The 126753-nt window shown below is 44.0% G+C and overlaps 2 protein-coding genes and 1 pseudogene across 2 annotated transcripts; 1 reads left to right on the top strand and 2 right to left on the bottom strand.

The window, feature by feature from the left end:
* Positions 1-47038: 47038 nt before the first annotated feature.
* c5ar1 (complement C5a receptor 1) lies at positions 47039-48085 on the bottom strand. The gene has a single exon (XM_056282840.1). The coding sequence runs from the start codon at positions 48083-48085 to the stop codon at positions 47039-47041; it is 1047 nt and encodes a 348-aa protein (XP_056138815.1).
* Positions 48086-51248: 3163 nt separating this feature from the next.
* Positions 51249-85565, bottom strand: lbhl (LBH regulator of WNT signaling pathway, like). The gene is made up of 3 exons (XM_056282839.1): positions 85503-85565; positions 83120-83420; positions 51249-51319 (listed from the first exon to the last, which is right to left on the bottom strand). The coding sequence occupies exons 1-3, from the start codon at positions 85563-85565 to the stop codon at positions 51249-51251; spliced, it is 435 nt and encodes a 144-aa protein (XP_056138814.1).
* A 1277-nt stretch (positions 85566-86842) lies between these two features.
* LOC130115220 (uncharacterized protein K02A2.6-like) lies at positions 86843-94702 on the top strand (annotated as a pseudogene).
* The last annotated feature ends 32051 nt before the right edge of the window (positions 94703-126753 follow it).

Genomic DNA, 126753 nt, shown 5'->3' with positions numbered 1-126753 from the left:
CCGATGTAAGAAAGGATAAACAAGTATTTTATCCCACAGCTTGCAGTATCTTCTTACAGGGATACTCAAGGTTACGTTCTCCTCAACCAGCAAAACTGTCCTACGGTAAGAAACACGCGTGGCTCGGCTCGATCGCTGCTTGAGATTCCTCCCACAAAACAAAAATGGCCTCTCCCGCGTTCCCTCTTCCGTGTACCCACAAGACCTCTCTCTTAAAGCGACAGTACACGTATATGACGGTCGTTGTAAAACATACATAAAAGTAAATAATGACATAAAATAAAATGTAGTAAACACAAATAACAGCACACAGACAGGATTTTGTGATATTTCATACTCAAACAAAATAAAATAAAAACATTAATTTTAACCTGGTTACACCAGTTTAAACTTCAGTTTGTGCCTTTGTGGTCCCAACTCCAGTTCAGCAAATGCTTGCCTTTTGTCATTATTACTGGGACTCTTAGTAACTGTGTCTATGAAGGATTCATCCTCGGTCACATTGTCATCTTCTACTATGCTGTTAAAGTGTGTTGTTACCTTCTACTAATGAGACGTTACAACTCGTTTCAAACCCACGGGGCTATAAACTTTAATAATAACTTCGGCACATAAGGTTATGCATCATGCTCGGTCCGTTATTCCAGGTGCAACAACCTAACCGACCCCTGTGTAAACAAGGAACTAAACAATGGTTCCTAACAATAGTTCCTATTGTTACATCCTTTCTCTTTTCAGTTTCTTCTTTTTTTTAGAACCTTTAATACATTTGCACAACATTTGTGATTCACTTTTTTTTCTTTTTCATTCATGCCCCCCCCCCCCCAAAGTCCATTAGTGCTACAGATCCATTCATCTATGTGAGGTCACAAAGTCTTTGTATCGCTGCAGCTGCACAACAGAGCGGCCTGATCTGGTGGTAACAGGGTTGGCCCTGTCACCAGTGTCCTTGGTTTTGTTTCCTGCTAAGACACTGCGAGAAGGAACACTCTCTGAATGTCCGGGTTCAACACTCTCTGGCTGACTGGGGCTGCTGATCTCCATGTCCATAGTGTCAGTGAAGATTGCCCCTGGTGCATGCCTGAGGTGTCTGCGATTTCTCCTGATGACACCACCCGTGTGCAGCTGGACCTCATAGGATCTCCTATCGACCGGCCTCAGCACCTTGCCCACTCTCCAGCCAGTGTGGGGTGCGAGAGGCTGAACTCTCACACATTCACCTGGGGCAAGCGTGTCCAAGTCTTTAGCCGACCTGTCGTAGTATGCCCTCTGCCGTTGTTGGTTATTTTGTAAATCCTGTTTCACCTGCACAACTTTCGGCTGTAACAGGCTTGCCTTGGTTGGCAGTAGTGTTTTGGTACGGCGACTGAGCAGCCGCTGTGCTGGTGTGGTATCAGTACCCTGTGATGGTGTGTTGCGGTGGTCCAGAAGGGCGAGATAAGGATCCCGTCCAGCAGCCTTGGCTTTGAGCAAGAGTCTTTTTGCTGTCTTAACAGCTGACTGAGCTTTGCCGTTGCTTTGCGGGTAACCTGGTGATGAGGTTTTATGTTGAAATCCCCACAGTCGACTGAACTTCTGGAATTCTTGTGACGAATACTGTGGGCCATTGTCCGAGATTACAATATCTGGGATACCTTGGCGGGCAAAATGAGCTTTCAGCTTCCGTATCACTGTGGTTGACTTGGTATCTGCCAGGTAATCTATTTCCCAAAAATTTGAGAAAAAATCAACAATTATGAGGTAGTCTTTGTTTTCAAACATGAACAGATCCATGCCCACCTTTGCCCACGGCCTGCTTGGCACATCATGTGACATTAGTGTTTCTTTTTGTTGTTTAATGTCCATTGATCTGCAGATGTCACACTTTGCTATATATGATTTTATTTGGTTGTTCATGCCCTGCCAATAGACACACTCCCTAGCCCTCCGTAGGCATCCTTCCACACCCAGATGTGATGCGTGTAGGCGGCAAGTGATGTCTTTGCTCAATGCATCAGGGATGACAGCGCGCTCACTCCTGAACACTATTCCATCTTGGTGGCTTAACTCCTCTTGGAATGAGAAGTAGGGCTTGATTTCCCTTGGTGTTTTTGACTTATCGTCAGGCCATCCTTGCTGCACCATTTTGATGAGAAGCTGCAGTGTTTCATCCTCTTTTGTGGCAGATCGTATATCATGTAGCCTGTCTGCTGCGATAGGTAAGTGTTGTGCCATGTTGACAGTCTCTAGTTCTGCATCCGGTGCACTCTCAGGAAGATAAGCTCTGCTCAGAGTGTCTGCTAGCAGCATGTCTCTACCTGGCACATATACTACATCTAGATCATACTTTTGTATGCGCAGCATCATTCCCTGCAGCCTTTTGGGTGCACTTAGTAGAGGTTTTCTCACTATTGTTTCCAACGGCTTGTGATCACTTTGCACCGTCACTTTTCGGCCGTATGTGTATTGGTGAAATCTTTCCATGCTAAAAACCATTGCTAAGAACTCCTTTTCTATTTGTGCATACCCACGCTCTGTTTGAGTGAGTGCTCTGCTTGCAAATGCTATTGGCTTACCCATCTGCATGAGCGCTGCGCCTAAACCTGTGTCTAAAGCATCACACTGCACTGTGAGTTCCTCATCTGGGTTGTAATATTTCAGTACTGGGACCTTTGCTATAGTCTCTTTCAATTTGAGGAAAGCCTCCTCGTGCTGTGCTGTCCAGTTCCACTCCCTGTTTTTGTGTGTCAAATCTCTCAACACTATGCACTGGTCTGAGAGGTGGGGACAAAACTTGGCTAGATAATTTACCATACCTAGCAGCCTTTGCACTCCTTTCACATCAGTCGGTGCCGGCATCTTCTCAACGGCAAGCACTTTCTCTGGATCCGCCCTGAGTCCATCAGCCGTCAGGCGGTGTCCAATGTATGTGGTTCCCTTTTGTCTCAGCTTGAATTTGTCTTTGTTCAGCTTGATGTTCTTTTGTCTGCATCTTTCAAGAAACAGTCTCAGTTTTCCATCATGGTCACGCTCAGCTTCCTCCTGTGTTTCCCCTTGGCCTGTGATCAGTACATCGTCAGCTATAATGTACAAGCCCGGTACACCGTCCAGCGCTTGTGTGAGCTTTCTCTGAAAGATTTCTGGGGCCGGACTTATCCCCATTGGCATCCTCAGCCACCTGTAACGTCCGAATGGAGTGGCAAATGTTGTTAAATAGCTGGACTCCTCCTCCAGCTGCACATGCCAGAATCCACTCTTGACATCACACAATGTGAACACTTTTGCTTTTGACAAGTCCGGTAAAATGTCCTCAATGGTTGGCAGTGGGAAGTGACTGCGCTTTAGAGCTTTGTTCAAAGGCTTGGGATCGATACACACTCTTGGTTTCCCACTTGGTTTCTGTACCACCACCATTGCACTGATCCAATCTGTACTGCATTCCACAGGTGTTATGATCCCTCTTTGCTGTAGGTCCTGTAGCTCGTCCTTCAGTGGTTTCATCATGGCGACTGGGACCCGCCTCTTTGGCAGCTGTACTGGTTTCACTGTGCTGTCCACCTCTATTTTGTATTTTCCCTCGAGGCAGCCATCGCCAATGAACACATCAGCATACTCATCTTTAATTTGTCCCATTATCCACTGTCCTGTTGTTGTTTCTTTTGTGACAATACTGTCTATTGTCATGATGTTTTCATATTGCACTTTTATCAATTTCATGGCCTCACTGGCTCTCCTACCCAGCAGAGGCACTGTACCAGCTGCATTCACCACCTGGAACTCTAAGCGATATAGCTTGTTGTTTCTCGGGTTTCTTATTTTCACTTTACATTTTCCCAGTGGTTTTAATTTGGTTTTATTGTACATTACTAGTACACTCTTCGTGTGTTCTAATTTGGCATCTGGATTCAGCAGGTTAATTGGGATGATATTGCAACTGGCACCACAGTCTATTTGGAATTTGATCATGTCCTTGCCTAGAAGCATGCCAGCATAGAGAAGCTGAGTTTTCTTCATTTTCTCAGTTTCTTTTACACAGGTGATAATATCTTCATATTCATCACTCTCAGATTCAGTTGTTATTTTACTCACATATTTCTTTTTCCTTAGTTCCGGTTTTACTCTGCATTTTGCTGCAATGTGGTTCTCTCTTCCACACTTTGTGCACTTCTTCCCAAACGCTGGGCACTTTTGTTTACTTTTCTCATGCGTTTTTCCACAATATCTGCACTCCACAGTGTTGCTCGTCTGTTTCCGATACTGTGCTCCTTGCACTGCATGTACCTCTTCCACCATCGATCCCGAGATGGTTTTCTCATTGTCCTTTGAGAGCTCAGCGGCTCTGCACAGCTGCAAACATGTGTCCAGTGTCAAGTTTTTCTCTCGGAGCAGTCTTTCTCTTACGATTGTGTTGTTACCTCCACACACAATCCGATCCCGAATGAGCGAGTCTCTCACTGTCCCAAAGTTGCATGTTCTTGCCAACACTCTCAGTTCCATGACATAATGGTCTATATTTTCACTGGTGCCCTGGTTTTTTGTAAAAAAAACGATAACGTTCCACAGTCTCGTTAACGCTGGGGTCGCAGTGATCATCAAACTTCTCGATAACGTCATCTAACGTCCATGCATCCTTCGGTGTGTCGCCCAGTAACGTGTCCATAAGTTCCCTGCCGCTCTCCCCGACAAGATAGCTGAACAGTTTCACCTTCTGTTTGTCATCGGCGTCAGCCATGGCTAAATCAACATACAGAGCAAACTCGTCCCTCCAGGTCTTCCATGTCCTCGAAAGGTTGCTTGGGTCCAGACATAACGTTTGCGGTGGTTTAAGCCCATCCATGTCACACGGCAGTCTCACGCTAGCAGCTAATGCTAACATACATATACTGAACGTTGCTTAGGAACACTAACCGCTCTCCCGCTCCTAGAAACTTTTCCGCACCAAACTTCAAACCGAGTCGTCCGCCGCTGCCACCATGTTAAAGTGTGTTGTTACCTTCTACTAATGAGACGTTACAACTCGTTTCAACCCCACGGGGCTATAAACTTTAATAATAACTTCGGCACGTAAGGTTATGCATCATGCTCGGTCCGTTATTCCAGGTGCAACAACCTGAACGACCCCTGTGTAAACAAGGAACTAAACAATGGTTCCTAACAATAGTTCCTATTGTTACATATGCCACGCACTTTTCCTGTGTATCTTTGTCGATGTGGTCCTGTCTTGCAAGCTTTAGCAAAGTGATTAAATTTCTTACACTTACTACACTGTTTCCCTTTTGCTGGACAGACCTCATCGTCATTGTGGTTCTGTACACAATATCCACACTTCTCAATTCTTTATTTCTGATTTTCCCCCCTCAGTTTAGTGGCCAATCGATCCCTAATTTTTAGTTCAAACACCCACCCTCGTACTGCATACGTTCTCCAACTGCATTTCTCCGGCCGGCAGTCTCGAAGGAGACGCCTCCCCACTTTCGTGACAAGGCAAATCCAGGCCGAACCACTGCTTTTTCCGACACACCCAGAGACGCATTCATGTGACGAACACAAGCCGACTCCGCCCCCCTCCCGAAGACAGCGTTGCCAATTATCGCTGCTTCATCGAGTCCGGCCATAATCGGATCTGACGAGACCGGGGAACGAACCCCAGTCCCCAGTGGGCAACTGCATCAACACAAAACCGACACTTAGACCGCTACACCACCGTGGAACACCTCTCATTTCTGTATTGTTTGTGGTCATCATTTCCTTTGACATATCGCCCCTGTCTCTGGCTAACTGTTTCATTCCTGTTGGGCTTCTTATTTACAGCATGTACAGCCGTATCGCTACTGGAGCGGCTGCCAACCATCGTTTTGATCTGTTCTTGTGCTAGCTCATGCGATCTAGCGATTTCGATGGCTTTCTCTAAGGTCAAATCTGGTCCGTGAGTAAGCAGTTTCTCACGCACTCTTGGTGAGCTGGTTGCAAAAACCGTCCTATCCCGGACCATTGCATCGTTGTTAGCATAGTTACAGTCTTTAACGAGTAACTTCAGCTCTGGTACAAAGTTCTCAATGGACTCTCCCACGTTCTGCATCTTTTCATGAAACTTGTACCTTGCAAAAATCGGGTTAGCTTTAGGAATCACGTATTCCTCGTATCTATCATAATACGTTTTCAGTAACTTAGCTTCATCAGCTGTCAGTGTCCATGTGTTGAAGACGTCGTGTCCTTTTCCTCCCACCCATAGTAGAAAACTGCACTTTGCTTCTTCGTTTTGCAAACGTAGTGGGCCTGAGAACATTAGCTCAACATGCTGTCGAAACTTTCTCCATGCGTCCGGCAAGTTCGTCGAATCCCAGTCCGTCATAGGGATCGTAACGCCGTCGGAATCCGTCTTCTCGCTCTATGACGTGAGTTCGATCAACTACTCTGACACCATGTCGTATTCATTGATACGGTATAATGAATGAGGCAGTTTACTCAAATTGTTTGTCTTTAATGAACTCCATTGGGGCATCCCCATGACATCTATGACCTCCAGTATGTCCGTACGTACTATGTCATATCCTGTCGTATCAACTGTACGTCATATGTCATATCCTGTCGTATCAACTGTAACGTGATAGGTTACAGGAATACTACAAATAAGACACAATAGTCATGTTAAATTCTTGAGAGGTCATGAAGTGAGCGCGATTTCGAATAGCGCACGCATGGGGCTGCCTACCAGTTGGTAGGCAATATGACACCCGTGTAGCCAGAACTGCATAGTAACATTCACTAAGGTTTCCATATTTGAATTGTATCCTTGACCACCTTTCTCCTTTGGGGGGTTAGGGATAGTGTTGAGCAAACTATCACGTTAATCATCTAGCATTTTTCACAATATTGATAGATGTCGCAGTTCCTGCTTACATAAGCAAAAATCCAACTGAGGTTCATCAAATTGAATTGTTTGGTAATGTAACGTATATTATAAAATCAAAACTAGTTCTCAAATAATACTCCCTCAAATATTTCAGACCTTATTTCATGAGAAATAACTAATATTTTAGACAACAATATTTTAGCCGGGCGCGGTGGCGTGCGCTTGTAATTCAAGTCATGCTGAGGCTGGCGGATCGATTGAGCTCTGGGCTCTCCCCCGGATTCGCTACAATATATATATATATATAATTATATATATATTTTAACCAAACATTATGCATTTTTAATTTAATAAACGCATTTCATATGAAAAGGGAAGTATTTTTGCTCATAAGAACAATAAAAGTCTGAGATTTATGTGATATTTTTTAAGCGTTACCTTACATGAATGTGAGAAATGGTCAGAGTGGAGATGAGCAAATGATTGTAATTTAACAAAAACAGCTAAAAATATACAAATTGCATATTTATTATTTAATTGTATTTTGCTTCATGCTATCGAGTACACTTGAATCAGTGGCTTCAGACACTGAAAACATTACTGACAGTTTTGTTATGCCTCCTTGTCCCCTTTGAATGTTGTGGACTCAAACTGAACACTTTCTATGGAATGACCCAAATGCTAGCTAGATGGCAAGACTGTGTAACCTACTATGAAATGGCAAGGAAAGTGTGAGCTGCTTTTGGTTACAGTCGATCTGAGTTTTGATGGCATCCTAGGGGAAACAGGTTTAAAACATACATAGCTGGCTAGCTATGTCTTACCTTTGCCATTATGAGGTACATCCCCCTGCTGTGAGCGTAACACCGCGATTCTGTAACCCAACCAGGTACAAAGAACTGGTAAGCATCCAGACTTTTGTATGCTTTTAGGTCAGCACCTGTGTATGGGGACACTCCGTTGGTAACATAGTGGTACAGATCGTGTGGATTGAACTCGGGCAGACTGGACGGTTTTGCTAGATCCGTGAACACATCGGTAGGAAGAAGGTACGGGTCGGTAGCTAACCCTGCTATCGCTAGCTTCTCCACATATCGCTCTTTGTGCCATCCTACAAGGTGACTCACTTCACAGGACAACTCCACAACATTACTCTGACTACTGGTAGCCATCACTTAAATTTAAACTATAATAGCTACTCATCCGTTGCAATATTTAGTTTGTTTTTGTAGTTCGCTTTTGAATTTCCCGGTCTATCACGTACTGCCGTCCGTCATGGCGCAGTCTCCCTCGTCACGTGATAATTGTGACGCGTCTGCAAGGGGGGACATGGCGTTGACTGGGGGGGAATAGCGTGGTCCTCCCACGTGCTACGTTTCCCTGGTGAAACTCCTCACTGTCAGGTGAAAAGAAGCGGCTGGCGATTCCACATGTATCGGAGGAGACATGTGGTAGTCGGCAGCCCTCCCCAGATCAGCAGAGGGAAGAGTGGGGTAATTGGCCAAGTACAATTGGGGAGAAAAAAAGGGGGCGAGGGGAAATGACGTGTACTAATGTGTACAGAGAAAAAAATAGTCAAATGGTGTGTGTGTGTGTGTGTGTGTATGTTTGTGTGTGTGTGTGTGTTGTTGTTGTTGTAGAGCACTTGCTATAACAAGGTACAGTGCATCCGGAAAGTATTCACACCCCTTCACTTTCCCCACATTTTGTTATGTTACAGCCTTATTCCAAAATGGATTAAATTCCTTTTTTTCCCTCATCAATCTACACAAAATACCCCATAATGACGAAGTGAAAAAGGTTTTGTAGAAATTTTTGCAAATTTATTAAAAATAAAAAACTGAAATGTTGCCTGTACATAAGTATCACACCATGGGCGTCGCCAGGTCATTTTGCCGGGGCTCAAGCCCCGAGCGTTTTGAGGGTAGCTCCGAATATAATTTTAAATGGAAGCCTGTGTGAAGCCCGTCAAAAACCGTAACGTGTGTGAATGTCCCAAAGTCTTCGTAACATAACAGCCTATCAAAATAGACGCAGGTCTCTAAGCTAACTCCGTGTGTGTGTGTGTGTGTGTGTGTGTGTGTGTGTGTGTGTGTGTGTGTGTGTGTGTGTGTGTGTGTGGGCGAGCACCGCGCATGTATGGGACGGTCTGATGGTCAGCGCCGAGTCACGTGACACTAGTTAAAGCGAGAAGAGGCGAGCAGAGGAGAAATGGTGGAGCGTGCAGGAAAAAACAAACAAACAAACAACTCAATCGTTTTGGATTTTTCCAAAATAGAAGAAAGGGTAAGAATTGTAGTAACTTTCAGTAATAGCTGAAAGTGCCTGTTGATTTGTGGTATGAATTGGATTCGGCACCTACAGTCATGAGGAAGAGAAATCCTCTTCCTCATGATTGTAGGTGCCGTTTAGCTAGCGGGCCATACTCATCTGATCCCACAGCACACTTTTATTGTCCTTTAGCAGGGGTTTTCCCGTATATAAATCAAATTTCCATAAAACAAACTAAAGTGGTAACGACTCATTCATACTAATTACTAACAATTGCGAATATTTTTAACACCACAATTAATCTGGAGAGTAAACAACAGCTTTGGAGGTACACATTTCATTTTTTTGTGATTAAGACATGTACTTTGGATTTAAATAAGATGCCAGAGTGCATAAAAAGCACACAAATAGAGCTTGTTTATCAAACAAATTTCCGAGGGAGGATCCCCCCAGACCCCCCTACCGAATCCAGGCTAAGCCCCGAATGTCCTCAAATCTTGGAAACGCCCCTGATTCACACCCTTTGCTATGACACTCAAAATTGAGCTCAGGTTCATCCTGTTTCCACTGATCATCCTAGAGATGTTTCTACATCTTGATTGGAGTCCACTTGTAGTAAATTCAGTTGATTGGACATGATTTGGAAAGGCACACACATGTCTATATAAGGTCCCACTGTTGACAGTGCATGTCAGAATAGAAACCAAGCTATGAAGTCAAAGGAATTGTCTGTGGACCTCCGAGACAGGATTGCATCGAGGCACAGATCTGGGGAAGGGTACAAAAAATTTTCTACAGCTTTGAAGGTCCCGAAGAGCATAGTGGTCTCCATCATTCGTAAATGGAAGAAGTTTGGATCCACCAGGACTCTTCCTAGAGCTGGCCACCCAGCCAAATTGAGCAATCGGGGGAGAAGGGCCTTGGTCAGGGAGGTGACCAAGAACCCGATGGTCACTCTGACAGAGCTCCAGCGTTCCTCTGTGGAGATGGGAGAACCTTCCAGAAGGACAACCATCTCTGCAGCACTCCACCAATCAGGCCTTTATGGTAGAGTGGCCAGACGGAAGCCTCTGCTCAATAAAAGGCACATGACAGCCCGCTTGGAGTTTGCCAGAAAGCACCTAAAGGACTCTCAGACCATGAGAAACAAGATTCTCTGGTCTGATGAAACCAAGATTGAACTCTTTGGCCTGAATGCCAAACGTCACGTCTGGAAGAAACCAGGCACCCCTCATCACCTTGCTAATACCATCCTACAGTGAAGCATGGTGGTGGCAGCCTCATGCTGTGGGGATGTTTTTCAGTGGCAGGAACTGGGAGACTAGTCAGGATCGAGGGAAAGATGAATGGAGCAAAGTACAGAGAGATCCTTGACGAAAACCTGCTCCAGAGCACTCAGGACCTCAGACTGGGGTGAAGGTGTACCTTTCAACACGACAACAACCCTAAGCACACAGCCAAGACAACGAAGGAGTGGCTTCGAGACAAGTCTGTGAATGTCCTTGAGTGGCCCAGCCAGAGCCCAGACTTGAACCCCATTGAACATCCCTGGAAAGACCTGAAAATAGCTGTGCAGCGACGCTCCCCATCTAACCTTACAGAGCTCGAGAGGATCTGCAGAGAAGAATGGGAGAAATACCCCAAATATAGGTGTGCCAAGCTTGTAGCTTCATACCCAAGAAGACTTGAGGCTGTAATCGCTGCCAAGGGTGCCTCAACCAGGTACTGAGTAAAGGGTGTGAATACTTATGTACATTCAATATTTCGGTTTTTTATTTTTAATAAATTTGCAAAAATTTCTACAAAACCTTTTTTGCTTTGTCATTATGGTGTATTGTATGTAGATTGATGAGGAAAAAAGGAATTGAACCCATTTTGGAATAAGGCTGTAACATAACAAAATGTGGTGAAAGTGAAGGGGTGTGAATACTCTCAGGATGCACTGTATATAGAGTCATTGCTCTAACTTAGTATCTAAGATGTTATGTTGCTGTTGCTGCAGTGTAAACTATCGATGGGTATACTATATTTGTTAGCCCACCCACCCAATATCACCACCAGTCGTCACTGGACACCAGTGAGCTAAATGAGCACTCTGAACAGGAGAATACAGAGCCTGAAACTGAGTGGGGGGATGGGGGAGAAGAGGCAGCAGAAAACCCCCACCAAGAGTAATCAGACAGAGAGCAAATAGGTGAAACAGATTTCTTCCATCTTGGAGGATTTTCAGAGTACAGCCCACCCTAATAGAATTGGACAAGTCTCTATGGGCCAGGCGCCACTATACCTCCACACAAACCATCGAGAACCTGCACCACGCAGACCCGCCTGTAACAGCACAGATGTCATCTCCCTCGAATGCCCCAGGAGCCAGACAAGACTGGAGAAGCCGAGCTCCAAGGTTGGTGAGCCCTCTGTTGTGAAGCTACCGGCTGGGGAAGGACTGGGACCTGTGGATGGCCCTCAGTGTAAGGATTTGGCTTATGAAACCGGAAAAACAATCCCGATGAAGGAGCTTTTCAGACCAAGTCAAAGTAAAGATTTGGTGAGTTGGTTGACAAACAGGGCTGATAGCTAACCCTTTCGTTTCCAATGTTGGCTAGATAGCTAGCTAGCTGTGCCTATGGCTTAGCATTTCATTACCAATATAAAATGTCATATATTATCTAATGTTGGCTGACACTGGTACTCAGTCATGAGCAGTGAAACAATGGATGATTTGTTGTTGTAGAGATATGTTTTGACATCAATATAGAGTTTATTATTTCACTTTAATAGTATTTTGTGTGGCTGTGGTGGTTTAGTTAGTCTCTTGCCTTTTTGATATCAGCTTTTATAATAGGCACTGCCATTGTTTTCACTCGGGAATGCAGGAGTTTTACTTGGGTGCATTATTGAACAATATTAAAATTCATGTGTGATGAAAGCTGATTAAATGTATTAGTTCAAATGTATGACTACTTTATTGAACTCAGATTAGATTTAATTGAGAGTCGATATGAGCAAGAGGAGAGGCAATATAGGCACTTTTTATGCTAAAAAAGAGGAAGTTGAAACTTGTAAGAAGTGGGACTTAAAGATGATAATGCAGCCTGTATTTTCTGTGGTTGTCATGCAGGATTAGTACTGAGCAGGATATTATGGGTGATGGTGAGTTTTACATTTATGTGCTGTTGTATTAAGGAAGCAGAGGGAGGTCAGAATGACAGTCAGCAGGAGGAGGAGGTCAGGAGGACAGTGAGCAGGAGGCAGGACCTAGTAGCAAAGAAGTTAGTTACAAAAGAGACTGCAGTTAAAGATGCATACTATCATACCAGATATTTAGGAAAATAGTACTTTCAGAAACTGATGGGATGCACAACAATACCCCACTGTTCTCAACTAATGTGGTAGAACTTTTAATAAAGTGTTGGCTACTGATAGTAAGGAAAGTTCCGGTACAGCATATTGTGGGTCTGTGTTTGAGCGGATGGGGTGTGTATTGATATGACAAGTACATGCAGTATCAGTTCATGATGTTATACCTCTGCACCAGTAGATGGCAGTAGCGTAAGGTTGTCGTGCCATCCCAGTTTTATATGTGGAAAGAGCGACGAATAAAAAGGACTCTGAATCAAGACCCCGGTGTGCAAGCCTCGTCAATACATGGTACCAGGAGAAAAAATTAAATTGAAATAACGGACAATGAACTCCATTCGTCAGCCAGAAGACTTAAAGTTGACTGGGAACGTCGACGAAAACTGGAAAGCTTTCAAGCAAAGTTTTGAACGGTATACTCTTGCTATCGGTCTAAAAGACGACGAAGAAAAGCGGAAAATAGCATTGTTGCTAACTGTAGCAGGACGCGCCGCACTGGATGTGTACGACACGTTTGTTTTTGCGGATGCTGAAAAAGACAAGTACGAGGCTGTAATAACGAAATTTGACCAGTACTGCACACCGAGAAAAAACGTGACCTACGAAAGGTATGTTTTCAGAAGTCGTCTCCAAAAGGAGTCAGTCAGTTGAACAGTATGTCACGGACTTACGGCTAAAAAGTCGTTCGTGTAACTGGGACATTATGTGAATCCCTGATCACAGATCAAATAGTGATTGGAGTGAGGGACAAGAACGTGAGGATGCAACTTTTCAATAGGGATGTAACGGTTACCGGTTTAATGATTAACCACGGTAAAATTCCCGACGGTTAGTATTACCGTTTCAAATTTTAATTATCATTAAAACTGTGTTTGATTACCGCGCTTTGAAAAACTCACGGTAAATACTGTCCAGCATCGTCTCTCAGACGCAGGCGCGCAGGCGCAGCATGCAACGTGAGTTTGTTTTGCCCCAATGAAACATGGAAGGCACCGGCAGTGACGGCGCTCGGGAGATTTTTTTGCCTACTAAGAGGACTAAGTCTGAAGTGTGGTCGTATTTTGGTTTTTATAAGAGTGCTGAGGGAAAACTGATCGAAGATGGTTACCCTGTCTGCAGAACATGCAGAAAGAAAATCGCTGCGAAAGGGGGCAACACTTCTAATCGTATGAGTCATCTCCCTGACCACCATCCACAACTTTACAGCGAATGCAAGGTAAGTTAACTTTTAGCTGAATGCCTGATGTGGGGACTTCGGAATGGGGGAACATGTCATGGTTTGCATGTCTAACTTGCTAATAGCTTGTCAATAATGTAAACTTGAGCTTTCATGCTACCAAACGTTACTCTTTGTGAGGGCCGACGGTCCGTCCCACTGGCTAAAGTTAGCTACTCGTGCGTAGTACGTTCTTAAGGAAAAGCAAGGAAAAAACCTTCACAGGACTCTGGTGTAAAAAGATAAAAAAACGAAAATTTATTCCGGTTCCACAGCGAAATCTTCATACAGGAGTAATCAAATAATAATTTCCTAAACTATAACTAAGGATGGCTATTACTGCCACATTATTACTACGGCTACGGTAAGAAAACTGTATAGCTTCAGTCTCCAAAATCACCGCCGACTCAACACTCACAAATCTAGACGCTTCCTGGTTCACGTACACATAAATTTGCGATCTTCTTAAAGTGACAGTAGCCGTAATGTTCAACATGAGCACTGAGCTAAATAAAACTGTTTCATATGTTTATCTATACCAAAACAGCATTCCTAATGCAGATTATATCCAAAGCTTGTTAAAATGTGAAGACCTGTCTTTTTGGTTGCCGTTTTCTTATTTGCAATGTGCAAAAGTGCAGTTACCTCTCATGGCCACATGGTGACATCTTTAATGCACATTTGTATGGTTTCTTTCATATGTTTACATAAGGAATGTTATTTTATTTATTTATATTATTTGAATGTTTATGCAAACAAAAAGTGCATAGTGCTGCTAATTTTATGTGGTTTTCAAAATAAAACTTGGTGAAATGATTTCCATGTGTGTATCAGTACTTTCTGAACATTTTCAGCACATTTTAACAATACCGCAATAATACTGATAACTGTGATAATTTTGGTCACTGTAATCATGATATGAAATGTTCATACCGTTACATCTCTACTTCTCAAAGACACGGACCTCACGTTAGAGAAGGCAATAAAGATTTGCCAAACGTTTGAAAGCACGAGGATGCAAATAAAGACTTTTGACAACGGCGCCGCGGCCGAAACAGCTGAGGTGGATGCTGTGCGGCTGAAAGAAAAGAGAAAAAGCAACGTCAAGTTTAACAGAAGAGCGCCTCAACAGCAGGAGAGCGCGGGCTGCAATCGGTGTGCTAACAGGCACGCGCCCTAAACAGTGCCCAGCCTTCTGGAAGGACTCCAGGAAGTGTGGAGGTAAAAAATCACTTCGCCAAATGTTGCTTCACAAAGAAGAAAGTGCAGCTTGTGGAAAACAAGGGTGACAGCAGCAGTGCTGAGGATGAGACACCGTTCTTCGTGGAAACAGTCAAGCTCGTGGATGAAGTGAGTGACAAAGAGGAAGAGGAGCCTCTAATCTACATCAACCTGGTGAATGATGCTGAGAGTACTGCAGAGGACGAATGGATAGCACATGTGGATGTGAACGGCACAGATGTTTCACTGAAACGACACGGGCGCAGGTAAATATCCTGCCAAGGAAAGACTTTTGCAGACTAAGAAAAAAGCCCAAGGTGCGTGATAAAAAGGTAAATCTAAGAACTTATGATGACAAGCCTGTACCTACAAAGGGAGTGTGTAGAGCTAACCTATCTTGCAATGGTAAAAATGTGAATGCACTTTTTGTTCTTGTAGATGGGGAAAGGCAAGCACTACTGGGGTTGAAAGCCTGCATAGTGTAACGGGGGCAGTCCAATGCTGTTCTTTGCTGGTCAGCCTGCTGCACGCCCGTCACTCTCATCATTAGCTCTGCGTTGTGTTCTAGTTGGGTGGGGCCCCAGGTGTTGTGGGGGGCCCTCAGTCTCTCATCATCATCATCATCATCATCATCATGATCAAGGAAGGAGGGGGGACACACAGGACTCTATTTGGCCCACCTTGCCATTTATTTTGGTTTCAAACCCTTCGACAAACGTCCAGGCCTCCAGCGGGAGCGGTGTTTCTTACGGACGTGGGGGTCGAAGTTCAACCACTGCCCGGACTTCACTCGTGTGCGTTAGAAGGAGAAACCGTCCACGGGACTCCGATGTAAGAAAGGATAAACAAGTATTTTATCCCACAGCTTGCAGTATCTTCTTACAGGGATACTCAAGGTTACGTTCTCCTCAACCAGCAAAACTGTCCTACGGTAAGAAACACGTGTGGCTCGGCTCGATCGCTGCTTGAGACTCCTCCCTCAAAACAAAAATGGCCTCTCCCGCGTTCCCTCTTCCGTGTACCCACAAGACCTCTCTCTTAAAGCGACAGTACACGTGTATGATGGTCGTTGTAAAACATACATAAAAGTAAATAATGACATAAAATAAAATGTAGTAAACACAAATAACAGCACACAGACAGGATTTGGTGATATTTCATACTCAAACAAAATAAAATAAAAACATTAATTTTAACCTGGTTACAATAGCTTTAGGACTAATAAAAAAGAGTCCATGTCATTAACACAGAGAAAATGACCCAAAAGCAGACAGCAGAAGCCAATAACTGGGTTAAAGAATACAGAGAGGTGTTCAAAGGAATAGGCCGCTTGCCAGGTGAACACAAAATTAAGCTGAGGGCTGATGCAGAGCCAGTCGTACACCCAGCAAGGAAAGTGCCAGTTGCACTCAAAAAGAGGCTGAGAGCGAAGCTAGATACCCTGATAGAAGAAAACATTGTCAGGAAGATTGACGAGCCAACAGAATGGGTTAATTCCCTAGTCATACTAGAAAAGTCAGACGGTGATCTGAGACTGTGCATAGATCCCAAGGATTTAAATAAAGGGATTCAGCACGAGCAGTACAGGTTACCAACCAAATCAGACATAACCAGTGCTATGAGTGGAGCACGCTACTTCTCCAAACTCGGTGCCTCATCTGGTTTCTACCAAATAGTGCTAGATGAAGAGAGTGCCAAGTTATGCACATTCAATACACCATTCGGGAGGCATTGTTTCTTAAGACTACCTTTTGGTATAAGTTCTGCCCCCGAAGGATTCCACAAAACTATACAGCAGCTGTTTGATGGAATAGAAGGGGTTGGTGTATTCATTGATGATGTGGTAATCTGGGGTCGCACGAAACAGGAACATGATGACAGGTTTCGAAGAGTGCTCAACAAAGCACAAGAAGCAGGTTTAAAACTGAACAAAAAGAAGTGCCAATTTGGTGTGAGTAACATAACTTCGAGCCCCCTTTACCCGCAATCGAACGGGAAGGCGTGCAAATTGTGAAGCGCCTTCTAAAGAAAGCCATAGAAAACTGAGGACCCGTATCTAGCTATGCTTAACTACCGAGCCTCACCACTGGAGAATGGACTTTCACCAGCAGAGATGCTCATGAAAAGGAAGCTGAGGACCAGGCTTCAAGCAGCAAAACTGAGGATGGAGCACAGTGTGTCAAACATTCCTAAAGAGTGTCAGATCAATGCTTATAACAGAGCAGCAGTGCCACTGAAACCCCTGGCCCAAGAGGAAATTGTGCGGGTCAGATGTGATGGACAGTGGGGACCACTGGTTAAAGTGATTAAAGAGACAATACCAAGGTCATATGAGGTCATCACAGAGCATGGGCGGACACTAAGGCGAAACAGGAGACACCTGCTCAAGGTGCCTCAGAGGAATATCGAGATTATGGATAATAACACCAAGGACATGGCAGCTCAAGGACAAAGCGAACAACCGAACATGACAAAACAACCGAATGTGACAATCCTGCCTGAGGAAACAGGAATGAAAGAAACCAAGAGCAGTGATACTACACTGAGAGAACACCCTAAGAGGCAGATAGAGAAACCAAAAAGACTGACTGAAGAAATGTGAAAAAAAAATATTGTAAAGAGCATGTAAAAGAAATGAGAAATGTGTATACATGGGCCTAAAGTAAAATGTTTTGTTTATAATTGAGTGAGTTGCTCAAGGAATTTATGTTACAGTTTTGCAGTGTAAAAGCAGACATTTTGGGTTAATTAAAAAAGACAGGGCTATGTTTCATAGCATGTTATCTGTTTTTATTTTCGTTAAAAAAAAAGGGAAGATGTATTGATATGACAAGTACATGCAGTATCAGTTCATGATGTTATACCGCTGCACCAGTAGGTGGCAGTAGCGTAAGGTTGTAGTTCCATCCTAGTTTTATATGTGGAAAGAGTGACGAATAAAAAGGACTCTGAATCAAGACTCTGGCGTGCAAGCCTCGTCAATACAGGGTGTGCTACTGTTTTGTGTGTGTGTGTGTGTGTGTGTGTGTGTGTGTGTGTGTGTGTGTGTGTGTGTGTGTGTGTGTGCGCGCGCGTGTGTGTCGTGCTGGGGCAGTTTTTCTCTAGAATATTTTGGTGACCCCTGACTACAAAAGTTGTTGTATGGTACGTGCCCATGAGCTGGTCTAATGTATTTAATTCATCATCATCTACAGACTGCAGACGTTATGTTAAACAAGGAAGATACTGTAAAGATTGTAAGATTTCAGCTCACTGAAGAACATGCCTGTGCTGTGCTGGGTTCCCTTTACACCCAGGAGAAAAAGTTGACCCCCCCCCCCCCCCAATTGTCATTGTATAATTTGCACATTGAACTTAGAATAACCACAGGATTGACACCATGACATATTGTAACATTCATATTATCAGTATGAAATTTAAAAAAAATACTTTTTCTCAGTGACGAATGAAACATGATTGCCTTGGTTTGATCAAAAAGGGTTTTTCTTTGACAGTGGAACATTCTCACCAGAAAATTCAGCGAGGTGTGGTGAGGTAAGTTTTTCAATACTGGGAGCAATCAGTGACTTTTTGTGAACCAGTTCTGTGAGGTAACTTTACAACCATTATCCAGCTGTATTTCTGCCACGTTTCATTCTTTTAAGTTTAATGTTACATGTTATATGTTCAGACCATATAGCTGTATACCACTCAAGAATACTGACAAAAAGATTGTATGGTTATCAATAATGGTGATTAGTCTACTCCAAAACCATTGTAGTCAAACTGAATGCACCTGGTCCATTCTGTATGTACGGACACTTTTTTTAGGAATAAGAGCAATGACACACGGACCCAAGTCACAAATATGGTTATAGGAATCAGTTATTGTTCAGCTGATGCTCTCTAGTGACAATGTCAATATCAGATTAAGATTCAGACAAAAGTTGAACTCCCAAGGTCAATACCATTATCTTAGTAAGAGGAAGAAAAAGAAAAATACTCCATTGATTGTTAAAAGCAAGATTTTGTTGTATGGAACACTTTTAATATATATATATATATATATATATATATATATATATATATATATATATATATAATTTTTTAATCTTTCTTGGTATTTTTGCATTGATTTTACTGGTGATGGTGTGCCCTTCTTTGTTGCCCACCAAGAAATGTTCTGATGGAGTCAGACCTGCTGTCTTATCAGTGAAAGGATAAAGAAATGTAAAAACATACAGATAAAAGAAATGACCAAAAATAGGCCTAATCCATGATTAAAAAACAAAGCAAAACAAAACAAAAATTCTACACGTTTACATATACTCGGTTCATATATTCCAATAAAGATAATCTGAATTACAATGTTAGAAAATTGTTGATGCGCACAAAACGGAATTGGTTTTACTATTTGAGATTACATCGTAGAGGCCTATCCAGGCACTGTGCAGAGTATACCTTCCAGTACATATCACCTTCTTTTCACCATATTCTATCTGCTTGGTGTAGACAAACTGGGGAATGCTGCCTAGCAGGGCCAAGCTCCACACACAGCCAAGCAGCCTCCCTAGGCCGCCTGTGATTCTGGCACCAGACAGGTGTAGTAACCAGCAACCACCGGTCCAGACTGATCACTACCAGCAGCAGGACACTGCAGAACAAGCCCTTGACCAGCGTGCAGGCCAGTGGGCCAAAGTGCCAGTGGTTATCATGGGCCAAAGGAACCATTAACAATGGAAGAGAAAAGCAGCACAGAAAATCAGCCACAGCGAGATTGAGAAACCACATGGAGGTGACAGAGCGGGGCATGCTGAAACCTGTAACCCAGATCACCAGGCCATTTCCAGGAACACCCAGTAGAGAAACAAGGCCGTAACAGACCAGACTTACTACTTGGGTTGGTTGAATCTCAGGTGCCATGCTGCCAGATAGGTCAGGATCGCTGTAATTATAGTCATAGTTACCACTTACGTTGTCATAATGCTCTTTGTAGTCAGCCATGGTTGATTTGGGCTGTTGTGTTTGAAAGAAAGTGTTAATACAGCTTTATTATAATGCATAGTTTAATAGTTTTAATTGACACGTGGTGATTGGCTAAGCCTTCATTATGATCAATTTAAATATAAAAAAAATCTCAAGCATTGATGAAAAAAACAATCACATTTAAGTATCAAATGTATTACCTCGAGTGCAGAAGTCCCTTGATTCAGCTTAATTAAAGCTTAAAAATAAAATAAATAACAGTCCCATTTTGTAACACAGTTTGTAAAGCGAAAGTATTGAACCAACTTATGGTCACGTCTTGGTGATGGTGTCTCCACATAGAACAGCAGAAATTAAGGAACTGTTGTGCTTTTTCACAAGCTTACACACACACACACACACACACACGCCCGCCCGCCGTCCCTTGAATATTCTATTACTCCGTCTTCAGGAAACCAAAGACATGGCTGTAAAATATAAACAAGTTCCTGATGATCGTTTGTTAACCCATTCCAATTTTAATGCACACTACCTAGATTTTGTAGTCTATCACTAACAACATACCCTGAGATTTGATAGTGAGAAAAATATCCTCGTAAAATACCTAAGTACATATGACACAAATTGAATCATATTGTGCCTGCAGTTGACAAGAAGATGGTGCATAATACATAACACAATCACCAGTTGAATTCTTCATTTTCTCACAGAATTATTCAACTTGATCAAAAATAACTTTATTGTCAACTTCAATATGATCACTTCACTGTGACATAAAATGCAGTCATACCAGTTCACATAATTTGAGCATCGTCTAACTCTCCTTTATATGACTGATGTGATGAAAAGCAAGTAGAGCGGCCCTCCTTTGTTTGGTTCAATATGCATGGCAAACTGACTGAAGGGAAGCTCACCTCACAGCCTGTTAAAGAAAAAGTGATAACAGCCTAATGTGGCTTTCTCATATGTTATTGTACAGGTACCTCTAACCTTATTGGAAATCCTAATTTGTGATGAAGAAAACTTACGTACTTCATACTAAAACATTGATATAAGACTTGTGTTACATGTATGAGTTACATATGAACACAGTGACATGTGTCACAAGATGATACATTAGCTGTGTTGTGCATGGCATGTCAAATAGTGTCATCAATGACAGCACATAGTCAGCAAGATTAAAATGACATACACTGTTATGGTCTACAAACGCTTCACAGAGCAAAGCAATGGCTTGCACAATTAACAGTTGGCTAGCTTCATTTAAAATACACCCAACAGCTGGTGACTTCAGGCCATCGACTGGAGTGTTGTGGTACTCCAGCAAGCTGAGGTATGGATCCTTTCTTTCTGTTCTGGCTTTGTCCAGTATCATCTTGGCTGTCTTGACGGTTCTCTCTGCAAGGCCGTTACTCTGTGCATAGTGAGGGCTAGAAGTGATGTGGTTAAACTCCCATGCTTCTGCAAAGTTCTTGAAATCCCTGGAACTATAACAAGGACCATTATCACTGATAACTCTCTCAGGTATTCCTTGTCTAGCAAATATGGCCTTCATTTTGTGGATGATTACAGATAAAGTAGTGTGATGTAGTCTTTCAATCTCAAAGTATCTACTGTAGTAATCTACAACTACTATGTGGTCTTGCCCTTCAGACGTGAACAAGTCCGTACCTACAACCTGCCATGGCCTCTCAGGAATAGGATGTGAGATCATTGGTTCTTTCGTTTGAGCTGCGGCGCTCTATGCATATGGGACATCTCTCCACTACATATTCTATCTGTGCATTCATGCCAGGCCAAATAAAATGTCTCTAGCCCTTTGTTTACTCTTTTCTACTTCCATGTGTCCTGTGTGTATGCGTCTTAGCATTTCTTCTTGTAGTATGTGCAGGATGACGATTTTCTCACCTTTGAACAACACACCGTTGATTTCTGTGATCTCGTCCCTGTGATTCCAATATTCAGCGACACTGGGTGGACACTAATTTCTTGATTCAGGCCAGCCCGAATTACCTGTTTCAACACGGTGAGCTGCGTGTCTCGGGATGTAGCTGCCTGGATTTCCATAAGCTTGCTGTCTGTTACTCACAGGGTAGTTTACTCATGAGCATGTGTACTTGGGCATCCATGCCTTCACTCAGATTGGTCTCGTCAGTGACTATTGACTTCCTGGACGTGTCTGTCACTTGAGTGTCTTTACCGGGGCGGTGCATGATAGTGATGTCATATGTTTGCAGTTGCAGTATCATGCGTTGAAGTCTGACTGGTGCTGCTGCGAGGGGTTTCCTCAGTATTGATTCAAGAGGCTTGTGGTCAGACTCAATGACTACATGGCGACCATACACGTATTGGTGAAAGCGCTTACACCCAAAGAGGACTGTGTAGAGCTCCTTCTCAATTTGAGTGTAGTTTTCTTCAGACTGATTTAGTGACTTTGGGTGCGAATCTGGCCAGGTAGTTCGTCATCCCCAGTATTGTCTTAAGCTCTGCCTTGTTCTGAGGTCACTCCATATCTCTGATGGCTTCCACCTTGCCTGGGTCTGGTTTGATGCCTTCACGACTCAGCCTGTGCCTGAAGTATTTGACCTCTGGAACACCGATGACACATTTATCTGGGTTTAACTTTACCCCTCTTTCCTTCGTCCTCTGCAGCATAACCCATAGGTTTGTGTCATGCTCCTCTTTTGTGCTGCCATACACCAGAATGTCGTCAACGATGGCTGCAACGCCACTGATGCCCTCGTAGGTCTCATCAACCCTCCTCTTGAACTCATCCTGTGCTGAAATTACACCAAAAGGAAGGCGGAGAAACCTGTACCGGCCAACCACAGTGTTAAAGGTTGTCAACATTGAAGACTCTTCTGTTAGTTTGATCGCCCAGTAGCCTGACCATGCATCAAGCACACTGAAATATTGTGCTCCAGCCAGCTTTGGTGTGATGTCATCTAATGTAGGTATTGGGTAATGTGGTCTTTGTATTGCCTGATTCAGGTCTTTGGGGTCAAGGCACATTCTCAGCCTGCCAGTGCTGGGTTTTTCAACAACCACCAGTGCATTTACCCATTCTGTAGGTTCTGTTACCTTCTGGATGACTCCAGCTCTATCCATCTCATCCAGCTCTTCTTTCAAACGGTTGCAGAGCTTGAGTCGAATCCATCGTGCAGGGTACACCACTGGTACTGGATCTGGTTTCAGGTGGATTGTGCATTCTCCTGGGAACTGTCCAATGCCCTTAAACACATCAGAGTACTCAGCCATAATTTTAGTGGGTTCATTTTGTGCAGCATCGAGATAGCACCAGTTTGACTAAACCTGTGTCTAGGCAGGCTTGCAGGCCTAGGACTGGTCGGCCCTGTGTACTGACTATGTAAAACTCTCGCATGACAGTAGTGCCTTTGTACTTGCATTTTAGGTCACACATCCCTGTCACATGCAGTGCTTGACCACCATATGCACTGAGTTTTATTTCTGCTGGTCTTAGATCTGCATCTCTGCATCTCTAAAGTCCCTGTCATAAATGTCTCTCGGTATTGTGTTTACATCAGCACCTGTGTCCAGTTTAAACTTCAGTTTGTGCCTTTGTGGTCCCAACTCCAGTTCAGCAAATGCTTGCCTTTTGTCATTATTACTGGACTCTTAGTAACTGTGTCTATGAAGGATTCATCCTCGGTCACATTGTCATCTTCTACTATGCCATGCACTTTTCCTGTGTATCTTTGTCGTTGTGGTCCTGTCTTGCAAGCTTTAGCAAAGTGATTAAATTTCTTACACTTACTACACTGTTTCCCTTTTGCTGGACAGACCTCATCGTCATTGTGTTTCTGTGCACAATATCCACACTTCTCATTTCTTTATTTCTGATTTTTCCCCTAATTTAGTGGCCAATCAATCCCTATTTTTTAGTTCAACACCCACCCTCATACTGCATGCGTTCGCCAACTGCATCTCTCTGGCCGGCAGTCTCGAAGGAGACGCCTCCCCACTTTCGTGACAAGGCAAATCCAGGTCGAACCACTGCTGCGACACACCCAGAGACGCATGTGATGAACACAAGCCGACTCCGCCCCACTCCCGAAGACAGCGTTGCCAATTATTGGTGCTTCATCGAGTCCGGCCATAGCTGGATCTGATGAGACCGGGGTGCGAACCCCAGTCCCCAGTGAGCAACTGCATCGACACAAAGCCGACGCTTAGACCACTACACCACCGCGGACCACTTCTCATTTCTGTATTGTTTGTGGTCATCATTTTCTTTGACATATCGCCCCTGTCTGTGGCTAACTGTTTCATTCCTGTTGGGCTTCTTATTTAAAACATGTACAGCTGCATCGCTACTGGCACGGCTGCCAACCATCGTTCTGATCTGTTCCTGTGCTAGCTCATGCAATCTAGCGATTTCGATGGCTTTCTCTAAGGTCAAATCTGGTCCGTGGGTAAGCAGTTTCTCACGCACTCTTGGTGAGCTGGTTGCAAAAACCGTCCTATCCCGCACCATTGCATCATTGTTAGCATAGTTACAGTCTTTAACGAGTAACTTCAGCTCTGCTACAAAATTCTCAATGGACTCTCCCACGTTCTGCATCTTTTCATGAAACTTGTACCTTGCAAAATTCGGGTTAGCTTTAGGAATCACGTATTCCTCGTATCTATCATAATACGTTTTCAGTAACTTAGCTTCATCAGCTGTCAGTGTCCATGTGTTGAATACGTCGCGTCCTTTTTCTCCCACCCATAGTAGAAAACTGCACTTTGCTTCTTCGTTTTGCAAACGTAGTGGGCCTGAGAACATTAGCTCAACATGCTGTCAAAACTTTCTCCGTGCGTCCGGCAAGTTCGTCGAATCCCAGTCGATCCTAGGACTCGGAACGCTGTGGGAATCCATCTTCTCTCTCTTTGACGTGAGTTCGATCAACTACTCTGACACCATGTCGTATTCATTGATACGGTATAATGAATGAGGCAGTTTACTTAAATTGTTTGTCTTTAATGAACTCCATTGGGGCATCCCCATGACATCTATGACCTCCAGTATGTCCGTACGTACTATGTCATATCCTGTCGTATCAACTGTAACGTGATAGGTTACAGGAATACTACAAATAAGACACAATAGTCATGTTAAATTCTTGAGAGGTCATGAAGTGAGCGCGATTTCGAATAGTGCACGCATGGGGCTGCCTACCAGTTGGTAGGCAATATGGCACCCGTGTAGCCAGAACTGCATAGTAACATTCACTAAGGTTTCCATATTTGAATTGTATCCTTGACCTCCTCTCTCCTTTGGGGGTTAGAGATAGTGTTGAGCAAACAATCACGTTAATCATCTAGCATTTTTCACAATATTGATAGATGTCGCAGTTCCTGCTTACATAAGCAAAAATCCAACTGAGGTTCATCAAATTGAATTGTTTGGTAATGTAACGTATATTATAAAATCAAAACTAGTTCTCAAATAATACTCCCTCAAATATTTCAGACCTTATTTCATGAGAAATAACTAATATTTTAGACAACAATATTTTAGCCGGGCGTGGTGGCGTGCGCTTGTAATCCAAGTCACGCTGAGGCTGGCGGATCGATTGAGCTCTGGGCTGCATCAAACTGTTCCTATTAGGTGTCCGCACTAAGTTCGGTATCTATATGGTGCTCCGGAGGGAGCCCAGGACCACCAGGTTATCTAAAGATTGGAGCAAAAGCGTCGGCTAAATGACTGTAACACAATGTATTTAATGTAATATAATTATTGTAAGTCATTTTGGATAAAAGTTTCTGCTTAATGACTGTAATGTAATGTAATAAGGTGACAGACACAATAGTCACGTTAAATCCTTGAGAGATCATGAAGTGAGCGCAATTTCGAATAGCGCACACATGGGGCTGTCTACCAGTTGGAAGGCAATATGGCACCCGTGTGGCCAGTTGGTCAGACTCTCTCTATTCACCCTTTGCAAGTGACGTCACATCCCACTCGTGGGGAATATGAACGCCATGACGGATGGCAGAAGACTTATGATTCTGAGCGCTGTACAACTCAGGTAGAGGCTGTGGTAGACCCAGAGACACCACCTTTGGTTGGAACTTGTGACTGTACTGCGGTAATATGCGCAGGAGACCACTCTTCTCCAAAGGGTTTGGGGTTGCATTGTCCAGATACTGGTAGAATTTTTCTATGGCTGCTGTTGACACACCGACTTTTTTTGCCAGATGGACCTGAACCTGAACTGACCCATTTGTACTGTACACCGCAGTGCTTCTTAGCAGGATTTGAGAAATCAATCGATTTCGCCTCCTCGAACAGAGCTTCTCCTGGTTTCAAGGGAGGCTGTCCCCACTGTCGTGGCCCATCAGTGCAGCTTCTGTCTTCCAGGTGTTTCACGGCGGAGTCTAGTGCATACAGCAGAGCTGAATGTGGGAGCAGACCTCTCCAAGGCCTGCTTTACATGTGCAGTGGCCGCACACAACGGTTCCATCCTTCTTCACAGACACCCATGGTTTCAGCTGGGTCGCAGACAGAGCCTGACTATGATGGACCTGAAATTACAGACAGTGCAGGCGGGTCATTCCATGGAAAGTGTTAAGATTGGACTTTGGAAGTTTTGAGGTTTTTGATTATAATCAAATATTATATATATTGTAACGTGCATGGATAAGTAGACACGCTGGCCGCTGGCTGGCGGGTCTGACCATTTAGTCGAGCGGTTAGCGATGTCTCCTGCGGTGCAGAGGATACGGGTTCGCTTCCCAGCCACGGCAGTTCCTGTGGTTGCGTTGTCCCCCAAATTCGCTACAATATATATATAATTATATGTATATATACACTCACTGGCCACTTTATTAGGTACACCTTGCTAGTACCGGGTTGGACCCCCTTTTGCCTTCAGAACTGCCTTAATCCTTCGTGGCATAGATTCAACAAGGTACTGGAAACATTCCTCAGAGAGTTTGGTCCATATTGACATGATAGCATCACGCAGTTGCTGCAGATTTGTCGGCTGCACATCCATGATGCGAATCTCCGGGTCCACCACATCCCAAAGGTGCTCTATTGGATTGAGATCTGGTGACTGTGGAGGCCATTTGAGTACAGTGAACTCATTGTCATGTTCAAGAAACCAGTCTGAGATGATTCGAGCTTTATGACATGGCGCGTTATCCTGCTGGAAGTAGCCATCAGAAGATGGGAACACTGTGGTCATAAAGGGATGGACATGGTCAGCAACAATACTCAGGTAGGCTGTGGCGTTGACACGATGCTCAATTGGTACTAAGGGGCCCAAAGTGTGCCAAGAAAATATCCCCCACACCATTACACCACCACCACCAGCCTGAACCGTTGATACAAGGCAGGATGGATCCATGCTTTCATGTTGTTGACGCCAAATTCTGACCCTACCATCCGAATGTCGCAGCAGAAATCGAGACTCATCAGACCAGGCAACGTTTTTCCAATCTTCTATTGTCCAATTTTGGTGAGCCTGTGCGAATTGTAGCCTCAGTTTCCTGTTCTTAGCTGACAGGAGTGGCACCCGGTGTGGTCTTCTGCTGCTGTAGCCCATCTGCCTCAAGGTTCGACGTGTTGTGCTTTCAAAGATGCTCTTCTGCATACCTCGGTTGTAATGAGTGGTTATTTGAGTTACTGTTGCCTTTCTGTCAGCTCGAACCAGTCTGGCCATTCTCCTCTGACCTCTGGCATCAACAAGGCATTTTCGCCCACAGAACTGCCGCTCACTGGATATTTTCTCTTTTTCGGACCATTCTCTGTAAACCCTAGAGATGATTGTGCGTGAAAATCCCAGTAGATCAGCAGTTTCTGAAATACTCAGACCAGCCCGTCTGGCACCAACAACCATGCCACGTTCAAAGTCACTTAAATCACCTTTCTTCCCCATTCTGATGCTCGGTTTGAACTGCAGCAGATCGTCTTGACCATGTCTACATGCCTAAATGCATTGAGTTGCTGCCATGTGATTGGCTGATTAGAAATTTGTGTTAACGAGCAGTTGGACAGGTGTGCCTAATAAAGTGGCCGGTGAGTATATATATATATATTATATATTTTAACCAAATATTATGCATTTTTAATTTCATTAACACATTTCATATGAAGAGGGAAGTATTTTTGCTCATAAGAACAATAAAAGTCTGAGATTTATGTGATATTTTTTAAGTGTTACCTTACATGAATGTGAGAAATGGTCAGAGTGGACATGAGAAAATTATTGTAATTTAACAAAAACAGCTAAAAATATACAAATTGTATATTTATTATTTAATTGTATTTCGTTTCATGCTATCCAGTACACTTGAATCAGTGGCTTCAGCCACTGAAAACATTACTGACAGTTTTGTTATGCCTCCTTGTCCCCTTTGAATGTTGTGGACTCAAACTTAACACTTTCTATGGAATGACCCAAATGCTAGCTAGATGGCAAGACTATGTAACCTACTATGAAATGGCAAGGAAAGTGTGTGCTGCTTTTGGTTACAGTCGATTTGAGTTTTGATGGCATCCTAGGGGAAACAGGTTTAAAACATACATAGCTGGCTAGCTAGGTCTTACCTTTGCCATTATGAGGTACATCCCCCTGCTGTGAGCGTAGCATCGCGATTCTGTAACCCAACCAGCTACAAAGAACCGGTAAGCATCCAGACTTTTGTATGCTTTTAGGTCAGCACCTGTGTATGGGGACACTCCGTTGGTAACATAGTGGTACAGATCGTGTGGATTGAACTCGGGCAGACTGGACGATTTTGCTAGATCCGTGAACACATCGGTAGGAAGAAGGTACGGGTCGGTAGCTAACCCTGCTATCGCTAGCTTCTCCACATATCGCTCTTTGTGCCGTCCTACAAGGTGACTCACTTCACAGGACAACTCCACAACATTACTCTGACTATTGGTAGCCATCACTTAAATTTAAACTATAATAGCTACTCATCCGTTGCAATATTTTGTTTGTTTTTGTAGTTCACTTTTGAATTTCCCGGTCTATCACTTACTGCCGTCCGTCATGGCGCAGTCTCCCTCGTCACGTGATAATTGTGACGCGTCTTCAAAGGGTGACATGGCGCTGACTGGGGGGAATAGCGTGATCCTCCCACATGCTACGTTTCCCTGGTGAAACTCCTCACTGTCAGGTAAAAAGAAGCGGCTGGCAATTCCACATGTATCGGAGGAGATGTGGTAGTCTGCAGCCCTCCCCAGATCAGCAGAAGGGCTGGGACAGTGACTGGGACGGCCCGGAAGAGTGGGGTAATTGGCCAAGTACAGTTGGGGAGAAAAAAAGGGGGCGGGGGGGAAATGGCGTGTACTAATGTCGCGACCGAGGGCTACTTCCCACACCACAATAACCAGATCCACCCAATACACAGGCAACATGCAAGAACACTAATAAATTATTACAAAGAGTTTATTCATACAAGGCACAAATAACACAGGGCACATCTTAAGTTAAAACACATCAATCTGGAAACCGCAAATTCATCCTACTTTTACAGCGGTGCATCTACTCCACACCACAAGGGGGGTGGGGGAAGTAATCAGTCCAATGTACTGGCCACAACAAAAAGGAGGCGAGTCAACCCACTGTCCATAAGACTAATAGCAGCCACAGAGTCCACAGTCACCTAATCTAGGCTGGTGACGTCACGTTCCAGGGCGTAAATGGAATGGTGCCGTCTCGATCAGGCCGAACGCCCCCAGCTGGCACTTCAGTGTGAGTGTAGTCTCGAGGCTCCGCCCCCAGCTACAGAGGAAGCACAACGACAGGGCTCAGTTTCACAACCTCACCGAGCAGAGGACGAAAACCAGCAATGGGACAACATTAACAGAATGGACATACAACTTCCCTTCATCTGGACGAATTGAGAGCGTTGTGCACAGAATGGTCACCCGTCGCTCGTCTCCTCGCTCCACCTCCCGGATGCAGCGCACGTCCGATGAACACCGGTCTCCTCGGCAGCAGGCCACGGTCCACACATAGCAATCGGGACGACAATTGGCCGCTTTTAGAGCAGTGATTACAACACTAAGCAGATGGGAATGCAGCGCCAACGCTCCTGAACTAAATACTTAGCTCGCGTTGCAATCGCTCTCTCGGCGCCGGTCCCACCACTCTCGTCGTCCGGCTTCCGCATCATGGCTCCCTGCCCGTAACCTCCTCCCCCCTCGTTCGTCATACCGCTCCCCCCACGAAGGGAAGCAACCCATCCAGGTCCAGTGTTCACTCCCAGCCACAAGAAAGTCTCTCACAGCAAATCTACATACAGTCCATAAGCACAGATAGACCCCCCGCAACATATAAAACCCACTCTTAAGAGTCACATTACAATAATAATACCCACAACTTATATTCACACAATTGACTATGAGCCAGGACACTTGACACTAATGTGTACAGAGAAAAATAGTCAATTGGTGTGTGTGTGTGCGCGCGCGCGTGCGCGCGTGCATGTGTGTGTGTGTCTGTTTGTGTGTTGTTGTTGTAGAACACTTGCTATAACAAGGTATATAGTGTCATTGCTCTAACTTAGTATCTCAGATGTTATGTTGCTGTTGCTGCAGTGTAAACTATGGCTGGGTATACTATATTTGTTAGCCCGCCCACCCAATATCACCACCAGCCGTCACTGGACACCAGTGAGCTAAATGAGCACTCTGAACAGGAGAATCCAGAGCCTGAAACTGAGTGGGGGGATGGGGGAGAAGAGGCAGCAGAAAACCCCCTCCAAGAGTCATCAGACAGAGAGCAAATAGGTGAAACACAGATTTCTTCCATCTTGGAGGATTTTCAGAGTACAGCCCACCCTAATAGAATTGGACAAGTCTCTATGGGCCAGGCGCCACTATACCTCCACACAAACCATCGAGAACCTGCAACATGGCAGACCCGCCTGCAACAGCACAGATGTCATCTCCTTCGAATGCCCCAGGAGCCAGACAAGACTGGAGAAGCTGAGCTCCAAGGTTGGTGAGCCCTCTGTTGTGAAGCTACCGGCTGGGGAAGGACTGGGACCCGTGGAGGGCCCTCAGTGTAAGGATTTGGCATTTGATGAAGGAGCTTTTCAGACCAAGTTAAAGTAAAGATTTGGTGAGTTGGTTGACAAACAGGGCTGATAGCACACCCTTTCGTTTCCAATGTTGGCTAGATAGCTAGCTAGCTGTGCCTATGGCTTAGCATTTCATTACCAATATAAAATGTCATATATTATCTAGTGTTGGCTGACACTGGTGCTCTGTCACGTATCGGGAAGGAACCCAAAAGCAGACGGGACAACCAGGTAAGGGAAGAATCCAGTCTTTATTGAAGGTAGAGCAGGAGGTGGCTCTGTGGCAGGTAGGCAGGCAGGCAGGCAGAAGTCCATGAATGGCGACGTTCCAGTGAAGACTGGTCCATAGTGGAGGCCTTTTAAGGGTGAGGGCGATTGCCGGGGTGAAGGGGGGGTCAGCAGGTGTCAGCTGGTGTAGCAGGTGTCAAGGGCGATCGCTTTGATGTCAAGGGCAAGAGGCTGTGACAGTACCCCCCCTCCGAGGGGTGCCACCGGGCGACCTACCAGGCCCGTCAGGGTGTGTCCAGTGGAAGTCCCGGATGAGGTTTGCGTCCAGGGCAAGGCGACGAGGGACCCAACACCTCTCCTCCGGGCCATATCCCTCCCAGTCCACGAGATACTGCAGGCCGCGACCGCGGCAACGAGAGTCCAGGAGACGACGAACGGTGTAAGCTGGATGATCGTTGATCATACGAGGAGGTGGGGGCGGGGGGGCCGGAGGAACTAGAGGGCTGGTAGAGACAGGTTTGAGGCAGGACATATGGAAGGAAGGGTGAACTCGGAGAGTGCGGGGCAGCTTCAGACGGACCACAGAGGGGTTAATGACTTTGACAATGGGAAAGGGACCAATATACCTGGGGGACAGTTTTTTAGCGTCCGATCTCAAGAGTAGATCCTTGGTAGAGAGCCATACCTGGTCACCGGGGGAGTAGTCCAGAGCAGGGGTGCGATGACGATCCGCCAAGCGCTGGTAACGGCCGGAGGCCCTGAGCAGTGCAGCACGGGCTCGCCGCCAGGTCCGACGGCACCGACGGACATGGGCCTGGACAGACGGAACCGGAATGTCTACCTCTTGAGAACGAAAAAGGGGGGGCTGATAGCCGTAAAGGCATTGAAAAGGGGACAACCCAGTAGCAGACGATGGCAAGGTGTTATGGGCATATTCTACCCAGGGAAGTTGTGAGGACCAAGAGGATGGGTTGGCAGACACCAGACAGCGGAGAACCGTCTCCAATGCATGGTTGGCCCTCTCGGCCTGGCCGTTGGTCTGAGGATGGAACCCCGATGACAGGCTGACGGTGGCACCGATGGCAGAGCAGAAAGCCTTCCAGACAGCAGAAGTGAACTGGGGGCCACGGTCAGACACTATATCACGGGGAAGACCGTGGACCCGGAAAACCTCCCTGACCAGCAGATCCGCATTCTCTCGGGCCGAAGGCAGTTTAGACAGGGGCAAAAAGTGAGCAAATTTACTGAAGCGATCAACGACAGTCAGTACAACGGTGTTACCGTCGGAGGCGGGCAGACCAGAGACGAAATCCAAGGACAGATGCGACCAGGGACGGTGTGGAACAGGCAGGGGGCACAGTAGACCGGCACTGGCCCGAGTGGAGGGCTTATTCTGGGCACAAACAGGACAGGCAGAAACAAAAGACCCAGTATCCTCCGTCATGGAAGGCCACCAGAACCGTCTGCAGAGGAAGGCCAGGGTACGGGTTACTCCAGGATGGCAGGTAAGTTTGGAAGAGTGAGCCCGATGCAACACGCTAGATCTAACAGTGTCTGGAACAAACAAGCGCCCGGGGGGACTGTTACCTGGGTCAGGCTGAGTCTGTTGTGCTGCCATGACCTCCCTTTCAATGTTCCAGGTGACAGCCGCAGCCGCAACCACACAGGTAGAGGGAACGATGGTGTCAGGTTGGAGCTTGGGCTCAGCCTCCTCCCCATGCACACGAGACAGAGCATCGGGCTTGGCATTCCTGGAGCCAGATCTGTACGTCAAAGAAAAATTAAAACGACCAAAAAAGAGCGCCCACCTGGCTTGGCGCGCGGTGAGTCGCTTTGCTGACTGGATGTATTCCAGGTTCTTATGGTCAGTCCACACTATGAAAGGAAGCTCAGACCCCTCCAGAAAATGTCGCCATTCCTCCAGTGCCAATTTCACCGCCAGGAGCTCACGATTCCCCACATCATAGTTCCTTTCAGCTGGGGAGAGACGGCGAGACAGAAAGGCACAGGGGTGTGTCTTGCCATCCTCACTGGAGCGCTGAGAAAGGACCGCCCCCACCCCAATCTCAGAGGCGTCCACTTCTACAACGAACTGCTTGGTTGGGTCTGGCTGGATGAGGATAGGGGCTGTGGTGAAGTGGTGCTTGAGGGCTTGGAAAGCTGCCTCTGCTACAGGGGTCTACAGGAACGGTCTGGAGGTGGAGGTAAGAGCGGTTAGTGGGGCCGCAACGCGGCTGTAGTTGCGGATGAACCGTCTGTAGAAGTTGGCAAACCCGAGGAACCTCTGAAGCTGCTTACGGCTGGTCGGGCTTGGCCACTCAAGAACCGCTCCGACCTTGGCGGGGTCCATTCTCACCTGCCCATCGGCCACGATGTAGCCCAGGAAGGTGACTGAAGGGGCATGGAATTCGCACTTCTCTGCTTTTACGAAAAGGCGGTTCTCCAGAAGCCGTTGAAGGACTTGGCGGACGTGCATGACATGCTCTGACAGGTCTCTGGAAAAAAACAGGATATCATCCAGGTAAACAAAAACGAAACAATCCAACATGTCACGTAGGACGTCATTGACCAGACTCTGGAAGACAGCTGGGGCATTAGTGAGACCAAACGGCATCACCAGATATTCAAATTGCCCCAGGGGGGTGTTGAAGGCAGTCTTCCATTCATCTCCGTCTCGAACCCGGACCAGGTGGTAAGCATTGCGGAGGTCTAGTTTAGTGAACACTGTGGCTCCCTGGAGAGAATCAAAAGCGGAAGTCATTAGGGGCAGAGGGTACTTATTCTTGACTGTGATGTTATTGAGGCCTCTATAGTCAATACACAGCCGGAGGGTCTTGTCCTTCTTGGCCACAAAAAAGAACCCCGCACCAACGGGTGATGATGACGGGCAAATAAGACGAGCAGCCAAGGAGTCCATGATGTACCTCTCCATGGACTCCCGCTCAGGCTTGGAGAGGCTATATAGGCGGCTGCTGGGGAGGGGAGCGCCCGGCAGCAGGTCAATAGCGCAATCATAGGGGCGATGAGGAGGCAGGGAGAGAGCTTGCTGCTTGTTGAACACGGCTTCGAGGTCATGGTACTCTGGAGGCACCAGTGACAGGTCAGAGGTCTCAGAGCTTGACACCTGACAGGGGACAGACTGAGGCAGAGCAGACTGGAGGTATATGGCATGACAGACGGGACTCCAACTTGAAATTCTAGCCGATGACCAATCAATATGGGGACTATGCTTAACCAGCCAGGGATGACCAAGTATAATGGGAACAAAGGGAGAATTGATAACGAAAAAGCTTAACTCCTCTTGATGGTTTCCCGACAACAGGAGGCGCACGGGCTCGGTCTTAGACGTTATCCGGGCCAGGAGACGTCCATCCAGGGCATTAGCTTCAAGAGGCTGGTCCAGACTCACAGTGGCAAGACCTAGCTGCTTCACAACACTTGCATCCAAAAAGCTTTCATCAGCTCCAGAGTCAATTAAAGCCAAAAGTTTAGTGGACTGACCTTTAAAACTGATGGTAGCTTGCAACTGGGTACGTGGACGAGGAGACGGAGGGCAGACAGTTGGGCTCACGAGGATCCTCCCCCTCCCTCGTGAGCCTGCTAGTTTGACGGAACGGTGAGGGCAGGAGGCGAGAAAGTGACCAGGCTGACCACAATACAAGCAGCTGTTCTCGGTGATGCGGCGTTGACGCTCCTCGCTCAACCTCAGTCGAGCGAGCTCAGCCCCCAGAGTTTGGAGGTGTGGCCCATGGTAAGTTGTTGTGACCAGGAAAGCGGCGCGTCCTCTCTCGCCTCCGCTCCTGGAGACCGTTTTCCACACGAATGGCCAGGGTAACCAATTCCTCCAACCCTCCAGGCTCGGGGAAGGAAACCAATTCGTCCTTTATGGATTCGCTTAGCCCGTTGGAAAAGCCGGCCTGGAGGGACTCGTTGTTCTATCCGCTCTCCGCTGATAGCGTACGGAACTCAACTGAGTAGTCAGCGACGCTGCGGGAACCCTGGCAGAGAGAGATCAGTCTTTTTGACGCATCCTTTCCCCGCACGGGATGATCAAAAACCTGGCGAAAAGCAGTGGTGAACTCAGCGTAGGATAAGGAAGTGGAGGCCCGCATCTCCCACACTGCTGTAGCCCAATCCAGGGCGCTTCCCCGGAGAAGACCCATGATGTAGGCGACTTTGGCTCCATCTGTGGAATATGACTGGGGCTGCTGGTTAAACACAATCTCACACTGCATCAAAAAAGGGCGAAAAAGTCCAAAATCTCCATCATACTTATCGGGCGGGGCAACCCATGGTTCCTTAGCCAAAGTTGATGGCGCTGGGGGTGGCGGAGCTGGAGGGGCGGATCCCGGGCTAGCGGAGGCACTAAGTTGGGTCTGGATTCCGGAGATCTTTGAGCTGAGCCCACGGAGGGCGTCAGCCATCCCCTGTAGTACCTGGCTGTGCTGGCCGAGGACCAATTCCTGGTTGGCTACAGCCTGGCAGACCGTGGCCAGGTCTGTGGTGGAATGATCTGCTGGGTCCATAGTGGCTGGAACGTACTGTCACGTATCGGGAAGAAACCCAAAAGCAGACGGGACAACCAGGTAAGGGAAGAATCCAGTCTTTATTGAAGTGACCGATGTCGGGGGTAGAGCAGGAGGTGGCTCTGTGGCAGGTAGGCAGGCAGGCAGAAGTCCATGAATGGCGACGTTCCAGCGAAGACTGGTCCATAGTGGAGGCCTTTTAAGGGTGAGGGCGATTGCTGGGGTGAAGGGGGGGTCAGCAGGTGTCAGCTGGCGTAGCAGGTGTCAGCTGGTGTAGCAGGTGTCAAGGGCGAGAGGCTGTGACATGCTCAGTCATAAGCAGTGAACCAATGGATGATTTGTTGTTGTAGAGATAAGTTTTGACATCAATATAGAGTTTATTATTTCACTATAATAGTCTTTTGTGTGGCTGTGGTGGTTTAGTCTCTTGCCTTTTTGATATCAGCTTTTATAATAGGCACTGCCTTTGTTTTCACTCAGGAATGCAGGAGTTTTACTTGGTTGCATTATTAAACAATATTAAAATCCATGTGTGATGAAGGCTGATTAAATGTATTAGTTCAAATGTATGACTACTTTATTGAACTCAGATTAGATTTAATTCAGAGTCGATATGAGCAAGAGGAGAGGCAATATAGGCACTTTTTATGCTAAAAAAGAGGAAGTTGAAACTTGTAAGAAGTGGGACTTAAAAATGATAATGCAGCCTGTATTTTCTGTGGTTGTCATGCAGGATTAGTACTGAGCAGGATATTATGGGTGATAATGAGTTTTACATTTATGTGCTGTTGTATTAAGGAAGCAGAGGGAGGTCAGAACTGTAACAATAGGAACTATTGTTAGGAACCATTGTTTAGTTCCTTGTTTCCACAGAGGTCGTTTATGTTGTTGCACCTTGAATAACGGACCGAGCATGATGTATAACCTTACGTGCCGAAGTTATTATTAAAGTTATAGCCCAGTGGGGTTGAAACGAGTTGTAAAGTCTTATTAGTAGAAGGAAACAACACACTTTAACATGGTGGCAGCGGCGGACGACTCGGTTTGAAGTTTGGTGCGGAAAAGTTTTCTAGGAGCGGGAGAGCAGTAAGTGTTGCTAAGTAACGTTCAGTATATGTTAGCATTAGCTGCTAGTGTGATACTGCCGTGTGACATGGATGGGCTAAAACCACCGCAAACGTTATGTCTACACTCAAGCAACCTTTCGAAGACATGGAAGGCCTGGAGGGACAAGTTTGGTCTGTATGTGGATTTAGCCATGGCTGACGCCGATGACAAACACTTCCCACTGCCAACCATTGAGGACATTTTACCGGACTTGTCAAAAGCAAAAGTGTTCACAGTGTGTGATGTCAAGAGTGGATTCTGGCATGTGCAGCTGGAGGAGGAGTCCAGCTATCTAACAACATTTGCCACTCCATTCGGACATTACAGGTGGCTGAGGATGCCAATGAGGATAAGTCCGGCCCCAGAAACCTTTCAGAGAAAGCTCACACAAGTGCTGGATGGTGTACCGGGCTTGTACGTTATAGCTGACGATGTACTGATCACAGGCCAAGGGGAAACACAAGAGGAAGCTGAGCGTGACCATGATGGAAAACTGAGACTGTTTCTTGAAAGATGCAGACAAAAGAACATCAAGCTGAACAAAGACAAATTCAAGCTGAGACAAAAGGAGACCACATACATTGGACACCGCCTGACAGCTGATGGACTCAGGGCGGATCCAGAGAAAGTGCGTGCCATTGAGAAGATGCCGGCACCGACGGATGTGAAAGGAGTGCAAAGGCTGCTAGGTATGGTAAATTATCTAGCCAAGTTTTGTCCCCACCTCTCAGACCAGTGCATAGTGTTGAGAGATTTGACACAAAAACAGGGAGTGGAACTGGACAGCACAGCACGAGGAGGCTTTCCTCAAATTGAAAGAGACTATAGCAAAGGTCCCAGTACTTAAATATTACAACCCAGATGAGGAACTCACAGTGCAGTGTGACGCTTCAGACACAGGCTTAGGCGCAGCGCTCATGCAGATGGGTAAGCCAATAGCATTTGCAAGCAGAGCACTCACTCAAACAGAGCGTGGGTATGCGCAAATAGAAAAGGAGTTCTTAGCAATGGTTTTTAGCATGGAAAGATTTCACCAGTACACATACGGCCGAAAAGTGACGGTGCAAAGTGATCACAAGCCGTTGGAAATAGTGAGAAAACCTCTACTGAGAGCACCCAAAAGGCTGCAGGGAATGATGCTGCGCATACAGAAGTATGATCTAGATGTAGTATATATGCAAGGTAGAGAAATGCTGCTAGCGGACACTCTGAGCAGAGCTTATTTTCCTGAGAGTGCACCGGATGCAGAACTAGAGACTGTCAGCATGGTACAACACTTACCTATCGCAGCAGACAGGCTACATGATATACGATCTGCCACAAAAGAGGATGAAACACTGCAGCTTCTCATCAAAATGATGCAGCAAGGATGGCCTGACGATAAGTCAAAAACACCAAGGGAAATCAAGCCCTACTTCTCATTCCAAGAGGAGTTAAGCCACCAAGATGGAATAGTGTTCAGGAGTGAGCGCGCTGTCATCCCTGATGCATTGAGGAAAGACATCACTTGCCGCCTACGCGCATCACATCTGGGTGTGGAAGGATGCCTACGGAGGGCTAGGGAGTGTGTCTATTGGCAGGGCATGAGCGACCAAATAAAGTCATATATAGCAAAGTGTGACATCTGCAGATCAATGGACATTAAGCAACAAAAAGAAACACTAATGTCATATGATGTGCCAAGCAGGCCATGGGCAAAGGTGGGCATGGATCTGTTCATATTTGACAACAAAGACTACCTCATAATGGTTGATTTTTTTCTCAAATTTTTGGGAAATAGATTACCTGGCAGATACCAAGTCAACCACAGTGATAAGGAAGCTGAAAGCTCATTTTGCCCGCCAAGGTATCCCAGATATTGTAATCTCGGACAATGGCCCACAGTATTCGTCACAAGAATTCCAGAAGTTCAGTCGACTGTGGGGATTTCAACATAAAACCTCATCACCAGGTTACCCGCAAAGCAACGGCAAAGCTCAGTCAGCTGTTAAGACAGCAAAAAGACTCATGCTCAAAGCCAAGGCTGCTGGACAGGATCCTTATCTCGCCCTTCTGGACCACCGTAACACCATCACAGGGTACTGACACCACACCAGCACACCAGCACAGCAGCTGCTCAGTCGCCGTACCAAAACACTACTGCCAACCAAGGCAAGCCTGATACAGCCGAAAGTTATGCAGGTGAAACAGGATTTACAAAATAACCAACAACATCAGAGGGCATACTACGACAGGTCGGCTAAAGACTTGGATACGCTTGCCCCAGGTGAATGTGTGAGAGTTCAGCCTCTCGTACCCCACACTGGCTGGAGAGTGGGCAAGGTGCTGAGGCCGGTCGACAGGAGATCCTATGAGGTCCAGCTGCACACGGGTGGTGTCATCAGGAGAAATCATAGACACCTCAGGTATGCACCAGGAGCATTCTTCACTGACACTATGGACATGGAGATCAGCAGCCCCAGTCAGCCAGAGAGTGTTGAACCTGGACGTTCAGAGAGTGTTCCTTCTCGTAGTGTCTTAGCAAGACACAAAACCAAGGACACTGGTGACAGGGCCAACCCTGTTACCACCAGATCGGGCCGCTCTATGGTGCAGCCGCAGCGACAGTGTTGTAGTTCTCGAGACCAGGATCCCATGGTCTTGGTCTCTTCTCGGTCTCGGACATAATTTGTCTCGGTCTTGTCTTTGTCTCGGATATTGGTCTTGAATTTCTCAAATTTGTATTGAGTGAAAATTAAGTGGAGGCAATTTAAAAAATAATAGGTTGGCAAGAATCAGCCGGTAGTCTGCGCTGCAGACACGCACAGTCATCCACGCACTGAACACAGATTGTAGCTAGATGCGTAATTGACCAAACTCGAGAACACATTTTACGTTCAACGAACGTTACTGTTTTCTAAATGGCTATTTAATATCGGAATGGGAGGCTAATTAATCACCTACCTCCAAAAGTAGAGTCGCTACTTTGGCCTTTTTCTTAGATAGGCTACAGTATGTTTAAAGTTGACTGTAACAGATCATATGAAGCATCGTAGCCTACTTTTCAGAACAGTATAGCGTTTTACTAAACTATGACTAATCCGTGTATTTACGCTAACAGTCTACGTGTATTTTAGCACAATGTAAACATATTTGTATTAACCATTAGCGTGAAATGTAACCCAGTCCCATTTCCTCATTCGTTAAGATAGATTACGATCGTAATCAACACAAAGCAGAAAGCGGAGTGATACTAAAGTGAAGTCCCGGTGATGTTGTACTGAATATCAGCACTCATTGAATGCCTCTTGTCAAATCAAATTACTTGGTCGGAACTAGCTGTTGTAAAGATGTGATTCCTTCCTTTCTCATTACGATTGGCAACTGTGTACATTAACGTTACTGTTCATTTCTATTGCGAGCCACGGCTCAGTTCATTGTGATTCTCGCTGCTGAATACGCGCACACTAGCTAATAATAATTAAGTTAATAATGGCTGCATTGTCTTCAATAATTCGCTTCGGGTACACTAATCACAAAGAGTTTGTGTCTAATGAAAAAGAAGCATCAAGCCGTCTGCAAGTTTTGCCACAAATCGATCACGGAGACCGTTGGGACAACATCAAGCTTCTATAGGCATATGGAGCGAAGCCATAAAGACAGGTTAGTCATTCGTGCAATAGCTTTTATATTGTTAGCTAAGCAAGCCAACTGTTCAATTTTGGGTCTTTTCTCATGTAACGTTCGCTCTTTTGGGCGAGTTAACTACGGTGATTATGCTAGACTAGAGCTAGCATAGCTAGTTATATAGCTAGCTCACGCACTTGGAATGTTTAAATTCAGTGTAAAACTGGAATGCGCCCCAGCTATTTATTTTGTACAGTTTTCTAAATTAGCTAACATTAGGTAGTTAGCTGTGAATTAAAGCAATTTCCAGCATTAATTCTTATAAGAGCTAGTATTAATAGCTACAGTATGATACAGCTAACGTTATCGATGTATGGTTTCCTATGGAGCTAAGGTAGCTGGCCTGTTCTTCCTTTAAAATTAGCTTAGCTTGCAGCTAGCCAGCCAAATCATTACCAGACACAGACTTCGATGTTATACAGTCCATAACCTGCATTTATTGCATAATAACGTTTAAAATAGTCACCTATTTTAAATATTAAAATAGTCACCGACACCGATGTGTAAATATTCTAATACTTCTGTATGTAGCTAGCTAATAGCTATTTGCTATTTTTTAAATTTCATTTAATCTTTACTTTCTTTCTTTTTTCCATCTCCACCTAACAGGTTCAGTGAATATAAAGCTGGAAAATTTACTTCATTTGAGCAGACCTCTCAGCCAAGTGTGTCATCCTTTTTACAGCCCCGGGTGCAGCAGGTGTACAGTCAAACCTCGACTAGACAACAGGCCATCAACCATGCAGTAATATGTGACTTGATTGTTGGATGCTGTTTGCCTCTGTCACTTTTGGAAAACGACAACTTCAGACACTTTTTGAAAATTATGGATGATCGATATACCCCAATGTCAAGGAGAACCATGACAGACAAATATATCCCTCATCTAGTAGATAAGGTTAAAGCACATATTAAATATGACCTGCAGTGTCAGGCTTACATCTCAGTGACAGCAGACATTTGGTCTGATCGAACCTTGCGTTCTTTTTTAGGGTTAACTGCACATGTGTATAGCAGCACCAAAGATGTATTTGAGCTTAAGTCTTATCTCTTGGACTGTAGGCGTTTTACTGGACGACATTGTGGCGAGAACATTGCCTCTGCATTTTATGAGATCACGGAAGAATTTGCAATCAGTGAAAAGATTGACTACATAATAACCGACAACGCTTCCAACATGAAATGTGCTTTTAAAGTTAAAGTGCCGCAACAATCAGATGATGCGCATGATAGTGGAGACGAGGTGGGAGACCTTGATGATGATGATTTATGGGAGGATCTGGAGGATGAGGATGGCAGTGCAGATATCACAAGGAGTACCTCCAGACAGCGTTTGTCATGCTTTGCTCATTCTCTGCAACTGGTAGTAGGAGATGGCTTAAAGGAAACTAAGTGTCTTTCCGGTGTGATTGCCAAAGCTTCAAAACTGTCGTCTTTGTTACATTTCAGCACTTCATTTAAAGATAAGTTTGAAGTCACTTTTGGCTATGGACGCTCTATCCCAGCAGCAAATGACACCCGCTGGAACTCCACTTTTAAGCAATTGAAAGCTATCATAGCATTGGATCACAGCATTCTCACAGACATGTGCTCTGACTTTCCTAATGTTGTTTTCTCTCCACGCGAGTGGGCTCAGCTCAAAGAACTTTGCACCATTCTTGAGCCTTTTGCAGAGGCTACCGACCTCACACAAGGTGAGCAACTGGTGACAAGCAGCCTAGTTGTCCCCACAGTTTTGGACATTAACACCCACCTCATGAGGATGGAGGAGAAGAGGTGTCTCTGCTGGCCTTTAGTCAGAGCACTTAAAGAATCCTTACACAGGAGGTTTTCTGGCACATTTGTTGGAACAAAAATGGATGAAAGCAAGCAGCACCATGAACCGTTTGGTGAGGATGTGTACTTCATAGCTGCCATGCTTGACCCACGTTTTGGACTCAGCTGGGTGGATATGGATGTTCAGTCTACTGAAAATGTCATGTCCCCTCAGGTCAGAGATGAACTCAAGAGGTCACTCAAAGGTCAGTACACACACACACACACACACACACACACACACACACTGCTTTCACTGCCTGATGGCTCTGTGTACATACAATGGTAGTTTAGGAACAGTAATAAATATAATAAATGACAAAATGGTATAATTTAAGTCTTTGTTCATAAAAGACTTAATGATCTTTTTCTGTTTATTTTTTTCAGACACCTGGATTACAGAAGCAAGGGCCATAGGAACAGGATCCCCTCCGAAGGATCCCCATAGTGCACAACAATCTCAAGAGGAGTTACCTCCACTCAAGTGTCCAAGACTATTGGCAAGGTACCAATGGCATAGAAAAAGTCACAGTGGTGACCGAGACTCAAGCATAGCATCACAAGTACAGAAGTACTTTGAGACCATTAAAGACTTGCATGATGAAGACACGCTCAGTTTTTGGGCTAGGAACGAAGAGAAGTTCCCCAACCTACATTCCCTGGCACTTAAAGTCTTGTCTGTGCCTGCATCTTCAGCTCCTATTGAGCGTGTATTCAGCAGAGGGGGCCTTATCATGAGGCCTCACCGTTCACGATTGGGGACAAAAATGTTGTCATATCTAATGTTTCTTAAGTGTAACCATGCACTACTGTCTAAGTAGTCTAAGGTGCCCATGTTGGCTGGTATATAAAATGGTTTATACTGAGTAGACCAACAGACTGTCTGTAGACATAAAACATGTTGTAAACATTAAATATTATTTTTTTGCAAATGTATTCGCTTCTCTTCTGATTACTGTATTTTCATTGTTTAAGTGAAAGCATGAACTGTATCTAATTCCATTACATTTTAACAAATAACCTGATGTTTAGTTGTACTGTATTGTTGAATGCGTTGCTGCACTGGCCAAATTAATGTGAAATCTTTGCTTGCCTTTAACCAGAGGGAATCTTTCCTTTTTTAAAGTTGGTTTATTCAGAAAGTTATGTTATCAGCCATCCTATGTTATACTGACTGGTATTTTTTAAAAGACTATGCATGAGGATCAATTAAATAATTTTCTCTTCTGACTGTGTAAGTGTTTTGTACAAAGGCTTCATTCTGAGTAGAAAATGTATAAATGCCATTATAATACAATAATATAGCTATTGTAAAGGGTATACAAACTATTCTATTCTCGGTCTCGGAAAAGACTCGACTTGTTCCGGTCTTGGTCTTGAACTTGGTCTCGACCACCGTTGGTCTTGATCTTGACTCAGTCTCGGCTAGGAGGAGTCTTGGTCTTGGTCTCAATTGAGGCGGTCTTGACTACAACACTGCGCAGCGATACAAAGACTTTGTGACCTCACACAGATGAATGGATCTGTAGCACTAATGGACTTGGGGGGGGCATGGATGAAAAAGAAAAAAAAGTGAATCACAAATGTTGTGCACATATGTTCTTGTTCACCTGGTTATCTGCAAGTTCAGGTATTCATTTAAACATTGGTTATGTTAAACTGTGACGAGAAGCCATAGCACTTTGATACACAGTAGTTGATAATGATAATTTTCATTAGTAGCTATAAGTAACTGATAAATATGTCATTGTTAATATGAAAAACATTTTGAATGTTGATATTCCAGCACTGTTAGTAGCAAAGAGTTTTTTTATATTCTATTGTTTACAGCGATAGACAATTAAAAAAATGTATTAAAGGTTCTAAAAAAGAAGAAACTCTGAAAAGAGAAAGGATGTAACAATAGGAACTATTGTTAGGAAACATTGTTTAGTTCCTTGTTTCCACAGAGGTCGTTTATGTTGTTGCACCTTGAATAACGGACCGAGCATGATGTATAACCTTACGTGCCGAAGTTATTATTAAAGTTTATAGCCCAGTGGGGTTGACACAAGTTGTAAAGTCTTATTAGTAGAAGGAAACAACACACTTTAACAAGAACGACAGTCTGCAGGAGGAGGAGGAGGTCAGGAGGACAGTGAGCAGGAGGCAGGACCTAGTAACAAAGAAGTAAGTTGCAAAAGAGACTGCAGTTAAAGATGCATAATATCATACCAGATATTTAGGAAAATGGTACTTTTAGAAACTGATGGGATGCACAACAATACCCCAATTTTCTCAACTAATATGGTAGGACTTTTAATACTAAAGTGTTGGCTACTGATAGTAAGGACAGTTCTGGTACAGCATAGTGTGGGTCTGTGTTTCTGTTTTGTGTGTGTGTGTGTCATGCTGGGGCAGTTTTTCTCTAGAATATTTTGGTGACCCCTGACTACAAAAGTTGTTGTATGGTACGTGCCCCTGAGCTGGTCTAATGTATTCAATTCATCATCATCTACAGACTGCAGACATGTTAAACAAGGAAGATACTGTAAGGATTGTAAGACTTGAGCTCACTGAAGAACATGCCTGTGCTGTGCTGGGTTCCCTTTACACCCAGGAGAAAAAGTTGACCCCCCCCAATTGTCATTGTATAATTTGCACATTGAACTTAGAATAACCACAGGATTGACACCATGACATATTGTAACATTCATATTATCAGTATGAAATTAAAAAAAAAACTTTCTCAGTGACGAATGAAACATGATTGCCTTGGTTTGATCGAAAAGGGTTTTTCTTTGACAGTGGAACATTCTCACCAGAAAATTCAGCAAGGTGTGGTGAGGTAAGTTTTTCAATACTGGGAGCAATCAGTGAATTTTTGTGAACCAGTTCTGTGAGGTAACTTTACAACAATTCTCCAGCTGTATTTCTGCCACGTTTCATTCTTTTAAGTTTAATGTTATATGTTCAGACCATATATCTGTATACCACTCAAGAATACTGACAAAAAGATTGTACGGTTATCATTAATGGTGATTAGTCTACTCCAAAACCATTGCAGTCAAATTGAATGCACCTGGTCCGTTCTGTATGTACGGACACTTTTTTTAGGAATAAAAACAATGACACACAGTGAAGACACAAGTCACAAAATTGACCTCACTGTGACTTTTGTGTTAGATTCCAAAATATTTCAAGATATAGGAATCAGTTATTGTTCAGCGGATGCCCTCTAGTGACAATATCAATATCAGATTAAGATTCAGACAAAAGTTGAACTCCCAAGGTCAATACCATTATCTTAGTAAGAGGAAGGAACAGAAAAATACTCCATTGATTGATAAAAGCAAGATTTGGTTGTATGGAATACTTTTAATATATATATATGTAGCCCATGGAATTAGATACCACACAGGACACAATTACTTCCGGGGTTCTTGTAGCTTTAATTTTATTGTTTGAACCTTTGAATGCAGATCGTTTTACTGAGTGCATAAATTCCTATGTCTTTCGAGCAAACGGCTCATAAATGTTCACAGATGTGGCAAGTTTAACAGAAAAGATTTTTAAAGGAAAATAATAAATACAAAATATGGCAGTGGACTATGTATGTTAAATAGGGTTTAACAAAGACATGTGGAACTTCCTGAATATTGTGCAACTTCTCACTCTGTCAGTTACCTTTAAACAGAATTAAAATGCATATAAAACCTTTACATTTCCCTTCCTACCCAAATATAATGGTATGGTGTGGCTTTATGCACGCCAGCATTACCTTGTCATGCATGCAATGCGAACAGTGGTCGACGGCTCGCGCCCAAAATCACCGAACTTCAACTCCAGTAGCGTCTAAATCAAACCATCTTGTCAAATTACCGACATATAATGTTACAGGTATATTTCACAAGATATTTACACCTACTTACTACGAAGTCAGAGCACCGTCACACCGCAATCTCCAGGTGGTTCACACGTAAAAAAGAAAGAGTCCCAAGATGCACTTGGATAATTTGCACGGAGTTACAATAAAAGTCCGCAACACTGCCACTTACTGGTCAAAACATGCAATGACAACAAAAAACTATAAAAATACACTCACAATCTGCTTCACAATTTAAATACATCAAATGACATTTTACATGGCTTGACAGTGTAACAATTACATATATTAACAGTTAAACTATACTAAATTTAAGTGGAAAATCATTTAACATATTTAAAAGATTTACCACCCGGCTACATATATATGTATATATATATGACAAAAAATAGGCCTAATCCATGATTAAAAAACAAAACAAAAATTCTACACGTTTACATATACTCGGTGCATATATTCCAATAAAGATAATCTGAATTACAATGTTAGAAAATTGTTGATGCGCACAAAACAGAATTGGTTTTACTATTTGAGATTACATTGTAGAGGCCTGTCTTTCAGAGGGAAGCATACACAGATCAGCTAATACTTCCTGATCAGTTGGGTAAGGCTACAGACAGCTCAGCAATTTCTAAAAAATATATGTCCCAACGTATGTCCCAACTTAACTCTCGACTTTCTTGAGAAAACAGCACACACAAACACTCACACACAAAAATTGGCAAAAGGCATCTAATACAGTTTAGCAATAACGGATGAACAGAATTTTTTTTTTTTTTTTGTCAAACAATCTAAAATAAAATGGAGTGTGACACCCCTAGTGATCAGGATAACTAAGCACAGGGGGCTTAAGTTAGGCTCGGTTCATTTGGGTTCCTGACACTATCCAGGCACAACATCACCTTTATTTCTTGACACCATCAGGTGGTGGTTGCCTCCAGTCTCATTGCGCTGCTATTGGTGTTTGTGTTGTTGGTGATGCTTGCTCTGGCCCTAGGCTCTTCGCTGATGAATTGGAGGACGCTGCGCAAGGAGCGGTTCATGCTGTCTTTGAAGCCTTGGCCCAGACATACATAGAGCAAGGGGTTGAGGCAGCTGTTGAAGTATGCCAGGCAGAGTGCTAGAGAGTGTACCCAGTAAATTGTGGGCATCCATGGAGAGACCAAGGAGGTCACCAACACAATAAAGTCCAAAATGTGCAGCGGCAGCCAGCAGAAAAAGAAACTCAATGTCACGGCAACAATCACCCTCAGTGTCCGTTGGGACCGGGCCCTGCATTGCATCCCTTGGGTCGCTCTCACATACACTTTCAAATGGCAGACTACAATTGTCAGGAACGGAAGAAGGAATCCAGCCAGGAAGCGGAAGGTGGTGATTATCCAGGCACTGTGCAGAGTATACCTTCCAGTACATATCACCTTCTTTTCACCGTATTTTATCTGCTTGGTGTAGACAAACTGGGGAATGCTGCCTAGCAGGGCCAAGCACCACACACCGACACACAGCCAAGCAGCCTCCCTAGGCCGCCTGTGATTCTGGCACCAGACAGGTATAGTAACCAGCAACCACCGGTCCAGACTGATCACTACCAGCAGCAGGACACTGCAGTACATCACTAGGTAGAACAAGCCCTTGACCAGCATGCAGGCCAGTGGACCAAAGTGCCAGTGGTTATCATGGGCCAAAGGAACCATTAACAATGGAAGAGAAAGGCAGCACAGAAAATCAGCCACAGCGAGATTGAGAAACCACATGGAGGTAACAGAGCGGGGCATGCTGAAACCTGTAACCCAGATCACCAGGCCATTTCCAGGAACACCCAGTAGAGAAACAAGGCCGTAACAGACCAGACTTACTACTTGGGTCGGTTGAATCTCAGGTGCCATGCTGTCAGATAGGTCAGGATCGCTGTAATTATAGTCATAGTTACCACTTACGTTGTCATAATGCTCTTTGTAGTCAGCCATGGTTGGTTTGGGCTGCTGTGTTAGAAAGAAAATGTGTTAGTACAGCTTTATTATAATGCATAGTTTTACAGTTTTGACAGTGGTGACTGGCTAAGCCTTCATTATGATCAATTTAAAAATACAAAAAATCTCGAGTATTGATAAAAAAAACAATCACATTTAAGTATCAAATGTATCACCTCGAGTTCAGAAGTCCCTTGATTCAACTTAATTAAAGCTTAAAAATAAAATAAATCACAGTCCCATTTTGTAACACAGTTTATAAAGCAAAAGGATTGAACCAACTTACGGTCACGTCTTGGTGATGATGTCTCCACATAGAACAGCAGAAATTAAGGAACTGTTGTGCTTTTTCACAAGCTTACACACACACACACACACAAGCCCTTCCTTGAATATTCTATTACTCAATCTTCAGGAAACCAAAGACATGGCTGTAAAATATAAAGAAGTTCCTGATGATTGGTTGTTAACCCATTCCAATTTTAATGGACCCTGAGCTTTGATAGTGAGAAACATAATATCCTAGTAAAATACTACCTACGTAAATATGACACAAATTGAATCATATTGTGCCCACAGTTGACAAGAAGATGGTGCATAATACATAACACAATCACCAGTTGAATTCTTCATTTTCTCACAGAATTATTCAACTTGATCAAAAATAACTTTATTGTCAACTTCATTATGACCATTTCACTGTGACATAAAATGCAGTCATACCAGTTCACATAGTTTGAGCATCGTCTAATTCTCCTTCATATGACTGATATGATGAAAAGCAAGTAGAGCTGCCCTCCTTTGTTTGGTTCAACATGCATGACAAACTGACTGAAGGGAAGCTCACCTCACAGCCTGTTAAAGAACAAGTGATAATAGCCTAATGTGGCTTTCCCATATGTTATTGTACAGGTACCTCTAACCTTATTGGAAATCCTAATTTGTGATGAAGAAAACTTAGGTACTTCTTACTAAAACATTGATATAAGACTTGAGTTACATGTATGAGTTACATATGAACACAGTGACATGTGTCACAAGATGATACGTTAGCTGTGTTGTGCGTGGTAGGTCAAATAGTGTCATCAATGATAGCAAATAGCAAGATTAAAATGACATACACTGTTATGCTCTACGAACGCTTCACAGAGCAAAGCAGATGGCTTGTACAATTAACAGCAGGCTAGCTTCATTTAGAACACACCAAACAGTAATATGTTGAATAAACTACGAGGTGCACAGCCCTAAAAAAATGGCCCATGGGATCCAAATGTTGGTGTGGTTATTTTTACGTGTGTGTGTGTGTGTAAAGTATCATGACATGACAAATCATATTGAGAAAAAAATCTGTTGGTAAATCAAAAACTGACTGAGAAACTGTCTGTATTCCAAGATGCACTGTGGAAACCTATTACATCACTGAGCCCTTAAAAAAAGGAAGTGAGAACGGAAATATCTCATCAGTCAAATTCTGCTCACAAAGTAAAACCAACTTTAGCTATTCACCACGTCTCTATCACCACTTACACTACCGTTCAAAAGTTTGGGATCACCCAAACAATTTTGTGTTTTCCATGAAAAGTCACACTTATTCACCACCATATGTTGTGAAATGAATAGAAAATAGAGTCAAGACATTGACAAGGTTAGAAATAATGATTTGTATTAGAAATAAGATTTTTTTTACATCAAACTTTGCTTTCGTCAAAGAATCCTCCATTTGCAGCAATTACAGCATTGCAGACCTTTGGCATTCTAGCTGTTAATTTGTTGAGGTAATCTGGAGAAATTGCACCCCACGCTTCCAGAAGCAGCTCCCACAAGTTGGATTGGTTGGATGGGCACTTCTTTGAGCAGATTGAGTTTCTGGAGCATCACATTTGTGGGGTCAATTAAACGCTCAAAATGGCCAGAAAAAGAGAACTTTCATCTGAAACTCGACAGTCTATTCTTGTTCTTAGAAATGAAGGCTATTCCATGCGAGAAATTGCTAAGAAATTGAAGATTTCCTACACCGGTGTGTACTACTCCCTTCAGAGGACAGCACAAACAGGCTCTAACCAGAGTAGAAAAAGAAGTGGGAGGCCGCGTTGCACAACTGAGCAAGAAAATAAGTACATTAGAGTCTCTAGTTTGAGAAACAGACGCCTCACAGGTCCCCAACTGGCATCTTCATTAAATAGTACCTGTTAGAGCCTGTTTGTGCTGTCCTCTGAAGGGAGTAGTACACACCGGTGTAGGAAATCTTCAATTTCTTAGCAATTTCTCGCATGGAATAGCCTTCATTTCTAAGAACAAGAATAGACTGTCGAGTTTCAGATGAAAGTTCTCTTTTTCTGGCCATTTTGAGCGTTTAATTGACCCCACAAATGTGATGCTCCAGAAACTCAATCTGCTCAAAGAAGTGCCCATCCAACCAATCCAACTTGTGGGAGCTGCTTCTGGAAGCGTGGGGTGCAATTTCTCCAGATTACCTCAACAAATTAACAGCTAGAATGCCAAAGGTCTGCAATGCTGTAATTGCTGCAAATGGAGGATTCTTTGACGAAAGCAAAGTTTGATGTAAAAAAAATCTTATTTCAAATACAAATCATTATTTCTAACCTTGTCAATGTCTTGACTCTATTTTCTATTCATTTCACAACATATGGTGGTGAATAAGTGTGACTTTTCATGGAAAACACAAAATTGTTTGGGTGATCCCAAACTTTTGAACGGTAGTGTATAACACACGGATATTTGTATGTGCTGACTGTGTGTGTGTGCGCGCATGCGTGCGTGCGCGCGTACATGCGCACGCTTGCATACGTGCGGGTATGCATGTGTGTATGTTCATATGGTTTATTCATGTGATTTTATGTGTGTATTCCGATGATTTACCTTGCTTCACAATGCTCCTCATATAAATGTTGAAGATCTTTTACATCTTCTAATACTAGTGTTTTCCCTATCTTTTAGTGTTATCTCTACCCTATCCTAGCCTTTGCTTTAAACATAGGACAACTGTAATCTCTAAACCACCATCATCTGCTGCACTGCGTGGTTGACAAATATCTTTGCAGTCAGTTTTGTCAAGGAATCCATTTCATGAGGGAAATTCCACCACAGTGATGTTTAGGTTTCTTGTTATTGGCAGCGGTGTTGGGACTGCGGGGATGAGTCAGTTGAAGGCTGGGGCGCTGCTTGGTGGAAGAGTTGGGGTGTCATCTCTAAATGCATCAGATTGAAGGTCTGCAAAAAAAAAAAGAAGTCATTTTACTGGTTAGACCTCATGGACTGAGGCATATGCCCCTGTAAAATGTTACTGTGGCCCGGTAAAAGATTGGCCATTATAAAGGCCACTTGTATTTCTGGAGATTTTAGCTCCTTGATGTAGCTACGTTAAATCAAGGCACCGTAGTGCTAGACCAGCAGGCAAACAAGTTTATTTATATAGCATATTTCGTACACAGTGCAAAGAGTGCTTTACACAAATAAAAACAGAAAAGGAACAACCATATGAAGTATGATTAAAAGAGAGTAAATAAAAACAAATAGGAACAATCATATATGAAATATAATTAAAAGAGTACAAAGTACATAAAATGTACTTTGAATTAGTAATTAAAAAGGGTAATATAATTAAAAGATGTACTAGAAAAAGAAAATAAAAAGTACAAAAAAAATAGAATAAATATATCATCACTTCCCCGCCAGAAATGACTACAGATCTACTTCCAGAATTAAAGTGCAGTTGGAATGAGGTGCAAGTTTTAATGCTCAATCATAGGCACAAGAAAAAAGAAATGTTTTCAACCTAGATTTAAAATTTGCTATATTTGGGGCACATCTAAGATATTTTGGTAGTTCCAGTTGCATGCAGCATACCAGCTAAATGCTGCTTCACCATGTTTGGTTTGGACTCTGGGCTGAACTAACTGACTTGAGTCCATGGATCTTAGCGCCCTACTCACTTTATACTCTTCAAGCATGTAAGTGATGCATTCTGAGCCTACACCATTCAGTGATTTGTAGACAAGTAGCAGCACTTTAAAATCGATTCTGTAACTAACTGGAAGCCAGTGTAAAGATTTCAGGACTGGAGTAATGTGCTCTGTTCTCTTGGTCCTGGTTAAAACTCTAGCAGCAGCATTCAGCAGCTTGGCTAGTACTTGGATGGGAGAGACCTCCCAGGAAAACTTACGTTCCTGTTGGAAGTGGTGTTGTGGGCCAGTAGGGGGCAGACTTCCCTCTGGTCCTAATAAAAACAACATCAAATCCCAATGCCCCTGTGCAGTGACAGGTACACTGTGCTGTAGGAGATGCCATCCTTCAGATGAGATGTTAAACCGAGGTCCTGACTCACTGTGGTCATTAAAGATCCCATGGCACTTATCGCAAAGAGTAGGGGGTTCCCCAGTGTCCTGGCAAAATTCCCAACCTGGCTCTCCATCTGGCCACCTAATCATCCCCTCATGTAATTGGCTCAATGATTCCTCCTTCTCCAACTCAAGCTGATGTGTGGTGAGTGTTCTGGCACAAAATGGCTGCTGTGCATTACCCAGGTGGGTGCAACACATTGGTGATGGTTGAAGTGAGTTACCCCCTTCAATGTGAAGCACTTTTCCCTCTGGTCCTAATAAAAACAACATACATCAAATCCCAATGCCCCAGTGCAGTGATGGGGGCACTGTGCTGTAGGAGATGACGTCCTTCTGATGAGACGTCAAACCGAGGTCCTGACTCACTGTGGTCATTAAAGATCCCATGGCACTTATCGCAAAGAGTAGGGGGTTCCCTGGTGTCCTGGCAAAATTCCCAACCTGGCTCTCACCATCTGGCCACCTTATCATCCCCTCATGTAATTGGCTCAGTGATTCCTCCTTCTCCAACTCAAGCTGATGTGTGGTGAGCGTTCTGGTGCAAAACGGCTGCTGTGCATTACCCAGGTGGGTGCAACACATTGGTGATGATTGAAGTGAATTACCCCCTTCAATGTGAAGCGCTTTGGGTGTCTAGGAAAGCACTATGTAAAAGTAATGATTATTAATTGTTATTATTATTATTATCATCATCATCAGCCACTTCTCCGGGGTCGGGTCGTGGTGGCAGCAAGCTAAGTAGGGCACTCCAGATGTCCCTTCTTCTCCAGCAACACCCTCCAGCTCCTCCTTGGGGATCCCAAGGCATTCCTAGGCCAAATTGGACATGTAGTGCCTCCAGCGACTTCTGGGTCTACCCCAGGGTCTCCTCCCAGTTGGACATGCCTGGAAAACCTCCAAGAAAGGCGCCTGAACCACCTCAACTGGCTCCTTTTGATGTGAAGGAGCAGCAGCTCTACTCCGAGCTCTATCCGGATGTCCGAGCTCCTCACCCTATCTCTAAGGCTGAGCCCAGATACCCTATGGAAGAAACTAATTTCAGCCGCATGTATCCGCGATCTCACCCTTTCAGTCACTACCCAAAGCTCATGACCATAGATGAGGGTTGGAATGAAGATTGACTGGTAAATTCAGAGCTTTGCCTTCTGGCTCAGCTTCCTCTTCACCACAACGGTCCGATACAACAACCGAGTCACGTTATCAAGACGCTGGCTCTGGCTGGTCTGGCCATCTCGGGAGAATGCCGGTCACTTACATATATTTGAAAACACAAAAACTACGGCAGGTAGGGTAGTTTTTGTGTTTTCAAATATATGTAAGTGACCGGCATTCTCCCGGAGGCCAGACCAGCCAGAGCCAGCATCTTGATAACGTGACTCGCCCAAGAAAAACTTGGCCCAAACAACTTTGTGGTGCCGGACAAGAAAATTTCAGTGACATCGTGTCCCCCTGCATGATTTCATAGATTAAATTTCGTGAGTATGACACGAAATCTCGTGATACCGGGCTGTGCTGCATTACTGTTGATGCTGCACCAATCTGCCTGGCAATCTCCCGCTCCATCCTACTGTCACTCGTGAACAAGACCCCGAGATACTTGAACTCCTTCACTTGAGGCAACAACTCATCCCCAACCCAGAGGGAGCAATCCACCATTTTCTGGTAGAGAACCATGGCCTCAGACTTGGAGGTACTGACTCTCATACCGGCCATTTCACACTCAGCTGCAAACCACCCCAGTTTGCGCGGGAGGTCGCGTTCTGTTGAAGCCAACAAAACCACATCATCTGCCAAGAGCAAAGATGCAACCTGTGATTCCCAAAGTGGACACACTCCTCACCTTGGCTGCGCCTTGAGATCCTGTCCATGAATATCATAAATAGAATCGGAGACAAGGGACAACCTTGGCAGAGTCTAACACCCACCGAAAACGTGTTTGACTTTGTGCTGAGAATGCGGACACAGCTCTCACTTTGGTTATACAAGGACCGGACGGCTTGTAGCAACTGTCCCAGTACCCCATACTCCCGCAGTATCCCCCACAGAGTGCCCTTGCATACACAGTCATAAGCCTTCTTCAAGTCCACAAAACACATATAGACTGGCTGGTCAAACTCCCATGCCTCCCTCAGCACTTCCGCAAGGGTAAAGAGTTGGTCCATTGTTCCGCGGCCAGGATGAAATCCACATTGTTCCTCCTGGAGCTGAGGTTCGACAATCGGTCAGAGCCTCCTTTCCAGCATCCTAGAGTAGACTTTTGAGCATTGTGATGCCCCGATAATTGGAGCACACCCTCCGGTCCCCCTTTTTTAAAATATGTGAACCACCACCCCAATCTGCCACTCCACAGGTACTGTCCCCGACCTCTACACGACACGGAAGAGGCGTGTCAGCTAAGACAGCCCAACCATGTCCAGAGCCTTCAGCATCTCAGGGCAAATCTCATCCATACCCGGCGCCTTGCCACCAAGGAGCTTCTTAACTACCTCAGAGACCTCTGCTAGGGATATGGGTGGGGCTTCCGCTGAGTTTTCAGACTCTACCTCCTCCACTGGGGACATGTTAGCCGGGTTCAGGAGCTCCTCAAAGTGTTCTTTCCACCACCTGACACCATGCCTAGTCCAGTTCAACAGTTCCCTTCCCTGGCTGAACACAGCCTGAGTCAAGCCCTGCTTCCCCTTCCTGAGTCACCGGATGGTTTGCCAGAATTTCCTTGAGGCCAACTGAAAGCCCTCCTCCATAGCCGCGCCAAACTCTTCCCACACCCGAGTTTTTCCTTCCACAACTGCCAAAGCCACAGCGCTTCTGGCCTCCCAGTACCTGCTGCTTCAGGGGATCCCTGGGACAACAAAGCCCGAAAGGCCTCCTTCTTCAGCCTTCACCGCTAATCACCGCCGGCGTCAACCAGCGGGTTCTTAGCTTGCCATGTCAACAAGCACCGATGACCTTATGACCACAGCTCCTACCTGCCACATCTGCAATAGAGGCATTGAACATGGCCCACCCAGACTCCATGTCCCCAGCCTCTCTCGGGATACATAAGAACTTCTTCTGGAGGTGGGAATTGAAGACCTCACGGTCAGGGGCCTCCGCCAGACATTCCCAGTTCACCCTCACTACACATTTGGGTTTGCCAGGTCTGCCTTCCCCGCCATCTGATCCAACTCACCACCAGGTGGTGATCAGTTCACAGCTCTGCTCCTCTCTTCACGCGAGTGTCCAAAACATATGGCCGCAGATCTGATGATACGACCACGAAGTATATCATCGATCTTCGGCCTAAGGTGTTCTGGTACTAAATACACTTATGAACTACCTTATTTTTGAACATGGTGTTTGTTATGGCCAATCCATGACTCACACAGAAGTCCAATAACAAGGCACTGCTCGGGTTCCGGTAGACAATAAAAAGTTAATACAACAAATAAGTAAATATAAAATCATCATCTGTGCAAAACTCAGTGAAGTATGGATCAGACTGGATGTGCCAGTTTGAAAAGTGCATTTTGGGATCGGATTTGAAGGTTGGAAGAGAGTCAATGTTGCGAATGTCTTGGAGAGAGTTCCACAGACGGGGGGGGGGGCAGAATGACTGACGGCTCTAGACCCCATGATAGTCAAGCAGGCTGATGGTGTAGTGAGTTGGAGAGCATAAGAGGATCTGAGAGTAAGGGAAGGCGTGTGGATATTTAGGAGTTTGGAAAGATAAAAAGGAGCTAGGTTATTTAAAGGAGCTAGGTTATTTAGGGCCTTAAATGTGAGAGGTAGGATCTTGAAGTCAATACAGTATTTAACAGGGAGCCAATGGGAGTTGCTGAAGAACAGGAGTGATGGGACTGATAGGTCATGCAAACATGAGCTCTGCCGGGTTAGCCCCACAGTTGCTTTTATACTCCAATGATCTATATCAAACCTTGAACCCAAGCTAGAAACCAACTAACTCTACTGGTTGTTTCATGGCACGGTACAATCTCAGAAGGAAAACGATTACTTCATCGAAAAATATTAATACAACAAAACTGCAAGATCCTTCGAAAATGGCGAAAAACGAGAAAGGACCTCTTTCACTTGAAGCTGTTTTGTCAGCGATATGTGAAAGCAAAGACGTCTTGTCCAAGGAGATAGACATTAAGAAAGCTAGTATCCAGACCACTCTCAAAAAATTGTCGACTAATGAGGACAACGTGAGTGACGCACTCAAATGCCTGGACAAGCCGGAGAAGGAGTTACAGTACATCCAAGACGAATTGGTTGATCCCGAGGATAGGAGTAGGAGAAATAATATACGAATTTTCAACATACCTGAAAAGTAGGAGGGCCGGGATGCAACTGCTTTCCTTGAACGGATTATCCCACAAATTCTCACCCCTATCGTATTTGATTGTCCCATCATCATTGAGAGATGTCATCACCTCGGCAAAGCCTCAAGACAAGACCAGGCCTCTGATAGCTAAATTCCATAAATTTAAAGACAAAGTTTGAATGTTAATTTCCCTTCGCCAGGCCAGGGAAATGAAGGAGATGATTTTTGAAAACAGAAGAATTTACATCCATGCCGACTGCAGTGCCGAGATGAAATGGAAGGATGCATTCAAAGCGGTGAAAAAGACGCTGCAGGGGAAGGGCATTGCGTATGGTTTGCACCACCCAGCCAAGCTCCGAATGTCGTATGAGGGGAATACACCTGCCGACGTCGTTGAGTTTTTGAGCAAGCTGGAAGACTAAATTCATTTTTACTCCTTAACAGATGCCTAACGGCTGTCATGGGACGGTAATGTTATCCAGCAAAAATGGAATTAGCCATCCATCGACTTTACCCTATATAGATTATTGTAGCGAATTCGGGAAATGCTTCCGATGGCCTCACGCTCCCTCTTATTGTTTGGGCCACTTGACGGCAGAGGAAAACAAAGTATGGCAACTAGCGCTGCAAACCAGCCTACATTTAACAAACAAAAACTGTTTTCCTGTTAGGCTGCTTATTGTTGTTATTTCAGATTAAAAGTGGCTCCATTGATTCCAGATTGTTTTCCTTTTCATTTTGATTGTGCTTTGATTTTATAATTATCCTAATTGGTTTCTTTACTACCAAGCATGACTATTGATGAGGTGGACCTGGCTTTCAAATGATTGTGGGCAGTCGATTTTTACTCACTAAACTCATGGTCCATTCTGAATAATGCCACTGACATGATGCTCCCAGCCTCCTGGAATGGCTGGATAGACTCACACATTGGAACACTGGGTCATCCTTTCATCACAGATTGAGGTTGAAAAGTTTAAGATTTACAGCAACTGTAGAGGCTACCCTATAGTTAACAAGAGTAGCTCACCTAATGTTTCTGTCTTTGTCTTTTTTTTGGTGAGGGGGGGTTGGGTGGGTCTATTTTGGGGATTAGAATGGTTACTTTATATGCTCTCCATTATTTTCAGAAACGGCAACATTTATGTGGTACAATGTTAAATGGTTAATACTTTTTACATACATACACTACCGTTCAAAAGTTTGGGATCACCCAAACAATTTCGTGTTTTCCATGAAAAGTCACACTTATTCACCACCATATGTTGTGAAATGAATAGAAAATAGAGTCAAGACATTGACAAGGTTAGAAATAATGATTTGTATTTGAAATAAGATTTTTTTTACATCAAACTTTGCTTTCGTCAAAGAATCCTCCATTTGCAGCAATTACAGCATTGCAGACCTTTGGCATTCTAGCTGTTAATTTGTTGAGGTAATCTGGAGAAATTGCACCCCACGCTTCCAGAAGCAGCTCCCACAAGTTGGATTGGTTGGATGGGCACTTCTTTGAGCAGATTGAGTTTCTGGAGCATCACATTTGTGGGGTCAATTAAACGCTCAAAATGGCCAGAAAAAGAGAACTTTCATCTGAAACTCGACAGTCTATTCTTGTTCTTAGAAATGAAGGCTATTCCATGCGAGAAATTGCTAAGAAATTGAAGATTTCCTACACCGGTGTGTACTACTCCCTTCAGAGGACAGCACAAACAGGCTCTAACAGGTACTATTTAATGAAGATGCCAGTTGGGGACCTGTGAGGCGTCTGTTTCTCAAACTAGAGACTCTAATGTACTTATCTTCTTGCTCAGTTGTGCAACGCGGCCTCCCACTTCTTTTTCTACTCTGGTTAGAGCCTGTTTGTGCTGTCCTCTGAAGGGAGTAGTACACACCGGTGTAGGAAATCTTCAATTTCTTAGCAATTTCTCGCATGGAATAGCCTTCATTTCTAAGAACAAGAATAGACTGTCGAGTTTCAGATGAAAGTTCTCTTTTTCTGGCCATTTTGAGCGTTTAATTGACCCCACAAATGTGATGCTCCAGAAACTCAATCTGCTCAAAGAAGTGCCCATCCAACCAATCTAACTTGTGGGAGCTGCTTCTGGAAGCGTGGGGTGCAATTTCTCCAGATTACCTCAACAAATTAACAGCTAGAATGCCAAAGGTCTGCAATGCTGTAATTGCTGCAAATGGAGGATTCTTTGACGAAAGCAAAGTTTGATGTAAAAAAAATCTTATTTCAAATACAAATCATTATTTCTAACCTTGTCAATGTCTTGACTCTATTTTCTATTCATTTCACAACGTATGGTGGTGAATAAGTGTGACTTTTCATGGAAAACACAAAATTGTTTGGGTGATCCCAAACTTTTGAACGGTAGTGTACATGACTAGTCAACTAAATTGCGTCTCCTGGAACGTAAAGGGAATCAACTCTCCGATAAAGAAGAAAATGATTACTTATTTAAAGAAGCTATCTACACGTATTGCATTCATTCCAGAATCACACCTTACTAATATGGAACATTTGAAACTTAAGAGACATGTCTTTTTTCCCTCTTTTACCTCTAAAGCAAGAGGGGTTGCTGTATTTATAAGCAAAAACATAGTGTTTAAATTGAACTCAGTTGAAAAAGATACGAATGGTAGATTCCTGCTTATTGATTGTGTTTTGAATATGAATAGGGTGACACTGGTAAATATATATGGTCCCAACTATGACAACCCAGCCTTCTTTAATGATCTACTTCTAAGACTAGCGGCAGTTGAGGGTCCCTGCCTTATTGGTGGAAACTTTAATCTGGTCCCTAACCCAACTATTGACCATTCACTGCCCAAGGCACTTACACCATCTAAGGTAGATTCAATATTGAATCATGGCATAAAATAACTAGGGATATGTGATATTTGGCATACTCTCAACCCTAACAAGAAAAATGTCTCCTTTTTCTCTAATGTCCATAATTCTTACTCTAGAATAGATATGTTTTTAGCCCCTCAAAATATACTCACTAGGGTAAAGGATTGCTCTTATCTGGCTGCTGCACTATCAGATCATAATTCATTGAAGATGACCTGGGTAATGGAGCCTGTACAACCATCCCCTCAGAGAGGGAGATTTAAAACATTTACGCTGAAAGACCCAGAATTCATCGTATTTATGAACTCCCAAAATCGATCTGTTCCTTGAGGCCAATCTGAATTCAGCTTCTCATGGAAATATTTGGGAGGCTCTCAAGGCAATTATGGGGGAATTTACCTTATCCTACAGTGCACATAATTTAAAAGAAAGGAGAAAAGCCTTGTCAAAACTAGATGAAGAAATTAGAATACTTGAGCAACAGCACTCTGAAACTAAAAGAGTGGACATTTTAAACTGTTTAACCATGAAGCGGATACAGTACTATGCACTAACAAAGCCGAAGCAGCTTTACCTAGGACCAACTACCACTATTACAGGTATGGAAACAAAACTGGCAAGCTCCTAGCATGGCAGATTAAGAGGGAAAAACAGATAAAATTATCCACTCAATAATTACTGAGGGCAGATCCCTGATTTACCTTGTCCTACAGTGCACATAATTTAAAACAAAAGAGAAAAGCCTTGTCAAAATCAGATGAATAAATTAGAATACTGGAGCAATAGCACTCTGAAACTAAAAGAGTTGACATTTTAAATTCTTTAACCATGAAGCGGATACAGTACAATAATTTATGCACTAACAACCCTTTACTCCCCTAGGAAGTTGTTCCTTATCCAAGGAATCCTTATGCAAGGGTTTAAGGATAGGATCTTGAGTTGCTGTAAAGCCCACTGAGGCAAATTTGTAATTTGTGATATTGGGCTATACAAATAAAATTGGCTTGGCTTGGCTTAACAAACCCGAAGTAGCTTTAGCTAGGACCAACTACCACTATTATGAGTATGGAAACAAAACTGGCAAGCTCCTACCGTGGCAGATTAAGAGGGAAGAAAAAGATGAAAGTATCCACTCAATAACTACTGATTAGGGCAGATCCCTGATTAGCCCATTGGAGATCAACAAGGAATTCAAAACGTTTTATGAAACACTGTATAGATTGGATCACAACACCACTAATATTGCAGCGGGGCGATTTCTGGAAGGTTGCCAGATGACTTCCCAATCGAATATTTTAAAACATTTTCAGAGAACTGTTGTCTTCTCTAACAAGTATGATTAAAGAAGCTTTGGACAATCAAAACTTTGCCAGGCACTAGAATTAGCAACTATAACCCTGCTACCAAAACCTGATAAGGACCGACAGAGGTGTAACTCCTACAGGCCTCTAAGCCTGTTGAACACTGACTATAAGCGTATTTCCAAATTAATAGCGACCAGATTAGAAGACATTATGTCAAAGATAATTCGTCCTGACCAAACAAGATTCATCAAGAATAGACAAGGGTCAGACGATGTTCACCGGCTATTTCGTATAGTGGACTATGCACAGAGGAAAAGGGAACCCATGCTGATAACATCAATGAATGCTGAGAAGGTGTTTGACAGGATCGAGCCTAGCTTTATGTTTCGAACGCTAGAGGCCATAAATTTTGGGGAGAGATTCATCCAATATACCAAAACGCTTTTTAATGCCCCTAAGGCTCAAATCTTAATGAATGGGGTCCTGTCGGATGTTTTCTCGCTCTCTAGAGGGGTCCGATAGGGCTGCTGCATCTCGCCATTGTTATTTTTGATTGCCATCGAACCGCTCGCTATCGTCATTCGAGCCAATACAGCCATCTCTAGTATCAAATTTGATACTACTGAGCACAAAATATCTCTCTACACAGACGATGTTTTAACATACCTAACTGACCCAGCTGATTTGGTCCCTCCACGTTGTCTACAAGAATATAGTGCAGCCTCAGGATATAAAATAAACTTATCTAAGAGTGAGGTTCTGCCCTTAAACACACAGGACATCAACATTAGAACACTCACTGAACGACTGAAGGTACGTCCTTATGGTTTTAAATACCTGGGCATAAGCATCAGAAAAAACCATGACAAAGTGCTCAAAGACAACTATTTGAATCTCTTGGAGGAAATTAAGATAGACACTCAGCGATGGACCAACTTGCCACTGTCCCTAATTGGTAGAGTGAACATAATTAAAATTAGTGTATTACCAAAGCTTACCTATCTTCTTACTGTATCCATCCAAGTGTCCCCAAGACCTTTTTCAATGAACTTGACAAAACTATCACCTCATCTATATGGCAAAATAAAATCCCTAGAGTAAAACTCTCTACTCTCCAGGCCGCTTATACTAGCGGTGGTTTAAACCTACCCAATTTCAAATGCTACTGTCTGGCATCTCGGTTCCGGCCAATATGGATTTGGTTGCATGCTGAGGTTAATGAGGTTAGATGGCTATCTATAGAACAACATGAGCTGAATACTACTCCTTTTAAAAGAATTCCTTTCTTGGGCACAAAGAAAAGCATATTGTCAATCACAAAGAACACCATAATTTTGAACACCTTTGGGACATGGCGGGAGTCCCACATAATTTTGGGAATATATCAAATTACTAAGAAAGACCCTTTTTGGGATGACCCCAATATTCAAAATCGTATAGCTGATGGAACATTAAAGAAATTGGTTAATAATGGGATCAAAACTGTTGGAGACTTATATAGAGGCAATATACTGTCAAGACACAATCTCTTTAAATACCTTCAAATCAGACACTGGGTTCAAGAAAATTCTATAGATTTCCCATCTATTCCAAATGAATCACTCCTAGAGGATCATTTGCTTAACATACCATTCTCCTCCGCTAGGGGGCTGATATCCTCAATATACAACATTCTAAATAGAAATCTACCAATCTACGATAGGTTGTCTATTAAACGCAAATGGGAAACAGACCTAGAATGCAACTACGGTGACCCCAACTGGCAAAATATTTTGGAAAGATCTCAGACAGTTCTAGGCAAATGCAATTCAATATTTTTCACAGAACATATGCATTGCACCCCACAAAGGCTACACAGGATTGATGGGAATATATCCGCCATGTGCCAGAGGTGTAAGATAACTGAAGGCAATCTGCTCCATATGCTCTGGAGTTGCCCTTACCTGGAAGAGTTTTGGAAGTTCATTATAACCACTGTTTCAGATATCATAGAGTACGAAATACCATATAATCCCAGGATTTGGTTATTGGGTGACGTTGACATGCTAACAGTAACTCACCATAAGAAGTATTTCATATTATTTGCCAGCACAGTGGGAAAAAAATATTCTTATAAATTTGAAATCAGAAAACTCACCATCACAAAAGCACTGGCTGAATTAACTTTCATCACATTGCACTCCAGAGAAGATTCTCTACAATGTCAGGAGAAAACCTGCAATGTTTAATAAAATCTGGGGCTCCTTCTTGGACTCTTTCCCTTCAATAAATCCACTTAGTTGATTAATTTATTAGAACTGCTGTTGTATTTTTTTTCCTTAACATATCTTTAAAGGACTTGGCGTTGTGAATTATGTTGAGCATTGCACTATTCTTGGGATGGGGTGGGTGGGAGGGTGTGTTTATTTTGTTTTCCAAAGGAGTTGAATCACGTGCAACTGGACTTGGTATATATCCGTAAAGACGTTTCGCCTCTCATCCAAGAGGCTTCCTCAGTTCGTGCCTTTCTGACTAGACCAAGCTAGTCTGACTGGCTGGTGATGAGACTCAGAATTTATTCTCTAGGAGTCGTTGTCAGAGCTACTGATATGCGTGGCTCTTTGTGATCCGATGTTTACCAACGCCCGTCGCTAACAGAGCCATAGATATGCGTGGCTCTTTTGTGTACCGATGTTTGGCCGCGCCCGTCGTTATCGGAGCTATTGATATGCGTGGCTCTCCTGTGCTCCGATGTCCAGCCACGCCCGTCGCCATCGGAGCTATTTTGTTTTGTTCTTTCCCTTTTCTCTATTTTCTGTTGTATTTTGTACTTAAAACAAAAATTACAATGATAATAATAATAATACATTTTATTTGTGGGCGCCTCTCAGAGAACTCAAGGACACCTTACAGAACACAGTTAAAAAACAAGCAGCACTGTATCAAACAGCATAAAATCAAAACAAAGCAGGGTAGATAATAAAAGGTTTGTACAACAGATAAGTATAAAATCATAATCTGCACAAAACTCAAGGAAGCGTGGATGAGACTAAATATGCCAATTTGAAAAGGTATGTTTTGAGATGGGATTTAAAGGTTGAGAGTCAATGTTGTGAATGTCTTGTGGGAGAGAGTTCCATATGCAGGGGGCAGAATGACTGAAGGCTCTAGTCCCCATGGTAGTCAAGCAGGCTGATGGTTTAGTGAATTGGATGGAGAGCAGAAGAGGATCTGAGAGTGCGGGAGGGTATGTGGATATGAAGGAGTTCAGAAAGATATGAAGGAGCTAGGTTATTAAGGATCTTAAAGGTGAGAAGCAGGATCTTGAAGACAATACGGTATTTAACAGGGAGCCAATAGAAGTTGCTGAAGAACAGGAGTGATATGATCTATGGAAGGAGTTCTGGTAATGATATGGGCAGCTGAATTCTGGACCAATTGAAGTTTATGAAGTCACTTGAGGGGAAGACCAAAGAGGACAGAATTGCATAAGTCAGTACGGGATGAGTTTTGGATTGAGGAATGCCCCAGCCACCTTTCAGCGCTTGATGAATCAAGTTGTTGCCAGGTTGGAGGGTTGCGCTGTTTACCTGGACAATGTGGTTGTCTTTAGTGACACTTGGGAGCAGCATCTCTCCCGTGTGGGGGAGCTGTTTGATCATCTGGCCGAGGCACAGCTCACTGTTAACCTTGCAAAGTGTGAGTTTGCGCAGGCCGCTGTGACGTACCTCGGTAAGGTGGTTGGACAGGGTCAGGTGCGTCCAGTGTGTGCAAAAGTGGCCGCTATCGATCTGTACCCTGTCCTGTCGACCAAGAAAGAGCTTCAACGCTTTCTAGGGTTGGCGGGTTACTACCGTGGGTTCTGTCAGAACTTTTCCATGGTTGTGGCTCCCCTGACTAGTTTGCTTAAGGCTAAGGCCAAATTTGAGTGTGATCGATCATGTCAGCTGGCATTTGAGAATGTTAAACAACTTTTGACCTCGGGTCCAGTTCTAGCTGTCTAGATTCGATGTTCTGTTTTCACTCCAGGTGGATGCCAGCAATGCTGGGGCTGGTGCTGTGCTGCTGCAGGCAGATGGTTCGGGGTGGATCAATCCGTTGGTTTTTTCTCTAAAAAGTTCAACACCTACCAGCTAAACTACTCGGTGATCAAGAGGGAGGCGCTTGCGCTGATCTGGGCGCTGATCCACTTTGAGGTTTATGTGGGGTCAGGGGTCATTCCGATAGTGTTTATACAGACCATAACCCTCTTGTGTTCCTGAGGTCCATGCTGTGCCCAAATCAGAGGGTCATGCAGTGGTGCCTGTTTTTGCAGGCGTACTACTTGGACATGCATCACATTAGGGGGCTAGACAGTGTTGTGGCGGATACTCTTTCCCGTGCCCCTGCTCCCTGAGTTTGGTCAGGGCATGGCAAGTAGTTGTGTTCTGTGTTGTTTGTACTGTCCTTCTGTCTCCCTACCTCCTCTGTCTCTATCCTCTGGCTTTCTCGCCCCTCTTAAATTTGCTTCCTAGGGCCCTTGGTTGCTGAGGGGTGGGGATCCATTAGGGGAGGTGACCAGAAGAGGTGGAGGTTGTCCCAGGTCAGGCCAGTATTTTGTTTTTTGGGTTTTCATTTGGTTTGATTTGTTTGTGTCTTGCTTGTTTTGTTGTTGTGGCTGTTATTTTCGGGTCATTTATGGTCCCCGATATGTGTGTGTGTGTGTGTGGGGGGGGTTATGGCCTCCTCTTCCTGCCTGCTGGCTTTGTCTCTGTTTCAGGTTCAGTTTGGCGGGTTTCACGCTTTGTTGTTCCCATGCTCTGGGGAGGCGTCCGGGGGATCTGCACGCTTCTTGAGACTTCCGGATCCCACAGCTTCCTCTCTCCGACCAGCACATTGTTTTTTGAACGTTATTCATCTTTTTTTTTGCATTATTAAATATTTTGATTATTATTGCAACCCTCAACTTGTCTCCCTTCTTTTGTTACGTCCCTTGAGCCAGGGTTGTAACAATATCTATACATCACTCTTAATTTTCACACTCATCAGACTCACTCTCCTCTCTCCTTCTCCCACATACATTTCTATCTCCCCTTCCTCATTCAACACAGCCTCTCTCTCAATCATACTGACCCATTCTCTTCAGAATCCTCCCTTGATCTTTCCCATCATCCTCTCCGCTGTACCATACCACATTTCATCACCCCTTTCCCTCACTTCATCTACCACTACCTGTGCCCTCATAAACCCTGGTACTAGATCCCTTATCCATATATCCCTCTTCCTTACCCATATACTAGATCCCTAATCTTTCTTAACCCTGCTCTCCAAGTCGCCCTGTTATAAATTGTGTTCCCCTCAAATGTGATTTTTGGATTTAAAAACACTGTTTGTTCCCATACCTGCTTCACATTCTTACATTCATACTACACACATTTCACAAACTCTCCTCACACTCCCAGCAACTCCCAATGTCCTTCTCATTTTTTCTCATTATACACTCTCTCGTTATCTCCTTATATTTATCATCTCTCAGCAGTTCACCATTCAGACACCCACCGCCCTCCTCTCTACACTTTGGCCTAAGCTAAAACCTAACAGCAAGTGATCACTAAGTATAGTGACTTTGTACTATATTTCCCATATTTTACTTGCTATGCTCTTCATGCTCAAAACTAAATCTATCCTAGTCTGTTTTAACACCCCCCTCACCACTTGTCTCCTGGAAAAAGCCCTCCCCTCTGGATTCCTCTCTCTCCGCATGTCAATCAGCCCTTTCACTCTGATCACTTTTTTCCATACACCTCTCGACGAATCGCTCTTAAATCTCACACTTGCAGTGGCATCCAACCTTCCATAGCATACATTAAAGTCACCCACCATGATACAGTTCTCACCAACCTACTACTACTACTTTTGGCTGCTCCCGTTAGGGGTTGCCACAGTAGATCATCCACTTCCATCTCTTTCTGTTCTCTGCATCGTCCTCTGTCACACCAGCCACCTGCATGTCCTCTCTTACCACATCCATATACCTCCTCTTCTCCTCTTCCCTGGCTGCTCCATATTCAGCATCCTTCTCCCAATATACCCAGCATCTCTCCTCCACACGTGTCCAAACCATCGCAATCTTGCCTCTTGCTTTGTCTCCAAACCATCCAACCTGAGCTTTCCCTCTAATGTACTCAGTCCTAATCCTGTCTTTCTTCATCACTCCCAATGAAAATCTTAGCATCTTCAACTTTGCCACCTCCAGCTCCACCTACTGTCTTTTCATCAGTGCCACTGATGCCACTGTCTCCAAACCATATAACATAGCTGGTCTCACAACCTTCCCGTTAACTGTTGCTGGTACCCTTCTGTCCCAAATCACTCCTGACACTCTTCTCCACCCACGCCACCCTGCCTGCACTCTCTTCTTCACCTCTCTTCTGCACTCCCTGTTACTTTGGACAGTTGAACCCAAGTATTTAAACTCATACTCCTTCATCACCTCTACTCGTTGCATCCTCACCATTCCACTGCCCCCCTCTCATTCACACATATGTATTCCATCTTACGACTTTCATTCCTTTTCTCTCCAGTGCATACTTCCACCTCTCCAGGCTCTCCTCAAACTACACCCTACTCTAGCTACAGATCACAATGTCATCCGCAAACATCATAGTCCATGGAGACTCCTGCCTGATCTCGTCCGTCAACCTGACCATCACCACTGCAAACAAGAAAGGGCTCAGAGCTGATCCTTGACGTAATCCCGCCTCCACCTTGACCCCATCTGTCATTCAACTGCACACCTCACCACTGCCACACTTCCCTAATACATATCCTGCTCCACCCCTATATACTTCTCTGTAACTCCTGACTTCCTCATACAATACCACACCTCCTCTCTCAGCACCCTGCCATATGCTTTCTCTAAATCCACAAAGACACAATGTAACTCCTTCCGGCTTTCTCTATACTTCTCAATCAACAGTCTCAAAGCAAACATCACATCTGTAGTGCTCTTTCATGTCATGAAACCATACTGCTGCTTGTTAATCGTCACCTCTTCTCTTAACCTAGCTTCTATTACTCTTTCCTATATCTTCATGCTGTAGCTCAGGATGGCTAACCATGTGCCATGGAGAGCCATGTGTATGCAGGTTTTCATTCCAACCCAACTCCACACCAGGTGATTTCACTGATACATTATTCCTCTTTGGTTGAAGGGTTGCTAATCAGTGAAATCACCTGATGCAGAGTTGGGTTGGAATGAAAACCTGCATACACATGGCTCTCCATGGCACATGGTTAGCCACTGCTGCTGTAGCTGATCAACTTTATACCTCTGTAGTTGCTGCAGTTTTGCACATCACCCTTATTCTTGAAAATCGGTACCAGTATACTTCTCCCCCACTCTTCAGGCATCCTGTCACATTCTAAGATTATGTTAAACAATCTAGTTCAAAACCCCACTGCCCTCTCTCCTAAACCTCTGCATGCCTCCACACGTATGTCATCTGGACCAACTGCCTTCCACTCTTCATCCTCTTCATAGCTGCCCTCACTTCCTCCTTGCTAATCCACTACACTTCCTGATTCACTATCCCCACATCATCCAACCGTCTCTCTCTCTCATTTTCTTCATTCATCAGCTCCTCAAAATACTCCTTCCACCTTCTCAACACATTCTCCTCACTTGTCAGCACATTTCTATCTCTATCCTTGATCGCCTTTACCTGCTGCACATCCTTCCCAGCTTGGTCCCTCTGTCTAGCCAATCAGTACAAGTCCTTTTCTCCTTCCTTAGTGTCTAACCTCTCATACAACGCACCATACACTTTCCCTTACCACCTCTCTTCACTTTACGCTGCATCTCCTTGTACTCCTGTCTACTTTCTTCATCTCTCTGACTATCCCTCTTCTTCTTTGCCAACCTCTTCCTCTGTATACTTTGCTGTACTTCCTCATTCCACCACCAAGTCTCATTGTCTTCCTTCCTCTGTCCTGATGACACACCAATTTCCTTCCTAGCTGTCTCCCTCGCCATTTCTGCAGTGGTTGTCCAGCCATCTGGAGACTCTTCACTACCACCCAGCGACCGTTTTAACTCCTCCCTGAACTCCACACAACAGTCTTCCTTCTTCAACTTCCACCATTTGATCCTTGGCTCTGCCTTCACTCTCTTCATCTTCTTGGTCTCCAAAGTCATCCTATAGACCACCATCCGATGCTGCCTAGCTACATTCTCCCCTGTCACCACCTTGCAGTCTTCAATCCCTTTCAGATTGCGCCTTTTACATAAGACATAGTCTACCTGTGTGCACTTTCCTCCAATCTTATGTCACCCTGTGTTCCTCTCTTTTCTTGAAATAAGTGTTCACCACAGCCATTTCCATCCTTTTCACAAAATCGACCACCATCTGTCCTTCCACATTTATCTCCTTGACACCATACCTACCCATTGCCTCCTCATCACCTCTGTTCCCTTCACCAGCATAGCCACTGAAGTCCACTCCAATCACCACTCTCCCCCTTGGGTACACTCTCCACCACTTCATCCAGCTCACTCCAGAATTCTTCTTTCTCTTCCATCTCACCACCCAACTTGTGGGGCGTATGCACTGATAACATTCATCAATACACCTTCGATTTCCAGCTTCATACTCATCACTCTGTCCAACACTCTCTTCACCTCCAGCACACTCTTGACATACTCTTCCTTCAGAATGACCCCTACCCCATTTCTCCTCCCATTCTTACCATGGTAGAAGAGTTTGAACCCACCTCCGATTCTCCTGGCCTTACTCCCCTTCCACCTGGTCTCTTGCACACACAGTACACCTACCTTTCTTCTTTCCATCATATCAGCCAGCTCTCTCCCTTTACCAGTGCCAACACCATAGTGCCAATATTCAAGGTTCCGACTGTCACCCCCACACTCCTACCCTTCCACTTCTCCTGCTGCCTCTGAACATGTCTTCACCCTCTGTTTCTCCTTTGCCCATCAGTAGCATAGTTACTGTTGGCCATCATGGTGCTGGCCAACAGTACTGGTGGCGGTCATTGGTAACCCGGGCCTCGACTGATTCAGTATGGAAATCTGATTTATCATCTGTACATTTGATTTGGCAAAGATTTTACGCCGGATGCCCTTCCTGACCAGCACTAAGAATGCACTGGCTTGTGCATCCTCAGTGGCTGGGTTGTTAGCAACCATCCCTCCATCACCATCCATCACCAACAGTTCTCACCAACCATCCCTCCCAATTTCTCAAAAAAAAAAACAACCCTCATCTCACTCTCATCATTTGGTGCATACACATTCAACAGTTGAAATTCTTTTACCAAGTGCTCAATAGTAATCCCTATCACTCTCCCCTCACCGTCATCCACATATTCCCTAACATTCTCAACTACACCCCTTTTAACTAATATTGCAACCCCTCTTGATCTGACTCCACCACTGTTCACATGCATTTCTCCCATCCATTCTCTGTCAACCTCTCTCACACACACCTCATCCCAATGTGTTTCTTGCAAACACAGACTATCAGACTCACATACTATGAAGGTTTGTTGCCTCCTAATCCCATCCCTTATCCCATTTGCATTAAATGAGGTGATTTTAACCATTCAAAGTATATTCAGAGGACAGCACAAACAGGCTCTAACCAGAGTAGAAAAAGAAGTGGGAGGCCGCGTTGCACAACTGAGCAAGAAGATAAGTACATTAGAGTCTCTAGTTTGAGAAACAGACGCCTCACAGGTCCCCAACTGGCATCTTCATTAAATAGTACCTGTTAGAGCCTGTTTGTGCTGTCCTCTGAAGGGAGTAGTACACACCGGTGTAGGAAATCTTCAATTTCTTAGCAATTTCTCGCATGGAATAGCCTTCATTTCTAAGAACAAGAATAGACTGTCGAGTTTCAGATGAAAGTTCTCTTTTTCTGGCCATTTTGAGCGTTTAATCGACCCCACAAATGTGATGCTCCAGAAACTCAATCTGCTCAAAGAAGTGCCCATCCAACCAATCCAACTTGTGGGAGCTGCTTCTGGAAGCGTGGGGTGCAATTTCTCCAGATTACCTCAACAAATTAACAGCTAGAATGCCAAAGGTCTGCAATGCTGTAATTGCTGCAAATGGAGGATTCTTTGACGAAAGCAAAGTTTGATGTAAAAAAAATCTTATTTCAAATACAAATCATTATTTCTAACCTTGTCAATGTCTTGACTCTATTTTCTATTCATTTCACAACATATGGTGGTGAATAAGTGTGACTTTTCATGGTAAACACGAAATTGTTTGGGTGATCCCAAACTTTTGAACGGTAGTGTACCTTTTTCACTTTCCTTTGTATTCTAGCAGATTTCCTCCCCAATGGCCTTTTCCTAATTGTAGATACCTTTTCCAGTTTATCCTTCTCACTGTCTGTAATGTCTGAAAAAACCCACTCCCCCCTTCCCCATCCAAGTAGCATCTCCTGCTTCCCCATTGTCCTCCCCTCTGTTCTTCTTCACTTCTTTCCCTCACCGCCACATCGTCCTTCTTAGTCCATGGGCCAGAGCCCAAAATTTCCTATTTCGGTACACTCAAGGTGGCAAAACTTACTTATAATTTTTGAAAGGATCCATGTCTGTAGATGATATTTTGGTATGATAACCATTCCTGAGTGGCAGCTGTATCCCAGTTATCAGCTCATGAAGTTAACCACCCCCTAAAGTAAATTGCATTTTAGACGCTGGTGCATATCCTGGTTTAGCCTCATGGTCAGGACATTTTTCAATGTTCTATAATATTGTCTTTGGTATCATTTTAAAGGGGACCTTCTTAGCTTTCATTCAAGCCCTGTTGTGGATATTTCTCACAAATATAGAGGTCACTTGAGCTCTTCAACCCGTCAATAACACACATCTTTCTGCAATGTTCGCCTAAACTATATACTTTCTTTTAGCCCTGTGGCATCTAGGAATATCAGGGACACAAAACACAAAAACTGGAATACTCACAGGACTGTAAAGATTCAGGAAATGTATAATATACCCATACTGTTTCATTGTGTGAGGTGATTGTTAACCTTAAATTAGAAGGGCATTATTACTAAGAAACTAACTAGACCAAAGCCAGTTAGTCCATGGGTCAGACCAGATATCGATATCACCCAAGGTGACACAACTTCACTGGTGCCATTTTATTTGGTACACTAACAGAAGTAAAATAATACATGATAACCTTTCCAAATGAGCAGCTATTTCATTTTTCTTTCAGGAAACCTGTTTCTGTGCCTCTCACGATTGTGTATTTGCCCAGATTTTTACAAATATAGCATTTCAACACCCCTGGTACTGATTAGCCTAGCTTAAACTCTGGGACAGTTCTTAGTTGGCCAACAACCAAGGATAACCAGTACTGTGTACTTCCATTCATTGTGCTAAGCTAGGCTAACGTGCAGCCAGATAGCTTTCTACTAAACACATATAGAGGAAACTGGTATCTATCTTCTTGTCTCACTCTGGAGAAGATTGTAAGCTAATTTCCCATAATGTTAGCATGTTCTTTTAATGTATATGTTAATATGATTAGTTAAAGTGGCTACGAGGAACTTTCATCTTGTGTTGATTTTAGCGGCCTCATGTGGATAAAATACAGCTGTTGCATAGCAACTAGGTAATGTATCTATTTGTGGCTATGTAAGATAAATAATGGTAATATGACGCTGGTGATGCAAAGTAAACTTTGTTTTAGTAGTGTTCATACACCTAAGTTACATTTATTTGTTTGTATGTGGCAGGTGAAAACTGACTGAATATGGCCACTGGTGAACAAGCAAGTTTTTACCCAATACAAAAGCGCCCACGGGTGGAGTGCTTTATCCACTGTTCTGATGATACAGATAAGCTGGTTTCACTACAAAGTGTCGACTCATGGAGAACTCTGCTCGGGGCAGCTCTGATACGAAATCATGCACCAGTTTTGAAACTGGCAAAAGACATTCCTGAGGGACAGATTCCAGCAATCTACTACCACAGAAAGTGTCGCAGTATCTTCACTATGAAGCAAATTCTTGATGGCCTCCTTGCAAAAGAAAAGAAAAGTTGTGTCTCTGCTGAAGAGAAACAATCTAAGAGAGTAGCTCGACATGCTCCAAGTACATCTAGGACTTATGATGCAGAGTGCATATTTTGTCAGAAAAACAGCAAATATTCCAAGAGACAGAATACGAGAGAAGTACAGGTGCAGTGTCGAGAACTGCGAGCTGATGCAAAGATCAGGAGTGCAGCCACAAAGAAAAGGGACAGCAGAATCCTTGCCATTGTGAGTAGAGACCTTGTAGCAGCTGAAGGGCACTACCACAGGTCATGCTATAGACTTTACACCAAAGAAGAGGTTTCCAAAGGAGGGGTTGCCAGCAATGAAGATGATGATGCTGCAGCCCAGTATGAAGCTGCTGTGAATAAGGCATACAATGAGCTGTTCCTCTTCATCAGGATGGAGCTTTTTGGCAATCCTCAAGTGATGACAATGACTGATCTCTCTTCTAGACTGGTAGCTTCAATGAACTCCCAAGGCATTGCCCAAGTCAAGGAATCAACCAAGAAGCACATAAGGCGAAACCTGGAGAGTGAGTTTGCTGGAGCCTTGCAGATATTCCCTGATGAGAAAGGAAAATTCCTCCTCTATCCCGATAACTTGTCCATGAGGGAACTTGCCAAAGAAAATCAGTCTCTCAAAAGGGAGCTGCAGACCCTGAAAAGTGTCAGTGCACAAGATGTTATAGCCAAAGCAGCCATCAAATTGAGAGCAGACATTAAAAGTCAAGATGTTCCTCAAACCTGGCCGCCTGAAGTCAAACCAGAAGCAGAATGTCCTACCATTCCAGAGTCGCTCATTATCTTCCTGTACTCTCTACTCACAGGCTCAAATGATCCTGATCATGCATCCCAGAGAGTGCAGCGCCTTCTGCAGTCATTTGGCCATGACATAGTATATGCAGTGACATGTGGAAATACCAAGCCTTCCAAGCACATTGTTCTGCCATTCAGTGTCAAATCGTTGACAGGAAATGTAGAGTTGATAAACATCCTCAACCGACTTGGTCACAGTGTTTCCTATTCACAGATGGAAGAGATCAACACAGCCCTGTGTCTCCAGAAACTCTCATCATCAGGGAGTGGCATTGCCCTTCCAGCTAACATCCATCCTGGCATATTCACAACTTTAGCCTGGGACAATATCGACCGTCTTGAAGAAACTGTCAGTGGTGAGGGAACATCTCACAGAGTCAATGGGATTGCTGTGCAAGCAAAGCCAGTCAACCCACTTCCTGTCCAACCCATGCCCACTGTTCCCAAAACAAAGAAGAGAAGCATTGATGGACCCCCACCAATGTTACCAACTTACAATGCTGGACAACGGGTAGGGCCACCACAAAGCAAAAAGTCAGATGCCGATACTGCAGCCAATACTAAGCTTGCCAGAGAGAAAAACCTTCTTTGGGTCCTAGCACGCATGTCACAACAAGAAGAACAGTCAGTCAGCAGCTGGACAGGCTTCAACATCCTGACTCGAGGAGAGATGACGGTCATCCCCGACAATATAGGCTATCTGCCTTCCATCAATGCTCCAGCGACACAAATGTCTACTGTCAACGAGGTGATTAACCAGTCACTGAGCATCATGCAGTGCTTAGCCCTGAGGAAGATTGTCTGTGTCTTTGACCAAGCCCTGTATGCGAAGGCTGTCGAGATCACATGGAAACACCATGACAAGTTCCATGATATCATCGTTAGGCTTGGGGTATTCCACACCATGTGCACACTGCTGGCAATAATAGGAAAGCGTTTCCAAGATGCTGGACTCAAAGACCTCTGCATTGAGTCTGGCATGATTGCAGAAGGCTCAATTGCTGGTGTTATGGATGGCCGCAAGTACAACAGGGCAGTGCGACTACACAAGCTCCTGTATGAGGCTCTCATGCGACTGACCTTGAATGGTTTCCTGTCCTGGTTGGAAGAAACTCACAGGAATGACATGGTTCACCTGAATGAGACACTGAAGACCATTGACAGCCTTGGGAAAGAAGTCTCACAACATGCTTTGAAGGAGGTCCTCGAGAACAGCTCTTGTACACGCATCATGGATCTATTTGAAGTCTACCGTGAGTTCCTTAGAGGTGGAAATGGCAGCCTCTCGAACTTCTGGATGTCCTATTTGGACATGGTTGAAATCTTGTTGGGGCTCATCCGAGCATCCAGAGAGGGAGACTGGATGCTACACTTGGCTAGCATTCGAGCAGTGATCCCATGGTGCTTTGCTTATGACAGGATGAATTATGCACGCTACCTCCCCTACTACTACGCCCAGATGTCTGAGCTGCCCATCACACACCCAGATGTGTACACAGAATTCATGGAAGGAGGCTTCTCAGTCCAACTGGGCTCCACCAATCCCTTTGGCCGAATCCCTGTTGACCAAGCTATAGAAGAAACGGTGAACAAAGACACCCAAACAGCTGGAGGGACAAAGGGATTCAGCTTGAAGCCAGGAGCTGTGACCAAATATTATCTCACAGCTGAGTATAGAAGCATGTACCTCAGACAGCTGAGAGACCTGACAGGTCAAGGCAGGTGCAAATGGTCTCATCCAGATCTACAGAGTCCAAGGATCAAGAGAGATGAAGCAGATGTCCAGTCTCTCATGGACCTTATGGAGAATAACTGGCTCATCCTATGTCCCCTGATGAGATTGATTTGGTTAGCCTCTCCACTGGCAACATGGCTCCACCTGATGTGACCATAGATCTCTTGAGAGCTCTTGAGAAAGGAGAAGAGGCCTACCAAGCATTCCAGCAAACAAGGTTAGATGCAGACCCACCACCTGTGAAATTCCACGACAAGATGACCAAGCAAAGTCTGAAAACATTCTCCAATGTCAGCACAAAACAAGCTCATGGAAAGAAAGCACAGGATGTGGCTCTGAAGGCAGATAGAAACCTTTTCAGTCACATGATCCTGGTGGCTGAAAGCAGGAAGGTGAATCTGAAGGATGTCCTTGCCTACCCATTGGGCCCACTACCATGGGCACTGGCAAATGCTGATGGGTCCTTACGAAAAACAAACAAGGCTGCACTTGCCAGAGAGCTTGAAAAGAATGTATCTCCTGCAGAAGACATCCCAATCCCGTCTACTTCCATCATTGATGGGATGAGCCTGGTCCAAAAAATGAATGGCAACAACAAAACCTTTGCACAGGTGGCAGAGTCAGCCTTGACCCAGGTCCTCCATGAGGGAGCACAGAGTGGGAGGATTGATGTTGTTTTTGATGTCTATCACCAGACTTCGATCAAAGATGCTGAACGACTGAACCGGGGTGGAGACATCACTCTCCAGTACAAGAATCTTGCAGGGGGACACCACGTCCAGCAGTGGAGAAAATTTCTGTGCAGTTCCTCCAACAAGACCAGTCTCATCAAGTTTCTGGTGGAAGAATGGAAACTCCCACGATACAGAGCTATGCTGCATGGCAAGGTGTTGTACATGACCTGTGAGGAAACCTGCTACAAGTTGACAGAAGATGGGTGTGAGGAAGCAACAGAACTGCACTCCACACATGAAGAAGCTGACACCCGTCTGCTCCTGCATGCATTGCATGCAGCAAATGCGGGCTCAAAGTCAGTTATCATCACAGCTGAGGACACTGATGTCATGGTGCTGTGTCTTGGCTTCCAGAAGGACATCACCTGTCCCATCTACCAGAACTGTGGGACTCAGAACCGCACACGGTTTGTCGACATCACCAAACTGGCAAGTTCACTTGGAGACAGCATCTGTGACAGCCTAATTGGCTTACATGCCTTCACAGGCTGCGACACTGTCAGTGCATTCGCTGGTCGAGGGAAGCTGAATGCCCTGAAGATAGTGAGAAAGCACACTTCCTGCCAAGAGACTTTTAGTCAACTGGGACAGACATGGAATGTGAGTGATGAGCTGTTCCAGAAAATTGAGCAGTTCACCTGTCGGTTGTATGTTGCTAATGGCAGCACTGCTGAGGTGAACAAACTGCGTTACCAGCTCTTCTGCACCAAAAGGGGAGAGGTTGAGTCCAGCCAGCTGCCACCATGTAGAGACTGTCTCTTTATGCATGTTCAACGAGCCAACTATCAGGCAGCAATATGGAAGTGCTGTCTGCAGGCTAACCCTGTGGTGCCAAGCCCTACTGAGTATGGATGGACAGACGATGAAGGCAAGCTGGCCATTTACTGGATGCGCTCCCCACCTGCACCAGATGTGGTCTTGGAAATGCTAACATGCAAGTGTGTGCATTCATGCAAAATGCCAAGCTGCATGTGCCTGTCAAATGGACTTCCATGCACAGACATGTGCAGGTTACAGACCTGCAGTAACCAAAAACAGCAGGATGGTCCAGAACTGGACTTTGAACTTGGGGAGTCAGATGATGAGAGAAACGAGCAGTTTGATGAATGACAGTGTGATGATTCTGATGGTATTACTGTGGTAGTAGTCTATTGATGCACAGGATGTTGATTCTGGACTTGGTTACCCAGAGCTTGATAACAATAATGTAACCATATTCACATATACCCATTACCCTACCCATTACCATTACATATACCCACTAATGATATGGGATTACATGTATCATTGACTAAGTATATGTAAATGTCAATGTTGTTTAAAATATTAAAATAGTTCATTACCTCACTATGGTATTCCTTTTTATCATGTATTTTGATTGTGTATTTAAACAAATGTATAGAGACCAGTTTGTGACCTAACTGGCTTTGGTCTAGTTTTCATTTAAGGCTCACAATCACCTCACACAATGAAATAGTATGGGTATATTATACATTTCCTGAATCTTTACAGTCCTGTGAGTATTCCAGTTTTTGTGTTTTGTGTCCCTGATATTCCTAGATGCCACAGGGTTAAAAGAAAGTATATAGTTTAGGCGAAAATTGCAGAAAGATGTGTGTTATTGACGGGTTGAAGAGCTCAAGTGACCTCTATATTTGTGAGAAATATCCACAACAGGGCTTGAATGAAAGCTAAGAAGGTCCCCTTTAAAATGATACCAAAGACAATATTATAGAACATTGAAAAATGTCCTGACCATGAGGCTAAACCAGGATATGCACCAGCGTCTAAAATGCAATTTAGTTTAGCGGGTGGTTAACTTCATGAGCTGATAACTGTGATACAGCTGCCACTCAGGAATGGTTATCATACCAAAATATCATCTACAGACATGGATCCTTTCAAAAATTATAAGTAAGTTTTGCCACCTTGAGTGTACCGAAATATCGTCTGGCCCATGGACTATCTTCCCTCCATTCTTCTCTCGGCTTACTGTCCGTGTTGCTGCCAGTCTCCTCAGTCTCCTTCTTACCCTCTGCCTTCCATGGGTACGTCCTTCCCTGCAGTCTCATCCTCCTCTCCTTGCTCTGCCACCTCCTCCATCTGCTCTCTGTTGCCGTCTTCCCTTGCATTGTTCTCCTCTACTCCCACCTCTTCTCCTCCGCTTCCTTCTTCTCTCTGCTGCACCTCCTCTTCTCTCTCCACTCGTCACACTCCCTCATGTAGTGTCCCCTCTTGCCACATTTAAAGCAACTAAACTCAGAGCACTCTAAAAATGTGCCCAGGTTTAATACAGAGTCTGCACACATGAACTTGTCTGTTGTGAATGACTAAAATACTCTGCACCTCTCAGAGTGTCAAATTTTGTGGAGTAGGGGAGTGAACAGACCTGGTCATTGAAATGTACTTTTAAAAATCTCGTTCCATCAGCTATTTCTATACCAGGCCACATGCGCCTTAATTGGCGATAATGCCTTCACTCCCCATTCTCCCAGCTTTGCGACTATCTTCCAGTCTTCAAGATAGATAAGACAGGTTAATGAAGGACACCACCACGTCATTGTTTGTAATCTCTGTCATGAATCATCACGCCTTTCACTAGCACGCTGTCCATCAGTTTGGATTTCCCCTCCACGTCCTTCATTGTGACTTCAAAAGTCTTCTCTCTTCTTACTCTGCACCACCTCTCCACACCACCTCCTTCAATATTTCCATGATTGAAAATCTTTCACTTCCCTCCATCTCCACTTCCATCAACTCTTCCGTCAACTCTTTGCCATATTTCTCTCTCCTTTCTCTGCGTTCGTTCTTCACTGTTTTTCTGTCATTCACCATCTGTTCGCTCGTTTGTTCTGTGTCCTCTCTCGTCATTTTCTTTTCCTTTGTCGTTCACTCTGTCTGTTTGTTGCTTCACTTCTTGCTTCTTTATCATTCTTTCTGTCCGCGTTCTTCATCAATTGTTCCTTTCCATTGTTCGTGGCCATGATTCCCATCCGAAATACAACACACACACACACACACACAAGAAAAAAGTCCCCCAAACAGCAAAAGCTGTAGGGGGAGAGATGACTAAAACAAAAACAGACTTTTAGACAAAAGAAATATGCACAAAATCGATGAAACAAACACTTCTCCAAACACACATTGTTGCTCTCTCACTTCCTACTACACAAATGGGAGTTGTCCTGCATCAGACACACTCTACTATGTGATCTACCATACTAAGGCGCCATAGTAAGGCCATATGTTAATATGGTTTTAGTAGTTCTGTGTCGTTCATGAAATTTTTTTTCATTTTTAACTAATATTTTATAGACTTAGGAGTAACAAGTCGTCTCAGTGAGTGATTTAGTCGTTTTTTCCTGGGCTGCGCATGCACGCCACTCGTTTCGTTCATTTGAATTGTGACAGCTAAAGGCTCAGATTTGTTAATGAACGGGTCTTTCAGGTCTGAGTCTTCTGTTCACTTTTCGCATGCTGCATATTCTCAGTGTTGGAACGACTGATTTGTTCACGAATCATAACTACAAGTCTTTGGATCTGAGTCTCTCGTTCACTTATCACATGACCACTTCGTATTCTCAATGTAGCAGCTACTAATTCGTTTAAGAATCATAAGTAGGGGTCCGCGGTGGCGTAGCGGTCTAAGCATCGGCTTGGTGTCGATGCAGTTGCCCACTGGGGACTGGGGTTCGCGCCCCGGTCTCGTCAGATCCGACTATGGCCGGACTCGATGAAGCAGCAATCATTGGCAACGCTGTCTTCGGGAGGGGGGCGGAGTCGGCTTGTGTTCGTCATGTGAATGCGTCTCTGTGTGTGTCGGAAAAACAGTGGTTCGGCTTGGATTCGCCTTGTCACGAAAGTGGGGAGGCGCTTTCCTTCGAGACTGCCGGCCGGAGAGATGCAGTTGGCGAACGCATGCAATACGAGGGTGGGTGTTTGAATTAAAATAGGGATCAATTGGCCACTAAATTGGGAGAAAAAAGGGAAAAATCAGAAATAAAATTAAAAAAAAAAAAAAAGAATCATAAGTAGGGGTCTTCGGGTCTAATTCTTTCGTTCATTAGTCATGTGATTTCAAAAGTAACATGACCAATACTATTATTACTGGTGAGGAGATTTAGCTAACGTTAGCTGGTCAACCAGAACATTTCTGTAGCTATTGAATGGATGTTTAATTTGCCTTCCCGTTGGAATCAGCTCATATACTATGGGTCTTCAATGACCAGGTAGGCTAAAGTGAATAGCTATCATAGTATGAATAGAATTATATTTTTTTTATTCATAGGCGCAGCGCTGTTGTATGGGCAATCAGTAATCAGTCATTTCAATTGAATGTCTCAATAAGCTATGGTCCAAAAGGTTGCTTAAGAGCTTAACAAAAGTGAACTAGCTCATAATGTTTGAGAACCATGCTCTTTCTGTCATCACTAGCTCCAAAGAACAAAATGAACGAATGATGTGAAAAAGATTCGTTCATTTTGTTGAATGAGATTCACACATCCGAGTCAGTATAAAGATCCAAACTTCCCATCACTAGTTTTGAGATACTCTTAGCATTCATATTGCTCCTTTTTCCTGGGAAATGTATTGTTCATGTTGTTTCCATTTTGATTAGAAAAAGACGAGTGGGCTGAAGTTAGCATGTTACATTGTCTTCTGCTGCCCGTTCTTTCTTTACAGAAAGAGTAGGCATACATTTTAAAGCATTATTCATGCTGCCAAACTGCATCTTCTTTTGCTTTGTTCTTGTTTTAACCACTAATTAAACAATTTGGCATGTATTTTTGTCATTGAATGTTTACTTGATGACAGTTCTGAAAGTAACTATAGCCAGCTGACATAACGTGTTTAACAATTGTGTGTATTTCGTCATGTTATTTGAATTGGCAGGCTAATAATAAGCAAAAAGCCAACATAGCATATATCTGCAATAACATCTGAATCATGTGATTACATTAAATAATCCTTGTCCAGACATGCTCATCACTTTTAAGTGTCCTCTGGAAAAAACTTCCATTAACATTTGGTGTAATTACAGCGCATTTCTGTATGTTGTTGTGTTGTCTGTATTTGCAGCGCATTTCTGTAATGTGTTGTATTGTCTGTAAGGGGACTGCCCATTGTTCCATTGGCCCACTAGTCACAAACAAAAATAGTCCAAAAAATGTCCCATTGGACTAAAAGCCCATTTGTCCGACAGCCCATGTCATGAAAACAAAAGACCTTTGCTCCAAAGACCCGTTGTTCCGAAAATATACACTCTTCCTGCAGTTTATTGCCCTTAATAGCTTAGTGTATTTTGATGTGCAAACGTGAAGATACTGTTTATTACTAATTCGTGTGAATAGGAGGTAAAACATTAAAAGCACTTGTGAGAATGTCAACTCTACTTCAGAAACATCAACTTTCTTGTATTTATCTCTGGCCATTTCAGATCAATGATTCTCAACGAGACTGGATGCAACTTCATAATTTGTTGTTCACTAGCAGCTGGATAGCTCAGTACGCAAGAACGCCTGTCTTCCTGCCAGAGATTGGGGGTTCAAATCCTGGTTGGGATGAGTCTCCGATAAGAGTCCTTGGCTTAGACTCCTAATGCTATACAAGCCAACTACCTCTCAGATGTACGTTGCTTTGGATAAAAGCATCTGTTAAATGAAATTGTTAATTGTTGTGGTCTGCAACTGTAATAAAATCAGTTTCAATGTATACATAGAGGCTAAATCTAAGAATTATATAGTCCTGTCATTGATGATTAAACAGAGTTTCATTACTAGTGCTGACACAGCACTAAAATTAAGTGTGGAGATAGGTCTCACTATGCAAACGGTAACACGCACATAGAGGAAGGGAAGGAGAATTCTGACTGAAATAGCCAGCCAATGGCAGACTTATACCCACAGCCTATTTCCTGTGAGTCAGACTGATATGCATACGTTTTCTTAATTTGCAGTACGTTGAACTCTCAGGGCCACCATACTTATCCCTGTAACATGTACATAGAGATAATGTTGATAATCACAATTATTTCCCTTCAACCAGTAGGTGAGATGGTGGGCCAGCATTGCAATTATGTTCACTTTAAATAAAATATGTTATGAGTAAGGTCGGGGGCGGCACGGTGGCGCAGAGGTCAGCATGGTCACCTCACAGCAAGAAGGGTCTGGATTCGGGCCCCGGGGTAGTCCAACCTTGGGGGTCGTCCCAGGTCGTCATCTGTGTGGAGTTTGCATGTTCTCCCCGTTTTTGCGTGGGTTTCTTCCGGGGGCTCCGGTTTCCTCCCACAGTCCAAAGACATGTAGGTCAGGTGAATCGGCTATACTAAGTTGACCCTAGGTAAGAATGTGTGTGTGTGTGTGTATGTTGGCCCTGTGTGATGGCCTGGTGGCCTGTCCAGGGTGTCTCCCCGCCTGCCGCCGAATGACTGCTGGGATAGGCTCCAGCATCCCCGTGACCCTGAGAGCAGGATAAGCAGTTTGGATAATGGATGGATGGAGTAAGGTTGGTTAACCTCTGCACCAGGCAATTGTTTGCCTGTTTTTCATGCTCAATGAAAAGACCCCCGTCTTTGACTTTATGGTAACTCAGCCCCTAATGCCATTTCCAGGTATACAGCTAGTCAGTTTTTGTGACAAGCTTTGGGGCATTAATTTGTTATATCCAAAAGTAGGAGGATGAGACCTGACAAATACTTTACTGCCTCAGGACAAAAGTTGCATATTTTAGTGATTTAACTGGGCTTTAAAAATAGAAAATAGAAAGAAGAAGAGCAAGAGAGAAGAAAAAACAAAAAAACAGGAAATCCAGACAGCTTCCCATTGGTACAGTACTTCACATATAGCATGATACGAAACCAATGGAACATGTCTGCAACTAACGTACCAATTAATGATGAGTTTTGTTGGTGGTTGAGGATAACTGACTTCTCTTCAACCTCCTCCTCCTCCTCGTCTCCCCAGTCGGCAATGTTGGCCGGGGGGATACACTGCTCCAGAAACAGGTCCTCTTCATCTTCCTCCAGGTCTATGGTCTCCGGAGGCCAGCGCAGCTCTCCGCTCTCCACCTCGTTGACTTCAGTGGGCTCCACCACGATGGAAGGCAGACGCTCTTTCTCGTGGTCGTGGTCCAGGCAGGTCAGAGAACTCTCCGGGCCCAGGACGACTTCAACGGGGTCAGGGAAAATCTGGTGTTCAGTGGAGAGGGAGATTGAGTAAGGTACAGCGGGTTTATTTGTTTATTTAAAGGAACCCCATTAGCCAATGCCATGGCAATCAGCTAATCTTACAAGGGTCCACACCTGACAGCATGTACATAACAAGTTACATGATAAACATTAAATTGCATTAATATACATGAAATTACATCAATATGCATTACTATAAAAAATGAAAAAGCTTACATTGATATAAAAATTAAAAAAATTAAAAATACAATTCAAGCCATTCAAACATAACAGAACATACATTTAGGTAGAATACTAATTACAAATCAATATATAGATGATTAAAAAGAATGAGAATTAAATAACTCATAAGAAGCGGAACACTAATATTGAAAACTAGCACAGAGTTACACCTCCTACTATTCATTCTGTCTTCTGTATGCCAATAGATGCCTCTACATATTCTTTTTAAAGGATGATTTTTAAAAAAAAATTTATTAGGCATATATTAAGGGGTAAATTATTCCAGGTTGTTATGGCTCTGTAAATGACAGTTTTTTCTTTGAGTTAGTCCCTAGGCTGGGTACCACAATATGACTGTTACCAGCATATTTGGTGTTGTGGTTATGTGTATTATTGCAGTAAACTATTTGGTAAAATAAAAATGTTGTCATCTTTGAGCTAATGGTGCAGCTGAAAAACGTGACCATGCTTATGGAAATCCTTTGCTCAATGGTGAGCCATGGGAGGATGGAGTGCAACTTTTTGGTTCTAGTTATAGAACAGCAGCCCAGAAATCTAGCAGCCTTGTTTTGTGAGACTTGTAATGTTATGAGATTTGTTTTGGATGCAGATGACCATACTGTTGAACAATAGTCCAGGCGGCACAAAATATGATTTACAAACTGGACCCAGCATGTGTGATTGTACATAGGGTGAATATTTTCTTGTGACTACAGTGCCTCAGCCCATTTTTTTAACAACTGTATTAATGTGCTCGGTCCATGATAGGTGACTGTCAAGGACTAGGCACAGCAATTTGGATTTGCCTACCTGTTGTATGGGTTCACCAGTTATGGATAGCTTCAGTTTAGGCTTAGAAACTAATTTGTGTCTTAACCCAAAGACAATACCTTTACTTTTGATATAATAATAATAATAATAATAATAATAATTACATTTATATAACGCTTTCCTAGACACCCAAAGTGCTTCATATTGAAGGGGGTAACTCACTTCAAACACCACCAATGTGTAGCACCCACCTGGGTGATGCACGGCAGCCATTTTGTGCCAGAACGCTCACCACACATCAGCCTGAGGTGGAAAGGGAGGAATCATGGAGCCAATTATATGGGGGGATGATTAGGGTGGCCAGATGGAGAGAGCCAGGTTGGGAATTTTGCCAGGACATTGGGCAACCCCCTACTCTTTGCGATAAGTGCCATGGGATCTTTAATTACCACAATGAGTCAGGACCGCGGTTTAACGTCTCATCCGAAGGATGGCATCTCCTACAGCACATTGTCCCCATCACTGCACTAGGTCATTGGGATTTGATAATTGTTGTTTTTATTAGGACTAGAGGGAAGACTGCCCCCTACTGGCCCACCACTTCCAGCAGCAACTCAAGTTTTCCCAGGAGGTCTACTAGCCAAGCCCATACCTGCTGAGCTTCCATCATTTGGCAGAGCCAGGGTACATGTTGGTATGGCTGCCGGCAATATTCAAGGCTAATTTATTTGTTTTGATTCAATCTTATACAATATTCAATTCGTTAGACAAAACCAGTGAAATCCTGCCTGCAACATTCAGTTAAGTGCAAAACACATTGGCATTGTTAAAGTTGATCAGAGTTTTGAGGAGAGAGTGTAATATTTAATTTGAAAACTGCATCGCTTTTGAACTGGGGGTGAATTCAGACCAGGTTCAAGTGGGACTTGGGGGGGGGGGGGCATTCTTGGTGTTTTACAAAACCTGCTTAGACTGTGGGAAAGTTACTCTTGTGCACTTTTCCTTAACATCGGATGCTGTCTTTATAAAATAAAACACACGTGGGCAGAAGCAAATATCACTTGCTCAGATTACAGTGGGGGAATTTACCTGGAATGGCAATTTGTTGTCCTTGCTTTGCATCCCTGTTATGGTTGAGTCATGGCCACTCATCTCCTCAATTCTGCTGTGCGTGATAGAAAACCAGTGTTAATGAAATACTTTAGCGAAAAAGAGCCTTGGATCGGGTTTTTTAAGAAAGATATATGAAGAAGACTTAGCAAGACAATCTAAGCAGAAACCAAAGGTTATCTGGAATTATATTAATAAGAGGACAAAAATTAAGACATCAGTAGGAGAGTTATATACTAATCAGAAGGATACCAACTCCCCAAAAAAAGACAAAGATACTGAAAAAGCAAAAATACTGTCAGATTACTTCAGCAGTGTATTTGTGATCAAACCTGAAGGGCACATACCTGAATTGCCAAGAGTGGAAGTTCAGCAAACAATGTTTTATAATAACTTTTGAAGATATAAAAGGGCTTCTACAGGATATTAACATCTATAAATCCCCAGAGCCAGATGCGATACATCCTAGGATCTTAAAGGAATTGGCTAATGTGATTACCGAACCTCTAACAATGCTGTATAATAAATCATTAGAAGAACCAACTTTACCCTGTGATTGGAAAGAGGCACATATCAGTGCAATTTTCAAAAAAGGAAACAAATCACTAGCAGGAAATTACAGGCCAGTTAGTCTGACATCTGTAGTATGTAAGACCATGGGAAAACTAATCAGGACATATACTATTGTTGACCATATGAAGTCTAACAGACTTTCTAGTAACAAGCAGTATGGATTTATAGCTGGAATATCGACTCCACTTCAGCTTCTCACCGTTCTTGATAAGTGGTCAGCAGCTTTGGCTAGAGGGCAGTCGGTTGACTGCATATATATGGACTTTCAAAAACCTTTTGATAAAGTTCCTCATAAAAGACTGCTGTCAAAATTAAAATCATTTGGCATAGATGACAGTTACAGACTGTGTTATGTATGGATGATGCTATTCTACCAGTGACCACTAGGTGGCACCTGTATTCTATATTGCTGTTGTCTGGGTTGTAACCAACAGAAGAAGAGTTCCTAGTAAAGCATGGAAATGAACAGCCGTGTTTGCGTTGTGGTCCCTGCATCGTGTGTGAAATTGTTTACACCATAGTGCCATTAGCCAGCTACATAATATAAATTGGCGACGAGATGTGGAGTAGAAACTTTTAGGCACCAAAGTAGCCGTGAAAAGGGAAGTTTTCTACTTGTTTGGACGAAGTCATCCATGCAGTTGTAGCTAATGCTAGCATGGTGCTAGCCAACTGACTGAACTTGCTAGCTGATGATGAGCAGTAGCAGCGGAGAAGAAAGGGAAGAGGAACCAGAAGGACGCATCATGGCGGGAATTATTGGCGGTATGGAACCATTTGAGGAATCCGGTGAACAATGGGCAACGTATATTAAGCGTTTTGAGAATTATATCCTGGCTAATGAGATCAGGGATGCTAAGAAGGTGCTGGTTCTATTGAGTGTGATAGGGCCAAAGACCTACGGATTATTGCGCAGTCTGATTGCTCCAGATAAGCCTGGGGAGAAGACGTATGATGACATTGTAAAGGTGTTGAAAGGACATTTCGCCCCCAAACCGATAGTGATAGCAGAGAGATTCCGTTTCCACAAGAGGAATCAGGAGGACGGTGAGTCGGTGGCTCAGTATGTTGCGATGCTTAAAGGACTTTCCGAGCATTGTGAGTTTGGTGGCTACTTAGAGGATGCACTACGGGACAGGTTTGTTTGTGGACTGAAAAGTGAAACCGTTCAGAAGCGCCTGTTGACCGAGGACAACTTGACCTTTCAGAAAGCGGTCACTTATGCAGTTTCAGCAGAAACAGTGGCGCGTGACGCACAACAGTTGAGCGGCTCGTTAAAGGTAAATGCAGGCGGTGTGGAAAGACAAATCATAGTGATGATGACTGTTGGCATAAAGATAGAGACTGCCATCAATGCGGCAGGAAAGGCCACATTGGTCGCATGTGTAAAAGTAAACCCAAGAATGACTATGGCAGAGAGAGGAAATACAGAGAAGGGAAACCGGAGTTTAAAGGCAAAAGCAACACATCCAAACACAGCGGGAGAGACAAGAAGAAGAAAGTGCATTGTGTGGAGGCCAGTGACAATGAAAGTACAAGTGAAGGGACTAAATCTGACACTGATAACGAATTGCCATGTTATGCACTGTCTCGTAAGGGTAAATATTCACGTATATCTGTGTTACCTGAAATAAATGGTAAGAAAATGGAAATGGAATTAGACACAGGGGCTGCGGTATCTTTAATTTCAAGGGAACAGTATAAAAGTACAATGAAAAAGGTGCCATTGCAGCCTACTGATGTAGTCCTTAGGACGTATACAGGTGAACCTTTGTTACCAGAAGGGGTTATTAATGTGAAAGTAAACCTGAATAAGCAAACAGCTGAGTTACCATTGTATGTTGTAAAAGTGAATGCAGCTCCACTATTTGGTAGAGAGTGGCTGAGAGCTATGAAGCTTAACTGGAAAGACTTAAAAACTGTGTATGGTGTACAACTTGAAAAGAAAGACAGTTTAGATGCTGTACTAAAGCGGCATTCTGCTGTGTTCTCAGATGGGTTGGGTTCAATGAAAGACATTAAGGCGAGAGTGACTCTTAAACCTGATAGCATACCCAAATTCTGCCCACCACGTAATGTGCCCTATGCTCTGAGATCCAAAGTAGAGGCTGAACTGACCCGCCTCACTGACCTTGGCGTGATCTCACCAGTGGAGCATAGTGACTGGGCCACACCCGTAGTTCCTGTCAACAAGAAGGATGGCATGGTGAGACTTTGTGGTGATTTCAAAGTCACCCTCAACCAAGCGCTCTGTGTGGACAAGTATCCTATTCCATGCATTGAGGATCTCTTTGCATCGCTAGCTGGAGGTCAACGTTTCAGTAAACTGGACTTGTCAAACGCATACCTACAGATGGAAGTAGTGAAGGAGTCGAGGAAGCTACTGACTATTTCCACACAAAAAGGACTTTTCTGCTACAACCACTTGCCCTTCAGTATTGCGTCGGCACCAGCGTTGTTCCAGAAGGCTATGGATCAAGTGCTCGTTGGATTGCCATTCACGCACTGTTATCTCGATGACATTCTGGTTAGTGGGCCAGATGAAGAGACCCACCTGAAAGCCCTGGACGACATTCTCATGAGACCGGAGGAGTATGGTCTCCATGTCAAAAAGGATAAGTGCATGTTTTTCCAGGAGTCAGTAGAGTATCTAGGTCATATCATCGATGCTGCCGGGCTCCACAAGTCGCCAGAGAAGGAACGCGCTGTTGTGGAGGCACTGGCGCCCACCAACGTTAGCCAACTACGCTCACTCCTCGGAATGATAAACTACTATGGACGTTTCATCCCGGACCTGGCAACCATCCTGCAACCACTGAACGCACTGCTGCACAAAGGGAAGAAATGGCAGTGGACTACAGCTTGTGAGGCAGCGTTCTGAAAAGTGAAAGAGCTCATGGTATCTCAGAAGGTGCTAACCCACTACAACCCTGAGCTGCCCCTCCGTCTAGCCTGTGACGCTTCACCCTACGGGGTAGGGGCTGTACTCTCTCACGTCATGCCTGATGGTGTAGAGAAACCTATCGCTTATGCGTCAAGAACACTCAGCAAAGCAGAGCAGAACTACGCCCAGATTGAGCGAGAGGCACTGGGGATAGTCTTTGGCGTACATAAGTTTCACCAGTATCTCTATGGTAACAAGTTCACTCTACTCACAGACCATCGCCCGCTGACCTCCATTCTCAGTCCAGTGAGGAGTATGCCGTCGATGGCCCGCATGCAGCGCTGGGTGCTCCTCTTGTCAACGCATGATTACACTATAGAGTATCATAAGGCTTCAGCACATACTAATGCAGATGGACTGTCAAGGTTGCCACTTCCGGACACTCACGAGGACAAGATAGACACAGTAGATGTGTTTTACATGTCACAGTTAGACACACTACCAATCAGTACCACTGATATCCGAAACAACACTAGATCTGACCCTACACTGTCTCGCATACTAGAGATGGTCACTATTGGACATTTTCCAAACACGAAAAACACAGATACTGAACTGTCTCTTTTCCTGACTCGTCTAAATGACCTCACAATCCAACAGGGATGCCTCATGTGGGGCACACGAGTGGTAGTGCCACCCAAGCTACGGCCCCGGGTGCTCAACGAGCTACATACAGCACACCCAGGGGTAGTGAGGATGAAAAGCTTGGCACGGTCGTATGTCTGGTGGCCAGGTATTGACTCTCAGATCGAGCTCCAGGCCAAATCCTGCCACTCATGCCAGCGTATTCAGAGAGAACCGAGTCTTGCCCCTCTACATCCATGGATGTGGCCTTCCAGTCCTTGGAAGAGGATTCACGTGGACTTTGCTGGTCCATTTGAAAGACACATGTATCTTGTGGTAGTAGATGCTCATTCTAAATAGCCCGAGGTGCAAATCATGGATAGCACCACAGCAAGCAAGACCATCACAGTACTGAGGGGCCTTTTCAGTCGCCACGGCCTTCCTCACATTCTCGTAAGCGACAATGGACCCCAGTTCTGTTCTGAGGAATTTGCCACATTCCTGAAAGCCAATGGAGTCAAGCACATTCGCTCAGCGCCGTATCACCCTGCTACGAACGGCCTGGCCGAGCGCTTTGTACAGACTTTCAAACACGCCCTCAAATCCTCCAGGGGCGCCGCACCAGCACAACAGCGGCTCGACACATTCCTGTTGACGTATCGCAACACCCCGCACGCCATGACAAAGGAACCGCCGGCTATGCTGTTCACAAGGCACATGCTACGCACGCGACTGGACTTTCTCAAACCCAGTGTAGCTGGGGTTGTTCATCGCTCTCAAGACTCCCAGCAGCAACGCCGTCAACAACACTCCAAGGCCAGACACTTTGCAGTCGGTGAGTCTGTCCTTGTTCGTGATTACCGGAAGGGGGAGGAAAAGTGGACACAAGGAGTTATAATGACTCAAACGGGACCAGTGTCATACGAGGTCAAGGTGGGAGCACAGGGAGTGTGGAAACACCATGTGGATCAGATGTTGACTCTTAACAGAGCAGGCACACACGGACGCTGCCAGCTCTGCAGTCCACCTTCCTACCAGTTTCCCTATGTCACCTCAACGTAGTGCTGGTGGTACTACACGTCACCTCGGTACCCCTGCATCTCACACTGATGAGAACACTAATCCAGTTTCAGTGGCTATCGAGCCCACAGAGACACCTCACTCCAGTGAACCAGCTGGTGCTGGACCTACTAAGATAGCGGAGACTGTTAGACACTCGCGCTATCCGGTGAGACATACTAAACCACCTGCAGGTTACTCTGCTGCGTAAACACATTGATAATGCGGTAAAGAGACAGAGACTTTTGAGTTTAAAAATATTGGGAAACGAATACGGGTTCTGAATGTATACTGGAAAATAACAATGTTTTGAATGTACTTTTGGGAAGTAACATTACGCCTTTGTCACTTAATCTTTGTTCCGGGAAGTGGTTTTGCATTGTTGATGTACAACATATTTTAGTTGGGGGATGTTATGTATGGATGATGCTATTCTACCAGTGACCACTAGGTGGCACCTGTATTCTATATTGCTGTTGTCTGGGTTGTAACCAACAGAAGAAGAGTTCCTAGTAAAGCATGGAAATGAACAGCCGTGTGTGCGTTGTGGTCCCTGCATCGTGTGTGGAATTGTTTACACCATAATGTCATTAGCCAGCTACATAATAGACTGGATACAGGATTTTTTACACAATAGGAAACAGCAGGTGGTTGTCACGCCCCATCTGGATAGTTAAGTTATCTTTTGTTTCTCCCAGTGTTCTTTGTCTTCTACTTCCTGTTTCATTTTGATACTCACCTCGTCTCGTTTCAGATCCTTTACGTCCTGCCCCCATGTATCTCCCTCCTGTGTGATTACCTGCCCTGCCTTAATGTGTTGCACCTGTGTCTCATTGTCTCCCCTCCTCCAGAGTATATAGTCTTAGTGTTCCCTTCCTTCTGTGCCAGTTCGTCTTGTTCCGTGTGACAGCGTTCCAGCATTTTTTCCTTGTGTGGGTTTATTGAGCCCTATAGTTTCCTGGCCTGTTTTTGCCTTTTTTGACCTCGCCTTTCGCCTGCCGATTTGGACACTGTTACCTTGTTATCTGATCACCTGTGTACCGACCTCTTTCCGATTAAAAGGACTGATTTTTGTGAACTGAGACTGAGTCTGCGTTTTGAGCCCAAGCCTGTGGTTCAGTACTGACAGTGGTGGTAAATGGGGCCACTTCAGAATTGAAACCGGTGACCTCTGGACTTCCACAAGGTTCTGTGTTGGGCCCTGTATTCTTTGTTGTCTATATAAATGATTTACAAGTGTAAAACAATCTGATTCATACCTTTTTGCAGGCAATACAAACATATTTAGAATAATCAATAAGGACACTGATACAGCCCATCTTCAAGCAGACCTCCATAGCATGAGTAACTGATGTGATAGGTGTGGCTACTGAAATTAAATCCAGAAAAATGCAAACATTTACAAAACAAGTAACAACTAGGTTAACTACAAAGTTGGAGATTTGATGGTTCAGCAAGTGGAAGAGGAAAAGGACATAGGTGTCGTGGTCGATAGCTCAATTGAATTTCACACACACATTTCTGAAAATTTAAAAAAAAAAAGCAAACTATGCTGGCAATAATTAGAACAACTTTTCTAAATTTGTAAAAGGAAATAGTTTTACCATTAAATATAAATCCTTAGTGTGATCTCATCTTGAATTTGCACCGTCTGGTGTCCTTATAAAGTAAAACATATGGAAAAAATTGAGAAGGTTCAGAGAAGTTCTACTAAACTAATCCCAGGTTTGAAAGAGATGTCATATGAAGGGAGGTTAAGAAATTTACAACTACCAACTGTTCACAAAACATATGATTTCACAGCTGAGCCTGTTATCTATTTTTGGAATAATAGGTATAAGTTAAGAGGGAACTCCTTAAAACTATTCTCATTATAGTGTCACTCTGAAAAGAGAAAAAACTTCTTCACAATCCATGCTGTAACAGCATGGAACGAACTTCCAGAGGACGTGGTGCAGGCTCCTTCAGTTAATTTTTTTAAAAATAGATAAGATAAATTTTGGTCAACAAAGGACTTTTTATACAATTATAAAGCTGCATTGTGATCATTGTGAGTATTGTGTGACTATGATTATTTGTGAGACTAATGTATTTGAGAGACTATTGTATTTATGTGATTTGTGATTATTTGTGAGATTATCGTGATTTTAATAACTATATTCTGGTTCTTTTTTGAATGGTTATTTGTTTTGATTTGGCAAGTCTGGTGTAGAGGATTTGTATACTGTGCCAGAAAAAAATTCAATAAATTTCATTAAAATTTCATCTGTACTGACATGTCTGGTGTATAAGATCTCCAGTAAATCAAACAAATCAAATACAAATTTCCCTTAATACCCATTGGGCAACCACCCCCCCCCCTCTTTTCTGGAAATCAGACATGGAATGTTGTAAAATGTTGGTACCCAGAAATGATATCTAGGTCTTTCAAAGATCACAGCCTGGGTGGACAACCTGGTCAACTAGCTACAGGAAAGCTACAGGGTGGGTCCGAACAATGCAACCCCTATTGCAAAATACAACAATTATGCCGGCGTGATCAGATTCCATCATTCTCTTTCTGATTCAATATCTCTGTAATAGTTCATACTAGAAACAAACTGAGCCCACCTATTGAAAGAGCAGAATATACGCTTTCATGTGATGTATCAGGTGTACCCCTCGGTGATGCCCTAGAGAAGCTTAGGCAACTAGAAGCAGATCATATGGATGAGAAATACCATGCACTGTGCTAAATTGCAACGATTCTTTGAACAGATTGTGTGAATTGCAAGAGGCAAACTCGTGAGAAGCATTCAACTGAGATATCCTTCACATCTGCTAATGACATGGTTCCTGACTCACTCTTCAACTTCACAGCCATTCTGCTTAATGACAAGATACCAGAACTCAGTGAAGATGGAAGAGTCCTTGTTAATCAACCAACGGCAGAGAAAGCTATCATTATGTCACAGCACATCCTACAGCATGTCTCTGGGGTACCAACACCTTTGGGCACAGCCACTGCCTACCACATATTCATCAAACATGTAGTAAATCACTAATTATGCTGAACAACACGCTGGGGCGTGGGAGCAGTTATGAACGTCTGCAGCATCAGCTGACAGCACAGAGTGAGAAGGTCATGCAGCAGGTTGAAACTGATGGTGTTTACGTCCCAGAGATCATGACGAAAAACTGCAAGATTCCCCATGTGTTCGCCTTAGACAATCTGGACTGGAAGAAGAAGACACTAGAGGGTGGGAATTTCAATGCCACCACTGCAATCATAATTGAAAACCAAGCGGTCGAGGGAGTGCAGGAGGGTGTCAGACTCCCCACTTCCACTTCTGAAAGAAAGACTCTGATGTTGCTGACCCACCTGCTCCCATGTTTCACATCTCAGCTAAAGACAGGCAGAGGTCCAGGCCACTTGAGCACATTGAGAAGCTAGAGAGTCTGGTGACTTCCTTAGATGGTACGACTGAAGACATGTTGCTTGTGTGGCACCTAGCAAGAATGGTTACAACGTCACAGTTGTTGGATGCTCCTCCAGATGCAAAAGCAGGACTGTATGGCTTTTCTGCCTTCTGTGCAGACCTCCACTCACATAGGCAGGCCATCATCATTGGCTATCTTCCTCTCATCCCAGCATCTTCAACTGATCCTGCTGTCCTGAAAGAAGAGATGAAATGGCTGGTCAAGACATTGTGTGTACTGGGAGACAAACATCCCATTATCACTGGAGATCAGGCTACATATGAACTCACAGTTGCCATCAGAGGCAAGCACAGACACGCATTCTGCAGTGTAGTCTTGCTGCTGGGGGACTTTCACAAAGGCAGTTTGCAAGATCATCAGGAATGCAGGGGCAGAGAATCTTCTCATCGCAGCTGGTCTGTGTCAGGAAGGGGCCGCCAAGAAGATGTTTGGTGAGAAGGCTGACTACTACCAAACCATACATGCCCTCAGCATCCTCAGTGAGGCCATGCGGTGTCTGTACTGGGAAGCATTTGAGGAATGGGCAGCAGACAGAGAAAACACTGGCAGTCACAGGTAGAAAATGTCTTGAAGATGTTGTTTGAGAAAGACACCACTGACACTCAGAAGTCAGAGATCATCCAGATGCCACGTCCACAGTTATAAGTCCTACGAGTCCTTGCTTTTCCAGGAATCACTGAATAAGCAACCAACAGCAGTTTTCTGGTCAAGCTTCCTGGAGATGTCAGACATTCTCCACAGGTTTATCTACTACCAGCGGGAAGGTGACTGAGTAGGACATCTCTGTAAATCAGCACGAATGCTACCCTGCCTCACTGCAGCAGGCCACTACAAATTTGGGCAGCAGTCTTTGCCTCTGTATTTGGCTGAGATGAAGAAACTGCCAGAAACAGCCCCAGAGGTATGTACATGAAGCACTGATGGCAGGTGCATTTGTTGGGAGGAGAACAGATGGCAATCACAATGGTGTCTCCCCTGACATGCTGCTGGAGCAGACTTATAATGCAGATGCCAAGGAGGCAAGTGGTCTGGATGACATTACACTCACCCCTGCTGCCCGGATGAAGTGGATCTACACAAAACCACTCACTGCAGCTATCTCTGCAAAGCTCAAGTCTATGCTCCACCTCCATTCCTCCAACCCACACCATGAATCTGGTTGGAGTCGTGTCACCAGGGATGCAGAGATGGTAGTCAAGGTCATGGCAGCAGAAGAGACCAACCCATTCACAGTAGCCACACCATCCCTGATCAACATATCAACTGGACAGTGTGCAGATTCCACAGTCAAGGACAACCTGACAAGCATAAAAGTATTGGGTCTGAAGGCACTGTCTGAGTCACTGTCCAGTGATCAGAAGAAAGCAAGTATTCTGAAACTTAACACCTTCCATACACAAAACACGAAACCAAAGAAGTCCAGGGGGAAAACTTCTGCACCTGGCAAGAGCAATGAGGTTACTGCCCTTCTGTGCATGACACAGATCATTGCCAGTGGTGGAGAACTCAACATTGTTGACTTCATGGGCAACCACGAGTGCAGTGACTTTCCCCCATCCCTCTTCCAGGAAGATGGCAGTAACTGGTACCAAGACAAGCCTAGTGAAGATCCTGAAAGAGGAGACCAAAGTGACCAGCATCCCTGATGTGCCTCAAGATGACAAAAAGACAGCAGTAGTCATTGATGGTATGTGCGCCATACGACACTGGTCTTTTCACAAAGGTGAAAGATTTGGAACTATCACTGAGTGATACAAAAACCTGCTGCTGAATGATGTGCCGACACTGAGATCATACACTTCTGTTGTGACAGGTACAGTGGACCCAGCCTTTTTTTAAATTTTATTTTTACATCTTTTATTGGTGAAACACAAGCAAACAACAAACACTACTGCGAATACAGGTCACCATTTTTCCTATTTTCTTTTCCCACCCACCCTTCCACCCCACCCCCTGCATCTCAACAAAAGCACACAATACAAAGAAAAAAAATATACGTATATAAAAGGGGAAGACATCGATAACCATTGTCTCCTCCCCTAATAGCTAACATCAAAAACAACCACAACAACAGCAATAATAATAATAATAAATGAGTGAATTAAATAAGCAAAGACAAAGTGCAAAATACTTGTACATACATAAAACATGCATAACAGAAAAACAAAAGGTATGGACAATTGGTAATACACCAAATCAACATGACAATCTGCCCCCAAATGCCACCTGCACCCCATGAGGCCACAGTCCAAGATGTATGCACCCCCACATTGTTATATTTGCACGCATACCCACCAACATAAACGCATGCCCAATGTACCTATATATACATTATATGTATATGCATGCAAATGCATATCTCAGAACAGTACACCATTGTCTAAACCAAATCACACATCCAATGCTCTAGTCCAATGGGATACAGCACATCGTTTCAATGTGAGAGATAAGACGCTGCCAGTGTTTGTAAAATTTTTCAACTGAGCCCCAGACAGCAAATTTGATCTTTTCCGATTTCAAAAATTACATTAAGTCCCGTAGCCAGGACATGTTTGAGGGTGGTGAGCGATTATTCCATAGGAGGATAATACGGCGGCGGGCAATTAAAGAGGCAAAGGAGATTACATTAATTTGTTTAGCAGTCATTTTAACTCCCTCCTCAGGGACACCAAAGATAGCAATTTGAGGCGATGGGGCCAGATTCAATTCCAAAATATCCGATATAAGGTTAAAAAAAAACCTTCAGTATTCCGTCAAACTCGGGCATGACCAGAACATATGAGTCAAGTCTGCTGGTGCTTGAGAGTACCTGTCACAAAAATCAGAGAGGTTTGGGTAAATCTTCGATAGTTTTGCTTTGCTAAAATGGATCCTATGAAGGACTTTGGATTGAATGAGACTAAGCCTCGCACAAGAGGAGGATGAGTGTATTGCACGTATTGCAGTGTCCCACCAATCATCAGACAGAGTGATACCTAGTTCAGTCTCCCAGCTTGTCTTGATCGTATGCAGAGCAGGGGGAGTCGTTGCTGATAAAAGATTGTACATAAAAGAAATATGGCCTTTTGACAAGTCAGTAACTGCAAGAAGATGGTCAATGCCCGAGGTCGGCGGAGCCTGCAGAAATGCTGGGGTGCTGGATTTGGCAAAGTTGTGAATTTGAAAATACCTAAACAGATCAGAATGTTCAAGTTTGAATGTGGAACGTAATTGTGCAAAGCTAGCAAACAGGCCATCAACATAAATATCACCCGGGCAGGATAGGACTTGTCTGCGCCAGACGGCAATTCTCGAATCAATCTTGGCTGGTTGAAAGAGTTGATTGTTGCAGACAGGTGTAAGTAGGGCCAGAGAAGTCCACCTGAACTGTTGCCTAATTTGTTGCCAGATTTTCAAGGTGGTAATTACTATGGGGTTAGAGGAGTGCTGATTAGGCTTAAATGGAAGACTGCTACACACCAATGCTTTTAGGGATGAAGAATGACAAGAGTCAGCTTATAACTGAAACCAATTATCATCAGTGTCTGAAATCCAGAGTGCAATTTTATGCATGTTAGCAGCCCAGTAATATAATTGAAAATTTGGTAGACCGAGTCCCCCCTGTAACCTCCCTCTCTGGAGGAAAGATTTACAAATTCGTGGGATTTTACCCCCCATATAAAATTTGAAATTGTTGAATCCAAATGACGAAAGAAACATTTAGGTAAAAAAAATAGGTAGGCATTGAAATACTAAGTATAAGTATCTGGGGGACACGTTCATTTTAATGGATTGTACTCTACCTGCTAGGGAGAGGGGTAGGCTGTTCCATCTCTGCAGATCAGTTTTCACCTTTGCTGTTAGAGCCATAAGATTGTCCTCAGAGAGTGGATGGAAGTTGTAACATTTATTCCTAAGTATTTAAGCCTGGTGATAGATAATCTGAAGGGAATATTAGACTGGGGTATTTCTTGGGCCAACTGATTAATAGGAAAGCATTCACTTTTCAGTATATTCAGTTTGTACCCAGAGAAGTTACTTAAGGATTGGAGAGTGGCTAAAATATGCGGAATGGAACTTATTGGATCGGAAACGTAAAGGAGTAGGTTTATCTGCATACAAAGATACTTTGTGCTCAGCATCACCTCTTTTGATACCTGAAAACAACTTATCAGTCTTAAGAGCAATTGATAAAGGTTCAATAACAATGGCAAAAAGGAGGGGGTAAATCGGGCATCCTTGACTTGTCCCGCGTGAGAGGGGAAAGAATTGTGATCGCTGATTGTTGGTACATACGCAGGCCTGTGGGGAAGCATACAGTAAGCGTATCCAGGATGTGAATTTCTCTCTGAACCCAAATTGCTTTAATGTGAAGAACAGATGGCTCCACTCAACTCGATCAAAAGCTTTTTCTGCATCAAGAGATATAACCACCTCAGGATTAGACAGACAGGCTGGGGAGTGAATGATGTTAAGAAGTCTCCATATGTTTGCGAAGGAGTGATGGTTTTTAATAAATCCTGTTTGGTCAACTGAAATTATAGAGGGCAAAATAGTCTCGATTCTAGCTGCAAGGACTTTAGCAAGTAACTTTTCGTCAACATTAAGAAGCGAAATAGGTCAATAAGAAGAGCATAAATTGGGATCTTTGTCCTTTTTAAGGATCAGTGAAATAGAGGCTTGGGTAAGTGTTGGGGTTAGTGTGCCTTTTTGGAGAGAGTCCTCGAACATCTCCAAAAGCAAAGGTGCCAACCGATTGGAAAATGTCTTATAAAATTCTGCAGAATAGCCATCCAGTCCCAGGGATTTCCCAGAATGAAGGAGTTGACAGAGTTGTCATCCATGCCAATGATACCGACATCATTACCATGTGTCTGTATTATGGTGCAACGCACCTCAGTGATCTACCAGAGCTGTGGGTGAGAACAGCCCAGAATGCATACCTGCATATGCATGAAATGGTTGTGGCACTGGGACCTTCATAGTGCTGTGCCATGGCCTTCATCCACAGTCTGAGTGGTAGCAATGCCACTAGTTATCCATACGTATTCTGCTGGAAAGAAGGCATGGTTCAAGAGCAGCATGAGTCTGGACACATCTGCACTTGAAGAGTTTGGTGAGAATTCCGCCGATGCCATAACAGATGACCTCCTCAACCAGGTACGAGACCTCACAATAGCTGTGTACACAACCACAGCTGATCACTTTGAGGATTCTGATCTGGGCAAACTGAGAGTATACAAGTTCCTGAACAACAGATCAATGCTCTTAAAGCTACTACCCCCAACAGAGAATGCATTTCTTCTGCACCTGAAAAGGGCTGCTCTGGCAACCATCACTGACCAGAATGCACACATGGCCAAGCCAGAAATTCCCTCATGCACAGAATTTGGATGGTCTTCGGACAGTGGAAATGCAGTTCCGGTTCCATCTACACAGCCACCCAGGCATGTGTCGATGAACAACGGGGTTTTCTTCTTTTTTCTTTCTTTTTCTTTCTTCTTTCTTTTTTTACATGATGATGCTGGTCGCGTGGCTTGGGTCCTGGACTGTTCTGTTGGCATGTGGACACTGCTTGGCATCCTGTGCATCATGTTCTTCATAAATTTTATGTCCATTATAATTCTGTTATCCTCTTTCAATGTTGTATTATGTAAATTGCGTGAACACAACATCCATTGCACGCTGTCCGTCTTGGGAGAGAGATCCCTCCTCTGTTGCTCTCCCTGAGGTTTCTTCCCATTTTTTTTCTCCCTGTTAAAGGTTTTTTTAGGGAGTTGTTCCTTGTCCGATGAGAGGGTCTAAGGACAGGATGTTGTGTTGCTGTTAAGCCCACTGAGGCAAATTTGTAATTTGTGATATTGGGCTATACAAATAAAATTGATTGGATTTTTGATTTGAACAAGACAATCTCATGTGGATGTGTCGAAGGCTGCCAGAAGAACTGTTCCTGTGCAAAGAAGGCAGGTACCATTGCCAGGCACCCATGCTACACCCTATGTAGCATGGGTGCCTGGCAACAGCACCCATGCTACATAGGGTGCCGTTGCCAGGGACTGGAAACCAAATGCAGCAGGATACACACTGCAACAACTGAGAGCAGTGACAGCAGCAGTGACTCAGAAAATGACTAGAATGCAAAAACTTACTCAAAATAGCATGGTAGTGTCATAACTGATATGACACTACGGATACCAAAATTTGTTGTAACATTGGACATTTATATTCAGTGTTTTAAATGGCAATCCCGTTTTCTAGTTCTGTCCAAGTGAAGGATTATTTTGTGTTCAAATTCTATTAATTCTGTGTCATCTCTGCTGATGGGCAATGTCAATCTGTATTTAATAACCAAGAAGAGAGTATTAAAGTGAAATAAATGTTTTGCCGCCAGGAATTTTGTTTCTTTCATTATCAAAATAGCATTTTTTTTTTTTGTAAAAACAGAGACACTGATTTGCACAAATAACAGCAGGGTATTAATTGGGCAGTAACAGCTTAACATTTCAATTCCCATATACGTTTTATTCAGTTTGGTTTGACCTACAACACAGAATACCTTCTATTAAAGGGCGGCGCGGAAACCGTGGCAGTGATTTGCAATTTTCACGGCCTGTAGCTTTCCAGTAGCTAGTTCACCAGGTTGTCCACCCAGGTTATGATCCTAGAAGGTCCTAGATATCATTTTTGGTGCACAACCTTTTACAATATTCCATCTCTGTAAAACCCCTTTGCCCCTAGCAGTGGCGCCCCCAAGGGGTGGCCAGGGGTGGCCACGGCCACCCTGATACTATCCCTGGCCCCCCCGCTGGCCCCCCCAGCCACGAGTCGCATATGCAGAATATGCTTCTGATTATGCATAATATGCTTCTATCTGATATTTTACATTAGGTGCTGTTCATTTAAATCAATAATGTATATTTTTCTTAACTCTCATATTGACAGTTTTCAACTAGCCTATACAGTATACTAACAACAGCAGCATAGAATTCCCGAAATTCAGTCATGGCTTTTGGTTTTGGTGTGCCACCCCAAGATTTTCAGTGGCCCCATTTGGCCACCCTGATGAACAATTTCTGGGGGCGTCACTGCCCCCTAGGTCTAACAGAAAGTCAAAATAATAGACTGGCTTGTTAGTTTGAATACACTGATGTTTTCAAAGTAACTGGTAGATTTACTGACAGGACCACCATATTTTTTTGATTCCCTTTAATCCCTGGGCTTTTGCCTTTCTAAATGTATCTTCTATAAACTCCCTTGGTCAAGCACTTAAAACTACCAGATAATTAAGACTGCTGTTAACCATCTTAGACTACCTGACAAATTATGTTTTCCAGCTCGGGTGATATTATAAATGCCAAGAGGTCTATGTGATTAAAAGATTAAACTATATACAGGTGGTGTAATCCTCTATGAAGATGTAGATGTTGATGATGTAGATTGTTCTTTTGAATATTTCAATATCCATCCATCCATTATCCAAACTGCTTATCCTTCTCTCAGTGTCGTGGGGATGCTGGAGCCTATCCCAGCAGTCATATTTCAATATAAATTTCAATATAATCTATCTATCTATCTATCTATCTATCTATCTATCTATCTATCTATCTATCTATGGTATTGAGACAGTGGCACTAATGAAAAGACAGGAGGCGGTGCTGGAAATGGCAGAGTTGAAGCTGGTAAGATTTTCACTGGGAGTGACGAAGAAGCACAGGATTAGGAATGAGTACATTAGAGGGACAGCTCAGGTTGGACGGTTTGGAGACAAAGCAAGAGAGACAAAATTGAGAATGCTTGGACATGCGTGGAGGAGAGATGCTGGGTATATTGGGGGAAGGATGCTGAATATGGAGCTGCCAGGGAAGAGGAAAAGAGGAAGGCCAAAGAGGAGGTTTATGGATGTGGTGAGGGAGGACATGCAGGTGGCTGGTGTGACAGAGGAAGGTGCAGAGGACAGGAAGAGATGGAAAGGGATGATCCGCTGTGGCAACCCCTAATGGGAGCAGCCTAAAGTAGTATGTATGTATGTATGTATGTATCTATCAACCGTTTGCTATCCTGTTCTTTCTCTCTCCCACAAGTCACATACAACACACACACACACACACAGGTTCACAAATTGACATTCTTGGAGATCACATAAAATTACAACATCCATTTTTCTCTTAAGCATTGTAAGATGGTGACAGGTTGCCACCCCCCCCCCCCCACCCCAGTTCAAGGATGGTCATTCCCTCTTAACATAGATGGCCTCTTTGACTCCCCATTCAAACCAGCGTTCCTCCCTATCAAGGATGTGCTCATGCTCATCCTTGAAAAAGTGGCCGCTGGCTTATAGATGGGTGTAGTGCGGAGTCCTGGCCTGACGTGTTATCCCTCCTGTGTTGTGCCATTCTTTTGGCCAGCGTCTGTTTAGCTTCCCCAATGTACAAGTCACTGCAATCCTCCTGGCACTCAGCCAGGTTCAGCGTGTTTACACTGTGCCAAAAGTTGGTCAACCCCAAGGATCGGGTCCCCTGGCACAAACAGAGCAATATATATGTAATATAACAGCATATATATGTATGCTGTTAAGTGCCAGGAGGATTGCAGTGATTTGTACATTGGGGAAACTGAACAGACGCTTGGCCAAAGAATGGCACAACACAGGAGAGCTAACATGTCAGGCCAGGACTCTGCAGTCTACACTCATCTGCAGGCCAGTGGCCACTCTTTCAGGGAAGAGGCTGTGCACATCTGAGATAGGGAGGAACGCTGGTTTGAATGGGGAGTCAAAGAGGCCATCTATGGGGGAATGACCATCCCTGAACCGACGGGGTTAAGGGTACATCTGTTGTCATCTTACAATGCTGTGATTGCAATTATTCCCCAATCCTCTGTGAATAGTACACATGGCCTTTGAAACTCTAGTTAAAGGTCACACCCATATTTGCATATGAAACTGGTCGTCGGTTTTTGGTCATTAGGCAACTGTATTGTAAGGGTGGGGATACCTGCAGTCAGTTTAGACTGAAGATGTCACTTAGCTGAGTGATCAAACTTATCTGTCAATAAACGTTGTATCCAGATGAACTGAGTCAACCTTCTTTGATTTTCTTACCTGGATTATTGAGCATGCACCAAGACACAGGCATTGAATGTAAATAAATGAACAATTTATTTATGACATCAGTTCATATTTCCCAGTATTTGTTAGCTAGATTCATTTGGCTAAACCAATATAACTTCTACACCAAAGTTATTCCTCCGTGTTTGTCCATAAAAACATGATAACATGTACAAGTGAGACAATTAAGTGAAAACATTTATCTTTCTCTGGACTTCATTGTACATTTTCCCATCGCAAAACCAACAACCACTCATGTGTGACCGACAACTACATTTACTCAAACAGACTACAAACCACCAAACTGATTTCTGTGTGCATCACATCCTGCACTGCCCACATTCAGCACGATGAGATACGAATTTTGTCTCGGCAGGTGGTGGTCATTTGCCTGCATTCATGCATGCATGACAGTAACCTCAAGCTCCCTCATTCCTCACTGTTGTTGAATAAGTATCAATGTCCAACATTTGCCAAGACTTGTGTTGGTCTGAGGCTCTGTTCCACATTTTATTGCCGGTCGGTTTGAGAATATAAATTGCAGTCTGTGACTGTGCATGTGCATGTATGTGACAAATGAGGTCTCCTGAGACACACACACACACACACACACACACACACACACACACACACACACACACACACACAAACTGAGCTGAGCTCCAGATTAGAGTAGAAGTCAAATTAAGTTTGATAATATTAGAAAGGATTACATCCCCTTTCACACTCATGTTTTATTTTGTGACAGGCAAATTGGGTAAAATAAAGGCTCCTTCATCTCTTAAAAATGGATGTGAGTCTTTGCTGCCAAAGCGTTTCTGAAAATTCTGTCAGTTATCTGACATGACCGAGACAAAACTACATCGGTTACATCTTTGCACCTCCAAGTACCAAACCTGAGCCCAAGACTCTACGACTCGCCGCAGACATCAGTCGGATCATACCACTCATAAAGAGGTCATTTCTACCAGAGTTACAGATCTGCAGAAAAGCTGACAGAGTTGAGAGAGACTGAAGATGTCTTCTTCTTTTTTCTTTCTTTCACATTAGCCATCCCTTCATTTACTCATTTTATCTCTGGCTCTCCATATCTTTCCTCCTCAGTACCAGTCAGGGTTGGTTAACATTCAGAGGCATGGTTTAACGAGAAGTACTTTAAAACCTTGCTTTAACTCGGACAAAATACGCCCATTTCACGCCGCGGCCATCTTGATTTTAAAAAAAAGTGGTGGGAACTTAGCCACGCCCCCTTCTTACTCAATCGGAAATCAATGCAGCCGGGGCCAGCAGCAAACATGGTTTGGACTACCAACCTCGAGCACCTACCGTCATTTACCACAAATGACATCGAAAAATGGGCAGAGAAGGGGCGTCGGAACCCAAGGGATGTACTGCTAAAAGGATATAGCAATTGGATAGAGGGCTACATCTTTGATATTGAAGGTAAGATAGCTAGCTAGCGTTTGTTATGGTTGTGTTGACAAGGTTATCAGGATAGCCGATGTGACACCTTCCGATCCAACACTTTCAGCTATAGCTTGTTAAGTTACTAAGTTAAGGTACACTGTATTTGTTGATAAACTTGCTAACCTTTTGTGCTGTCATACGATTTTACAGTCAGGCCGAGTGAGACAGGCATTGCTGTCAGGGCGAGGGCATATCGCTCAATGAGGAAGAATGAGCCGCCTTACCATGTGCAGGTAGTTGGTTAGTAGCCAGGCAAAGTTCAGACATACCATGGAGAACACTTCCATGATGTTTGGTAACACTATGATCTAGTGCTTCCTAAATGCACACTATTTTTTCCCGAGTCCTTGTAAACGCAAACAACATTCTGTCAACATTCAACATGCTTTTAGTTTGAGGATAATAATTAAAGCCTATTCATGACTTCATTCATGATTCTTTCTCTGTTACCAGGTCGATTTTCCATCAGAAGGCGCATTCTTCGGGCAGTCGACATGCAATTGCAAAGCAGGACAGGGCCAGTGCAACCATCAAATAGGGTTGTTGTACGTACTTGCACATTACATCAAAAACGGTTACAAAGCTGTGCCACCCACAGTCAGCAAGACCTCGCTGCCACAGACATGGCATGTTCTGTCTTGGGCCTTGGGCTTTACACCACAACCTGTGAATACACTCAAAGTATGCAAATTGAAGCCACCCACAGATAAGATGCCCCCAAATAAGTACAAAAGAAGTAGTGATGCCATCAGGCCCAATGTATATTGCCCCGTTCCACTCCCCCTACCAAGCGACCAATTTGCACTTGACCTCCAAAAGAACCTTGCTGCCATTGGAAGTAACAGCCAGATGTTAAAGGTACTGCAGGCATCGAGCAGACACCCAGCAAAAAAGGTTGAAACTAAATATGGAAACCTGCCCCTTGGCTCAGTATTGACCTACCAAACACTTAACCTGCCCACCACTAGATGACCCCCACTCTCCATTTCCACTGCCACCACAACCATCAAACTATGCCACAGTTCTCAACAGGAATGAGAGCATCTATTACGGTGGCATGGCTGTCATCCACCCTGATGCTGAGGCACTGGAGGTCGAGACAAGGAGGCAGAGCACAAGTAAGACCTGGCACCGTGTCTGCGCCCAGCGTCTGACATCATCAGACTTCAAGAGCATAGTCTCAAGGTAAGACTGGACCAATGGCTATTTATTTCACAACAAATTTCAGTACCCTGTAGTGAATAAAACATCTTTCTAATCCTACATATGTTGTGATGTATACATTCTGAAGTTGCTTTACCCCTCTGCCCCCAATATCTCAAGGATGGCAGACTTCGAGACTCTGGCAGCCAGAATGCGGAGACCAAAGAGGACTGTGCAGACACAGGCCATGATGAGAGGAATTGAGTTGGAGCCCGTTGCAGCTATACAGTATGAGAAAGTAACTGGACACTCGGTCTCCACTTGCGGTTTCGCCATCAACCCCAACGTCCCACATTTGGGTGCCTCCCCTGACCAAAAGGTGGTGGATGACTCCGGTCAGCTTCAGGGACTGCTGGAAATCAAGTGTCCTGATGTGGACAGCTTTGTGGAGTGCAAGTACCTTTCTCTAAGACCAGATGGATCTTTTGCTCTCAAACACAGCCATGGCTACTACAATCAGATGATGGGACAAATGGGAATCACAGGGATGATGTGGTGTGACTTTTTTGTGAAGTGCCGAGATGACTACCACCTGGAGCGAATCTACTTTGATGCGGAGGAATGGGAGAGTATGAAAACTAAGCTGGATCTTTTCTTTTTCGAGTACTTTCTGCCTCCTGTGCCAGTGAGGAGAGACGCACACACAGGGCTGTATTCAAAGAAGCTGTTTAATCACAATAAAATAAAAAATAAGATACATTTCATTTTTATACTGTACATTCAATATTTATACATTAGATTGTCCCATCTACAATATTTTCATTCTTTGTCCTTTAACTTTAACAAAACTGTTGGTTCATTTTAAACTAAAATATGTTCGGTCAACTGTCATTCTGTTGTAGCAATAAACTGGAACTTGCTACCAACTCAAATCATCAATTGTTTACTAAACTAAGATAGTGATTGCTCATCTCAAGGTGTGGGCTAAAAAATGGGACTGTACTGAAATGAAGTTAAATATGTTTCAATCTATCTAAGGTTTGTGTGCACTATTTTCTTGTCAGCTGAATTTAACAAAGGTTTAAAACAGTGGTCCCTGAAAATGATCTCTTTCCCTTCTTTGATAGGAGTTGCAGGATGGTACACAGCAGTATACGACATGTTGCTTCCAGCAGTGTTTTCAATGAAGGGGGCGTGGCTAAATTCCCACCGCTTGGTTTTTTTTTTAATCCAAGGTGGCCGCGGCGTGAAATGGGCGTATGTACGGGTGAAAGAGGGAACACGTCAGTGTTCTCAGAAAACTGTTTCTAAAATGCCAAAGCATGGGTAGATTTTTGGGGTATTTGCTAATTTAGCTGCATCAACTGTTGCAGAAAAATGTGAATTAGAAAATTACAAACCAAAAAAAATCACATATACTTGCAAAGTTTTAGAAAATTCTTATTTAAATTCTTAATGATAGGATTTTGTGAGGGGCAATCAAAGGAGGCTGAAAAGTCCATCAGAATTGAAATATGTTTAAATATACATCTATGGACGTTGGGGTAGCGCAGCAGTCTATTCTGTTGCCTACCAACATGGGGATCGCCGGTTCGAATCCCCGTGTTACCCCCGGCTTGGTTGGGTGTCCATACAGACACGATTGGTCGTGTCTGCGGCTGGGAAGACGGATGTGGGTATGTGTCCTGATCACTGCACTAGCGCCTCCTCTGGTTGGTTGGGGCAGCTGTTTGAGGGGGAGCTGGGGGAATAGCGTGATCCTCCCACATGATATGTCCCCCTGGTGAAACTCCTCACTCTCAGGTGAAAAGAAGCTGCTGAGGACTCCACATATTAGTCCATGGGCCAGACGATATTTCGGTACACTCAAGGTGGCAAAACTTACTTATAATTTTTGAAAGGATCCATGTCTGTAGATGATATTTTGGTATGATAACCATTCCTGAGTGGCAGCTGTATCACAGTTATCAGCTCATGAAGTTAACCACCCGCTAAACTAAATTGCATTTTAGACGCTGGTGCATATCCTGGTTTAGCCTCATGGTCAGGACATTTTTCAATGTTCTATAATATTGTCTTTGGTATCATTTTAAAGGGGACCTTCTTAGCTTTCATTCAAGCCCTGTTGTGGATATTTCTCACAAATATAGAGGTCACTTGAGCTCTTCAACCCGTCAATAACACACATCTTTCTGCAATTTTCGCCTAAACTATATACTTTCTTTTAGCCCTGTGGCATCTAGGAATATCAGGGACACAAAACACAAAAACTGGAATACTCACGGGACTGTAAAGATTCAGAAAATGTATAATATCCCCATACTATTTCATTGTGTGAGGTGATTGTGAGCCTTAAATGAGAACTAGACCAAAGCCAGTTAGGTCACAAACTGGTCTCTATACATTTGTTTAAATACACAATCAAAATACATGATAAAAAGGAATACCATAGTGAGGTAATGAACTATTTTAATATTTTAAACAACATTGACATTTACATATACTTAGTCAATGATACGTGTAATCCCATATCATTAGTGGGTATATGTAATGGTAATGGGTAGGGTAATGGGTATATGTGAATATGGTTACATTATTGTTATCAAGCTCTGGGTAACCAAGTCCAGAATCAACATCCTGTGCATCAATAGACTACTACCACAGTAATACCATCAGAATCATCACACTTTCATTCATCAAACTGCTCGTTTCTCTCATCATCTGACTCCCCAAGTTCAAAGTCCAGTTCTGGACCATCCTGCTGTTTTTGGTTACTGCAGGTCTGTAACCTGCACATGTCTGTGCATGGAAGTCCATTTGACAGGCACATGCAGCTTGGCATTTTGCATGAATGCACACACTTGCATGTTAGCATTTCCAAGACCACATCTGGTGCAGGTGGGGAGCGCATCCAGTAAATGGCCAGCTTGCCTTCATCGTCTGTCCATCCATACTCAGTAGGGCTTGGCACCACAGGGTTAGCCTGCAGACAGCACTTCCATATTGCTGCCTGATAGTTGGCTCGTTGAACATGCATAAAGAGACAGTCTCTACATGGTGGCAGCTGGCTGGACTCAACCTCTCCCCTTTTGGTGCAGAAGAGCTGGTAACGCAGTTTGCTCACCTCAGTAGTGCTGCTATTAGCAACATACATCCGACAGGTGAACTGCTCAATTTTCTGGAACAGCTCATCACTCACATTCCATGTCTGTCCCAGTTGACTAAAAGTCTCTTGGCAGGAAGTATGCTTTCTCACTATCTTCAGGGCATTCAGCTTCCCTCGACCAGCGAATGCACTGACAGTGTCGCAGCCTGTGAAGGCATGTAAGCCAATTAGGCTGTCACAGATGCTGTCTCCAAGTGAACTTGCCAGTTTGGTGATGTCGACAAACCGTGTGCGGTTCGGAGTCCCACACTTCTGGTAGATGGGACAGGTGATGTCCTTCTGGAAGCCAAGACACAGCACCATGACATCAGTGTCCTCAGCTGTGATGATAACTGACTTTGAGCCCACATTTGCTGCATGCAATGCATGCAGGAGCAGACGGGTGTCAGTTTCTTCATGTGTGGAGTGCAGTTCTGCTGCTTCCTCACACCCATCTTCTGTCAACTTGTAGCAGGTTTCCTCACAGGTCATGTACAACACCTTGCCATGCAGCATAGCTCTGTATCGTGGGAGTTTCCACTCTTCCACCAGAAACTTGATGAGACTGGTCTTGTTGGAGGAACTGCACAGAAATTTTCTCCACTGCTGGACGTGGTGTCCCCCTGCAAGATTCTTGTACTGGAGAGTGATGTCTCCACCCCGGTTCAGTCGTTCAGCATCTTTGATCGAAGTCTGGTGATAGACATCAAAAACAACATCAATCCTCCCACTCTGTGCTCCCTCATGGAGGACCGGGGTCAAGGCTGACTCTGCCACCTGTGCAAACGTTTTGTTGTTGCCATTCATTTTTTGGACCAGGCTCATCCCATCAATGATGGAAGTAGATGGGATTGGGATGTCTTCTGCAGGAGATACATTCTTTTCAAGCTCTCTGGCAAGTGCAGCCTTGTTTGTTTTTCATAAGGACCCATCAGCATTTGCCAGTGCCCATGGTAGTGGGCCCAATGGGTAGGCAAGGACATCCTTCAGATTCACCTTCCTGCTTTCAGCCACCAGGATCATGTGACTGAAAAGGTTTCTATCTGCCTTCAGAACCACATCCTGTGCTTTCTTTCCATGAGCTTGTTTTGTGCTGACATTGGAGAATGTTTTCAGACTTTGCTTGGTCATCTTGTCGTGGAATTTCACAGGTGGTGGGTCTGCATCTAACCTTGTTTGCTGGAATGCTTGGTAGGCCTCTTCTCCTTTCTCAAGAGCTCTCAAGAGATCTGTGGTCACATCAGGTGGAGCCATGTTGCCAGTGGAGAGGCTAACCAAATCAATCTCATCAGGGGACATAGGATTGAGCCAGTTATTCTCCATAAGGTCCATGAGAGACTGGACATCTGCTTCATCTCTCTTGATCCTTGGATTCTGTAGATCTGGATGAGACCATTTGCACCTGCTTTGACCTGTCAGGTCTCTCAGCTGTCTGAGGTACATGCTTCTATACTCAGCTGTGAGATAATATTTGGTCACAGCTCCTGGCTTCAAGCTGAATCCCTTTGTCCCTCCAGCTGTTTGGGTGTCTTTGTTCACCGTTTCTTCTATAGCTTGGTCAACAGGGATTCGGCCAAAGGGATTGGTGGAGCCCAGTTGGACTGAGAAGCCTCCTTCCATGAATTCTGTGTACACATCTGGGTGTGTGATGGGCAGCTCAGACATCTGGGCGTAGTAGTAGGGGAGGTAGCGTGCATAATTCATCCTGTCATAAGCAAAGCACCATGGGATCATTGCTCGAATGCTAGCCAAGTGTAGCATCCTGTCTCCCTCTCTGGATGCTCGGATGAGCCCCAACAAGATTTCAACCATGTCCAAATAGGACATCCAGAAGTTTGAGAGGCTGCCGTTTCCACCTCTAAGGAACTCACGGTAGACTTCAAATAGATCCATGATGCGTGTACAAGAGCTGTTCTCGAGGACCTCCTTCAAAGCATGTTGTGAGACTTCTTTCCCAAGGCTGTCAATGGTCTTCAGTGCCTCATTCAGGTGAGCCATGCCATTCCTGTGAGTTTCTTCCAACCAGGACAGGAAACCATTCAAGGTCAGTCGCATGAGAGCCTCATACAGGAGCTTGTGTAGTCGCACTGCCCTGTTGTACTTGCGGCCATCCATAACACCAGCAATTGAGCCTTCTGCAATCATGCCAGACTCAATGCAGAGGTCTTTGAGTCCAGCATCTTGGAAACGCTTTCCTATTATTGCCAGCAGTGTGCAGATGGTGTGGAATACCCCAAGCCTAACGATGATATCATGGAACTTGTCATGGTGTTTCCATGTGATCTCGACAGCCTTCGCATACAGGGCTTGGTCAAAGACACAGACAATCTTCCTCAGGCCTAAGCACTGCATGATGCTCAGTGACTGGTTAAGCACCTCGTTGACAGTAGACATTTGTGTCGCTGGAGCATTGATGGTAGGCAGATAGCCTATATTGTCGGGGATGACCGTCATCTCTCCTCGAGTCAGGATGTTGAAGCCTGTCCAGCTGCTGACTGACTGTTCTTCTTGTTGTTACATGCGTGCTAGGACCCAAAGAAGGTTTTTCTCTCTGGCAAGCTTAGTATTGGCTGCAGTATCGGCATCTGACTTTTTGCTTTGTGGTGGCCCTACCCGTTGTCCAGCATTGTAAGTTGGTAACATTGGTGGGGGTCCATCAATGCTTCTCTTCTTTGTAATGGGAACAGTGGGCATGGGTTGGACAGGAAGTGGGTTGACTGGCTTTGCTTGCACAGCAATCCCATTGACTCTGTGAGATGTTCCCTCACCACTGACAGTTTCTTCAAGACGGTCGATATTGTCCCAGGCTAAAGTTGTGAATATGCCAGGATGGATGTTAGCTGGAAGGGCAATGCCACTCCCTGATGATGAGAGTTTCTGGAGACACAGGGCAGTGTTGATCTCTTCCATCTGTGAATAGGACACACTGTGACCAAGTCGGTTGAGGATGTTTATCAACTCTACATTTCCTGTCAACGATTTGACACTGAATGGCAGAACAATGTGCTTGGAAGGCTTGGTATTTCCACATGTCACTGCATATACTATGTCATGGCCAAATAACTGCAGAAGGCACTGCACTCTCTGGGATGCATGATCAGGATCATTTGAGCCTGTGAGTAGAGAGTACAGGAAGATAATGAGCGACTCTGGAATGGTAGGACATTCTGCTTGTGGTTTGACTTCAGGCGGCCAGGTTTGAGGAACATCTTGACTTTTAATGTCTGCTCTCAATTTGATGGCTGCTTTGGCTATAACATCTTGTGCACTGACACTTTTCAGGGTCTGCAGCTCCCTTTTGAGAGACTGATTTTCTTTGGCAATTTCCCTCATGGACAAGTTATCGGGATAGAGGAGGAATTTTCCTTTCTCATCAGGGAATATCTGCAAGGCTCCAGCAAACTCACTCTCCAGGTTTCGCCTTATGTGCTTCTTGGTTGATTCCTTGACTTGGGCAATGCCTTGGGAGTTCATTGAAGCTACCAGTCTAGAAGAGAGATCAGTCATTGTCATCACTTGAGGATTGCCAAAAAGCTCCATCCTGATGAAGAGGAACAGCTCATTGTATGCCTTATTCACAGCAGCTTCATACTGGGCTGCAGCATCATCATCTTCATTGCTGGCAACCTCTCCTTTGGAAACCTCTTCTTTGGTGTAAAGTCTATAGCATGACCTGTGGTAGTGCCCTTCAGCTGCTACAAGGTCTCTACTCACAATGGCAAGGATTCTGCTGTCCCTTTTCTTTGTGGCTGCACTCCTGATCTTTGCATCAGCTCGCAGTTCTCGACACTGCACCAGTACTTCTCTCGTATTCTGTCTCTTGGAATATTTTCTGACAAAATATGCACTCTGCATCATAAGTCCTAGATGTACTTGGAGCATGTCGAGCTACTCTCTTAGATTGTTTCTCTTCAGCAGAGACACAACTTTTCTTTTCTTTTGCAAGGAGGCCATCAAGAATTTGCTTCATAGTGAAGATACTGCGACACTTTCTGTGGTAGTAGATTGCTGGAATCTGTCCCTCAGAAATGTCTTTTGCCAGTTTCAAAACTGGTGCATGATTTCGTATCTGAGCTGCCCTGAGCAGAGTTCTCCATGAGTCGACACTTTGTAGTGAAACCAGCTTATCTGTATCATCAGAACAGTGGATAATGCACTCCACCCGTGGGCACTTTGGTATTGGGTAAAAACTTGCTTGTTCACCAGTGGCCATATTCAGTCAGTTTTCACCTACCACATACAAACAAATACATGTAACTTAGGTGTATGAACACTACTAAAACAAAGTTTACTTTGCTTCACCAGCGTCATATTACCATTATTTATCTTACATAGCCACAAATAGATACATTACCTAGTTGCTATGCAACAGCTGTATTTTGTCCACACGAGGCCGCTAAAATCAACACAAGATGAAAGTTCCTCGTAGCCACTTTAACTAATCATATTAACATATACACTACCGTTCAAAAGTTTGGGATCACCCAAACAATTTCGTGTTTTCCATGAAAAGTCACACTTATTCACCACCATATGTTGTGAAATGAATAGAAAATAGAGTCAAGACATTGACAAGGTTAGAAATAATGATTTGTATTTGAAATAAGATTTTTTTTACATCAAACTTTGCTTTCGTCAAAGAATCCTCCATTTGCAGCAATTACAGCATTGCAGACCTTTGGCATTCTAGCTGTTAATTTGTTGAGGTAATCTGGAGAAATTGCACCCCACGCTTCTAGAAGCAGCTCCCACAAGTTGGATTGGTTGGATGGGCACTTCTTTGAGCAGATTGAGTTTCTGGAGCATCACATTTGTGGGGTCAATTAAACGCTCAAAATGGCCAGAAAAAGAGAACTTTCATCTGAAACTCGACAGTCTATTCTTGTTCTTAGAAATGAAGGCTATTCCATGCGAGAAATTGCTAAGAAATTGAAGATTTCCTACACCGGTGTGTACTACTCCCTTCAGAGGACAGCACAAACAGGCTCTAACAGGTACTATTTAATGAAGATGCCAGTTGGGGACCTGTGAGGCGTCTGTTTCTCAAACTAGAGACTCTAATGTACTTATCTTCTTGCTCAGTTGTGCAACGCGGCCTCCCACTTCTTTTTCTACTCTGGTTAGAGCCTGTTTGTGCTGTCCTCTGAAGGGAGTAGTACACACCAGTGTAGGAAATCTTCAATTTCTTAGCAATTTCTTGCATGGAATAGCCTTCATTTCTAAGAACAAGAATAGACTGTCGAGTTTCAGATGAAAGTTCTCTTTTTCTGGCCATTTTGAGCGTTTAATTGACCCCACAAATGTGATGCTCCAGAAACTCAATCTGCTCAAAGAAGTGCCCATCCAACCAATCCAACTTGTGGGAGCTGCTTCTGGAAGCGTGGGGTGCAATTTCTCCAGATTACCTCAACAAATTAACAGCTAGAATGCCAAAGGTCTGCAATGCTGTAATTGCTGCAAATGGAGGATTCTTTGACGAAAGCAAAGTTTGATGTAAAAAAAATCTTATTTCAAATACAAATCATTATTTCTAACCTTGTCAATGTCTTGACTCTATTTTCTATTCATTTCACAACATATGGTGGTGAATAAATGTGACTTTTCATGGAAAACACAAAATTGTTTGGGTGATCCCAAACTTTTGAACGGTAGTGTACATTAAAAGAACATGCTAACATTATGGGAAATTAGCTTACAATCTTCTCCAGAGTGAGACAAGAAGATAGATACCAGTTTCCTCTATATGTGTTTAGTAGAAAGCTATCTGGCTGCACGTTAGCCTAGCTTAGCACAATGAATGGAAGTACACAGTACTGGTTATCCTTGGTTGTTGGCCAACTAAGAACTGTCCCAGAGTTTAAGCTAGGCTAATCAGTACCAGGGGTGTTGAAATGCTATATTTGTAAAAATCTGGGCAAATACACAATCGTGAGAGGCACAGAAACAGGTTTCCTGAAAGAAAAATGAAATAGCTGCTCATTTGGAAAGGCTATCATGTATTATTTTACTTCTGTTAGTGTACCAAATAAAATGGCACCAGTGAAGTTGTGTCACCTTGGGTGATATCGATATCTGGTCTGACCCATGGACTAACTGGCCTTGGTGTAGTTAGTTTCTTAGTAATAATGCCCTTCTAATTTAAGGTTCACAATCACCTCACACAATGAAATAGTATGGGTATATTATACATTTCCTGAATCTTTACAGTCCTGTGAGTATTCCAGTTTTTGTGTTTTGTGTCCCTGATATTCCTAGATGCCACAGGGCTAAAAGAAAGTATATAGTTTAGGCGAACATTGCAGAAAGATGTGTGTTATTGACGGGTTGAAGAGCTCAAGTGACCTCTATATTTGTGAGAAATATCCACAACAGGGCTTGAATGAAAGCTAAGAAGGTCCCCTTTAAAATGATACCAAAGACAATATTATAGAACATTGAAAAATGTCCTGACCATGAGGCTAAACCAGGATATGCACCAGCGTCTAAAATGCAATTTACTTTAGGGGGTGGTTAACTTCATGAGCTGATAACTGTGATACAGCTGCCACTCAGGAATGGTTATCATACCAAAATATCATCTACAGACATGGATCCTTTCAAAAATTATAAGTAAGTCTTGCCACCTTGAGTGTACCGAAATAGGAAATTTTGGGCTCTGGCCCATGGACTATATATCGGAGGAGGCATTTGGTAGTCTGCAGCACTCCCCAGATCGTCAGAGGGGGTGGAGCAGCGACCAGGATGGCTCAGAAGAGTGGGGTAATTAGCCGGATACAATTGGGGAGAAAAAAAGGGGGGGTGATAAAATATATATATTCATTGTTTCTTCTCTATGACCTACACACAGGAGTGTCATGGGACTACCTAAAATAGACTGATAGTAATGAAAAGTACATGGTGATAGAGCAGAAGAGAATATTAAAGAATGCTTTTTAATAGAGATGAATGATATTGGATTTTTGCTGATATCAGATATGCCGATATTTTCCAACTCATTTTGGCTGATTGTTGATGCCAATACTCGGTATTGACATCAACATACATATTTTTTCCACTTAATGCAGAGAGCATCAAGTCTCTTTTTTCCCTGGTGCCTGTCTTTCTTTATTCTTCACAATTTTGTATTAATGATCAGGGTGATGGCTTTTAAGATGGGCAATTAAATTTGTAGTGTTTGGGAAGCTTTGGGAGGCTGTTTTTTGTAAGGATCTGTATTTGTTCATCACTCAAATATCCATAATGCAAACTTTTTACAATTCTTCCATTTACGCTATACTGGTTTTTTGTTCCTTAGTTCACATTCATCATATTTATCTCTGTTTGACATACTCAGCCACATTCAGTAAGAATAAGGCCAGTTACAAAACCCAAAATATGGTTTAAAAAAGAGCTCCCAGTGTGAACTGCTCCTCACCAGCCACAGGATCAAGTTAATCAATTTCAGTTTACTGCATATGTGAAATTACAAAGCTTTTATAAAAGGCAATCATGGATAAACGTCAGTCTTATTCTAAATATATTGTAGCTTGCCTGTGGTGATTGTAGTATTCACAACAGAAAGCTTGTACTTTATTTAAATGCATTTGGCACTTTCCGTGAGAGCAATGCTCATGCTCTTGTTCTCTCTCTCAATTCTTATCGAGTTGAACTAAACTGAAATTAATTAAATTGAGTCGGGTTTGAACCTAACAGAAAATCAACAGATCACAGGATCAACATTCCAGTCATCACTTCTGAGTTCTTTGCAGAATATGACAAATCCATGAACACTAACACAGTTTACACAACCATCAGAATGAGGACATCCTGTTCTCATATAAATGGGATCAACTAAGAGAAGCAAGCATTTTTGACCCACTTGTTCAAGTGCACAGCCCTTACAATTCAATTTTTGATATCACACTGCTGACAACTGTGTCAAGCTGTTTGTGTACCACCTGCGATGGAAACTGCAGCTATTATGACGTGGTAGCTTAGCCATGGAGTAATCCCTCTGATATATTCTGCCTGTACACACCTGTACATTTAAACCCAACCGACAGTCAATCTTTATTGATTGAAGACATTTTGTATGCTATAGTTTTCCCCATAAATGCTTCTCAGGTGCTAGCCATAAAACCAAAATGGGGATTATTTATGTAATAATCACATTTTCAGAAATGTAAAGAAAAACAAATAAGCCATAACACAAAAATAAGCTAATAAATGATATAACATATTCATCTACACAACAAGTGAAACCTTGTTTGGTATTTATCACTGCATGTTACAACAAATAGCTTTTCAAGTTCCCTTTATCATCCCCTGAAAAAGGCAGGTCAGATTCCAAACTCCTCTGTTGAACACAAACGAAAACTGAAACGAAACGTGCATCTAGTTGGAACATAACTTCAAGTTCCAAAACAAAACAGAGGTTCTGGCTAGGCACATTACACTAATGGAGTTAACAACAGAGGACAAGGAACAAGCCTGGTTATTGGTAACAAGATGACAAATCAATTACCACAGAGGATATATTAAATCACACACACCAAACTAGATAACAAACTGACAAATCAGTATGTCTGATTTCTGCAGAGAAATATTACTTACTACCTGGCCTTGAAACAAAGAAACGTGTAATGGTAAATGGACTGCATTTATATAGCGCTATTATAGTCTACCGACCATTCAAAGTGCTTTACAGTGTATACCTCACATTCATTCACCTATACATTCACACTCACACACTGATGGCGGAAGCTGCCATGCAAGGCACCAACCTGCTCATCAGGGGCAGTTAGGGGTTCAGTGTCTTGCTCAAGGACACTTCGACAAGCTCTGTGGAGGAGCCGTGGATCGAACCAGGAACCCTCTCGTTACTAAACGTCCCACTCTACTCTTGAGCCATGCTGTGGAACTTTTATGTTTTTCACGCCTTCCTTTGTTTTACCTACACCACTCAAGTGATACCATAATACACCTCCCAAAAGTCTGTTGCTGTAAGCTGCCATTGTTAATATTATGGTGGCTTAGGTTGTCATGTTCCTACCTCAAACCAAAAACACAGATTCCTACTTCACTGTCACTACCTCTTTGATCTCCAGTTTGTCACCTGTACACGGATAATCTGACTGGAACATGGTTGAGAAGTTTTTGTCTGTCACTCAGCATTCAAAAAATGGCTTAAATACTGCAGATGATGACCCTCAATAACCGGACCATACTGTCACCGTGACCTTTCAGATGCACTTTCTAACTTAGGCACACACACATATACACACACACACACACACACACACACACACATTAAAATATAACAAAATAGAGGAGGTCAATTACACTCATTCTTCTGATAGAAATATTATGAATCAAAATCAAAAGTGAGCATCAATTCAGGAAGAATTGGTTGGTGATCGTGGTGGCTTTGCACCCTGACAGAAAGTCACAGTCCTTTTCTCCAGAGGTGTGAATGACCCCAATAACACTGGCACCTATAAAAACACAGAAAAATGAAAACAACAGCAACGATCTCTTACCCCTCACTTGTGTTCAGACAGACACCCTCTCCCTCTTGGCACAGATCCACAGAGGTGAAGCCAGGTTCCTCCACAGTGGGCACAGCTGGTATGAGAGGGGGCACAGGAAGAGGGGTGCAGCTCCCACAGCACTCCCCCTCCACAGGGCCCTCAGAGAGGCTGTTGGCCTCCAGGGCGAAGCCTGGCTTGTGGGGGTCCTTAAGAGAGGATCAGGCAGTGGCGGTGCGCAGGGTGACAGGAGTTACTTATCACTTCTCTCTCAAGGACAGCACTGGGACCTGCAGTTCAGAGGACATGAAGAATACTGTACATCCACCAGCCCCCAAGCCTGCAGACACTCCCTGCTGTCCTGTACCAAAGCTGTCTTCCTCTTGTCCCTCGTCTCTCTCTCTCTCTCTCTCTCTTAACCTCTCTGCTGCTATAGCACCCCACCCCCCATTCCACCCCCACCCCTCTACCCCACCCCACCCAGGCTTTGGAGAGGAGTGGGATTAGCGTCTCATTCGATTATAGAGGCTAGCTGGGTGACGTCAGCCAGGCCCGACTGACTGCCCTCTCTGCTTAGCTGGCACACAGGGTAGCTAGTGCATGAGCGGTGAGAGAAATTTGAAATGGGCATACGGATAACTCACGGCCCAACATGAATGGGGCTGACCTCAAACAGAAGTTTCACACAACTTGAAAATAAGGCCCTTTCCAACACCCCCACTTCTGTTGCTTTGTTTGCCTGTCTATATCTCTCACTATCTCTCTTTCTTTCTCTCCCTTCCATGTGTATACTGTTACTCCATCAGTGGATTTGGATTTGGACGATTCAGGGAATTAGCCCAGGGATCAAGGGCTCAGGGTTGGGGTGGGGCTATATATATATATATATATATATATATATATAATATACACTGATCAGCCAGAAGCAATGTTTTATTTTTTTTTATAATGGGAGAAGGATGCTGAAGATGGAGCTGTCAGGCAAGAGGAAAAGAGGAAGGCCAAAGAGGTTTATGGATCTGGTGAGGGAGGACATGCAGGTGGCTGGCGTAACAGAGAAAGATGCAGAGGTCAGAAAGAGATGGAAACGAATGATCTGCTGTGGCGACCCCTAACGGGAGCAGCCAAAAGTAGTAGTAATTGACTGATCAGCCAAAACATTAAAACCACTGACAGGCTCACCAGCTCAGGCTCCTTCCCTGCCAGAGAGGTGACATTCCATGTCCCAAGAACCAATTTGCGATGCCGGAAGTCAGCACACCCCAGTCCCCTCTTTTGCCTGCCGCCCGGCCTGCATTGCACCCTACCCCAATGCTCATTTCCGTGTGTTGTGGGTCCACGGGATGTTGGTCCATGTTGTTTTTTCGGGCTGGGACCGACCGGGCTTCATGGCCCCAGGCCCAGCCACCATACACTCGCCGGCAAGCTCCCTTTCCAGGTCTGGCTCCAGGAGAGGGCCCTGGTTTCCCTTTTCCGGGCGAGGTGCTGTAACTCTGCTGGTGTAATTTCATTGGGTTTCTTGGGAATCGCTCTTAGTCTGGCCCCTCCCCTGGGACCAATTTGCCTTGGGAGACCCTACCAGGGTCCACTGCCCCCGACAACACAGCTCCCAGGATCACCAGGAAACACAAACCCCTCCACCATGCTGGGGTGATTCTCAGAGGGGTGAAATTACATCAAACCATGAAAACGTATTCAAACTATTGAAGTATAATAGTTTTATACTATGCCTCTAAATACTGACAATATATGTATCAAACTATGAAAAATTATTCAAACTATTCAAGTATAATGGTTTTAGTATGCCACTAAATATTGACATTGCTAAACATTACATCAAACCATGAAAGCTTAATCAGACTATTCAAGTATAATGGTTTTAGTATGCCACTAAAATATTACATCAAACAATGTCATGAGCAGCCTGACACCTGGGAGGAATGGTGGTGTTGACAGCAGATCAAAGGGACAGCAGTGGTTGCTAGCTTATTTGTAGATACACTCAGGAGGAGGTAAGACAGCTTAAACTTGGCAATTTATATTAAAGTGAAATAACTTTGTGGCAAAGATGCTAGCTAGTATGGCTATAGACAGAACAAAATAAGATGAATAGCATGTCCCATAAAAGTCAGGCATGCTTGAAGAATGCCATTTACTACTGAAACCATTAGACTTTAATAGTTTGAATAGGTTTTCATGCTTTGATGCAATGTTTAGTAATGTCAGTATTTAGTGGCATACTAAAACCATTGTTACATTATAGTAATTTAGCCGACGCTTTTATTCAAAGCGACTTACAATAAGTGCATTTAACGTAGGAAATCAGGAGAACTGCTAGTCATCAGAGATCATAAGTGCATCTTCTCTCTAAACAAGCATCTAAGAGCAAAACAGTGCCAAAGTAAAAGCGCAAGAATTTTTTATTTTTTTAAATGAGTGAATACAATAAGTTCTAAGAGCAAGTAACAGGGTAGTAGATATTGAAGAGGCGAGTTTTCAACCTGCGCCGAAAGATGGGCAGTGACTCTGCTACAGCTTTCTGAACAAGCTCCAGAGATCTGATGGCCGATGCCAGGGCACCAGCAAGGAGGGAGTTGCCGTAGTCCAGCTGGGAGATGACCAGAGCCTGAATGAGCACCTGTGCCGTCTCATCGGTGAGGAATGGGCGAATCCTCCTGATGTTATAGAGGAGAAATCTGCAGGAGCGAGCAACCGATGCAACATTTGCAGCAAACGACAGCTGGTCATCCAGGATCACACCCAGACTCCTTGCAGTCCGAGTTGGTGTCACCACGGTGTTGTCAATGGTGATGGGCAGGTCTCGGTGTGGGCAACCTTTCCCTGGGACGAACATCAGCTCTGTCTTGTCCAGACTGAGCTTCAGGTGGTGTGTCGCCATCCACTCCGAGATGTCAGTCAAGCACGCGTGTCTCTACTTGTGTGTCAGAAGGAGGAAAGGACAAGATCAACTGGGTGTCATCGGCATAACAATGGTAAGAGAAGTGTAAGTTATGTACAATAGTTTGGATATTGTATGCCCGCCTGGCCAGCCGGTAGAGCCATGGAGGCACCAATCTCAGTAATATGAGACGCATAGATGATGTCATCGTGCGGTGCAGGCGATTCAGAACGGTGCAAAGAAACGAAGCACATGGTTGCATGGAGTTGAGCTCCCGAAAAATACAAGAGCTAATTAAATGCGATAAAGTGGAAACGTTGTAAGTACACTGTTTTGTAATTGTATGTGAATTCCGAGTATTATACACAAATGTTAGATCGAGTTTGAATGTTTGTACAAAGCTAAATGAGCTCGGTAGATTCTTGTATAATCACCAGACTGAGCTAATAGCAGTAGCTATTGTGTTATGAAAACGCATGTAAAATGCCGATAATATTGTTTGTTTTCTTATTACCGATGTGAATTTCATTTGATGCATTGTAAATTGTATTCGGTAACGTTAGTTTATTTCTGCAAATGCCGAGTAAATATCTACTAATTTGATGTTAAGAAAAATTTATAAGTGCGTGGTGCACGTGGTAATTGAACTAAATGGAAATGTATGTATGTTCATGCAGGTTGAACCAGCTTCATCACAGCTTCATCACAGCTCAGTACTGCACGTGTACAGCCAGTGTATGGTCCCACAGCCGTGGTCAGCATTTCGTCATTCGGCACGCTGTTGTTCAGCAAGCTGTGTGTACAGCTAGCCGTGTATCAGTCAACCAAACGACCAGCTTATGTTAGCTCATGTACAGTTTGGAAACAGCTAATGTTAGCTTGTGTACAAGAGGAAATACATTGTCAACGAACATGTGTCATCTCATCATTTATGGGCTGCGTTCACAACGCCATTAAATCTCAACAATTGCGACAGATGGTCAATCTGTGTCAGTCCAAACGTTTGTAGTTCAAACGTTTACAAGAAGTCATGCGAGTGAATAACAGAACCCAGGAATGTCATGTACAGGGAGAAAAGGAGAGGACCCAGAACCGAACCTTGTGGAATGCCTGCAGTCAGTCTGAGAGGCTCCGACACAGATCCCCTCCATGTCACCTGGTAGGAGTGACCCATCAGGTAGGATGCAAACATTGAGAGTACAGAATCTGTGACACCCAGCCCCTCAAGGGTAGAGAGGAGGATCTGGTGGTTCATTGTGTCAAACGCAGCGGACAGGTCCAGGAGTATCAGGACAGAGGAGAGAGTGTTTGCTCTCGCAGTGCGCAGCGATTCTGTCACTGCAAGGAGGGCCGTCTCTGTCGAGTGACCCACCCTGAACCCTGACTGGTTGGGGTCAAGGAGGTTGTTCTGGTGGAGGTACAAAGAAAGTTGGTTAAAGACAGCATGTTCGAGAGTTTTGGATAGAAAGGGTAGAAGGGACATCAGTCTGTAGTTTTTGACGTCCGAGGGGTTAAGTGATGGTTTCTTGAGAAGGGGGGTGACTCTAGCAGTCTTGAAGGCAGATGGAAAGCATCCTGCCTAGAGGGAGGTGTTGATGAGGTGGGTTAGAAAGGAAAGAGTTCAGATGCTATAGACTGAAGAAGAGGGGAGGGGACCGGGTCAAGGGGACATGTGGTGGGGCAACTGGATGTGATGAGGTTGAGGACCTCATCAGGGGAGAGCGGAGGGAGTGCAGAGGGTGGGCTAGTGCAAGGAGTGCTAACCGGGTGGTGAGAAAAGGAGGATCTGATGTCGTTTACCTTCTTGTCAATGAAGTTAGCGAAGTCATCAGGGAGAAGGGAGGAAGTAGGAGGAGGAGGTGGGGGTTGAAGAAGTGTAGAGAAGGTTTCAAAGAGTTTCTTAGGATTACAGGCACAAGATAAGATTTTAGAGCAATAGAAGGCAGCTTTAGCAGCAGAAAGGGAGGAGGAGAAAGTGGAAAGAAGAGACTGGAAGTTGAAAAGGTCCTCTGGGAGTTTGCCTTTTCTCTATTTGCACTCTGCCACTCTTAGGCTCCGTCTGTCAGTACATATTGAGTCGGACAGCCAAGGGGCAGGTGGAGTTGGGAGTGCAGGCCTGGAAGTGAGGGGACAGAAATTGTCCAGAGAAGAGGAGAGGGTAGAGAGAAGAAGATCAGTAGCAGTGTCAGGGGGTAGTAGAGAGAAAGATTCAGGTGTAGGGAGGATAGAGGTAACAGAGAAAGAAAGATCAGTGGCGGAGAGAGAGCGGAGGTGTCTACGGGTGGAAACCATGTGGGTAGGGGGAGGGGCTGAGGGGGGAGAAGAGAGGGAGAGAGAGTAGGACATGAAATAGTGGTCAGAGAGCTGGAGGGGAGTAACAGAGAGATTGGAAATAGGACAGTGTCTAATAAAGATAAGGTCCAGCTGGTTGCCGGCCTTGTGGGTAGGAGGAGAGGGTGAGAGGTGAAGGTCAAAGGAGGAGAGGAAAGAGAGAGGAGGATCTAGCTTGTCAGAGTGGATGCTGAAGTCACTGGGAAGGATAAGTGCAGAGTCATCAACAGGGAAGTGCGAGACAAGTGTGTCAAGCTCCTCCAGAAACTCAACAAGGGGGCCTGATGGGCGGTACACAACCACAATGGTGAGTTTGACTGGATAAAAGACAGTAACAACATGAAATTCAAAAGAGGGCAGAGAAAATTGTGGAATGGAAACAAGCGAGTATTTCAATTTCGGGGAGATTAGCAGGCCAGTACCACCACCTCGCCTCCCAGCTGTGGGAGTGTGAGAAAAAGAGTACACAATTGACAGAGCTGCGGGTGTGGTAGTGTTTTCTGGCGTGATCCAGGTCTCAGTTAGAGCGAGAAAGTTGAGGGAAAGCAAGGATGCGTAGCCTGAGATACACTCAGCTTTCGGCACTGCAGATTGGCAATTCCAGAGCCCTCCCATCACCACTTGCTCATCGCGAGTAGAGAGAGTGGGATAGATGAGATTGGTAGGGTCACAGCGCCTAGGAGTGACCCAACATCTATGCCAGACCCAGGAAGAGGAAAGGACAGGAAAGCAATGGAAACACATAGTCTATACTAGGTACACAAAATACAGATGACTGATCGGATCTAAGAAGAGCAGTCCTTGCTTGAGTTCGTCTTCGCTTGAAAAAGTCGCACTTGCCTTTGTTCACTCTAGCCTTCGTTCAACCTAGACCTGTTTGCCTGATGCTTGGAAGCGTGAGCTTCCAAGTAGCAGCAGTGATTTAAAGAACACTGATTGCTAATTGTCTGCCAGGAGTGCAGGCCACACCCTGGCCACTTAACACCCAATTGGCCAAAGAGCTAAACTGAAACTAGGCCTATTGCCCAGAAACTGGTCACTTATGTAAAAACTCTATCAAACCTCACACAAAACTATTAAAACTGCAAACAGCAAGCTACCAAGGAATATATTTATAAGCTAAAATTATAACTAAGTCAAAACAGCTAGGCAACAAGAAATATTTAAGGACACACTAGGTGAAAAACAGTTACAACTAGAATAAGACAGCTACAGCTAGAATAAGATCCCACTAGTTCCCACTAGGAACCAACAGCAGACCTATAGAAAAAACACTAATACTCAAGCAGCTGGAATAAGACTAATAGCAGCTTGCTAAGCAAGAAAGATGATACTTACTCTATTCTAGATGAACCAGCAATTCAGAATCACTCCAGAAGTTAAAATACACACTCAGAAAATCCACACACATTATATTTTAATAATTTGAATAAGTCATGGTAAGAATCTGAAACCTGTAGACAGAATAAGTCAGAGCCTCTAGGTGGCAGAATACACATGAGAACAGATAAGAACAGTCAATTCATTCCATTATCCAAAGCACTTATCCTGCTCTCAGGGTCGCGAGAATGCTGCAACCTACCCAGCAGTCATTGGGCGGCAGGACACCCTGGACAAGCCACCAGGCCATCACACAGGGCCAACACACACGCACACGCACATGCACGCACACAAACACACACACATTCATACCTAGGGGCTATTTAGTATGGCCGATTCACCCGACCTACATGTCTTTGAACTGTGGAAGGAAACCGGAGGACACGGAGGAAACCTACGCAGACACGGGGAGAACATGCAAACTCCACACAGATATGACTCGGGACGAGCCCCAAGGAAGGAGTACCCTGGGGCTTGAACCCAGAACCTTCTTGCTGTGAGGCAACCGTGCTAACCACTGCGCCACCATACCGCCCAGTCAATCGCCCCTACCTAAGTTATAAAAGAACCTCTGCCACACATGGCATCTGGACATGAACAAAGGAATTTTTCAGAAGTGCTCAGTCTTTGCATCTCTATGGGACTGTATATCCCTTTAACTTTATGCAAAAATCCTAGCTCGTATGAATATTCCTAAACCAAACATCATACATCAATATGGAGAAGACTGCTTAGTTAGATCATTCTTTTTAACAAACGAAGAAAATCAAACATTTTCATTCAAAATTGATGGACCTTGAAGGCCAATTCATCCCTTTCTAGATACTGTATCCACATGCACATGGGAAGTGGAATTACACTAGTAGCGATCTTGCTGCTTAGAAACATAAGATGAATAGCAACTTATAATGCATTGCATTTGCAAAAAATTAATGCATGGGAAGTGCATGGGAAGCTCCAGTCCATTATAAATCTAGTATAACATTAGCGTAACATATGTCTTATCAATAAAATGCGTAATCGATTCGAAGCCCGCTTAAACTTAACGTTAGCTTTCTAGCTACATTAAGGTTAAGCTATGTTAGCGTTAGCAAACTTTAGTTTTCTAGCTAATGTTTGACCCATTTGACCAGCCAATAAGTTTACTAAAAAGACACATTCACATACCTTTCTTTCTGGGTTTTGTAGTGACGGATGAAATTGGATATTGTGGTGGTCGTGTCACTGATTTTTGAGTTGCAGATCTTGAATACTGCTGTTCTCGTCTTACTACAGCCATCCACAACATAATCCTTATATCCAAACTATTATTTTTGGACGAGATCTCTCCATGATTGCTGCCTCTGCGTGGCCTCTGCTGGTCTGCCGTGTCCAAGTAGGTTGCCAGGTTTGTGCGCATTTCTCTCAAAATCACCTAATCAAGTATCAAAAACAAAATGTAAGTTCTCAATATCTACAAAAAAAATCAAACATTTAATCTAAAAAAAGTCAAGTCCTTCCGAGTCATCTGTCTCAAGTCTGAGTCAAGTCTCAAGTCATGAATACTACCAAGTCAAAGTTAAGTAGAGTCTTTTATCAATGTTAGTCAAGCAAGTCTCAAGCCCTCAAATTTGCAACTTGAGCCTGACTCAAGTCAAGTCAAGTGACTAGAGTC

Source organism: Lampris incognitus, chromosome 7, assembly GCF_029633865.1.
Source record: "Lampris incognitus isolate fLamInc1 chromosome 7, fLamInc1.hap2, whole genome shotgun sequence".
Lineage (NCBI taxonomy): Eukaryota > Metazoa > Chordata > Actinopteri > Lampriformes > Lampridae > Lampris > Lampris incognitus.
Note: the sequence above shows the minus strand (reverse complement) of the source record. Positions and strands in the feature narration are given on the sequence as shown.

Coding starts and splice junctions, on each gene's coding strand:
- lbhl (XM_056282839.1), bottom strand. CDS start 85,565: ATGAGTGGCCATGACTCAACCATAACAGGGATGCAAAGCAAGGACAAC. Junction 83,421..85,502: donor ACAACAAATTGCCATTCCAG/GTAAATTCCCCC, acceptor ACTGAACACCAG/ATTTTCCCTGACCCCGTTGA. Junction 51,320..83,119: donor ACAAAACTCATCATTAATTG/GTACGTTAGTTG, acceptor TTTTTTTTGCAG/ACCTTCAATCTGATGCATTT.
- c5ar1 (XM_056282840.1), bottom strand. CDS start 48,085: ATGGCTGACTACAAAGAGCATTATGACAACGTAAGTGGTAACTATGAC.